This window comes from Lissotriton vulgaris, chromosome 1_1 (genome assembly GCF_964263255.1).
Source record: "Lissotriton vulgaris chromosome 1_1, aLisVul1.2, whole genome shotgun sequence".
Classification (NCBI taxonomy): domain Eukaryota; kingdom Metazoa; phylum Chordata; class Amphibia; order Caudata; family Salamandridae; genus Lissotriton; species Lissotriton vulgaris.
Window position 1 is genome coordinate 446,560,276 of NC_141685.1, and position 144,179 is coordinate 446,704,454.

Sequence of the window (144,179 nt, forward strand, 5' to 3'; positions counted from 1 at the left end):
AAGCCAACTTGATTCTTTCCTTGTGCCAACAGGGGGGGCTCTTGTACAATATGTCGATGGCATCTTGTTGGCAGCTGATGCTCCTGAGCAGTGTGAAGAAGAAACACTGTCATTGCTTTCATTTCTTGCATCACACCATCACACAGTTTCACTGAAGAAATTCCAGTATTGTAGACAGAAGGTTATCTATTTTGGTCACCTTCTGTCTAAGGAGGGACGTGCACTTACACCAGACCGCATTCAAGTTATTTTAGACATGCCTGTGCCCCGTACTCAGTAAGGTGTTCGTGCATTCATTAGTCTTACTTCTTTTTGTAGGCAATGGTTCCCTGTCTTCTCACACATTGTTAAACCTTTGTTGGCCCTTCTGACTAAAGACACTCCAATGCCCCTCTCATGGATGACTGAATGCCAGAATGCTTTCCAACAGTTGCATCAAGCTCTCTGTTCTGCACCGGTATTAGGCACCCCAGACTATACTAAGGCTTTCACACTCTAAGTACATGAGAGGGATGGTTGTGAGCTTTCAGTTTTAGTACAGACACACAGTGATAAGCAGCGTCCTTGTGCATATTTTTCAGCTGGCATTGATCCAGTCGCTCGTGGGGTGCCTCTGTGTTTCCATGCTGTTGCAGCGGCAGCTATGTCCATACGTCAAAGTGAAGGGATAGTCTTGTCACACAGATAGTTTGTGTTAGTACCCCATGCAGTTGATGCCCTTTTAAACCAAACCAAAACGCAGCATTTAAGTAGTGCTCATTTGACAGGATATGAATTGACACTTTTGGCTCCTTTCATCACTCTGAAAAGATGTTCAACTCTGAATACGGCTACTCCGTTGCCATATCCAGCGACTCAGTCCCAGTCATAAGAGCCTCATGATTGTGTATTCCTTACTGAGAAAGGGTTGTGTCGACTTACAAGATACGCCCCTTTCAAATGTTGATGGAGAACTGTGGGTTGATGGGTCCTATCTGAAATTACCAGATGGCACAACATTAGCTGCATGTGCAATCACAACCCTCCAGAGGGTAGTTGAGACAGCTCGTATCCCACAGAAGTCAGCTCAGGCAGCTGAGCTAATAGCATTGACAAGAGCGTGTGAACTTAGTACTGACTTGTCTGTGAACATCTATACCGATAGTCGCTATGCTTTTGGAGTGGCTCACGATTTTGGGTTGCTCTGGAAGGACAGAAGCTTTCTTACATCACATGGGACGCAAATAGTGCATGGTGAACTGGTGCATGATCTCCTGACTGCCTTGAAATATCCGAAGAAAATAGCGATTGTTAAGTGTAGTGCACATAAGAAGGTGACAGATAGAATAGGACAAGGCAATGCCTTCGCAGATCGCATAGCCCGCGAGACTGCAATGCAGCAAAGCACTAAATCTATGTATGTGGTGAATTCACAGGCTTTGGCATGTTGCCAGACAGCAGGAAGTGCTAGACATGCAGAGGTCTGTGTTGTAGATAAATAGTCCAAGGAGTAAGCCAAGTGGTGGTTCCAAGTAGTTCCTTTATTAGATTCAGTTACAGTTGTAGAGGATGAAGGTAGGATGGTAAATAAGATAGAAGTAAAGATGTATAGGATGTACAGCCCCACCAGGAGCAGTCTCCCTCTGCTCAGCCTCTCATCCTCCAACTGACGCTCTCCACTAGTCCACACACCAACATTCCATGACATCATACATTAATCTACTGTGATGCAGGCTGAACAGAGAGAGCATTGATGTGAAGAAAGAAGAAGGGAGTTAACCACTACAACATATCCTCTCTCTTCACAACAAAAGGAAATAGAAGAAAAAGAAGTAAAGAAACAGAAGGAATACAAGTCATTGCAATAATGGAATGCAATAAAGCGATTAATTAAAATGGAACATAGTGCAATAATGCAAAACAATGAAATGCAATATAATAATAATGAAAATGCAAGCAATGAATGCACAACGAAATAAAAGCAACTAAGAAATGCAATGTAATAATAACGCAATAAAATGCAAGCAATGAATGCACAACGAAATATAAGCAACTTAATGGCACGCACACCATCCCCATTTCTCTCAAAGGAAGGCAAAACCAGACCTGTGCCAAGAAAATACCCACACTGAAAGAGACAAAACGTCACAAGCAAAAGAAAGAAGAAGAGAAACACACGCACAACATAAGTGCACCTGACGTCTCAGGCACGCCTATGTGTAAGAGATCCAATCATCGGCAACAAAAGAAAGATGGATAAACAAGAGCCGTTAAGTAAACAGCGAACCAGCGCTGAGACTTGAATGGACCATAACCAGAATGTAAAAATGCATGCGTGACAACAAGTACTCAAAAAAAAAAAAACACCAATGAAAGAATACACCTCATATAAATACAAGTAATGGGATACACTCACACGTAATCAAAATACCAGGATACAGTAACCTATGTAAAAATTAATGCATCAAGCAATGAGATACACTCACCCAAACATTCAAGCAATGAGATAGACTCACCTAAACTGCAATTTAACTTTGTCACGTAAATGTAAATTACAGGAACCTGTATAAATATGCACTAACTCGTAGATAATATCATTCAAGTAATGAGAAACACTCACCCAAACATTCAAGCAATGAGGAACACTCACCAAAATGCAATTTTAACTTTGTAAAGTAAATGTAGGCATTTCATAATACTCAGCACATAAGCAAAACATTAAAAAATCATTAGAATGAAATAACATTTTTAAATAGAATAAGAAACAGTACTCAGCTTGGCATGAGCAATTCCAAAACAAGCCAGAAGATGGCGCACAGTGTATATTAAAAAGAATAAAGGGTGAATAATGAAAGTTTTTTCGAATAATCCAAAATCGTTTCTGTGCCAACCAGGAAAACAGGAATCAGAAAGGAGTGTACAAATATCCAGTAGTCAAAACGAAGAAGTAACTCCTAGCATTTTAAAACGCACCTTTTCCTACATATCCACGGAGAGGGAACAGCTCTCAGGAAGACACGAGCTGCAACCCAACTCCGATGAAGTCTCTGTCTGTGGTACACCCTTCACACATGCACCCGGCCAAATCTCGAACATTGTATGGTGTGCAACAAACAATACTTTGGTGCGCAGCAAACAGCACTTTGGTGAGCAACAGCTGCTAATTAGAGGACAAACAGCAAGATGCGGTGCAGATCCAAAACGGAAGCAGGAGATTAGCGGCATATTGTACCAGGAGAATATCGGCATACTGTACTTTGGTGCGCACGAAGATGCAGTGAAGATCCAAACATCAACATGGAGGCACGCTTGCTGACGTTCTGCCTCTACAGAAGAACTTGAGCAATGGTCTAAGGAGGGAACATTGGATGATTAAGGCTGTTGGAAAAATAAAGACATGTGTAGCATCCTTCACTCTCAGGCTTAGCTGTGGAGTGCACAGTGTGATGTCATAGAAATCTATGTTGTAACCACAGTTACTAGAATGTATGTTTTGAAGCACAGACTGTTACTGCCCTGCACTTGGATGGGATCTGGATGTGTCTCTCTTTCCTGGAATAAACCTGAACTTCTTTACAACTTTAATGCTGTGTCAGCCTCAACTTACTTTTTAACCTGAATCCTACATTGGCGTAGTCGGCAGCTGAGGAAAAGAGAGGCTCAACTATCTCAACAATTTTTCAAGGTTTCAAGGTACTGTTTTCACCTTCTTTCTGTGTCTGTGATTGCACCAGCGGCTGATAACTCAGACTTAATTAGTCTAAATGGTAGTGCTTTGATCGCACCAGCGGCTGCTTTATTAATTATTTTAACTATCTTCAAAAAAAAAACTGATTGCACCTGTGACAGTTATTATTACACCATTTTTCTGTGTCTGTGATTGCACCAGCGGCTGATAACTCAAACTTGCCTAGTCCTATTGGGAGTGCTTTGATCGCACCAGCGGCTGCTTTATTAAATGTCTCATACCTTCTCTAAATTAATCTGATTACACCCTTGACTGTTTTCAACTCCATGTGTTGTCAGTCTTACGAGACAATTTCAGAAACTATTTCACACTCCTTAAACCTTTATGGGCATATCTTTACTGACGAAACCCAAAATACTCTGATCGTTTTTGAGTTTCACTTATGCTGATGTTTCAACTTCGTTTTAAAGCTTTCCTTTAAATGTTTTAGACTGCCTACCTCGTGCTCGAGCTCATCCTCACGCTCCAACCTGTGTCATTGCGTTGCATTTATTAAACGGTCACTGGAACTGACCTGGTTGCCTACGCTGCGTTCCACCACCCGCGTTGCATTTCATTCCTCAATTAAGCTGTTTCCTTGGCAACACACATTCGCAGCAAATCACTTTGTCCCAGCCAACTGATGTCATCGCGCTCAATTGATTACACGCTCTACTCTTCTCTACGCTGCGTTCCACCACCTGTCATTTTATAACAAAGCAAAGCATTTTCCTTAGCAACGTTTTCTTCTACATGACGACGCTGTATATTGTTGTGACCTAATTTTTATTAATTTAGTATTTCACACTATTCTAACTGCTTGCTGGTTTTAAAGGAGACTCAAGGTTTTGGTAATTCTTTATTTAATTGTAATTATGCAGAATGTAACTGTAGCTCCATTTTTTATGTCATCCCCTGGCGATCCTCCTATTAAGTGGCAGAAATGGAAAAAAGTTTTCGAGCGTTACGCTAAGGTCTGTGGTGTCAGCTTAAGTGCTGAACGCAAAACCTCCCATTTACTTCATTGTCTTGGCTCAGAGGGTCAAGATGTTTTTGACCATTTGGCGGAACTTAGTTCTGAAGAAGAGAGAGGTCTTAATGAATTTGAAATTTGCATGAAAAAATTGGACAATCATTATTTGCCCAAGGTAAGTACCATATTAGAAAGGTACCAATTTGCAAAAAGATTACAAAATGAGGGAGAAACTGTTGAAGGGTATGTCACTCAGTTAAGAAAATTAGCATCTTCTTGCAAATTTGATAGTTCCATTGAAGAAAGAATCAGAGATCAATTCATGGTTGGATGTAACATCGAAAAGGTTCGAGATGAATTATGGTTGAAAGATGAACCATCGTTAGATGAAGTTCTGCAACTAGCTAAGACGGTGGAACATTCATTAAAATGTGTTGACACGTTGAATAAAGACAAACAACCCTCTGTTCAAGTTGTTAAAAGTGCCGTGAGTGATTCACAGAAAGGCACAAATTCTGGCACTCTTGTTAAGACTAAAAAGAAATCTTTTGTACCTAAATGTTTCAGATGTGACAAGGTTGGCCATTATGCTAATGATACAAAATGTCCTGCCTTTAATGCTATATGTTCAAAATGCAAGAAGAAGGGTCACTATTCTAATCTGTGCAAAAGTAAAACTCCTTCTGCTTCTGTAAAAGTTGTTGATAATGAGTTCTTGGAGGAAGATTTTGTTTGTGGACAGGTTGTAGTCCAAGTCACTTCTACAGCTGATCTTAGAAACTGTCCGGTTGACTCATTGAGGGTGAGTCAACTGATGTCCTTTTTGATTCTGGGGCCAAAATAACAATTATATCTAGAAATTTCTATTTAGGGAAACTAACCAACAAAGTTCAGTTGTCAAGAGCTGACATTCGTCCTTTAGCATATGGAGGTAAACTCATACCTTTATTGGGATGTTTTACAGGACGCATAGAATATAAGGATCGTTATACTGTAGGGAAGATCTATGTTTCGCAAAAAGGGGACAGTATCATCAGTTGGTTCCATCAGGGTGATCTAAATATAATGCTTGATCCTAGTTCTCCTAATCCTATTATACTGAAGGAACTGGTTAGTTCTGTTCAAACGGATTCTAATGTTGATTTATTGCGTCGCATTAGAATACAATTTCCTAAGGTATTTAGGGATGAACTAGGATGTCTCAAAGCTTTTAGTTTTGCGGCTGCCACGCTGTGGAATACTCTCCCCCTGGCATTAAGGAGCTGCCCTGATCTGCTCACTTTTAAAAAGAGCCTTAAAACTTACCTGTTTCCCAGAGTAATGTAGCTTTTTAATAGATGCACGGTTAGGTCTCAGCGCCAGGATACCCTTTGGGTGACAGTTGCGCTCAATAAGCAATAAATACAAATACAAATACAAATTTCAAACTGGAGATTCCCATAAGAGCTGATTCTCAACCTTATTCTTGCAAGCCTAGACCTGTTCCCATAGCTCTAAGAGATGAAATGATAAGTGAGTTGGAAAAATTTAAGTTAGGAGGGATTATTGAAGAGGTCACTGGAACTGATTGGATTGCACCTGTGGTCGCTGCTCGCAAACCCAACGGGTCATGGCTTCTATGCATTGATTTGAGGCAGCTTAACAAGTGTGTCATTAGTGAAAAATATCCCCTGCCTAACATCTCAGATCTTTTAACTAAAGTGGGTGGTGCCAAAATGTTTAGTACATTAGATTTGGCTTCCGCTTATCACCAGATCGAGCTAGAAGAATCCTCAAGAAACCTTACGTCTTTTACTACGCCTTTTGGGACGTATAGGTTCATCAGAATGCCATTTGGGCTTGTCTCAGCGGCTTCTGTTTTTCAGCGCATCATGGAGAGGATACTTAAAGGTTGCAAAGGAGTGTGTGTGTACCAAGACGACATTTTAGTTTTTGGAAAGAATGATGAGGAGCATGAGTGCATTCTTTTTGATGTGCTGAGTAGGCTTGAAAGGGCTAATCTCATGATTAAGATTGATAAGTGTCATTTTGGAGTCTCTTCAATCCATTCTCTGGGTCACACCATTTCTAAAGATGGAATTGCACCAAAGGCAAACTTGGTGGATACTATAACTAAGATGCCTGCTCCCTCTTCTAGAGAGGAACTCATGAAATTCTTTGGAATGATTGAGTACTACAACAAATTTGTAAAAGGTTTTGCTGAACAGTGTGTCGGTTTAAGAAGTCTGCTGAAAAAGGGGTCTGAGTTTATTTGGAATGATGATTGTGATTCAGAATTCAAATCTAAACAAGCATTTACAATGCAATGGTTTTGCCTTTGTTAAAGTTAGAGCGATTGGCATTGCTCTTGACATTATTTTTATTTATGTTTTTTTTTAACATAAATAAATGGCATTGTCATTTACAATGCCACTAGCTTTATCTCTCGCAAATGACACACACCAACACCCACAGAGAGCCCCCCCAACACACACAAACCCCCCCCCACACACACACCCACACAGAGCCCCCCCACACACAGCCACACAAAGCCCCCCACACACACCCACACAGAGCCCCCCCCCCCACACACACACACACACACAGTCAAAATAACGTATTTTTTGGGGGGGTTAGAAATTGGTAGACACCCGCCTGACTCGGGATATGCAAGCAGCTTCAACCATTTGTGAAATAAAATAGTAATGTTTCTCCTGGTATAAATGTTTGATTTTTACTCTTAATTCACTAACAGCAAAAAAGGGCACGAGTGCATGCTTCCTTCCAAACCCCCCCCCCCCCCTTAGTCGGGATGAGTTGCTCACACTTCACATGGGACATGCTTCCTTCCAAACCCCCCCCCCCCCCCCCTTAGTCGGGATGAGTTGCTCACACTTCACATGGGACAACGTGAGACTTATCTAGCAATGCAGGGCGCTCGCATTCTGTTCATTGCCGGGTGCCCCCTTTGTGCATCTCCATGTGCTTCTTGCTTCATATCAGCCTGAATCCTCACAATGATGCCTCTAAATGCACAGAGACCTGTTCCCCTGAACTGCGCATCATTCTGCCCTCCTCTGGCGCTCATCACCCAATACTCTCCTGAGGTTCATCACTAGTGCTCTCAGGCAAACAGATCACCATGTGCCCCTGCTTGGTTTTAGCCTTTGCTCCGCTGGTGCACATCACCATTTGTCCCCTCTAGTGTTGGGTTATGCATGACTGTTGTCATCTGTGCACAAATGCCTATATTTGGTGGTCTGTGTGTATTACTGCATGCTGGTACTTGTGAGCATGGGTCTTTTAAGTTGTGCGTTCTCATACGTCCATATTGTATGCCTGGGCATGTGCAGTATACACAAGCCAATTCAATTGCCTTTGTCAAACGGCTTTCTTTTCTGTGCATCGTCTCCAAGGTGACACATCTCACCACTGCTGTTCCCGCTGGCAGAATGACCTAGGAGCTGCAAACAGTATATATACTATTTTAATTTCCTAGGCTGACAGATTCCTTGTCTCGTTAGCCACGTCCTTGTCGTAACCAGGTAATTGCAAAGAATAACATCAGACTGCATCCAGTCATTCCCTGTATCCTTAGCCGGGTTTGTAAAGCCTGTTTGTACTTTGCCTACTCTGTTCAAGATGTAGTTCATATAATATCTTCCAGAAATAAGGCTCCATGCCACAGAGGGCACTAGAGCGCCATACATAAAAATGTGTCCTAGATCTATACATCGTACATTCACTAAAATCCAGTTGATTTAATTCATCAGAAATTGAGAATGTATTTAGAATAGATATTATCTATGTTTCTAAATAGTGAAAAGCAGAAATGTTTATTGACTAAGAATAAACTGAAATGGCTGACACTCGTAGATCAAGGTTGCGTGCCCAGGTCCAGCAGTGAAGCGCTCTTGGCAGGCTGAGGGGTGGCAGGGGCCTTCTTCGGCGGCGGGGGTGACGGGGAGCGGGCGGCAGGGGGCTTCCGGGCCTGAGGGGGAGACTGGGAGCGGGCGGCGGGAGCCTTCCGCGCCGGGGGAGACTGCGAGCGGGCGGCAGGCGCCTTCCGGGCCTGCGGTGGGGACAGAGAGCGGGCGGCCGGTGCTCTGCGTGGCTGGGCGGGAGAAGGGGCGGGAACGGGGACGGGAGCCCAGGTCCAGCAGTGAAGCGCTCTTGGCAGGCTGAGGGGTGGCAGGGGCCTTCTTCGGCGGCGGGGGTGACGGGGAGCGGGCGGCAGGGGGCTTCCGGGCCTGAGGGGGAGACTGGGAGCGGGCGGCGGGAGACTGGGAGCGGGCGGCGGGAGCCTTCCGCGCCGGGGGAGACTGCGAGCGGGCGGCAGGCGCCTTCCGGGCCTGCGGTGGGGACAGAGAGCGGGCGGCCGGTGCTCTGCGTGGCTGGGCGGGAGAAGGGGCGGGAACGGGGACGGGAGCACAAATCGACTCACCTGCACCTTGCGACGGCGGCACTTCTCCGGTCTCCCTCTTCGGCATGGGAGACCGGCAACGTCCTCCGCATCTCCCGGGGTTCCCTCCAGGCCACGGGAGCCCCGCGGGCGCCACCATACTGCTTGCCGTCTTCCTTCTTGTTGCGGGGGGCGGGCACTTCCGGCCGGCCGCGCTAGGATTGGCCGGCCGGCCAGTCACGGGGCAGGAGAGACGCAGAAGTGCCGGCAATGCCGGACCAGACTCGGGGGCGTTCCCGGCGTCGCGTGACGTCGGCAAAAGCCAAAGAATGTCAGGAACGCCCCCGTGTCTGGTCCGGCATTGACGGACAGGCCCCTCGTCCAATGGCAAGGCTCCGTTTACGGAGCCAGCCAATCAATGACGAGGGCCGAACAAAGCCACACTACAGTTCTCATCAGGTTTTCGCCTGCGCGAAAAAGCTGCGCAGAAAGCGCAGCTTTCGCCAGGCAAAACCTAAAAAAGGCTTAAGAAAGCTCCTAATCTTAGAAGCTTTGATCCCAAAAGGTTTCTATTCTCACCACTGATGCCAGTCTCAAGGGACTTGGCGCAGTTCTTCAACAGGAGAATGTTGGTGTTTTGGACACTATAATGTTTGCCTCACGTGGCCTTAAAGACCCTGAAACTCGCTATTCTGTTATTGAAAGGGAAGCGCTTGTTGTGTTTTGGTCTGTCAAAAAATTCTTGTGGGGAAGCAGATTTATAATTAAAACTGATCACAAACCGTTGTGTGAAATCTTCTCTAAGAAGGGTATTGATTTAGTGTCCAGCAGATTAACCAGATGGGTCATTGCGTTGCAAGAATATGATTTTACTATAAAGTACATTCCTGGTGTTGATAATTGTGTGGCTGACACCCTGTCAAGGTTGGTTGATGTTTCTCATGACGAGCCTTTGGAATGTGACAGTGATGAAGATAGGTATCAAGTTTGCCCAGTGTCTGTGGAACTTATTGATGAGGCTGAGTGGCGCTCAAAATTGTTTTCTGATCCAATTCTCTCATGTGTAATGTCTCTTTTGCAGAAGGGTTGGCATTCTAAGAAACAGGCCTCTATTGAGTGTGCTAAGTTCTGGGGGGTGAAAGATGAGTTGGCAGTGTGCAATGATCTTTTGGTTCGTGGGACTAGATTAGTTCCTCCTTCTGAACTGCGTAAGAACATCATTGATTTGGCTCATGAGTCACATTCTGGAATGACCAAAACAAAAGAAAGAGTTTGCTCATCGTACTGGTGGCCTGGCATGGATTTGCACATTGAGCGGGTCATAAGGGATTGTGTGATTTATAATTAAAGTGTTAAGTCTAAAGTTGTGAGAGTGCAACCTATGGTCATCAGGGACCTTCCAAGTGGTCCTTGGAAAGAGATCTCGTTTGATATTCTGGGTCCCATTTATACTGATGGCCAACAGGTTTTTATTTTTGTTTTAATGGATTTATTTTCCAGATGGCCTGAGATACACTTCACATCGAGCATTGAGACTAGCAGTGTTGTAAAATTTTTAGAGGCCCTATTTGCAAGAGAAGGTTTTCCACAATCCATCCTCACTGATAATGGGGTCCAATTGGTTTCGAAAGAAATGGAGTCTTTCCTACGTAAGTGTGGTATAAAGCATAAGAAATGTGCCCTTTATCACCCTGAAACCAATGGAATGGTGGAAAGATTTATTAAGGTACTTAAGGAAACCATCTCTTGGGCTAAAGGGGCAGGCCTTAATTGGAAAGAACAAGTTCTTAAAAAGGTAGAGAGCTATAGACTCACTCCTCACACCTCCACTGGTAAATCACCTTTTGTTCTCTTTAAAGGAAGATCACCTTGTACCTTGTTAGAACCAACCTGGCTGAGAGATCTTGGAGAAGAAATTACTAATTGCTCTAGGGATTGCAATGTAAGTGATGATTTAGACTGGCGTGAGAAAGAGATGCTGAATTCCTCCAACAGGAAACTTTATTTTGATTCTAAACATGCTGCAAAAGTTACATCTGTAAAGGTTGGTGATTTTGTTGTGATTAAGCTTCCAGGTAAAAAAGTTAAATTTTCTGAACCAATAAAAGTGATAAAAGTATTCAAAAATGCTGTGAGAACGTTGGATCATAGAATCTGGAACTTGAATAGAGTCTGTGTTATCTCAGGCAATCATCAACTTTGTGATTCTGAACTTGACTCGAAAGTTGGTGATTCGGAGTATGACACAAACAATGAAAGTCCAAGGGTGTTTCGACGCTCATCCAGAATTGTCAGGAAACCTTCTCATTTGAAAGACTATGTGTCTTAATTTACAGGATGGTTACTTTCTGTATATGTTCATTAATAGTTTGGGGTAAGATATAATTTTTTTTCTCTCTTTTCTCTGTTTCTCTTATTTTTTTTTTATTATGGGGGAAGATGTGTAGCATCCTTCACTCTCAGGCTTAGCTGTGGAGTGCACAGTGTGATGTCATAGAAATCTATGTTGTAACCACAGTTACTAGAATGTATGTTTTGACGCACAGACTGTTACTGCCCTGCACTTGGATGGGATCTGGATGTGTCTCTCTTTCCTGGAATAAACCTGAACTTCTTTACAACTTTAATGCTGTGTCAGCCTCAACTTACTTTTTAACCTGAATCCTACATCATGACTAAGTGGAGACTACCCACAGCCTACTTATATCTTATGATACATATGGGACATGGGCCAGCACATGTTGGAGCATCCTCAATAACTTAAGCAAATTTGGGAGCATCCAGAAACTGCTGGCATAGCTAAAATAGTGCAGTACTGCTTGATATGTCTCCAGTACAATCTTAGAAAAGGGATATGAACTACAACAGGAGGGTTTGCTACACCAACTGCACCTTTTGACGTTTTTCAAATGGATTACATCCAGCTTGAATGCTGTAATAATCTAAAATATGTACTAGTAGTGGTATGTGCCTTCAGTAAGTGGATAGAGGCATACCCTACGAAAGACATTACAGCTCTTACTACAGCAAAGGTGCTTCTAAAAGAATTCTTCCCCAGATTTGGTGTTTGCAAACTTTTGTGGAGTGATAACGGACCCCATTTTATTTGGGCTAGTTGTTGAGTATGTCCTGAAAGGATTAGGGAGTAAGCAGAAGTTTCATGCTGCCTCCCACCCACAATCAGCAGGGCTAGTGGAGCGATACAATGCTACCCTCAAGCTTAGGCTAGCCAAAATCCAGGATTCTACGTCTTTGAAATGGCTTGATGCACTACCCTTGGCATTGTTGTCCTTTCGGTCAGTGCCACATTCAAGATTTGGCCTTACACAGTATGAGGTGGTATTTGGAAGGCCTATGAATATGTGGGAATTCCTAAGCCACGCCCCACACATGATGTACCTTGTGTCTTGATGAGTGACTACCTATCACAGTTGACTGATAGCTTGATTTCTATTCAACAACAGGTTCAAGCAGCTCTTCCTGACAGGTTGAAAGGTGAAGGCCCGAACTACGGGCCGGCGATCATGTGATGATCCGGTCCTTCCAGAGATCGAGCAGTTTGGAACCTAGGTGACGTGGCCCAGAACAGGTCCTCCTGGCGACGAGAAGTGCCAGTCCGAGTGACGACCAGGAGGAACTTGGTGCATTCCACCCACTGCAAAAAGGTGCCGCCTACCTTGGTGGAACCTGCTGCCCTGGTCGACCATCGAGACATCCTGGATACAGAGAGAGGCCAAGCCGTATCACCTGAAGAACCTGAGGAAGACTTCCCGGACCACACAATCCCCGGTACAGCTCGATATCAGCTGCGACCCCGGAGAGAAAGTGCATTGTTGAAAAAGACTGGTTGAGCAACCGTCCTGGGTTAGTGAGAAACTGAGCTGAAGAGGGGGGGAGGGAGCTTTTGCGTAGTTAACCCTCAATGAAGAAACCAACGGCTGCCCAGGATTTTAGAGCTCCATCTGCTCTGTTATTTCAACAGCAAGATAAATATGCCTATGGAGAAGACATCAACTGCTGTGAAGATTTGCGACAAGAAGATTATGTGTATTCTTGGGTTTACTTTCACTATGATCATTATGGCAGTGATAACTTGGGTTGTAGAGGAAGTGGCTCCTGCTCAACGAATACTGACTGCCACTACTCCGGCACCTATTGAACACCAGTATTATACTCTCCCTTATCATGAGCAGAAGCATAGACAGTCTTATTTGAATAACACGTCCATCCCGATGTTGCACCACACGCACAATGCTACGAACATTACTAACTGTGTGTGGAATGATGCCAGCGCATCAGAAAAAAGGAGGAACACCTTTCATTTCTCTTCCATTCTCTCATAATGGTTCTTGTCAAGCTGGTTTGCACTTCTATTGGCTTCTGAGGTGGATAATGTTACTGATTTTGGTGTAGGGAGGCTAAACTACCATCTTAATAATGCGTGTTATCCTAATGAGGAAGGCGATCCGCAAGCTAAAGGGACTAAATGGGACATGGAGGAGTACCAACGAGGAAATGCTTCTCCACATTATGTTTACCCAAATACTTGAACTGCTAAGGGTAATGGACCAATTGTTATTGCTGTTACTAGAGCCCGAGCAGATTTATGTGTGACTAGTGTTCTGAACATTACTGGCATTAACAATAGTAGCTTCTCATCTACACATAATACATACTTTATATGTGGAAAAAAGGATACTACTATCTACCTGTTGGATGGTCTGGAATTTGCTTTGTGTCCTTTTTATTGCCAGCTGTATTTTTGGCTCCTGCATCATATCACAAGGACTCAAAACTGTTTAATTACATTTTCAAAAACAGATCTAAGAGGACTGCAAATCACGACAAGGCGGATCAGACTGACACCGCACTGCAGCAATATGTTCATTTTAATTTGGGGCTGTTCTTCTTTGTTGGTGCTGGATTGAACAGTAGGAAAATCAGACATTTGACATGTGTCGTAGAGGCTGTGACCACCCAGACAGCTTTGGCACTTGGAAACATCACAGAGGAACTACAGATTTTAAGGATTGTGGCGCTCCAAAACCGTATAGTCTTGGACGTAGTCCTGGCTGATCGAGGTGGTGCATGCCGTATCATCGGGAGTAGTTGCTGCGTGTACATTCCAGATCATGCCCCTTCAGTTTTTGATGCGATTTCTAAATTGCATAAGATTGCTGCTGAGATTCACCCTGATACCGGAACATGGACTTTGACTGGTTGGCTATGGACAGTGTTTGTTACCTGGGGCTGGAAACTGTTAACAGTTTTATGTATATTACTTGCAATTCTAATGACATGCTGCCTCTGTATACAATGTGGTCCAATACTTTGTTCCATCTGTATGACTGCCCGTATACCGGCCAGATGTAACAACAAGAAAATGAATGCCCAACGTGTACTAGACAAAGAAGTTGATGAAAGGATGCAGATTGATGTACATGATGTATACTTAGACTCTTCTAGATTACAGATATCTTCAGCTAATGCTAAAAGGGTCATCTGTGGAAATTTGGCAGAGATCACTATTAGCATTGAGCTGAAGCCATATTGTTTCCGGCAGCCATCTTGACTGACCATGTGCTCCTTCCTTCTTCGCTGTTGCTTGCACTTGTGCTTTGCTCAAGAACTGGCTATACTTAGCCCCTGCTACTCTGCACATGCTCAGAAGAGTCTGTAGCTGCCCATGCACCTGCTCTAGTCTGTTTCTGTCAGGCTGTTTTAACTATAGTCAGCAACTCATTGACCCTCCTTCTTTGTTGACTGTGCATTCTTTGTATGACCATCTATATATGTAACTCTTCCTATGTGTACTTGTACCGCCTCCTTTTGAGCTCCTGTGTGGGTATAAAAGACCTACAGTGTTTCTACTCCTTGTGCTACTTCATACACTGCCGAAGGGTGTTGTGTGAATGTAGTTCCACCTCATCAATCAATCAATCAATCATAACACATGTATAGCGTGCTACTCACCCGGAAGGGTCTCAAGGCGCTTAGGGGAAGGGGGCCGCTACTGCTCGAACAGCCAGGTCTTGAGTTGTCTCCTGAAGGCGAGGTGGTCCTGGGTCAGCCGAAGGTGGATGGGGAGGGAGTTCCATGTCTTGGCCGCCAGGTAGGAGAAGGATCTGCCTCCGGCGGTGGCTCTTCGGATGCGTGGTACGGCGGCGAGAGCGAAGCTAGCGGACCGTAGCTGGCGGGTGGGCGTGTGGAAGGTCAGGCGGTCGTTGAGGTACTTGGGGCCCAGGTTGTGGAGAGACTTGTGTGCGTGGGTGAGGAGCCTGAACGTGATCCTCTTGTTGACGGGGAGCCAGTGCAGGTTCCTCAAGTGGCCGGAGATGTGGCTGCGTCGAGGGATGCCCAGGATGAGTCGGGCGGAGGCATTCTGGATACGTTGTAGTCTTTTCTGTAGCTTGGCTGTGGTTCCGGCGTAGAGGGTGTTTCCGTAGTCCAGCCGGCTGGTGACGAGGGCCTGGGTGACCGTCTTCCTGGTTTCGATTGGGATCCATCGGAAGATCTTGCGGAGCATGCGGAGGGTGTGAAAGCATGAAGAGGAGACGGCGTTGACTTGTCTGGTCATCGAGAGGGAGGAGTCCAGGATGAAGCCCAGGTTGCGTGCGTGGTCTGTCGGATTGGGGGCGGTGCCCAGGGCTCGGCCAAACCTCATGAGGTTTATTAAACAATTTTCTTGATATTTCAGCTACCGTGCCAACTTCTATTTATTGGTCTGAGGACTTGTGTGCAGAGAATGTAAATGTAGATTATTTATATAGCGCACTTCTACCCGGAGGCCTCGTAGCTCTGTATTCATACCGCTGTGGAACCCATCCTGGCTTTCCTGTGAAATGTCCACTCCTGGGCACCCCCATGGTGAAGCCAGGCATCCACAGCGCTGCTGGGGCCGTTGTGGAGATTAAACAAGCTATTGCCCAGAGTCACAGAGCGGGACCCATGATTAGACTAAGCACCGAGGCGAGAATTATCAGGTCCGGGGAAATTGAGTCCAAGAGCCGCCGAGGCGGGAATTGAACCCTGGTCCCAGGCCAGACCTCTACATCAGGGTCTGCCGCTCTAACTATTGAGCCACGCTTCTCCACAGAGAAGGGTGAACTCCTAGCACTGGTAGGCCTTGCTGAGGCCTACTTCTACAAGGTGACGGGCATGATAGGTGATGAGGCAGGAGAAGTGACAGGCAGGAGAAGTGAAGGGCAGGTGATTAGGCATGAGCAGGAGCGGTGACCTGACAGGAGCGGTGAATGGATGGGAGCAGTGAACGGGGCAGGAGAAGTGACGGGAAAAGGAAAAATGATGGGCAGGAGCTGTGACAGGAAAGGAGAGGTGATGGGACAGGAGAGGTGACTGGGCAGGAGAAGTGATGGGGCAGGAGAAGTGACGGGGCAGGAGTGCTGATTAGGTATGAGCAGGAGCGGTGACCGGCAGGAGCGGTAAACGGACGGGAGCCGTGAACAGGGCAGTAGAAGTGACAGGCAGGAGAAGTGGCATGACCCCCTTTCCAGTATCGGAGATAAAAAATCTTGGGGTCTGGCTTGACCCGACACTCAGTTTTACTTGCCACACCAAGAGGGTGGCGGCCTCATGCTATGGCACTATTAGAGGACTTAGGCCTATACTTAAATTTTTTGATGCCCCCACCAGACAGCTGGTGGTTCAGGCATCAGTGTTGTCCCGGCTGGACTATGCCAGCTCGCTCTTGGCGGGGATAAATCAGGCTGAACTTAATCGGTTGCAGCGAGTGCAAAATGCTGCAGCCAGAGTAGTGGTAGGTCTGCCCAGGTGGTGCTCGGTTTCTAAAACGTTGCATTCGCTTCATTGGCTTCCCCTAAATAAGAGGATTAAATTCAAGGTCCTTTGCCTTGCATTTAAAATCCTCAAGGGTACGTCCCCTCAAATACAGGCGAATCTTTTAACACCTTATGTCCCTCTGCGATCCTTGAGATCTTTGGGTCAGAATTTGGCGGTGGTTCCGCGTTTCAGGTTGAGCAGAACTGGCGGCCGCTCCTTCCGAGTGCTAGCCGCGAAATGGTGGAACTCCTTTCCTTTTGAGATTCGGGCAATCAATGACCTTCTTCAGTTTCGGCGTGCCATCAAAACTTTTTTGTTTGATTAAATCTTAGGCTATTTCCTCTCCCCTCTTTTATCGGTGTTGTGTTGTGTTTACCTTCTCATAGCACCAGGACGCCCCTTCGCTGGGGCAGCTGTGCGCTGTACAAATAAAAATAACATAACAAGTGATGGGGCAGGAGAAGTGACAGGGCAGGAGCGGTGATTGGGTATGAGCAGGAGCGGTGACCGGGCAGGAGCGGTGAACGGACGGGAGCAGTAAACAGGGCATGAGAAGTGACGGGCAGGAGAAGAAGTTACAGGGCAGAAGTGACGGGCGGGAGAAGTGACGGGGCAGGAGATGTGATGGGGCAGGAGAGGTGACAGGGCAGGTGCAGTGACGGGACAGGAGAGGCGATAGGAAAGGAGAGGTGATGGGACAGGAGAGGTGACCGGGCAGGAGAAGTGACGGGAAGGCGAAGTGATGAGGCAGGAGTGGTGACGGGGCTGGAGAGGTGATGGGGTAGGAGCAGTGGCGGGACAGGAGAGGTGACAGGAAAGGAGAGGTGATAGGACAGGAGAGGTGACCAGGCAGGAGAAGTGACATGCAGGAGAAGTGACCAGGCAGGAGTGGTGACGGGGCAGGAGAGGTGACAGGGAAGGAGAAGTGACGGGCAGGAGAAGTGACGGGACAGGAGCAATGATTAGGCATGAGCAAGAGTGGTGACCGGGCAGGAGCAGTGAATGGGCAGGAGCAGTAAACGGGGCAGGAGAAGTATTTATTATTTATTTATTATTATTTATTATTTTATTTAGAAGTTTTCTATAGCGCTAACAAGACCCGAAGGTATCAGAGCGCTTCACAGTAGAGGACAAGAAAAAGAGAACAGCATGAGACAAACCCAATAAAAGCAATCGGCGAGAGACAATTTGGAAAGAAGAAAAGTTCGGACAGCGGGGCTTCTTGGTGCTGGATTCAGCATTACCGCAAGGATTCTGAAGTGATGGGGCAGGAGAAGTGATGGTGCAAGAGAAGTGATGGGGCAGGAAAAGTAACGGGCAGGAGAAATGACCGGCCAGAGCAGTGAACGGACAGGAGCAGTGAACGGGGCAGGAGCAGTGACTGGGCAGGAGAAGTAAAGGGGCAAGAGGAGTGATGTGGCAGGTGCTGTGATTATGCATGAGCAAGAGCGGTGACCGGGCACTAGAGATGACCGGGCAGGAGCAGTGACTGGGCAGGAGTGGTGAATGGGCAGGAGCAGTGACTGGGCAGGAGCAGTGATGGGGCAGGGGAAATGACAGGGAAGGAGTGGTGACGGGGCAGGAGAAGTGACACGGCAGGAGAAATGACTTGTACTTATGTTCTTTGCCTATTTATTTATATACTATTACATGACATCCACCGATGTGTCTGTAAAGTGACTGTCTTATTCGCATGGCACATGCGAATAAAACTGCAGCTTCAGCTCATATGAAATTGAGAATGATTAGGAAAATACTACCTTTCCTACCGAACACGGCCGGGAAAACACTGGTCAGCTCACTAGTCCTGTCCTCCTTGGACTATTGTAACGCTCTATTCTTAAATGCCCAAGTCCGAGTGACAAATAAGATGCAGTCAATCCAAAATGCAGCCGCACGAATGCTGGCTGGGATCCCCAAGTTCGCACCAGTTACAAACATCATTAGGGATCTCCATTGGCTCCCGATACGCAGCCGTATCAAATTCAAATCGCTGTGTATTGTTTACAAGTCACTCAATAATCAAGGTCCCCACTTTCTCAAACAGAATCTTCTCCATCATGTCCCAACCCGATCTCTTTGTTCCTCTATTCAGAACTTCTTGGCTGTGCCTTGCACTAGAACAGTCACCTGGGGCGACAGGCGTTTCCTGGTTGCCGCCCCTAGACTCTGGAACACCCTTCCTGCACATATCCGAGCAAGTCCCTCCCTGTTCACATTCCGCAAACAGCTAAAGACGTGGTTATTTGACCAATAGCCTTGTATATCTTCTTTACCCCAGTTGCTGATCCATCCCTTAACTACGCCGAGACGCCCACGGGTATTTGCTGCGCTCTACAATTGTCAATAAATAAATAAATAAATAAATAAAGCATACCTTATGTTTTGAATTTTTGTCCTGAATTTTGACCCTTTGTCCTGAAATTTTACTCTCACCGTCCTGAATTTGCGCCCATGCCAGTTGGCCACCCTAAATGGAATGAATGCCCCTTTGAGTCAATTTTTTATTTATTTTTTTAAGTTTTATATAGCGCTAGTTTAACCCGTAGGTATCAGAGCTCTTTACATACACACAGTAAACAGCAGAAGGACATTACATTACATAGTAGACTGGCAGTGAGGAAGCAAACCAAAGAAGAAAAAGAATACAGCAAGGGAGAGAAATATGCAGTGCATCGGAGGGGGAGAGAGCAATAAAAAGAAAAAGGTGAGAATTACATAGTCTGGTCACCCACTATCCTTGAATGTCCGGGGAGAGAGGCGACAACTCGGATATAGTAGTCTAGGTAGGTTGACGTTGGTCATGAAAGTATTTGTTTAGGAGATGGAGTTTCAGGTCCCTTTTGAAACAGGAGAAGGAGGGGTTGCATCTGAGGATTCCATGGAGAGCGTTCCATATCCTGGGAGCGTTGCCAGAAAATGATCGGTATTGGGTGGTTTTGTTTTTCATTTTCGGAGGAATAAGAAGGAGTGAGTTGGAGCTTCTCAGTGATCTGGATTGACCAGCTTAATGTAGAGCAAGTTAGTGGCTAGCGCTATGTGAGCTACGAAAAGGGCAACTTCCCAACACCCAAAAAGGTTTTGCTTTGGAAAGTAATTACCCTACCAAGGTTTTGTGCAGCTTTGTATCACTTTAAGTAAATTTGTGGTGGCACATAGCTTTGATAAATCTTTCCCTTGTTTATCCTCTGCCCTTTCAATTAAGTCAGGCAACACGAATTGTGATGCATTTTACTTCTGAAATGCAAACAATGAATTTGAAAAAGAAATAATAGCCACTCGGTGTGTTGCTTACTGGTTGCATTTCAATTGTAAAATGCAAGTATGCGTATCGTATCCTGATCATAGACAGACATGGGGCAACAGCAACTCTGGAACAAATTAGCAAGAGGGGAGTGGGCAATTAGCTTCAATACGCTTACTTGCATGATCTGCTCCATTCGTTTTTGCATAACAAATAGAACCTGGCGTAAACCGCCGCTTCAGATTTAACAATAAACAAGCACACTTTTGAGTCTGCACGTATACTTCGCAGCAGAAGGATGGCAAATTAAAGCGCTATGGGCAGTGTTTGTAATGATGGCAGCCATTTTGATTTTACAGGTTTTCTATTTCAGTATTAGTTTATACGATTTAAGAAAAAAGCATCAAATGACAAAGCCCTTTGAAGTTCCCATATCTAATTTTAATTTGAATATTTAGTATTAGCAAACATTTGTCGTTTATATACGTACCATATTCATTTATTTAAAAAAACACACACAAACGTAACCTAACTTGCTCGACATATAGAAAGCACTGTTTTGGTATTGCGGATTCCCTTTAGTCCCGTTCAGTCTGTTGATTAAACCAATCATCCTTGCATCACAAACTCGGTATTCTCGCGCATCGTCCACGAAAGAGGTCTAAGGGGGACGCCGTTCGGTCTCAAATTGTTTGGCGTGCATCTAATCGCCATGTTGGAATTTCCATATTATCCATCGTACATCAGATGTCAAAAGTGAAACACGCTTAGACGTGATTCCATTTAAAAGAATACAAGTGTTGTTTTAATTTCTTAAAAACACAGCACTTCTAATTTAAATTTGTTAGTTTTACAAAGAGTAATAGTCAGCTAGTTCTATAATAAAATATTTACTATTTTCAACTTTGTGTGGGCATCAAATAAAAATGTTCTTCATTGCGGTTCAATTAATCCAATTTTGGAATTCATATATTACTATTTTACTAAAGCTTTTGGGTGCGCTCTGAAGTATACGGAAATGGACTGGAACGTTACTGTCTGTTGGTCCTTCTTTTATGTCTGCACATCCCTTTCGAGAAACCGAAATTGGCGGGTACTGAGGAGAGCGACAGTTTTGGGACCTGCTTCGAATTTAGTGAACTCCAGCACCCTTGTTTATTGAACTCTGTTAAACCTCTCTGGATTCGTAATTTGTGTGTTTGTTAAAGCCTTCTCTGAAGAAAAGAGGCAGCTGTGCGAATGCTGACACCCCCGGGAAACTGAGCAAGCTCGTGAAATGGTAGTTCGCGCTGCCCGCCTGCGCTCCGCCACCTGCGGCCTCTGAGCCGCCCCCGATCGTTCATATCTGGCTTGTGAAATCTGTTTGTGTTCCTTTGAAACATCATGCCTGGAGTGGTGTCCCCCAACGATGCCAAGCATGGAAGCCCCGCCAAGAAGAGCCGCCTCTCCCTAAAGTTCTTCCAAAAGAAGGACACCAAGAGAGCCCTGGATTTCGCCGAAGGGCGACAGGGAGAGCCGACGGAGGCGCCGACCGACAGGTGGGTGTACATTCGCCACTTGAAGTTGTTAGATATCGATCAGGCTTCAAGTGATTCAGCCTTCGTGTCAATTGCCCTCCCTCCACCCCCATCATCCTACAGCCCATTAACATTTTGACTTTTGTGGTATCACCTTCCTCAACGAGTCCATCCCGTCTAACACTGACGTTTGAGAGATAAGTTGCCACTCATAGAGTCTTAATGCTACGATTGATTGTGACCACAACTTGCTTCCCAGGTCTGGTGGCTCGTGAGTGTGCCGTGTGGGGATGGCCAGAGATGAGCCTTCCTTCAGTTGTACTGTGAGATCTCTGAACATAACCGCACAGATTGAATTATCGTAGAACAGAAAGTACCGCTATAGTGTTTTAAACTGGATGAAAATGCAAGTTGGGGAGGAGGGGGGGCGGGCGAAAGAGGCCTTTGTATCAGAAGCGTAATTAAAATCGCATCAGAATCGGGCTATTTCAATAGTAATATATCGGCAGATACATCGCACGATCGTACAGAAATATGACTCGATATAATGGACCGAGAGCGCTCTTAGTTGCATGTAGGATCTTTACATGTTGTGCTACAGAGAGATGACATTAAAGGGCTAATGCATGGCTAATAGTAGCTTCCGACGTTGTAATAAAATCTTAGGTAGCTGAAATTTGATGCCATTTCTATGCGCTTGGTGTGTGGCTGTAATTGGATATACTGTGAATGCACTTAGGTGGAATTACATTGTAGAATAAATCGGTAGCTCGTCGTAATCAATTACCAAATAGCTTGGGAGGAAAGGCGATATTGTCATTAGGTTCAGGCAGTTGGTGTGTTTTAGCCTTCAGAATGTCTTGACATGTAACTAGGAATCTACTCTCAAGTGCTTGGCAAATGTACTAACAGAGGAGAATATAAAGTAGCGCCAACAGCACCAGACGTGGTACTCTCGTGATGTTAGTGAGTGTAGAATGTTCGAAGCTGTAAGGTATACTTTAGAAAACATGATAATCTAGTGAAATACTTGAATTTGTGAGGTGAGTTGGGGATTTAGGATAGTTATATAGTTTGGATTTTTTAAATGTAGTCTGTCATTAGAGATGATCTTTTTAGTATTGTGAACTGTTATCATTCTTTCAGATGTGACCCATGCCATCGAAGTGTATTTTTTTAATTTTAAAGTTAGTCCACATGTTTCCAGAGTGATCGTGTGATTATAAGACGGGTTATACACGTGGACTAGAATTATCTATGTTAAATTTATAAATAGTGATCTTTAAAAGATATGAAAGCTACAACTAAAACATTCAAAAGCACCCTTATTATGGGCTATTAACTGTATACTTTTCGGTATGTGTGTATGTATGTGTGTGTATATATATATATATATATGTGTGTGTATGTATGTGTATATATATGTGTGTGTATATATATATATATATATATATATATACACATACACACACACAAGAGCTGTGCTTGGTTCAGTACTGGAGTATTGTGGAAATCTGCTGCCCATGATTAGGGTGTATTGATGCAACTGTGCGTGATCTTAATAGTGTAATATAAAACGCCTGTGATTACTAGCATTAACTGCGAATAACTGGCGGGAGCTCGTAAAATGCTATAATACACTGGGTTCATGTTTAAAGTGTGGTACGTGACAAAGTAAACTGCTGATGTTACACACAAAGAGATGGTGCAGATGACATACATACATCAAGTCGTCAAAAGGGCAATTCTAACTCAAGGTATATTATACTGAAAGTGCAATTTGGCAACACCTAAGGTAATGCATATGTGTCCCTAGTGTGCAACGATGGCATTTCAGACGTTGGCTTTAGTTTTACTGAAAGAACGTTGGGACAGAGAGATTTCCTGCATGGTGCATGTGCACCTCTGCTTTGAGTGCCCCAGCTGCAGCGATATCTTCATTTTTTGGGGCATGGCAAAAATGGATTATGCATGTGCACCATGACTTAGGCTTGTCTAATGGATTGTATTCTTGTTCAGATCCGGGGTGAGTGGGAGGGGGGCGCACCGTGTTATCTTGGTTGTGGTAATGGGCTGTTACTCTTACCCAAAGTGAAGTAGCACAAGCACACTGGTGGCAGCATACTGTGTGTGTGCATTAGTGATCAGTAGAGTTAACGGGCCTTTTTACCCATGTCGCTGAAATCAGGCCTACTGACCCACTCATGTAAAGTTCTACTGCTGTGTACCTTACTCGTCCTTGGCCTACATCATGTTAGCATGTCAGCCTGTGCTGCACGCAGGTGATTGCATGTGCTTACTTTAATGTATGTGTGCCTGTGTGTGGGACAGTATATAGACGCCTCTGTCCCATATTCGAAGCCCAGGGCATTGGAAAGCCATGTAGAGGTGAAGGAGAAATCCCAGACAAATATATGGATTGTCTGCATTCCTGAGAACTGGGTAGGACACACACTGAAGCAAGGGAAAGCTAGGCTCTCTTGTGCACTTCAAAAGAGTTGTTTGATTCTGAAACTTTCACTGGTCAGTGGGGCTTGGACACATATCAGGAAATGAGGCTGATAAGGAAACCATGAAGAATAGGGCTGATAGCCTTTGCAACTTTCACAGGCACACATCTGTGAGGCTGGCATCCAGGTGTGATCTTCTAGTCAATAAATTGGCCTGTGTTTGAGACTGTCAAGAGTGTTGCTCTTGCTGTGGCAGACTCCTTCATAGACCAAGGACACAAAAGAGGGGTTGGCACTTCAAAATGGGCAAGGCCCACAATATGAACTTCAGAGACTAAAATACTAAATAACATTGTGTCTGAAAATGTGTTATAAAAAAGGGGGGCTTGAGCATCCTAAAATTCTAGCTGTGCATCAATGTATAAAAGCTCAGCCAGACTTCTGGCTGTTTTGACTAGGACTGAGGACTGCTAATATCCTGGCTGAATGAGGGACATTCTCCAGGAGAATCAAGGTCACTTGCCCTGGAGCACTAGCATCTGCCTTCCTGCCGAAACCAAAGGACCCTGTGAGTAGGAAGAGAGTGACTGGGAGAGTGACTGGAGGGAGTGAGGTCCTCTAGGGATCCTGTCAAGTGGATCCCTGAAGCACACAGTATGAGATTCCAGTCCACGACAGGACTGACACACCAATCAGGACATATGCCTTTGTCCCCCTCCCCCCACCTATATGCCTGGTGGGGCTGCGGTTAAGATTAAGGGCATCGCCCTTGTTGAAAATGGCCCTTTCTAGGGTGCTTTCCCTCAACTTTTTTCTTCTCATTCCTAGTTTTGGACTGCTCTGAATGTTAGCCGTAGGACTTTGGCACTGAATGGCAGTGTCAATCGAGTACAAAGCGCTATGCTAGTCATACACACGATTAGCTGATTCGAGTTGGCTGTAGCCCCTTGTAAAGGGGTAGGACATCTACCCAGGGCATGTATCTCGAATGCTCCTGCCTGGGCCTGCAGCACTGTTTGAGCTTCCACCGGGGTAGCTCTTCGATTATGCCGCCTGTTTGCCCTGGTGAGGCCTGGGTGTACAGGTTACTGTTAATTGGTCTGTCATTTAAAAAGCTATTTGCCAAGGACCTGCAACCCTCTTGTTATATTTGAGTTCCCCCTTGTGACAGGGTAAGGTGTTGGGAAGAGGTTGTGCGTGTGTGTGTTACGTGTAAGGGTCGTGATAGCACCTGGTGGTGTGTTCAGTACAACCGGGCTTGATTCTCGCATTGGATTAGCATGGGGGAATGTAGAGAGAGGCTATTGAGCAGTATTTTCTATGGGCAGAGTAGTAGCAGTTTCGTGTACGGTATTGATGATTTTGCAATGTCAGATCCTCTTGCACTCATGGAGAGGATTCAGCATTACGTGTGGGCAAATGTCACTTTTGGGAAAGTGAGCATTTCGATGCTCATGGCTTTGTGTGCCTGTCAGCCTGTCTACAATTGACATTGGGTGTTAGGTGGACAGCTATATCTGTGCATTGCTAATTGAAAGCCATCATTTATTGGCTCATGGGAAACTGCATACCTCTGACTGAGGGGACTTTTTCATATGGCTATGTGGGGATGGAATTGACACCTGCAATCTGAGGGGCAGGGTCGTGGCACCACTAAAGATAGTGATTCAACCTTAACCTCCTGGGGTAGAATGGCAGACAGGACAACATTTAGAGAGGGCCTATGCATTTCAAAGGTAAACTCTTGAACTGATTGCATCTTCAAAGGCCATCATGGGTATAACTACTGGGACTTTGGCCTCAGCAGCCAGAGATGCTTTTGGATTTGGAACCATACTATGCTGGTATGACTCTGGGACATCGACACAAGGGATGGACCAGCAACTGGATTATCTGCAGACTTGTGGTGGCCTGGGACTTGTCGTGCTCAAGAAAAGGGACTATCACTTGGTGGATTTTGCATGGACGTTGCTGGCCTCCTGTCCACAAGATTCCAGGGACACAAAGGATCTCACTGTTTCCATGAGATTGTAAGTACTGCACTGGGTGCTACGGAAACGTGTGGAAGTGATGTTAGATGGGGACAAGTGCCAGCATGACGTACACCATCATCATGCTGTGCAGAGGAGTGTGTCGTAAAGATCAGCAGCCACCTGAGGTGCAGACGTGAGGAGATTGGGGAGTCTTGTAGAGCCTCATTGACCAGTGCTTGCAACCAAGAGAACCTGTGCTTGCTTGTGTTCCAGAGCTTGTCGTGTCCGAGGGTGTTGGGGGAACCAGAGCCGTGACTTTCTTTGACCTCCAGAGCAATAGGACAACAGCGCCTGACATCGCAGCTGGCTCCCTCTCCCACCCCACAATGTACTTTGTTGTATAGAATATTGTGACGCAGCCTGACTGGTTTGTGTGCCTTGTGGGCACCTGCATCTGAGTGTCTGGAATTACAGCAGTTCACACCTCCGCCTGAGGGAGAACATTTCTTCAGAATTGGAAGCGCGCCAGCTTCCTGGATCACAACCTTTTTGTCTACGGGGTGTGGGTAGTGGTCCCACACTCGTACAGGTCCCGTTGGGCACCTGGAGTTCTAATCCAGATGGACGAAACTGTTTCTTTCCGTGTTAGGTGGTTCCGGCTGCCTAGTCAACAGGGTGCGAGCCGGGGCAACATGTATCATTGGCTGGTGTAGTTGACCACGGGCTTGGTCACGAGACGTAGTCTAAAACCTATGACAGACCTGTTTGCTAGTGGGAAAGTTGACAAGTGCATTTAACTGTGAAGTGTATGTAATGTGTATCTCTATATGATTTCAGAGTATGCGTGTGTGTAATACGACATGTTATAACATGGTGTGGAGTCTTTTTGTGACGAATGCAGTGTGTTGCGAGGGTGATGTTGTGCCAATACTTTACACTTTGGCTCAGCTCTTATGATGAACCTGACTGCTCTTAGGATAAACCTGACTGCTCGGTGCCAAGCTACCTAAGGGTGAGCACAGGTTATCGGACACATATATGGTATTAATTCTAGCTAGAGCAGTGGATTCTGTCTGGCTTTGATGCGTCCCTGGCAACCAGAAAACGCTTTGTCTAACAGCCCTGATGCATAATGGTGACAGAAGCGGGGCGTTGCTGTGAACCTACATTCCACTGCTTGCGCCCCCGCCCCCCTTATATAGCATTATTTTGTGCAGTGCTGTGCCCTAGCCTGCTACTGTTTACGACCTCCAAATGCCAGATGGGGTGGTGGTGAAGATTACATTCATTCCCTCTGGTGCTCCACTGTGACAGAAGTGAGCTGTTGCCCTGTGCTTTGCTGTGACTCGGAAAGGCCATTGCCCGGTGAGCCGTTGTTCGCAATGCCCACTGTGTCTCCCCTTTGTATGGCAGTTGGGGCTGTGATGTAGATAAGGGCTGTTGCCCTCGTGCATCACTAGGACACGAAGAGATCTGTCTCGCTGTGCTGTGACCTGGAGGGGCTGTTGCATTGTGTGCCGCAGTTTGCAACCCCAATTTGCCATGTGGGGGCTGTCTCCCTGGAGAAGCATGCAATAGTGAAGTGTAGGAGGTTGCATTCTATGGAAGCAGAACATCGCCTGAACCACCCGCAACCATAAGCACCACAGACGTACAGCCGGATTCAGGAAAGACTTCTCGCATGACTGGAGGAGTTCCATGGATGCCTGCTGCCTCACCCATAGCATCCAGACTTCTGCTCGCTGCTGAGGCGCACCTGTACTTTTTGTACTACATCTCCAGCAATAGTGGCTAAGACTGATTGCTGAGTTGCCAACCCTTTGGGGGAAGTCGCTACAGTGATGAGATACTTTGACTTTTTAAAACCATTGTCAAACTTCTAACATTTGTACTTGCTGAGTGTTACCTCATGCAAATGGGGATAACTACAATACTTTGACAGGGAAGTGAGATTCGGGATCTTACCCGGACAGCGCTAGAATGCTGGCCTTATGAAGACTGTATTTTATTTGTGATGTCTCATTTCACTTTGCATTCATTTATAAACCTACTTTTTTCATAAAAACAAGTATATGGCTGAGCATTCATTTATAGGGGTTGCTGAGTGTGTTTTGAGTCTTATGCCCCCTTCTCACCCCTAGAAGCCTATTCAACTCGCCCTACCACTGAGAGTCAAGTGCTGAAGGGGTTCTTGCCCAGTTGCTCAGAGCCTACAGAAGGTCAGACCCCAGGACACCAGGAGTTAAAATCCCCAAGCCCCACATGTGGGCCAAGTAGCTCCTAATTGATCGAAAGGGGCTCTGATAGAACTTTTTTGCTTTGAGCCTGAATGAAGATAGTAGGTCTCATGTGAATTGTATCACCACAGTTACCAATCTAATCACTGGTCCTTTCTTAATGTACATTTTACTGAGTTTAAAAGGCTCATCTAGGTTGGCAGTATATTGACTGGATTTTATGAATGATTATGGAGTCTGGTTGGGTGCACAAATCAGAGATTTGTGATAGAGAATGATCATTGAAAAATCTGCAAGACAGGAGACTTTAATTTAGCAGACTAACAACGGGCACAGACAGACTTGATATAACTAGAGCGCTATTTTGATAAACCTGGCAATTAACCCGATCGTTAAGGGGCACTGAGACTCCATCCCGGTTCCCCAGTTCCAAAGTCAACATTTCTGGATGTTACGCCACATCCTCTCAGACAGAGATCGAATGTTAGACGCTGTTTTTCTGGCTTCAAAGTGATTGTTTAAATGCCATTGTCACAGGCGCTCTTGGTACATGGCTGCTTAGTTTACATTCTTCGAGCATCCCAGAGATTTCCTCCCACCTCCCTTCTCATCTAAACTCTCAATGTCTTCGTGTAGTGCTATATTCGTGGGTTACCTACTAGACGATTTCAGTTTCTGCGCATTAGAGTTCAGAGGTTCAGAATTGCTAACTTGAAAAGCAAACTTGTTTTGCTGACCGTATTCAGTTTGTATGCCCTTCACGTAATCACAGCGCTTCTTAACGGGTGGTACCATCCCTGGGTATACCCTTTGCCAATGAATGGTCAAGAGCTTGTTAAGTTCTTCTGTTATTGGATGGCTTGTGCTCATTTTCTAGTAGCAGCTGTTGGTCACAGACTGCTGCTGTAGAGTGGGCTTTTTTTATATAAGCCTTTAACAAAATGCTTTTGGAACTAAAGTAGCCTCAAACCTCAAAAAGTGACTGGCAAAATTATTAAAAAAGAACTGAGAGAGCATCTTCATAGCATTCTTAACCATTGCCAAACATCTTAAACCTGCAGTGAAGTGACCCAGCCATCTATATGTTGTAACACTTCTTTTCAGCTCATTAAGAAACACAAACCATAGCAAACATGAATGGACTATGCCAGGGTTTCTAGAGTGAGTGAGCATAAAAAAAAATGACACTTGCTCAGGTTCCAGAGGCACGGGGATTCTTATTAGGAAAAACTTCCCACTGGTGATACAGCAGACGTGAGTTGACGATCAGGGCCGCTTCGCGGCACTAACGTGTTAATGGGAAGGGCGGTTGTTTAATTTTGTCTCTGTTTACATTCCGCCTGCCGTTCACACGCACGCCCTCTCAGCTCTCACGGCGTTGTTGCTTACACTGCAAGCAGCGACACTTCTGGTAGGGGTGACTTTAATGATGTACTTGATGGCACATTGGACAGATTCCCAGTCCGGTCAGAGATACAGGGTGGGCGACGTCTTCTTGGTCTGATAGACGCCCTAGGGCTGGAGGTACAAGCACCCTACCGAGAAACACTACACTTTCTATTCCGGGGTCCATAACTGTCTCACACGCATTGATTATTTCCTGTTATCCACAGACGGCTTGCAGGGCATAGAAGAAGTAACTATTCGCCCTAGGGGCATATCGGACCACTCTCCAATATTGCTAAAACAGGGGTCTCCAACCTTTTGTGTAGTCTGAGCTACTTCTGGTCAGTGAAAATCGTCGTGAGCTACTAAACCCAAGGAACTCGCACATTTTTCCGAGCAAACCCCTTTGCCCAGTTTCCTTGACTATAAGCCTCATTTCATCACAACCCATTCTGTGGTTTGAACAAAATACTTGAGTTCCCTAGAAACACTGAAACTTAGGACTTTTTGGCCCACCAGCCAAAAAAATCAGGCCGCAAATAGCCCAAAAAACACAGAGAAGAATTGGCACAGCCCACCAGCCAATAAAATCAACCCACAAAACCAACCAAGGCACTGTTCTGTCAGGCCAGCCCTAAGGGCATGGTCTGCATCACCTGTTGTCATTCCCACCCCACTGGCCTCTCGAGTACGGTCCCATAGAAGGGCATCACCCCCGTACAAAGACACTCAATAATAATATTTCACAATTGTGGCCAAATACAAAGTGTGTATTACTAACAGACATACTTTGCTTGCTCCTGGCCGTGTTGTTAGTGAGATGGAATGAAAAGTTAGTTACAGTAAGGGGCTGAATGTGGAAACCAGCTGTTGCGCATATGATCATAAATCCACCATTTATATTTATAAACTTGTTCAAGAAATTAGCTGCTTGCTGACAGAACAGGTCTTATCCAGAGTGAAACTGACTTTTTTTGCACTCCTTTTTTATTAACATTACCTCTTACAAAGCCTGACCTTTATTGGACAGTGTGAAACTACAAGCTCCAGCATGCATTGTGCTGTGGGCTCAGAAACCAAGACTGTCTGATTCTGAAAGTCTCTGTTAGTGTAACGAAGCACACATGACTAGCTGTGACCACTCTGTGAAGTAAGCTGCGCAAAATGCTTGCTTTGTTAAATCAATGAAGCAATAACACAGCAAAGCCTGGGACAATCGGGCCACCTGCCTTGAAAAACACACAAGACTTCATGATGCTTGCTGCACAGAGATCCCTCTTATGCAGAGAAATATGGAATGCTTGAGGGCGGACTGCACACAAGACACATAGAAACACCATTCATGCCCACGCTGCACATAATCAGTGGGGCTGCTGTTTAACATGACCCTGCCCTCTCCTGCATCTTACCTTACCTGATTCTCTGATATATAAGGTGGTAGGCTAAAAAGGCAGGTGGCTGTGGGCCTGGCCAATTCAATACTACTCACGCAATCTGCAAACCTGCTCTGTACTGGCACTCTTCGCACACAATGATAAGCGCTGTGTCAGGGTGGGGAAGGCAGGAGGCGCAGGCACAAGATGTGCCTGTAGAAGAGGAGCGCCATCCTCTTTGGCCCACCCCCACCCCCACCCAAGCTCAAACTAATCTGAGCAGCTGCTTTGGGTGAGGGCGGGCAATGGAGCAAAAAAAAAGCCTAAATTATGGCGGATGCAGTGGATGGACGGGTCTGTGTGCCTTTGGAGATTGGATCTACAAATAATCTTGAGGCACCCATAGCACTACGGAGGCGACCTGCTCCGCCCATGCTAGCAGTTATCTAGCAATATAGGTGCAATGGATAGTGCACTGTTTTAATGGAGGTCGGGCAAAGATCACCATTAGCCGTTTCCCTGGTTTGAAAGTACACGAAGGGGCAGCTAGATTAAAGAGGAGATGAGGGCATGAGTAATGTTCTATTTCCGGCCTTGGGATTAAGGCAGGGCTGGGGTGTGCTACTGCATGTATTTTTACCGAAGTACGGGGAACTACGAGCCACAGGAAAGTTATGCAACTGGATATTTAAGTATGCCATTTCTTCAATAGTGCGCGGGACCGAATGAAATTGTTTCTCTTACCTCCTGCAGTAGTCAAATGTAAAGGTGGCAGGCTGTGCTGTAGGCACAAAAAAGGCAGATGGCGTGGGTACGGGCAGTTCTATACTGCTTGTACCACCGTCCTTGACACACCTGCTGCTCTGCAATGGCCTCACCCTGCCACGCCTGCTGCTCCATACTGGCACTCGTGCACAAAGAAAAGTGCGGTGCCGAAGTGGGAAAAGCAGAGACACGAGATGTACACGAAGGAGAGGAGAGAAACGTCATCCTCTATGCCCCGCCCCAGTTAAGTTCAAAACCAATCCGATCAGCTGATTTGGGTGAGGGGAGGCAACGGAGCCAAAAAAAGCCTGAATAGCCCAAACAACACCAAAGGGCTACTAAATTGTAATGCAAGCTGCACGAGCTACTCACAGAGTCTCTGCGAGCTACTGGTAGCTCGCGATCGACCTGTTGGAGACCCCTGTGCTAAAATATACCCATCACCAGACTTACAGAAGACGTATGTTCCCGGTACATGCCGGCTTCCTCCAGGTGGCACCTCTCATGTCAACCCTCACAAACACTACCAAACAATTTTTCCAGGAAAACCTTGGCTCTGTGGATTCACCCAGCACGCTCTGAGAGGCCTATAAAGTAGTCCTTCGAGGGCAAGCAATGGCTTCAATCGCAGGTCACAAGCGGGGGCAACGGGCGGAATTAGATAGCCTTGAAGAAGAACTAGCCGCAGCAATAACAGAACAGGAGGCTCACCCTTCTCCGCCGTGCGGTTCGTCTTAAACAAACTGCAGTTGTGGCTTACCAAAGGGAAGTGGCGCAAAGCAAAATCCAAGCCACTCATCATAGGATATACGAGATTGGGGATAAAGCAGGGAACATGCTAGCCTGGCTAGACCGAAAAGAAAGAGCGAATAAAGTCATTGCACAACTGGCATCGCTTTTAGGTTCCACGGTCTCTGACCCTAATGGTATAGTCAACAGCCTGGTCGACCATTATGAACAAATATATGCTCCCCGGACGTCTTATACGGTTGCGGAAGCATATGACTATATTAAGGATCTAACGATCCCAAAGCTCTCCCCTGAAGCAGCGCTCCTGTTAGAGGCGGACATTACCACTGATGAAATACACTGGGGTCTGGCAAGGCGCTGGGGCCAAATGGGCTCCTGGTTGAACTGTATAAAAGGACGGTGCAAACAGCGGCTCCCTTCTTCCTAAACATGTTATCTGACAGCCTCAAGGCAGGGGAGCTGTAGAGGGATCAGCGGCTGGCCACAATTATCGCAATCCACAAGCCTGGCAGACCGGAGACGGACTGCGCTTCCTACCGGCCGATTTCTCTCATGAATGCGGAGCCTAAGATTCTTGCCAAACTGCTGGCGTTGCGGCTGACTCCACACCTCTCGTCCTTAGTAAATCTGGACCAGTCGGGATTCATGCCACATCGGAGCACGGCCCTCCACCTCCGTCGGCTCTACGCGGTCCTGGCGTGCACAGCACATATCAAGGAGCCTGCAGTCATCCTCTCACTCGGCGCTACTATGGCGTTCGATACAGTGGAGTGGCCCTACTTGTTTGCAGTGCTCCAACACATGGGATTCGGTCCCAAATTCTGCGCCTGGATTCACTTGCTATACACTAAACCCTTGGCGCATGTCGCCGCCAATGGGCACATCTCACGAGACTTCCCTCTTGGCTGAGGCACGAGGCAGGGATGCCCACTGTCTCCGTTGCTTTTCGCGCTGATCTTGGAACCCCTTGCGATCTTGATCAGATGGAAACCCTCTATCAAAGGACTCTGCTGGACCAATAATGGGAGGATCGTATATTCCTATACGCGGATGATATCCTTTTATATTTCACTTCCCCTAAAAAATCTATTCTTGAATTACTGAACTTCTGGGAGAAGTTTGGTAGGGTGTCGGGTTATAAGACTAATTAGACCAAGTCCATCCTTTATGTCCTCGTTGGCCCCCCGTCTGTTTTACCCGTGAGCAGCCCCCTGAGAACCACGACGACAGCGTTCAAATTCCTGGGTATTTATGTTACGCCGGACCCAAACGAATTCTACGCTTTAAATCTCTGCCCCCTTCTAGAGCGGTTTAAATGCGACGTTAAAGTCCGTTCAGTCAAGGAGCATTGATAGAGCGCGCAGGTCACCCGACTAATTTTATTACCAAATACGCACACATGGGCCCATAATATATTTTATTACACTTTTGTCTTAATCAGGTAACCTACACACTACTACCAGTAACCCTATACCTTGCTATTTATTCCAATGTACCTGACTTGCCAATCCTCGTCACAGGTACCTAAGATCACAATGGATCAAGGAGCTAGCTGCAAAATAAGTAGACAATACAATACAATATACAATTGCAAATGTTTGTACTCTTTTATAGTAACCACAGACTCAGGAAGTTTTGAAAACCTTTATCTAATCATCATCATGTATGAAAATTTCATTTATAAAGGACAGGGGAGAAAAGGAACATATGTAATTGTTTTAATCGAGACGTTAGGAAGACAAGTTTCGATAAACACCCACACAAACTTTATATTTACCTAGGATGGAGTGAAGACCAACCTTGGCCACGGGTCAGTTGGGAAAGACGGGAAAGGACCCTCAAGGACTTAGATTGCCAGTAGGCGAGCAGGTACAGCTCATGGACAGTCAGGACAGGATAACCCCAGAATTTTAGATCAGGACCGGGTTCACCAAAGGGTACGACCAACACCCGCAGCATCGGTTGCAACGCCTGCGCTACTCCCTCTCTGCAAGAAATCTGCCAATAACCCAGATTGGGTTTTCGAACCTCCCAGCAAAGTGCTTCGCCAGCACTTAAGGTTTCCCAACCCCGAGTGGGTCTGTGGAAATTCAGACAGAGTGCTCCGCAGCTCTCTGTATCAGTCACCTATAGAGTGTGTTGGGTCAGTAACAGGTCAGCTATTAGGACAATTTCTCTAGCTAAACCTAGGCTAGTTATACTGTTTTTCGGTTCAGTGTACCACCCCCCAAATGTTGCAAGTGTAATGATCCCCAATTCCGATTGGACAAAGGAGGAGGTTGTCATCACACCACATACATACATTTGAGACTTTCTCAGGCTTAATATTCAGTTTTCGTACCCACCCCTTAACTTCTAGCTTCCCATGGCATATGTTTTACAGGGAACAATGAGGTACACAGTAGTTATTACAAATGTAACAAATTCTAGTACAGATCAGCTTCTTCGGCTCAAAAGTTCAGTTTCCCAGGAGCATCTTGGCCGTGGCTGCCAGCTGGCTGGGTTCCACTGCTGCATGGTTTACTTTTCCCCCATCACGTGACTGGTACCATACGGGCTTCCAAAAGGGAGTAGTAAGCACCTCCCAGGCCCAAAGAATACGATACATGAAAAGCAAGCAAAAACAATTTAGAAACACAGAATAAAAGATTACACTGTATACCATGAATGGCTATAATATATCCCTTACTTTATAATAACTATAGCGTTATGAGTAAGTGCAGAACAAACTGCTTTGCAAAAGCGGCAATGCAAGCTTAGAGTATGTGAGAACACAAAGCAGCCATCTTAATTGCCTTGCGCATGAGCAACAAATTCCCACCAGAACTGCGAGTACGTCACGTCACATGGGTATGACCGACGCATGGGCAGACTAAATTCCTGCGTAGCAGCAACCATTTTAGAGGCAAGCGTATTAGAATTAGTAAACACATAGGCAAGCTTCACTGGGACACATCATGTAGTGTCGAAATGTGCAAAATTAGTAAGACAGACAGGTTGATTTAGTCTATTACATTATTTGAGGTTCTTGATACAAGCAAGTCGCTTAACGTGCAAATCCTTGCTCCATCAGCATTATATAAAATGATGCACTCCCGCGCTTTCTGTATGTGCTTGAAAACATACTCCCGGACAAGCCCTCAACTGGATTGGATCCGCTCCTTCATCCCTGGCAAAACGCAGCGGGCAGACTCCGCCCCCCCCTTCCCCCCCCCCCCCCCCCCCCCTCACTGTTTCCTCTCGGACCCTACCACCTGCTGAGTCCCCCCAGGGCTCCTCTCTCAGCCCGACGCTCTTCAACGTCTACATGGCTCCACTCGCCCCCATCATCAGAGCCTAGGGAATCAACATTGTGTCATACGCAGACGACGCCCAACTCATCCTCTCCCTATCCAAAAAACCCAACACCGCCAGACGTAACCTTCGAGAAGGCATGGAAGCAGTCGCCAAAGGAGTGAAAAACAGCTGCCTACAACTAAACGCCAACAAAACAGAAGTACTCCTCATGGGCCCAAACCCCGACGCCTGGTGGCCCCCGCCATCGGAAACCCGCTAAACCCCACAGACCACGCACCCAACCTGGGAATCGTCCTGGACTCTGAGCTCTAAATGGACCGCCAGATCAACTCCGTCTCGTCTTCCTGCTTCCACACCCTCCGCTTCCTTCGCAAGACCTTCAAATGGATCCCCCTCAAACACAGCAAGACTGTTACTCACGGCCTGGTCACCAGCCGACTCGACTACGGCAACGCACTCTACGCCAGAATAAACAAAACCTCACCCGCAAGCTACAGAACATCCAGAACGCCGCCGCAAGACTGGTCCACAACCTGCTGAAACACTGCCACATCTCGAAGCACCTGCGCACACTCCACTGGCTCCCCGTCGAGGTTAGAATCACCTTCAAGTTACTCACCCACACACAAGGCCCTCCATGACACCCGACCAGCTTACCTGACCGGCCAACTCAAATTCCACGCAACCCAAAGGACCCTACGATCAGCCCAGCTCTCCTACGCCGTGGTCCCTTGCACCAGAAAGCCCAAATCAATCAATCATAACATTTGTAAAACGCACTATTCGCCCGTGAGGGTCTCAAGGCGCTGAGGGGAGCTGCTACTGCTTGAAAAGCAGACCGGGAGGCCGCTCCTTCTCCTTCCTCTTGGCCAAAGCCTAGAACGACCTTCCGCTCCACCTCAGACAAACAGCATTGCTTCCCATCTTCGCAAGAAACCTCAAAACCTGGCTCTTCAACGGACCCCCTCCTTGATGGACTGGAACTTGCACCCCCCTACCCCAAACACCTTGAAACCCTTACGGGTGAGTAGTTGCGCTCAACAAACGCCTGATTGATTGAAGGGCATATTGGTAATAATGATTTCATTGACCTTTTATGGTTTCGTTGTTGGTATGGATGTTTCCAAGATATTGAGTGATGTGCATATAGTGAGCGGACTGTGACGTTATATAGCGGTAGAGGTGTCAGTAATGCAACAAAGCGGTACTCAAAAAAGTGAATGGTGGAATGATTGAATTAATCTGATATGCTGGTAATTACTCTCGACCACACTCTACCTTGTTTGGTTTCGTCTGGTCCTGTTAGAGCTAATCTGATAATGACTGAAATTGCAATTGTATCCTGATTGATATCAGTGATCTAACGCTCCTGCTAGTTTGACTGTAGTGTTTGACCCAGTGATGCCTGTTTATGTCTGCAAAGAATGTGCCATACAATAACAAGTTATAATACCTTTTATTGAAATGTACTAAGTTTAATTTTCTTGACCTTGTGTGTTGGGAAGCTCAGAAAAGGTGGCAATTTAACACTGATGCATAATTTGTGCCAAGGAGTTTTGAGTGGGCACCATCTCTAGACACCACTCTGAATAGTGCAGTATGGTACATATCCTTACTGATCGTGTTTGTCGTCTCTGGTATTGTTCGGGATATACAGAATAAACCGGTATGCGTAAAATAACTTAATGAAGACAGCTTGGCACAATTTTGATTTACAGATCCGCAAATTGTCAAAAGCTTGTCTGAACAGATTGTCAATGTTGTTTACCAAGAAATGCTAAACAGAAATGTACAACAGATCTAAAAATTATTAACATCTCAGGCTGTAGTTGCATTTAAAGGTTGTTGCCTTCCTTGTTTTAACTAGAAACTGCAGGCACATCTAGAGCAAATTGGGCTGTGCAACACCTGTACATAACCCTACAAAACAAAACCTAACCCCACATTCTGTTTTACATCACTTCAAAGTAAACCTATGTCCGTTTTCCCCCCTGAAATTTAGTGGAGTTCACATCTCGTTGATCTGTTCACATCTAGTCTTATTGTGAATTAGCTTTGTCGACATGGCTGTACATGTTTATCAGTTTATTGTACATTTACCTGTACTTTGTAAAGTTGTCTTTGTTTTCTGTAACGTGTCCTCATAACCTTCTTTTCCACTCCTTATTAGTGATCAGGTTGTTCCTGCTGTGCAATCATCATCACCTGATTGTTGTGAGAAAAAAGAGTCTCTGCTGCCATTCGCTGGGTTAAGCAATCTTGGCAACACCTGCTATTTAAATAGCATACTACAAGTAAGTCTTGTTATTTTGACAAACTTTATTTTGTGGTGAATGATTGTGTTTAACATGTAATTTCCAAACGTAGTTTGTGAGTAGGCAGCCCCACAGACAGCTTGAAGTCCCCCATTCCGAGATTTCTCTTGTGACCTGTTGTTTAGGTGATTTGTTAAAGAATAAGAAATGCCACTGAAAGTCTTATCCACTATGTTTCTAGTGATTAGATCTGAGATAAATGCTATATGCATAAAACCACTCCTACCTTTCGAAACGGCCCAGATAATTAGAGATGTGGCTCGGTGCACCACTCTTTGCAAAGATACAAACTTGAGTTGCATAGACAGTGAGCAGGAAATGCCCTATGCAGGAACATTGGACACTGGTTACTTGCTTGCCAACACCATTTTTCTAGTCATAGCAGTTTGGTTAAAACGTTTAAAACCAATATTCAAGACACAAAATACCCAGACAAAATTAACGTATGGAATCAAAAAGCGTAAGTCTGAGGAACATTGGAGAGGCTCTAGAGAAGTGGGGGGAAATGGAAATGTTAAGTTTTCAGAGGTGTTTAAAGAATTGGTTGTCCTTTCCAAACCATCTGCTACAGACACTTTGAATGGTATGCGCCCAATTTCTACCAATAACATTTCTGTTTTTATTTTTATTGGTCAACGGAAACTGTTTGGGAAGATTAGTTACATCACAGACCACACTCCTCCTCTGCACCTCAACAACCCAACATTACTCCTCTAGTTCTCTAATTTTCTTAAATGATGCACAGTGTCTTCTATCATCTTGATCATGCTTTGCCTTTCCTTAATCAAGGGGATGAAAGGGAATTGAGGCTGTGACTGTCTAGTTTGTGTTGAGCTTGTTTGTGATGCACATGATGTTAATGAATGTTAAAAATGCAAGTTCTCAAGGACCTGTGTAGTTTTCTTGCTACATGGGGTTGTGAAAGCCTCTTAAAACATTCTAGAAGTCCAGTTTTGATGTTCTCACTCACAAACAATTTTCAGGCCAGGTTTTCAATCTGGCTTTGCCTTAGAAAATGGTGGTTTGTTGGAGTGATGAATTTACATAATTCACCGATTGCAGAAAATCTGCATTTTCTGCGTAGTCACCCAGAATTTCTTTTGCCCTGTGCTTGATTTAGAACTTAGTGCACGTTACCCCTTGCTAACCGGTAGCAAAGTGCATGTGCTCCTCCTTTTTAATATGATCTAATTGGCATACTAATAATTGCTGATAAGTCATAAATATAGGGTGCAAAATGTACCTGGGGCCTTGAAGTTAATTGCCATTATCTTCTTACAGCACCTATTGTACCATCCTCTTCAGTGGCAGTGCAAACATGGCTTTAGGCCTACCATTATATCCTGACTGTAGCAGTGTAAATACTTCAATTCGACCTGTTGAGATAAACCCCTTTGACAGGTCAAGTCTTCCCTTTTAAATATTAATAAGTCACCCTGTGTAGAACGTGTAGTCCAGAAGGCAGCAGGGTGCACAGTATTTAAAAATAGGACATGTACAAATGTAATGTTAGCATGTTCTTAAAGTGACTAGCACCTGTAAGCTATTTTTTACTGTCACAATCTGAGCTGTTCTATGCAGAAAACAAGAGAGCAGATTACAATACTGATACTCTATCTCAGGAATTGGACTACCTGGAAAAATTATTATACATTTACTTTCAATATTTTTTCAAAATGCAATTCTATGGTGAAGTTTGACTTAAATAAATATTAAGGAAAAGTAACTTTTAAAAAGTTAACGTTTCCCCTGCCTGACATCCCTAGATGTTAATTTGCATTTGCTCTCCAGCTTCTTCCAGCCATAGATTAGCATATGAACAGGTATGAAATGTTTCCCAGGAGCAAAAGTAGGCTAACTTGAATGGGCAGAGAAGACTCCTCTTAACCTCATAGAGCATGCAAGGTAAAGCTTTGGGACTGCCTTTGATAGCACAGTGTCAAATCCTGCTTGAAAGGTTTGCTGATATGCATAAAATACTTGAAAGGAAGAGAACAGGATGAAAAACAATTCTTGTGTATCCACTGTTAGGTTGCTGAAGAATCATATTTTTGTCCTAGCAAACTCCCTTTTCTGGGTTTATTGTTGGTACAGCGGCTCCCTCAAACTGGATTATACTGTTAGATGTGGGAGGACACTAGGATTACCATAGCACCCTCCCCACAAGACCTCCAGTTTTCAGAGCCCAAGTTTAGTGTGGCTGAAGACTTTTGCCTTCTTGAAAAGGCCCACTGTGTTCATCCATTGGTTAGGGTTTGCCCAGGAGTCATTTCACCCACTAGTTAGTCCAAGGTATAAATGTGGAACCTATAGGCCCCACTTCAGAACACTCCTGGACCGGAAGAACAACAGAAGAGGACTAGACCTGCTGTCTGTAACATGAGAGGTGCCCTGAAGGACTGGACCTTCTCCCTCTTGTACCCGGGGCAAAGAAGTGAACTCCCTGGGTCATAACTCATAATGCTGACCTCCCATTCAAGCTACAGAGCTAAGTGGCCTTTTTTCAGCTGCTCCCTGGAGCAATGCAACTGGCCTCTGCTGTTGGCATCTGCCTCACTCCCTGTGAGCCTCTAAGTCCCTCCCCTTGGGGCCTGGGTAAAGGAGGAGTTTGTAAAGGAGGAGTTTGTAAAGCGCCTGGTGACGCCATCCCGGCGTGTCCCCGTGGCTATAGAAGGGTGCTTCTATGGTGGTTTGAGACTAAAAGGACTAAGAAGGTGAAATCTTTGAGCAGGACCAACCTCGTTGGTGTACCCAACCTACACTGTTGTGGCTCACCTCAAATTTGCCTAGGGCCCTGCCTACTTACACCATTGACTATAATTGGCACTTTGTGTTTTGTGGCACTATTTCTGCGTGAAACGTTTAAGATTCATATCAGTGACCCCCTTGTTGGATTTTTGTCATCCGTTTTTCTAAATCGGTTTAGGGTTTAATATTGTTTTATAGTTTGGCTTTGTTTTGGTACTGCATACATATTGTTTTGATACTGCAGAAATACTTCATACAAGTATGCTTGTATGCTCTGTGTCATAGCTACCAGGGGATTGGGTTAAGGTTAAATGAGGGGCTTTGAAGGGTCACCCTGACCTTATTACAAAATAAGGCTGTGCTGCGACTTCACTGGACCCGCACATGCGCTCACGGAGTTCCAGGAAGGCACTTTCCGGGTGTGTTTCGTGCATAAGAGTGCTCTGGTGGAGCACTCACTCGAGACTCGGCTGGTAGTGTGGTTGTGCAATGCAGCATTTCACTAGGAGAAAAACAGTGCAAGCCAAGCCCTGGGCACTGCTCACAATTGACAGGAAACTACCCGAACCGCATTGGACTACTGTGCAATATCTGCAGACGAGCTGCACATGGCCGTACAGGGCGCTGCTGGCTGCGGTTATAGAGCCCACACCTGTCTCACTGCCCACACACCTGTCTCACTGCCCACACACCTGTCTCACTGCCCACACACCCGTCTCACTGCCCACACACCCGTCTCACTGCCCACACACCCGTCTCACTGCCCACACACACCTGTCCCAGGGCCCCACACCCGTCGCGCTACCCCACACGCCCGTCCCACAGCCCCACGCCCAAACAGTGCCTCACACTCATCCCACTGCCAACACAATGAGTAGGTGTGTGCATGCAGCCCTACAGGGCACTGCTGGCTGCTGTCATGGGGCCTGCACCTGTAACTAGACGCACCCGTCTCACTGCCCACACACCCGTCTCACTGCCCACACACCCGTCCCACTGCCAACACACCCATCCTACTGCCCACACACCTTTCCCAATGCTGCACACACCCGCCCCACACACCCGTCCCACTGCCCCACACACCCGTCTCACTGCCCCACACACCCGTCTCACTGCCCCACACACCCGTCTCACTGCCCCACACACCCGTCTCACTGCCCCACACACCCGTCTCACTGCCCCACACACCAGAACATTGCCCACACACCATTCTCCCTGCCGCCACACCCATCCGACTGCCCCCCGCACCCGTCCCACTGCCCACACGATAAGCAGGTGTGTGCACAGCTCTACAGGGCACTCCTGGCTGCTGTCATGTGTGTTGCAGACGTGTGTAACTTCTCAGTTTCAACTTTGTCACGTAAGTCTTCCACTCCTCTTGACTTACAGTGAGCACCTTGAGCTTGATAATTAAAACATTCCTCCCAGCATGTGTGCGCCTCTACTCAGTATAACGGTGTGTCGGCTAGTCTGCCAGACCCAAAGCCTCAGTGTACCTTCGACTCTGTGCCTGCGTGTGTGATCATATGCTTTGGTGCACCCCTGTGCCTCTATGGATTAGCATGTCTGTCTCACAGGGTGCGTGCGTTTCTCAGTGAGTGCATGCATGTGTGCTCCTTTGTAGTGCGGTTTCTATGTATGTCTGATTTGTGGGGTCAACAGGGGGTAAAAGACATTGTCATTTACAACGCCATTAATTGATGCTTCACGAAGGGAAATAAAAATAAAACAATAACATTTTCAATGCCAGTAGCTCAAAACAATGTCATTGCGAGACATATTGCATTTCAAATGCTTGATTGTCTATCTGTGAAAGGTTCCCCGCTCAGGACATAGTCTTAGCATTTCATAACTCACGTATTTGCAGTCTAGTATTTTAACTGAACTGAAAAACAGAAAACCTTTGCTGTCTTAATTAGTATTTGAAATATCTGCCAAATATGTCTTCACACGAGGAAAATAACAAAGCACGTACTGCAGTTGCATGGGTCATGACATGGTGCCTGCCCATGCCTCCCCATCACCCCAAAGAGAGCCGCTGTACTGATCTACTTTGATTGGAGAGAAGTAACGAAGCCGCAACAAGATTCATGCTGCCTGATGCTCTGCACTCGTGTGCTTTGTGTGGGACAGACTGATCAGTGGTACTGCCCATGCCTCCCCATCACCCCAAAGAGAGCCGCTGTACTAATCTCACTCTTTGATTGGAGAGAAGTAACGAAGCCGCAACAAGATTCATGCTGCCTGATGCTCTGCACTCGTGTGCTTTGTGTGGGACAGACTGATCAGTGGTACTGCCCATGCCTCCCCATCACCCCAAAGAGAGCCGCTGTACTAATCTCACTCTTTGATTGGAGAGAAGTAACGAAGCCGCAACAAGATTCATGCTGCTGATGCTCTGCACTCGTGTGCTTTGTGTGGGACAGACTGATCAGTGGTACTCAGACCCTCATTCGACCCTCCAAGTCTTTTTCTACAAATGTTCTCACTTGTTTTCTAAAGTTCTCTGGTGCAAGCCTCTCCAGAGGACCCAAGTTTACCCACACAACACAGAAGCACGAGGGCTAAGAGTTTGGCTCCTGTAGGTTGCGAGATAATTAAGGCATACATCTATAGAGCGAGGGCATCCCAAAGAAGGCGAAGAGAAATGTCCTTTTCTCCTAACATGCACACACCTTCTTTGAGCTTTCTTTAAAGTCTGGTTTACGATGATTGAACCATAAAATGTATGAACTGTAGCGTCACAGGTTACATAACCTGTCTTTATCCCTGGCATGTACGCTAAACATGTCAATATTAAGTAGCGAACACTGAAATAAAGTGGACAGGTGCTTAAAGCAAAGTTTGATTGTATAATAGATTTCTTAACGAAGTTTATAGGTGAATATTTTATTTACCCAAGAAGATACCTCTCAACCTTTTGTCTCATCAATTGAAGATGCGGCCTGACACTTAAGAGAGTGATCCTATTAAAGCGTATTCATATTAAACCATTTTTGGAGGGTGACACAGCACAGAAATAGGGCAACCTCCTTTTTAGTATACGGATGGCATTTTTTTGGGTGGGGGATATGATTCAAACTAGACTGGAAGTTATAGAAGACAAATGAAATGATCAGTTGGCTTCAACAAGAATTAAGCCACTGACCTTCATTTTTCCTTCACTTTAACATATTTGAAGCATTAACAACTGTCAGAGCTATCTCAAGAACATTATTTGATGGTTTAGTCTGTCTTCGGCATGAAAGCTTAAAGGGCCAGGTTCTGTGGCACTATTTATGCATGCCAGCTTTCAGGCCATCATACTAGCAAAACAGTTCAGGTGTTTCATGTACTTGCAGATCACACACAATTCAGTACAATAAATCTCACTTGTAAATCTTTACACAACATTTTAGAGTTTTTTTTCCTATTGCAGAGCACAGCGTGTAACTTGTAAGTCAGTTGTTCAAATGTTCCAGCGTTTGTGGCACAGATCCTTGTATAATTTGAAGGTCAAAAGTTTCTATGCTGGCAAATAGTTCAGTGAGTTGTGGACTTCTGAAAACCTCTACAGTTAACAAGCGAAGCATGAAATACATTTAAGTCTTTCAGGGATAACTGACTTTCTGTTGCTGATTGAGGACCGAGAAAGATTATGATTACTACCTATTGGAAAGGGGCCACATATTTTAGTTTTTGTTGCGTGCTATGTAAACTACCCTTATTAATTTAATTATAAACAAACACCTGCATAAGTACGATCTATTTCATATTTGATATCTTTTGCCTTCATTAGGCTTGTGATTTTCCTAATCTTTATTAAGAACAGGATGTAACATACCGCACAAAGAGCAATTGATGCGTCTCCTTGCTATTATGGTATAGCCACACATTTCTTTACTTTTACATTAGAAATCTTTTGTCTTCAGACCCTGCCAACAGGCAGTTTTAGCTTGTTATCCAAAGACGTTTTGTATACACTATAAATATTTATAGAGGGCTTTGGCTCTGCTCATTGCTTACCAACGCGTGGCTTTCTTTAAACACTACAGTAGAGCATGTAATGACAGCGCAGCAGTCTGCTTGTGAAAGACATATTGTAGGATGAGAACATAGATGGGCTTCTAGCCTGCCCATTGTTTACGGTTGGTTGGAGTTACTGTTGCTGTCATTGTTCTATGGCGTTTCCTTGTCCGTCTTGTGTCTGCCCCTCCCCTGGAGCACTGACTATTTGTTCTCCTGCTCGCTTTCTGGGAAGTAATTTTTTCTTGAGGAATCCACAAAAGTGCGTATATTTTCCAACGGTCTTCCTAGTGTGCTTCTCTCTCCCTAGTCCCCCCAAACCTCCTCACCCACACCCACCACCCCGGCTCAGTTTTGTTGTCTCTCGCCATTGCTCCCCCCTCCTCAGTCCCCCTAAGTTCTGCCTAGTTTTCTCCCTGCAAACACCTTCCCTAAGTTGGAGATAGAAGAGGTGCTGGACAAAGTGATCAGAAAATGGGGCACTCCAAGCATAGACCTGTTTGCAAGCCCAGAAAACGCAAAATGCCAAGAATTAGTGTCCAGATTTCCACACCACCATTCCAAATGGAATGCTTTGTCGATAAATTGGTGAGGGAGATTTGCATACGTCTTTCCACTAATTCATTTTATCCGAAGAGTATTGGACAAATTCAAATATTCAAGGATGTCACTCGTACTCATCGCCCCATAGTGGGCCAGTCAATTGTGTGCTCTGGCCTACTAGAGACGTCCATAGTGCAGATCATACCCATAAGGGCATTGCAGGATATTCTAACGAGGGCGTGAGGATATAGCATCTGGAGCCATTCACCCGCAATCTGTCAGCATGGCTCCTGAATACCTAGAATTCGGACACCTTCAGCTGTCCTTCAGGACACTGGAAATACTTGGGGAGGCAAGAAGGCAGAGTACACAGACGTACTATACAGCCAAGTGGATCAGATACTTCCATTGATTCAGGAACCACAAGAAGCTAGAAATGAGGACTGAGCACAGCACAGTACTAACATACCTCACCAACCTACTAAACAATAGCCTGACCTACGCATCATTGAAGGTCCACTTGGCTGCCATAGTTGCATATAGCAGAGGGATAACGTTGAACAGCTTCTTCACACTGCTGGTGGTAAAAACAATTTTGGAAGGATCAAAGAAGGTCGCACGACTGATATCGGCACCAACACCATGTGGAACTTTAACATGATACTCAAGCAGCTGATGGCAGAACTGTTTGAACCTATGCATAAGGCAGAACTGAAGTTTCTAACCCTCAAAACATGCCTTGTAAGTTTCGATCACGTCGCTTCGCAGGGTGAGCGTGTTACATGCACTTTCCACCTTAGAACTATACCGTCAAATCCACAAGGACCGGGTAGTTTTAAGAACAAATACACAGCTTCTACCAAAGGTACTATCACAATCCTCATCAATCATAGTATCTAACTACCGGCCTTCTTCCAAGAACCAAAAGGGCACTACACACCCTGGATGTGTGGATAGTGGTCATGTTCTACCTGCAAGAGACAAAGACAATAAGAAAAGAGAAACTCTTTTTTGCCAGGGCAAGCAAAGGTACACCACTTACAGGTTGGACCATAACATAACATAGTAGAGGTAATCTAAACTTTGTACACAGGGTGTAAAAAACTGCCTACTAGGCACAGGGTGCCCTCAACGAGAAAGAAGTGTGTAATACTGGCATTCCTATCAAGTGTACCCATTAGTGGCATCTGTATGGCTGCAACATGTTTACCCATCCACACCTTCACTCAACACTACAGTGTAGACATCCAGATAAACAAGGAAACACAAGTGGTACAGAGTGCTACAACACCCGTTTGCTCGTCAAAGGACATTCCAACCCATTTAAGCCATGGAGTAAAATCAGTGCACAGCAGTTGAATTCAGAAAAGGATTTATGATGCAAAACGAAATGATTGCCTACCAGTAGTAATAGTTTTACTGCTTGAGGGGTGTTCTGGATTCAAATGCGACTCACCCTCCTCCCCAGAATGTGGGGAACAAACAGGTGAGCTGGAAGTCATTTCATGAAGGGGGATGATTCCAATTACCGAGTCGTCAAGGGTAGAAAACTATCTGAATATAGTGACCACGCACGGGAACTTCCTGGGGGTGGCGTCTGATGTCACACCTGGGTTGGAATTACCACCGAATGGTGGTCTATAATGCCCAAAAGAAAAACAGAAGTCAAACTAATCCGGACCCAACCACTAAATGGAGAAATAGGTGAAAGCATGTGAATCCAGAAAACTCTGCAAGCTTCAAAATTCTCCTACTAGTAAGTAACAGTTTCGTTACTTGAGATTCCTAGAACTGATGAATTTCAGTGGGTTTAAAAAAAAAAAGTTTAAAATAGACTTTTTTTTGTAATTGACATTCACGTAACTATTATGTCACTTTAATCTTTGTTTTTTATTTCCAGTACATTTCGAAGGGTTTGTTTTATTGTAAAGTAAGTCATTACAATTCCTAACTGTACGCCACTTTAACCTGTGAGTTTTTCAGTGAATTATAAAAAAAGTTTTATAGACTGAAGGTAAAAGGTCCATAGCTGTGCGTGGTGTGGAGTCGGGGGGCTCATGGCCTAGGCCCCCTGTGCCCAATCCCTGACCCACACATCGGTGGATATCTACTTTCTGTTTTAAAAAATCTACATCGAAATTCACTGAAAAACGTTATAGTTGGGTGAATATAAGTTTAAAAACTTCCATTTTAAACTTTAAAAAAAAACGCTGAAATTCACTGGTTATAGTTGGCTCAAGTAACTATAACTCACACCCTTGCCATGCACTCCTTATACCCTCATATTTTACATCAGTCATGTCATGTTCAGTGACTGCATTGATAAAATGCGGTATGCAGATGTGGCCAGGCCCTGCAGCCAACCTCGCAACGTGCACAGCTGAAGTATGATTAGGTTTGGTCATAAGATCTTACTTTACATTATAAAAACCTAAAAAAAATACGTAGGCCTGGTACTAAGATTTTTTAACTTGCATTAAAAAAAAACTTCTACATTTACTATAAAAAAAAACCCGAGGGTAAAGTGGAGTTATATGTAGGTACTGTAATAGTATAAAAACAAAAAAAAACTACTGATTCATCAGTTGTACGAAACTAACCTAAATATAACTTGTACCCTCACGATGCACTGTTTGTTCTCCTATATTACATCTTTCATTACATGTTAAATCACATATTTGATGACATCTTAAGTCTATGATGGTGCAAGCTACACAAAGTCTCTAATAATGCTTCCACTTTGGATAGGGTGCCACGGATTCTTTAGAAAAAGAGCAGAAGGCATTACATTTGGAATAGCAACACAAAAAAAAGTTTCCTGAAACTACTAAACAGTAGGTAAATAGCAATAGAAATTCAATTAAGATCACCCCCACTTTAATGTGCATGTCCTGGTTTTGCACTATAATTTTGAAGACACGCTATCAGCACATCACCGATAAGTATAAGGAATCGAGTTTAGTCACAGAGGTTTGAAATTATTTTTATTTACTTGTTGCTGGATTATTTGTACTCAGTAAATGAACACTGTGTAAGTAAAACTTTAGTCCATCCAAACAGTTAAGGTGACAACTGCGGTTAAACAACATATGTATGTCAAAATGTAAAAGACCTACCTTCGTGTTTTCAGGAAGACACAAAACGGCTGCTCCTTGGGTGCACGCAGTGTTCCACCAATGAAATTACACAGCTCACCCTAGAAATGTGGATAAAGTGGCCATTAAATGGAATTGCAAAGCAGTCAGACCTTCGATTACCCGGACAGATGAAACTGCTCTTGAAAGAGAAGACCACTGCATCAAAAAGCACATAGAGTGTTGAGAATTGGACGTTGGCTCTTGAGCTAGTCCTATGCACCACGTTTATCATCAGGTTGAAAATGAAGACATCCACCATGTGTGCTTAAAAAATAGTGTCAATAAAGAAACAGGAGCCCACAAGCGACATAACCAGGTGATCAACAGAATTCCAGAATGTCAAAGCCAGCCTAAGCAGAATGCAGGCACTCCTAATTTGAATCACACCATAGTCCAATTTAAAAAGAAATACATGTATTAAAAGTATATATAATCACATATTACTAATCAATGAATATGCATGGGGATATGACCATATGTGAAGCTGGGAGAATGGCACGGCATGCAGAAATTCTGTAATGCTTAGGATTCATGCCACTGCCCAGCAGCACAAATTCCAGAGTCCAGAAGTTTGTGTGTTGGGTGCTGCCCCGTACACCATGTAGATTGTTAGTGAATATCCAGCTTGCAAGCTGCTCAGGCATTGCTGCTCCTCTCGCCCACTCCAGCCAGGAGGAAAAGCTGCTAGTTTTCTTTACTGCAAGGCGGGGAGGCACCATCTTTGAATTTGGATGGCTCAGGTGGCACTGACAGTTGTGGTGTTAATGTTGCCTGACTGGTAAGGTGCAGGTTAAGCAGTTTGGAATTCCAAGAGTCAGCCAGAAGAGTCCAGCTGCTCCTGCACCTATAAGAAGCTGTACATTTTAAAATGGCAGCCTTTGTATTTGTGTGAATGAAGCAGTGTGAGGGAGAGCGGGCAGCTAGTGACAATGTTGAGGCCATTTATGCAGGTGGCCAATAGCTTACTCCGCTCAGTCATTGAACCAGTCACTCCCCTTCTGCCTCAAGTGTCGGTTTTTCGCTCTAGCAGCGTATCCTCTATTGATACGCTGCATCAGTCTCCTGTAAAACCGAAACCATCTGTCTGCTTCCCCTTCACTCCCACATGCTTCCAACTTGTTTTGCCATGTCTCACACATCGCCTTTTTCATCCTGTATAATTATCTTCCTAACTGTGCAGTCACTAGCACCTATTCTTAGCTTTTCAAAGTTCATCCCAATTCATACCTCATTTACTGCTGTGCTGGTATCTCCTTACCTCACCCTTTCTTATTTCACTCCTCCCCATTGCTACAACATGTGTATTACTTTGGAGTAAAGCACTATGTTTCAAGCTTTTAGTTTGAATTTACATACCTATGTTATACATGTTAATGTATCACTCAAAAGTAATGCCATTAGTAGTTGAAAGTGGACCTGTAACAGAACCCTGATTTTCATAGGTTTTTCAGAAATGCATAGATTATGGTGCAGCACCCTTTAAAAAAAATATAGTTTCATTCAGTACTATAACATTTGGTAATTCTAGCACCTACTACTTGCATCACTTAATTTAAAGAATTGCACGTTTAACAAATCAAGTTGTGAAGCACTTCATGGCCGTAGTTAAGGCAGAACGCATTCTACAATTGTCTGACATAAGGTATATGAATTAAATTGTCCGACAGTATAGGATCATTATGGACCAAATCCTTAGCTATTTCACATAGTCCCTAGCCTATATTATACCCCAACAACTAACCACAGGACTGACAGTTGTTTCAATGATATCATCCTTCTGCAAATGTTTCTTTTAAAGCCTTTACAGAAACAGCACTGACTTGAGCTGGCTTTCTTGGGGCCTTTCTAACGGGAGGTTGAGGTGCAGGTTGTGTGGTAAAGAGGGAAGGAAGGAACTAAGACAACCAAAAGGGAAGGTTCATGCCTTCCAGAAAGAGGTGATTGAATTGACTGCTAGAGCTTCACAAAAGAGAGCGAGGACAAGTAGATAAAGAAAGATTCAAGGGGTCTAGTTCACTAATAGCGAAGCGTCCTTTATATGTTATTTACTTGATGGTGTTCCTAGGGGTCAGAAATATTTAAGGATGTGTGTGGCGTTTTTTGCATTACCCATCATTTCTAGCAAACCTTGAGCCCAGCTTATCTAGATTGTGCTCTTTTTGACACTGAGTGGATGACTGTATGTGTTTTGGGAAGTCTTCTGGAAATTGCAAAGTTGGCTCACCTGCCTCCAAATGGCTGTGTATGCCTGGTGTCATTGCTGACTGACACATGTAACTCCTAGATACCATCCCCTCTAGATGTTTTAGCCCCTTTTACAAAATATTGTCTTTGGTGCTCACGCTTCAGCCCTGTGGATTGCTGCTGAATGACATAATGCAAAAACTAAGAGATCCGAGCGAGCCTAGCGGTTAAATTACTATTTAGAAAAACACTATTTTCAGTAACTTAAGACCTATACACTGTCAGGGTAAGCCAGGAAGTCGAAGCCTACCAGAGTACGCAGCTGTCTGGTTTGCTAACCTCATCTTTGGGACATTTTGAAGGATTCCCTGGGAATTTATTCCGCCCATTGCTTACCATTGGCTTTGTGTTTTGTAACTCACATTTGCTTGCTTTTCATTTGCTATTTTTATTTGTTTATTGCTGTCCAGCTTGATGTCGACCCTCCCATAGACCATAGTCTATTTACTGTATTCTTTCACAAGTGCTCGCTTTCTGTATACAGGCTTATAAGTCTTATTCTTGTCACATTTGCTGTGCATTCAAATACAGAGGCCAAATTAGGCTCTGTCGTCCAAGGGAGCCGGGTGTTTGCTTTTCTTTTTCAGACTTTAAGATGAGAGGATTTGTGTGACAATCTTGCTGTAAAAGGAGACTTTTTTCTAGCATACATTTTTTTAATGTCTATAAATCAGCTGTGCAGCTATTTCAGAATATATCCGAATTAAGAAAGCACAAATGAATCACATTTGTGTGTACTTCTGAAGTGTGATGGGACACAAATATTTTAATACGATCAAAAATCAGTACACCTGGTGATGACATTTACACACCATTTGTGAGCTGTAAACTATTATCAGTAAAACTGTATGTCTCTGCAAATGCTCATTTCAATTTGAAATATGTTGTCTGTAATGGCAGTGCGCTGCCACATCAGGCATACTCCACACTATGCCACTCCACACTATGCCACTCTACTCTAGACCACTCCACTCTACTTCACTATCCCCATCACTGTATGCCACTCCACCCTATGACACGCTATTTCACTCTGACATGCCACTCACTTTACAACATGCTGCTCTGCTCTACACCACTGCTCCTCTCTTCTCTACACCACTGCACTGTGCTCGACTTCGCTCAACCGTAGTCTACTCTCTACGCCTTGTTTACTCTACTGTACGCCACTTTACTCTACTGTATGCCACTTTACTCTACTGTATGCCACTTTACTCTTCTGTATGACACTTTACTCTTCTGTACGCCACTTTACTCTTTTGTACGCCACTTTACTCTTTTGTACGCCACTTTACTCTTTTGTACGCCACTTTACTCTTTTGTACGCCACTTTACTCTTTTGTACGCCACTTTACTCTTTTGTACGCCACTTTACTCTTCTGTACGCCACTTTACTCTTCTGTACGCCACTTTACTCTTCTATACGCCACTTTACTCTTCTGTACGCCACTTTACTCTTCTGTACGCCACTTTACTCCACTTTACTCCGACACTGCTTAACTGAACTCCAGTATGCCACTCCATTCTATGCCACTCCACAACACTCCACGCCCTCCATGACACTCCACAACACTAAATGCATCTCCACTCTGTGCCACTCCATAGCACTCTAATTTACGGCATTCCATGTCACTCTAATTTACGACATTCTATGTCACTCTAATTTCCGGCATTCTATGTCACTCTAATCTCCGGAATCCTATGTCACTAACCTACAGCACCCTACGCCACTCTGCAACACTTTGCCACTCTGCTCTCCGCCACTTTATTCCACTCTGCTCTCCGACACTTTATTCCACTCTGCTCTCCAACATTTAATGCCTATCTGCTCTATGACCCTGTCACTCTACTCTACTACGCTATACCACTCCATGACACTACCACTCCACTCTCTTCATGACCCTCTATACCAATCCATGGCATTCAATGACATTCTATAACCCTTTATACCATTCTGTCACTTCTCTGTGCCTCTCTATTCTATGCCACTTTACTCTCTCCATGACACTTGACATCACTGCACTGTACCTCCCTCTGTCACTCTACGACACTCTATGCAACTCTACCCCACTACAGTAATTGTACGACAATGTACTCTATGCCCCTCCACGCTACGTCACTCTACTTTCCTCTATGCCATTAACTTTTAGCCATGCTAAACAGCAGCCACGCTGGTTAAAACACATTTGCAAAGACAATAGCTCTTTTTGCTTTGTCAATGCTAATTAAAATAGCCGAGAAACGTTCGTCTATGTTTGCTTCACATGTGTTGAACACCCTATCCTAACCTTTCCAGTATTAATTTCAGTCAATTTCTAAAGTACTACATTATATATCCTTGTTTAACATGTCTTGTCTGTAGCACGATTTGCTTGTAAGCCTGCCAAGTGTGTCCTTTAGTAACAAAAACAGATTCTCTTAGTTTCCCGAAGCTTAAAAGTCAGAATTTAGACATCCGTTTTTCAGCCATCTGAGCTTCAACCTGTCCACTACTTTCTCTGGTTAGCTATCAGAATAATTGAAAGGCTAGTGGTTGCCTTTTTCAAGGTGGTTGGCTGAGTTAAGGCCCTGTGCGTTACAGTCAACCCCATTGCTGCATTTAGTGATTTGCTACTCTCTCTTATTTTATAAATATAAGACTAGTTGTCTCACAAAGTTACAACAAAAACTTTTAAGTGGTGACTGAGAGATGTAGTAACTGCATATTAACTTAGACCTGAGTTAGTCTGGCGAATGGGTACTCCGTCACAATCATTACAGGTTTCCCATGGGCCTAATTATAAGTGCATTAGGACAGGTGGGGGGATATCTGACACATTTGTGACGCAGTACCCATCTATGAAACTCTAAATCAGGCCCTCAAATGCTTTCTGTTTGTTTTTTGGCTGTCACTATGAAGTCTGTGATTGAGTTGGTTTTTGTTGCTTGCCTTCTTCCTCTTCGTGTTACTGCTTTCCTATTTTATTGCATAACTTGTACCCTTTTCGTTGAAGGTACTCTACTATTGTCCTGGTTTTACTACTGGTGTGAAGCAGTTATTCCAGACAGTTTCAAAGAAGAAAGCTGTATTAAAGAGTGAACAAGATCAAATGGTTGAAAAGGTAAATTCTTAAAATTAGTAAACGAGATATGAACTTTGGCATTGCATGTGCTCGTACCACACTTTTCAACTTCTGAATTACACCACATTGTAATAATGGAAGCATTATGTGAAAACTAGCATTTACAATGCAATAGGTCTCGCAGCATTAAAGTTTGAGTTATTGGCATTGTGTATGACAATGCGTTGCATAAAATTTTTAGCAAACTTTGAATTGGTGAGCAGTGAGAGTGTGTGCAAGAGTATGCTGTTTCTTACAGCTGTTATTGGCAGACTGTGAACAGACAGACAGTTCTGAAGACTGCTTGACCCTTTTTGTCGAAGAGAAGGTTCTTTAAGGAGCTACTGTCAGATCTCAGCAGACCGAGAAGTCGGGAGGTAATGGGAGAAAGAAAGATCACGACTGTGGGCGCTGAAGCATAGACCAGTGTTGGAGTGTGAGGTGCAAAGCAAAACATAATAAATAGAGGAGAGGACAGCATGGTGGATAGAGCAAGGAAGAAGTCATGACTGAGGAGGAAATGGTGAATGAGGGCGGGAGCAAGAAGTGATAAGCGAAACAGAAGTAGAAACGGGGTAAAACAGAAGGAAAAGTGTGTGTGCACCAATCAAGCGGTTGTGGTGCACAAAGACCAGGTGAGAGCAGTGAGACGAGAATCCATGGGAGATAATATATGGACACCTGGTCTACACTGAGGAACTAGCGGCACGCTTAAAACAGGTGCTACCTAACCCAACCCACCCTTGCAAAGAACACGCGAGCAGTGCGCTCAAACCCCACCTCAGAACCTCCACATCATCCTCACCTACAGCCGCGCAAGAGGCCTGGCTCGAGCCGACTCCTCGCCAGACTGCGTGTCAATTATTTACCTCCTGCCTCGGCAGAGCGGCTTGCTATGCAGCGCCAGTGCCCCCGCCTCTGACGACGAGGGCCTGGGCTATTTGTAACCATGTCGTGCTTAGACCTAAAGAAAACAGCATACTAAGAAGCCGCTCCTATGGTGGTAAACAGAGACATCACAACACCTAGAAAAGGCGTCGTCAAAAAGGGCATTATAAAAATCCAAGACACAAAGTGACAGGTTAGCAGGACTAGCAAAAAAAAATATATAGACACACGGTGCCATGTTGTGCTTGCTTGTTTATTAAAGCAGGTCCTGTATTATAAAGCCGCAAATAACATTGTACTACAATTTTGCACACGTCGTGGCAGGTATCGAAATGCATTAGTGAGGATTCTGTTCTCATTCACATTGTAGCTCGTATTACAATGACCCCCCCCCCCCTTACAAAGCCATCTACACAGCAGAAGAAAAAGACACACAACTTAATACAGCAAAGAAAAAAAAGTGTTATAGATACCGCCGTAAAACGTAGCGAAAGATAGCAAAGGAAAAAATGATAAACACACAATGCCATGTTGTGCTTGTTTAGTTATTAAAACAAGCCCTCTATTATAAAGCCGTAAATGACATCGTACTACAATTGTGCACACATCGTGGCCGGTATCGAAATGCTTTACTAACACACAACAGAATCCTTACGTTGTGCTGGTATTAAAATGCTACCCACCCCCCCCCCCCCCCCCCGCCCATGTGCGCGTGTCTGTCGTACTTTTGTTAGCAAAGTGACATCGTGGAATGTAACGAAAAATAGCAAAGAAAAAGACACACAGCGACATGTTATGCTTGCTTGTAAAGCCACAAATGCAAGGCACCACTTGCTTTTAACTACACGCTGCAAATACAAGCCACCTAGACAATGGAGCGCGAGAGCCATCTGGACAGTAGTAAGAACAAAACCGAAACTTAAAGTAACTGAGAGCTGGGAAAACCTGGGAAACAAAAAAAAAAAGCAAGGTTAAAAGTTTACTGCCTCTGGAAGCACGCTTTGGAAGGGAATCATAAGCTTCGCAAGGGAACGCGCGTTCACGTGCGCGTGGCCCGCTCAATTCCGTCTCTCGGAGAAGCGCACGGCCAGCTCCTGTCCCCTCTCCTGGAAAGAGGAATCCCTAACAATAGGCGCGGTTCAACGCCACGAGACCTAAAAAAAAATTGTAGTTCTCTCTAACCCAGTGACTGTCGTTGAGATGTTTGAATTATGTTCCCTTTGGCAACATATCATATTGATTGGAGGTAGGATAAATGAAATGTCTAGTGGGTAGACCGGCTTCACGTGTGCTGTTTGAAAATGTGCTTTCAGCAAACAAATTAAAACCAGCATCTCTAAATTAAAAAAAAAAATATTTTTCTTGGGTTCGATGTAGTATATATTAGAGACCAAAGGTAACCATATAGCAAAGGTTAGACCGGAGGGGTGGGAGCTGTGACGCTAGCTCATTCTTTTGAAGGAATTCTTCCTTTGTGCCGTAGATCTGCTGGGTCAATATTTTATTGCACAGCAACGTCATTTGCAATTCCAGTTCTCCATTACTTGAACGGTGTGAGCACTTCAGATCATAGATGCTCTTTGCTTTACCAGAGTGATGGTAGCAGGTTTGGCGCCCCTAAGAATCTACAACTATCTCGTTAGATGACATATTCGCATTTGTTATGTTTAGGGATTGTGCTTCATTTTAGAAACATGGCCTCTCTTAATTAAACTCGCCAAATCACTATAAAATAACAAGTTTTGCTTGCTTTGAGCGGTCCACACGCTTGCAGATGTATTGAAATGTGATAAACTGTTTCGACAACTATCATCAGGCTTGGTGCTTTGGAGAGGTGGTTACTCCCTACAGCATCACACATTTGTCAGAGTAGTGTTTACAGTGTTTACAGTGCCTCTGGTGTGATTCCTCCTCAAATTCAAGCAAACTTCTTCCTACATTCGAAGCAGGCGAAGCTCATCTACAACATGAAGCTTCCCTTCGCCTCTCAGGTTTGCTAGTCCATCAGATGGAATTTTGTGGAAAACAGTTTTTTAATTCCCCTTTTCCCGATTCATAGGGTGCTCTGTCACCACTGTATAATGCAGTACAAGGTATAAAATGGTGCAGAATGTAGATCGCCAGTAAAGACCTCCATGGAAAGACCCACGGACCATCCTCTCTGCTTCGTATGTGATTGGACGGTTTTCTGATAGATGGAGTCTTAATTCGGGAATTTGAATGGACCAAAGGTTTGGTGCTTCATGGTCATCGTGCCTAGACATCACATGCCTTTACTTTCCTAAGTTCTGAGTAGTGTCCTTTTGTACTATTGTTTAAGGCTGTTATGGAGAAAGTTACACAACGGGTTTTATGGACAATGGCTGAAGAACTAAGAGTGACAGTAACCTCTAGCAAGCACCTTCTGTTACTACTCGTTGGAAGATTTCCAAGGATAAACTCCAGAGCTGCAGCAGCATTGATTCCGTATTTTATGGCTTCAGATGTTGTTTTATTTGTTTTTTATTAGTCCATTAAGATGTTAAAGTTTCAAAAAATAAAAATGTTGCCTCTGTCAGATCGATTTGCATCAAGTTTACATTGTAGGGCTGCTCTCTGGTGTGTTGATGGGAGGTAAATGCAAGGTCTGCTGAACCTCATACTTTGCACGGATTGAGCATTTTAGTTTTACGCTTTGTCATTTTAAGTTCTATAACCTGTCATAGTTTTTGCTTCAAACTTTATTATAAGCCTTCTTTAGTTTAGATCGGTGGTGTTTATTGGTGCGGTTAGAGACTCTTAAGCATTCCAGTGATTATCGATCTAGTCAAGAACTACATTCACACACCGTGAACACAGATGAGTATCATTTCCAGACAGTGTTTACTGAAACATTCACCCCTTTAACCACAGCACCTAGACTTGATTTTTAAAGGAAAGTGACGCATTAGGGTTAGAATAAGATAGCTGCTCTTCGTTTTTTGTTGTTGTGTTTTTTTTGTTGAAGTTATTTATTTTTGTTCACATTTTTAATTTAGGATTCGGGCTCTGTTCCTTTTGTATAAGTACATTTTAAAGGCAACTCCAGCTCATAGAGAGAGACATTTACATCGCAGTAATTGCATTATTTTAGTTGCTTGATTTAGGTTTAAGGTTACTATTTTATGCAATATAATTTCAATTTAACTTGGGACTAGAGTTAGTATGTTATTTAGGGCTGTACTATAAATCTAATTTATTTTGGATAATAGTAGTAGGATTAGCAGAAGGTCTTTTTATACATATATTTTTACTGTATGATAATACAGGGTCAGCTTAATATTAATTGCCTTTACGAATCTGTTTAGGATTATGGTTATGGATTGAAGTAATTAAATGTTAGGGATACGGGTCATAGTAATAGTATCTGTAAGTAATGGGGGACGAGTTAATGATGGGCAATTAATGATGTTCAAAGTAATGTCATACAATCATTGCAGTGATTCTGACAACCCAATGTAATTGTGTCCCTTGCACACTGGATTTAAACAATGGTTCAAAAACATTAATTTGTACTAAATTGTACTTTTGCTTTTGCTGTACCTTTCAGGAAAGTAAGAAAGATGACTTACCAGCAAGTTATGAACTTATCTGTGGTTTGCACTCCTTGATGCTGTCGATTGAGCAGCTACAGACCAGTTATCTTGTGAATCCAGAAAAATTTGAGGATGAACTTGCAGCTCAGCCCAGAAGGCTTTTGAATACACTGAGGTTAGTCTTACCAACTTGATAACACTATTTTCCTATATGCTTTGATTTTTGTAATTATTAGCATCCATCTCTTGTTCCTAAATGGGTACTTAGGATATTTGTGTTTCCCATCGTAGCATGACATAACGTGTATTTGTAAAGCGCACGTTCACCCGTAGGTATTTTGGCGCTGAATAACATGTTTATTGTTACTCAACTCAAAGGTACTAATTTTATCGACCTCACATGGATAAACGGCTGAGTTGACCTGCCGGGATTTGAACCTGTGACCATGATGTTCAACACAGGCCCCTGTAGTGGACGCATTAGTCTGAGCCACCAGACCCAGCTCTGGAAAAGCATGGAAAAGTAACAATCTTTCTCATGAACTCTTGAACCTTCCTAACTCAAATGCAGTATCTGAATATTCAGATGCTACTGTTCTAGCTGTGGCAAGCATTCACCATTATTTCTTACATGATTCACATTGCAAAGTTGTGCTCTGATTGGGTAGTGTCATGTAAATCCTTGAATAATGGCAAAGAGTATGTAAGACTAACTGTTCAAAGGAAGCAAAACAAGACTGCAACACCTAAAATGCGTTGTGCTATCACACGAGAGTCAAGGGCTGGAAACGCTGTCACTAATGACCTGGAGGGAGGTGTCCATTGTAGTAGTGATGTAAGCCAAGAATTACTATAAGCACTACAGTGATGGGTCTGAGGTTTCCACCTGAAGCAAACATGGGGCAACCCAAACGATATATCTCTAGACACAATAGTGGGTGTATGAAGCCAACCCAGGACAGGGCTGGTGCAATCAAGTAACCACTGACACTACAATAAAGAATCTATCTGGTTCAGCAAGAAGTAGAAACAGTACAACCCAAGGTTAACCATAGATGTCACAGTAGTGGGTTTCTAAACTTGTTGGGATGTGAAGGGCTGTGCTCTCTTGGCCTGAATTATCCACAAAGTCAGTTTTTTACTGGTAATTTTGATTTGTTTTTGTCCTTGATGCACACAGCGATCATGCACGTATGCTGTGGTGTATTGCAATTGTCTGCCAAACAATTTGCAGATAAAACACAGGGTACTTTGCAGCATTCTGTGCACATGGTTACTCCATCTTTGTGGCAAAGTATGTACATAACTGGATCAATCTGGAGCATGTATGACATAGATGATTGTTGGCATGTTGGAATCTATTTTGGGTTCTCCACTGTTGAGATGGTGTACAAAAATGGATGTTGGAGGTAGCCTGCCATAAGAGGCATTTCTGAAGCTTTTTTGAGTGAGACTCTGGGTTGTTAGAGGACTAAAGACCGTGGTCTTTATGTCCAGAGGAGGCTTTGGTATGTCCTGCTTTCTTGTTCCTCAAGTGGTGCTGCTCCCAATATGCTAATTAGAAAAAAGTGTGAAGGCTTACCTCCTTTCTTGTGCACTTGTGTGGTTTTCCAAGTAGGAGATTCCAGCCCCACCCCATCTTCCTGCTGAGTCGAAGACCTACTTTAGAATCCACAAACCATTAAGATTATAATACGGGAACAGAAATTCCAAGTTTGTGTTCAGGCTCCTTCCCTCTGTGTTAAACACACCAGTCTCAAGATAACATTTCCTCTAGGGCTTTGCACACCTGAGCACTTACACTACTGCCATCCGCAGCGCGACAAGCAAGCGTGACAGTGGGCACTAGACACTTGTGGATTGATCAATGGGTTTTCATTCAAGACAGAAGCTTAATCACTGTGAACATTGCCTATTTTCCCAAAGTTGTTGTGTAGTGTTGTGTAAAGACCATGTTCTTATCTAAGATAAAGCACTGGTTGGCCTACCAATTTTAAATACTACATTGTGTAGTACTGAGGTGTGATTCTCCCCACACCACTTTTCTAAGAAAGCCTTGGACTTCTCAGCCCACTACCGAAAGTCGGGTGGTATGAGATGCACTTGGTGCTCCGTTTTCAGGGTTTATAGTAGGACGGTCCTGGAACCCCAGATGAAACTTATCGGTTATGACACTTGAGGCCTAGTAAATCCTTATGTGCCCCAAGGCCGCCTAACTGGTGCTGACAGGAGCTAACTCGGAAGTGGATATGGAACTCCCACAGGATTTCTGTAGATGGCACAATCGTATCCTGAAGGATTAATGATTCCACCAGAAGCCTATGGGAACAGCTCTAAAGAACTGGTGTTAGGGAACTGGAGTGAAAAGGCAATAAATGTTGTCCTATTGAAACAAGTCATAGGTATTTATTTATTTATTTATTTAGTTTGAAAGTTTTATATAGCGCGGACAAGATCCTTGCGGATATCAGAGCGCTTTACAAAGAGAAGTACATGGGGGAGCATAGTCAGACAGATAGGTCACATAGTATAAATGGTACAAATAGGTGGCTACAAAGCCAACCTGTGTACAAAATAGTACAAGTAAATAGATACAAAGTCCAACATGTGAGCAATCAGACAATTAATAAAAATAATCAATGTTGAGTGAGAGAGTTCGACGGAAGGGTGGAGGACCCGTTGGGCGGGGAGGTGTAGTTGTGTGAGGTGTCGCAGGGGCGACGAGGGGGACGAGGGCAATTGCTGCGTCTAAGAGCGGGGATTGACGCTCGGTTTGTGGCGTGTTGAGTGAGTGAGTCAACCAGATGGGTAGGGGACAAGTTGGGAGGGGAGGTGGGTGAGGGGTGTATGGGGTGTGTGGCGAGTAGTTCCTTGATGTTGTGTATGTCATCTTTGATCTGAGCGAGGGTGGCCATGATGTTGTCCATCGTGGGGTAGGTGGTGGAGGTGGGGGCGGCCGACTGAGGAGAATGGCTGACCAGGGAGTTCGTTTGCAGGTGGGAGAGTGGGCTGGTGTTCGAGGAGGTGTGCGTTGTATTGATGTACGGGGAGGTGTTAGGGAGAAGGGATGTTTTGGGCGGGAGGGGTGTGGAATAGGTGGGGAGGGGGTTGGTGGTGTGAGTGATGGCACTGATGGTAGGTAGGTGGGTGGGTCAGGGTGTGTGCTGGGAGACTGATAGTCGAGGTGGGGGTGCAGGAAGGATAATGGGGGCTGAGAGTAGGAGGGGAAATGGGATTGGGAGTGGTCATGTTGTGGGGAGGGGGAGTTATACTAAGAGAGCAGGTTAGAGGGTAATAGGGACTGAGAATGGGGGGGGATGGAGGGGGATCCATGTTGCGATGGTGGTTTAGGTGGGAATTGGAGAATGCACTATATTGGTATCTATGTGAAGGAAAAACAAAAACATACAGTAGGTTACACGGTGTAGGAATAGTACTAGTGATCAATCGGCGTATCCTAAATGTAAGAGTGTGCAGGGTAACATATACATACAATAGGTTACAATTTTATAGTTTATATAGTACAACAGTGGGACTAGTGATCAACCAAATATATATATGAAGTAGTGTCACCATCAAAAATCATAGAGATCAGAAATGACATTAGTTAGCAACCAAGGTAAATGAGGTAGCATTGCATTACAACTGTTCGAAATACAGGTCGAAGAATAATACTGTGGTAAAAGGTGTATGAGGTAGCAATCTGTGCATTACAGATGTTCAAAATACCGGTATAGGTACAATACTGCAAAACTAGGCAAACGTTCTTTCAGATATGGTGTGGCAGTCTGTGCATTACAAATGTTCAGAGTAAAGCTAGGAGTGAACTGCAATAATAGGCAGACATTCTTTCATATATGAGGTAGCATTCTGTGCATTACACATGTTCAGAATATAGTTAAAAGTATAATGATACAATAATAGGCAGGCATTCTTTCACAAGAGGGTGTAGATACCTAACTGAGCCAAGTGCTCAGTAGTTGTGATTAGTCTAGAATGTTAAATTCTTAGCGAGTGTTCAGATAAAGAAGAAAATGACTAATCCAGGATGTCCGTCCCTGAGAGAGACTAGTCAAACATGTCCGCCAAATAGGTGGGATAGGGTTAAGAAGGTTTGATGTAAAGTGAGGACAGGGGTCCTGGCATAGGCTCCATTTGTGCTGTAATTGGCCCACACTAGAGATGCCTCAGAAAGACTCCTTAACCGGTCTGCCTTTTTCCTTGTCCCTAGACTGAACTCCCATGGAGAAAAACTTAAATAGGTATAGTGAATGCCTATAACTTAAGGGAAAGTGCCGCTATTTATTTAAAGCTATATGACCAGTTGATGGTTTCAGGGAATATTTAAAATTGTGCTCTGACTCTTGGTTCTTGTTGGTGACTCCGTCAAGTGTAGAGCTCAAGTGAGCTTGAATGATGATATAGACGATTCTCGCTGTTTTAAGATTGCGGCAGTAGTTGGGGGGGAGTTCCCAAAAGCAGGGTCACCCCGGCCCATCTTAACAGAGCTTTCACTGGAAGTGGTAGAGACCCAGTGTACCTTCAAAAAAAGTGAAATTACTTGCACTCGTAGCAAACTGCTGCAAATTAACTTCTACACAATCGAGGGCTTGTCTGAGGAGCAAATTTGCTTACCATAATCTTTAACAAACATTATACATTTATTTAAGCAGATGTGGCCACAAAACGTTTTTGTAGGAAATATATGTAAAATCCGTTCTCCAACTCCCAGTTAACATGTCTGATTGTCTGGCGTTATAAATAGTACAAATGGGAGCTTAAGCCAGTCTCTAGAAGCAGGTAACCAGGATTGTGTATATAAAATTCTTAGGCAAACATGTTATGCTAGGGTATCTCATCTGTCGTCTGGAGTTATGTCAATGAAATCGTATGTCGAAAGGTGTTGGCTCATCTACAGGTTTCAGCCTAGAAAATGTCTGGAATTTATATAGAATTAATACCGTAACTGTTCCTTAGTTTTTATGGCGGTACGAAACAAGATGCAAAAAAAAACAGTTGATGGACAGAATGCAGAACAATGTCATACATTCACCCCAGTACAGAGATCTGTGCCTAAATCCATCGTTTTTTTGCACTCCACACCACCCAGTTCAGACATGGCCATATGCAAATCAGCCTCGACTCTGTGCCTCATGGGAACAGTCCAGCCCGAACTGCCAAGCCATGTCTTTCCTGGACCGGAATCAAGCATCCTAGGACCGGTTTCTGGCTATCAGCCGTCTTCAGCCAGGATAGCTTGACTCCAGTGGTCTGGAGAGCATGGGACTCATGTCTGAGCATACCCATCCCATTCGGGGTGACAAATGCAAAAACAACAGTTGATGGACAGAATGCAGAACAATGTCATACATTCACCCCAGTACAGAGATCTGGGCCTAAATCCATCGTTTTTTTGCACTCCACACCACCCCAGTTCAGACATGGTCCTATGCAAACCAGCCTTGACCCTGTGCCTCATGGGAACAGTCCAGCCCGAACTGCCAAGCCATGTCTGAACTGGGGTCTCTTGGTGAGCAAAATAATGATTGATTAAACCCAGATCTGTGACTGGGGGTGAATGTTTTGCCATTGTACAACATTACGTGTTTTGCTGTTCGCCCTATGTGGGAAGGGTATGCCCAGACATGGGTCCCTTGCTCACTAAGCCACTGGAGTCAAGCTATCCTGGCTGAAGAAGGCTGATAGCCAGAAACCGGTCCTAGGATGCTTGATTCCGGTGCAGGAAAGACATGGCTTGGCAGTTCGGGCTGGACTGTTCCCACGAGGCACAGGGTCAAGACTGATTTGCATATGGCCAGGTCTGAACTGGGGTGGCTTGGTGAGCAAAATAATGATGGATTAAACCCAGATCTGTGACTGGGGGTGAATGTTTTGCCATTGTGCAACCTTCCGTCCATCATCTTGTGTGTTTTGCGGTACGAAATAAGATTATATTGAGTATGATCTGAAAATTGGGATAATTTGAAGCAATTATGGGAATCATCTATAATAGCCAAAAGAAAAAGACCGTATTGATGGTGATGGTGGCATTGATGGCTATGAGAGAAATAACTAAAGATGAATACCTATACATTTAACAGTACACCATGTTTGTATACAACAGTAATACGAGTGATGAACATCCTTATCTATGTAAGTGTTTTGTAATCTCTATAAAGGCTTGTGTCTGAGTGTTCAGTGAATCTTAACAAACTTTGCTGTGGCGGCCACAACAAATTCAGCAAAAGCTTCCTTGTTGGTACAGCTAGGATTGAAGTTAAATCATCGGAAGTAAATGGTACTTATGAAAATAATATTGCCACCAGGCTCATCACCCTGTAGGATATTCTACTTGAAAAAATCTGCTACTAAAATATATCACTTTAATGAAACCTTTGTTAATTGTTAAGTTGCTTTTAGTTTGTCTTAATACTTCGATGTAAATATTCATTATGTGGCCACGTTTAGAAGCGCTGTATTAAAAGACCTTTCTCTTCCTTCAAGGGAACTCAATCCTATGTATGAAGGCTATCAACAGCATGATGCTCAGGAAGTGTTGCAGTGTATCTTAGGCTGCATTGAGGAAACCTGTCAAATGCTGAAGAAAGAGGAATCTAAATGTTTACCTGTGGAGGATCCCATTCCAGGTTTGCCAAAGGTATCCAATACGAATGTTGGAAGTGACATTTCCAGTGAGACAGACCAGCTTGTAATCCCTGTGGCAAACGGACATGCAGATGTATCAGAAGAAACATTAAAAAATGGAAAGCGGAAAAGTGACACTGAGGCCGGGAATGCAAAGAAAAAATCTAAATGTTTCTTGGAGCAAAAACCAGAGGAACTAAGCAAGTTGAGAAGATCAAAACGAAAATCTGCGGGTGGAATCCAGCAAATTAAATCCGAGGCATCCATTAAAAGTTGTACTGAAAATGAAAGCACTCGTCCTACTGAGAAGAAGTCTAGGTTAAGCTGGTTGAAGTCTTCCGGGAAACAGCCCAGCATTTTATCGAAATTCTGCAGTCTAGGCAAGTTATCGACAAGTTCCGGAACTAAAACACTTTCAAAGGAAATTAACAAATCGTGCCGCGAAGAAGAGTCTGTGAAGGAAAACAGTGTACAGGCAGCGCCTCCTGCTGCAGTGCCCATTGCAGGGAAGAGTATTGAGATGTCCCCTGCAACAAGAAAAGGTGAGCAAAATTGGCAGAAAATCGGAATAGAATGTTCTGAGAAGTTTGATTTGATAATCGTAAATCTAATACCTTTCCAAGAACCGCCTCTCCAGGAATGCATGGTGACATGTTCGTTTAGTATAAATGGTGTTCTTTAGCCCACTTCAATCTGGGGTTTCAAGGATCCATTTTTTGTAATGATTTCCTGATATCCTTAACATGCTAGTACATTTGGATTGAAAATGCAATCCATCTCTACCACCATTGTGTTGAATTGTTTACAGCTTCATTTTTTATATAAAAGTAGGAAAATATTTGTTTCTAGTAGCCAGGTGACTAAAGTTTCTTTATGGCTAGATTTTTCCTGATAAATTGTGCTCTTGTATGGACAGTAATGGGTACCATAAGACTTCTAGGTGTGAGGCACATATAGATGATTCATGTTGGCTGCATGCTGGTATTGTGCAGATCAGTGTCTGCTACAGATCAAGTGTTTGGGATCTTCTCATGCGTTCTTGATTTTCCTTTTAGAAAATTACCTTTCAACAATCCTGCCCTAATAAATTGACCTGTGCTCCACATTTTTATGATGTATATACATTATATTATTTAGTCACACATATACATTAAACTGTTTAGTCAGACAGTAAGACTCTTCCACAGCTGGATCCCACTCCATTTTTTTTGATTGTTTGAGCAAGTTTGCGTATGACTTCTCCCTTTTCTCTGAGTTCCTGCTCGTAAGCTGCCATTGACTCAGTCCTGATGATTTTCCTGTGTAAAGCGCACATTGGGGTAGAAATGTCAACATTCTAATCTTGTACTGTCTAAAATTCCTTTTACCACCAAATGCACCACTCAATCAATCAATAAAAAGCTTTATTCGGTTACATATAAATAACCATAAAAGCACACAATAAAAACATTTTAAAAATATACAGGGCAGATATCAATATTTACACAAATTAAGACCATTCTTAATACACAGCTAAAATGTCATTGTCATAATTGTCACATCACAATCTATTTCCTATATCTAAAACATTTTTTTAAAAGGCGGAAACAGAGACTACAACAAATATTGTGTCTAATTGTTGGAGAGCGACTAAAGCTGGGCGACACGACCTCATACCAAGTGTTTTTAAGAGTGGAACAATCCACCTTTTCCTCTGTACAGAATAGAATTTACAGAAAAATAAAACATGTATGCTGGACTGATCAGAAATATCGCCACACAGGCATTTACACAGCTGTTTTGACCAGTCATTAATAGTTGGGAAACTTAAGGATCTGTACAGAGTCCCAATGTGGAAACGCATCAATAAAAATGTATCATAATCATTAGTTACAAGGCATAAGTATGGCTGGATTTTAAAAGTTGTTAATGTAAGGGTGTGTGCTTGTACCCGGAACCTTACTCAATTCAGCATTCATTCTTTGTTCACTCAGATGGCGCAAACAATCGTTCTTAAGTTCTTTCCTAGAGTGCCTTGCCATGGTGGGCAGATAATCATAACATTCTTGATGGCCTATATTATATAAAAACATTTTAACATAGGACAGCCATCTAATGTTTGCCACTCCATCTAGGCCCATACAGTCTAATAAGATCCCACGATTAAACTGTGTTTCCTCTGTAGTCCTTATCGTATGCCACCACAGAACCGGCTGAGTCTTTAAAATATCTTCCAAATATGGCAAACCTTGTTCTGTATGGCATATGGGATCATTAATAAAAATCTCAAAAATGTGTTTTTAGCTACCTGAAGGGAGCTTACATCCGCGTGTCCCCAAACTCCTGCTCCATATGAAGCTACGTGAACACTTTTTGCCTTATAAATATTCAATAGCTCCACCGTGGGATGTCTACCTAATTTCCTACTAAAGTTTACAAATGCAGAAAGAGTTTTAATGTACAGTAATTTCCTAGTTTTTACAGCCTGCACCCATGACCCCGCACGGTCAAATAAGATCCCTAAATAGGGAAATATCTTAGTGTTTTCGATCCGTTTCCCCTTGATAAATATTGATCTGGTCTTAATACATCCAGCTCCACAATTCATAATAAATGTTTTATTTGAATTAATAGTAAGTCCCTGTTCTGTCCATAAAATTCGTAAAGCTGGATACAACACTTTGGAGTCCTAGTGGTGTGCGAGCCATTAGGACCGCATCGTCAGCATATAACAATGCGGGAATAGGACGTTTACCAGCCACAGGGAGGTCGTTACATTCCTTACCTAAAATCCTTTCAAGGTCGTTTATATATAAGGTGAAGAGGAACGGGCGAGGACACAGTCTTGCCGCACACCACGTCTTACATTAAGATGACCCATGCATTCTCCACCCACCCCAAATCGAACCCTAGCATTTGCCCCTAAATATAACTCTCTTAGAAAGGCAATTAAAACTGCTTCAACACCCTGCTCCTCTAAAATCAACCATAGTTTATTGTGCCTCACACAGTTAAATGCCGATGATAGATCGACTAATGCCAAATACATGGCTCCCCTTTTTGCTTTAACATATTTATTCAATATCATTTCTAAATTCAAGCCTTGCTCAACAGTGCCTAGCTTCTTATGGATCCAAACTGTAAATCACTTGACACTGACCTTTCCTCCGCCCAATCCTGGAGTCTATTCAATATGACCCGGCCCATAATTTTCACAGTTGATTCCAACAGAGATATCGGACGTTAACAGGCCGGGTCAGACCTGTCTCCTTTTTTAAATATTGGTACCAGGATCGACTTGTACCATGTCGAAAAAAGACCGGCAGAGATGCAGGCATTAAACACTTGTCAGCAATGGGCCCCACAAGACGGTATTAGCTTTAAAGATGTCAACAGGGACACCATCGGGCCCAGCTGCCTTCCCGCCCGTACTTGAGGCAATGGCTGAATTTACTTTGTTTAGCTCAAAGTGGAGCAAGTTTCCTAAAACCATTAGGGAGTTACCTTTCTCTGCCACAGTAATTGTATTATCATATGGCCCTGATCACGGCTCATCGTGCAGCTTAGAGAAATGCTCTGTCCACTGGTGCTCTGGAATTGCAACCTCAATAGTCGCTACCCTTCAGCCTGAGCCGTGGCTTTAGCCTATAATTCCCAGAGCAAATAAGTAACAACAGTTACTGACTCTATGTTCAGTAATGCACAATTCAGTTACCAGCACAGTCATCCTTTCTCTTGGTCTCTGTCCCCTTTGTACGGGCAGGATATCCATTAGAGATTACTCCGAACCCACCTGGGCAAAACAATTCTTCTGCGGGTGCTAACAAGAGTTCTTGGTGCATATGTCTGTTGTGGTGTTATGGTGGATGTTCAGCATAGGCACAGCAGTTGCACCGATTATATTTCATATCAACATGTTTACAGTACGTGGTTTAGTGTAGAAGTGTGGTAAATTATTGAAATAGTTCTATGACGTGTTGTTCCTTGATAACGGTCTTATAGAAAGCAAGAGACGTCCTGTGCAGAGGTCCCTATAATGCAGGGGCCGAAATATAGTTACAGCAAATGAAAGTTAGTGGATCATCAGATTAAGGGTCGCTGAACAGAAGTACTAGTTGGAAGTCTACTTATGCAGCACTACTAACCTGCAGTGAAGCTTCTTTTGATCTAGTATCTTGGAAAAGTAATTTACTACATGCTTAGTGAGTTAAAGCGCTTGCTGCTGTCATCTGGTCTTATCTACAGGTTATAGTATTCAATACCAACCCGGCCAGGTTTGCCTTCCATCATTTCGGGGTCTCTAAATAAAGTTAAGTTTAAATGGGTAATAGAAAACCTTCATTTTCAGTTATTAGATAACACAATTGTTATATTAGAGTTAATTTGTAAGACGTTATTTACAAGACCTTAATCCTTTGTCCATGAACAAGGTTATGTCCAAAGCAGTGCATCACCTCAAGACCTTGTGCCATTCATTTTATTTGCAGAGCAGCCACCTGGACTCTTTGATGGTTTGTTTATGCAACTTCCACTTTGGCATAATGAGGATTATGTGAAAGGCGAGCATGCTCTCTACTTCCTGAAGTTCATGTGAGGAATATTCTGATAAATAGTACAGAATATCCTGCAACATAATACATTATTTCACTGTATTATTGGAACTGTAACCCCATCTCCTTTGAGGTAATCACAGTTCCCAATCTACAGTGGTCATCATAGTAGGGCATGGGATTTCGGAGAGTTTCCCAATCTATCTTCTGGCAGCATAGCTCTATAAAGATGTCTCATTTTATGAAGAGGATGGAGGACTAAGAATGCGGAAGATAAAGTGTGCGTCATGTTGTAAATTCTAATGCCATCTTTGCTCCTATCAGTAGCAAAGGGCAGTTCAGATTGTCGCTTTGAGTACTGACTTCAATCCATAATTTAATGGATCTGGTCTATAAAAAAAGGGGGAACCATAGTTCTGTGCAACACATAGTTGCTGTTGTTTAATTTGAGGTGGAAAGTAATGGCTATATATGAGCTTTAGTATTCTCATTGGGGCTTTTAGACTAAATTCCAGGGACCAACCAATTCAAGCAAATAATACACCAGTGGGCTGCTACACCTCCTGCAGTATTTAGAATTTAAGTAAAGCATTTCTGCATATTGTCATATATGTTCTTAACTTACTTTTTGACAGAGCTTGATACTCTTGAATTGGTGGAAAAACTGTTTCAAGGCCAGTTGGTGCTGAGAACACGATGCTTGGAATGTGAATGTTTCACTGAGCGGAGAGAAGATTTTCAGGACATCAGTGTTCCAGTGCAAGAGGAAGATGTTTCTAAGGTGGAAGCTAGTTCTGAAAGTGAGTACTTAAAATAAAGCTGATGTACAATGTTGACTTGCAGTGTTTTTAATAGGAACATATCAATGATTAGTATTACTTCCATTTCCAGTTATCTTCATTAATGTTCATAAACACTATATTGTCGGAACGCTTTTAATAGGAGCAAGACTAACTCCCTAACAAAGCAAAATTAGCGATATGCCTATAAGCACCCATCATGTACTTTATAAATTTTTAGAACAAAATAAGTAGCAGTTTAAAAAGAGGTTAATTTAAACTGCAAATTGAATTAAAAATATATATATTTACATTTCTTCCTTTCCCCATTTAAAAAAGGAGAAAAACGAAAATAAATTGTTCTAGGCGTAGTCTCACATAGAGCAGTTTTTCTATTTTTCTATCACCTTAAGGCTGGACTTGAACCACAACAATACCAGCATGCAACACAGTGGTAGTCCCCACGTGTTTTTTCACGTCTTGTGATAAAGAGCTCTGTCCTTTTATCACATTTACAAGGTTTTGAAATCTTTTTTTTTTCTCTCTTTGGTAAGTCTTGTTTTGAGCTCTTATTCCCCTCTTTGTGGGGGGGGAAAGGGATTTGGGGACAAATTCTTGTGTATTATCATTGTTTTCTTTCTCTTGGTAGTTTTTTCCTTAGTGGGCTGGGGTCTGTGACCTTCTAGATCAGCCTCCAGGAGGAGCTATGCTCCTACCTAAGCCCCTCTGTTGGTGCGATACAGACCAGTTTATCACAACAGCTTCACATGGCCAGTTCAAAGCAGTGCCTTTTGTAGGTTCTTTAAAAGCTTACATTTGGTAGTGGCAAATCCAGCTTGGCGTGCCACTTAAACTGTATAGTTTTCTTACCTGGTGTAATATTTCGGACACCAAAGGCATGCACCTATATCAGACTTATGAATGTCATTGCAGTCATTTTCTACAAAGCACGAATGCATGATGTTTTTTTGGGTAACAGCCAAAGTAGACATTAGAACAAATGGTCCTTGTTGGCAGCTGTCTCTCTTATCAACCATGTAGAGGTAGATGGTACGCCTCCACACTTCATCTTCCTACAGTGTAAGTCAGTGTTTCCCAAACTGTGGTTTGCTAGCCGATTTTGGATAGGTCATGAAAGTCCAAACAATAAATAAACATTCTTTTAAATTATGTTTTTATCTTTCCTTACTTGCTGCTCTTCAAAGTCAGTGACACTATCCTGGACGTTCTCTTTTTGAATTCAAGCGTAATAAGGATATCCGGGATTACGAAGAGCACAAAAAGATGGTCCAAGGAATCGCGACATTAAAACACGTTGGGGCCTCCCGGCAGAGGTTGGTCACCACATGTGTGGAGTGTGTATTGTATGTGGATTTACTACTAACACAAAGGTGTTAGAAGGACATACAGAAGCCTGAATCCATTCTCAAATTGCAGCACTAGAAATGTTATATATGTCATCAGATGCCCCTGTAGTAAAATGTATGTGGGTCAAACCACATAACTTGACAACGAATCGCCCAACATCGAAGTAGGATCAGATGTAAAGTGGATGGTCTGTTACTTTGAGGAAATGAAACACACTGGCAAGTTGCCTAAGTGATCACATTGGGCAGTCGGGATGGAAACATCAAAGACACCCTGGACAGAAAGAAATGCAAATTGATGGATTTACTCAAGAGTACCCATATTGGCTTGAATAACATTAATTAAATGAGACTTCTTGCTTTGTTAACTTAAATGTCTGTAATTTCTGTGCATGTTATGTTGACTTCTAACAGGGATGTCTAACACTGTGTACAGGAGGTGTTACGTAGTTATGACCCATGTGCAACAATGAATGAAGCTATCCCATTGGTCCAATGATAGATATATATATATATATATATATATATATATATATATATATATATATATATATATATATATATATATATATATACATATACACATACACACACTGTACAATGCCAACTATTAACAATCAAGTAACTATTTGTTGTATCGTTAAAATACATGATAAGTTGTATGTAACCTACAACTACCATCTAGGCCCGGGGTCTCCAACCGGTCGATCGCGAGCTACCGGTAGCTCGCGGAGACCCTGGGAGTAGCTCGTGTAGCCCTTCATGGGCTATTTACTTTTCCGGCTGCATTTGCCCGCCCTCACCCAAACCAGCCGCTCGGATTGGAGCTTAGCTGAGGGTGGGGGCGGGTGAAGAGGATGACTCCTGTGACATCATCGAGAGCAGATCGGCACGAAAAACAAGGTAAACAGAGGGCAGAAGGGCACGGAAAACAAGGGGAAAACGAGTGAAACAGGGCAGAAGGGCACGAAAAACGAGGGCAACAGAGGACAGAAGGGCACTAAAAACAAGGGGAAAACGAATGAAACAGAGGGCAGAAGAGCACGAAAAACGACGGAAACAGAGGGCAGAAGGGAACGAAAAACGAGGGGAAACAGGGCAGAAGGGTATGAAAAACGAGGGAAATGGAGAGCAGAAGGGCACGTTAAACGAGGGAAACAGGGCGGAAGAGCACGAAAAACAAGTGGAAAACAAATGAAACAGAGGGCAGAAGGGCATGAAAAACGAGGGAAACAGGGCAGAAGGGCATGAAAAACGAGGGAAACGGTGAGCAGAAGGGCACGAAAAACAAGGGAAACAGGGCAGAAGGGCATGAAAAGCAAGTGGAAAACGAATGAAACGGAGGGCAGAAGGGCACGAAAAACGAGGAAAACACAGGGCAGAGGGCATGAAAAACCAGTGGAAAACGAGGGCAGAAGGGCTTGAAAAACGAGGTAAACCAGGCAGAAGGGCACAAAAAACGAGGGAAACAGAGGGCAGAAGGGCACAAAACAAGGGGAAAACGAGTGAAATAGAGAGCAGAAGGCCACAGAAAACAAGGGAAACCGGCAGAAGGGCACGAAAAACCAGGGGAAAACGAGTGAAACAGGTCAGAAGGCCACAAAAACAAGTGAAACAGAGCAGAAGGCCGCAAAAACAAGGGAAACAGAGGGCAGAAGGGCACAAAAACACGAGTGAAACAGGGCAGAAGGGCACAAAAAACGAGTGAAACAGAGGGCAGAAGGGCACACAAAACAAGGGGAAAACTGGTGAAACAGAGCAGAAGGCCACAAAAAACAAGGGGAAAACGAGTGAATCAGAGGGCAGAAAGGCACAAAAAACGAGTGAAACGGAGGGCAGAAATACACAGTATGGGCTCTGATAAAATTAGGCTTAAAGTCAATGAAACTGGGCTTGGGGGGGGTCTCTCGGAAAAATGCGGGAGTTGCTTCGGGTTCAGTAGCTCACAACGATTTCACTGGCCAGAAGTAGCTCTGACTACACAAAAGGTTGGAGACCCCTGATCTAGGCGGTACAGCAGGTTCTGAATCACCGTTCTCTATAAATCGATGAGTGTTTATGCTTTAGATGGCATTGTTTACATCATATATAAACAACCTTAAATTTGATGTGAAATAGCGAGCAGCCTGCGTGTTCTGGTTTTAGTACACAACATGCAGTTTTTAGGTGTTATAGGACATGCACACACAGGAATAATGTCCTGTCATGACGATGTTCATGGCTGGGTGTCACTCGTACATCAGACCCACGCCCAAGATGGCGGGTTGAGTTTGCAGTATAGATGCGCCACGCATTTGACTCCAGATAGATAAGCCGCGCCTGCAGTGTCTCCACATTACAAGATTGAGAGAGCAGGTTCCGCTGTTGGGGAAGAGTGGCCAGGATGTGTCGCTTTCCCATCAAGTAAGTTTCAGCAAATATTACCGCCGCAACCCCAAAAGATATTTCAACACTGTGGTAACGGTTTATGCATGCATCCAATCCTAAGATATCAAATTTTCCAAGCCGCAAAAGCTACAAAATCAGCATGGAGAAGGTCATATGAGAATTACTTGTTTGCTGGGAGGGTATGCAGAACACCTCTTTTAAATTCTGCTCCCATTCCCCATGCAACAAAGTCCTGTGTTTGAACCAGCATTAGGTGTGAAACTACAACAAGTTCTTGTTTGTTATCAAACACATTCTCAAATCTCACTGCATGAGTTGCATTAATAATACTCCAATCTTCCCCTTCACATTTGAGCATAGAGACCTCTTGCTGTTGACTAGTTCAAGTGAAGGTAATAACTCTGCTCAATGTAACCTCGAGGAAGCAGAGCCGGGGTATGTCTTGCGGCGGATGCCACCTGGTGACTTTGATGCTAATAGGTGTTCCTTCTGCTTTTTTGTTATGGGGCTTCATTATATACCCTAACTAGCAGCCCGCCCCAGCGTTGCCTGGGGCAGAAAGGGGCTGGGGGCAGTACACCCGCTCCCGCCCCGCCCCCATCCCGCACCGACCCACTCCCGCCCCGACTCACTCGCGCCCCCTCCCGCCCGACTCACGCTCCGACATTTTCATTTACTGCTGCCTCCTTCTTGCTTCCCCCTGCATCACACAGTCTCACTTTCCTTTCATTACCTGTGCCGCCGCTCCTCACTGCACAGCCGCTCGTCACTGCACTGCCCTCCTCCTTCATCATCACGCACGTCGCGTAGCGGCCAGCGCTAGGTCCCGGCCGGCGCTACTTTCAGGGGACTACTTTGTTTACAAACGTAATTTTTTTAATTTACTTTTTTTAAAATTTATGTAGCCTATGTCCATCTACACACCCTGACATTTTCATAGATGTATCGGGTGTGTAGATTGGCGCTGTGGTTCCCGAGTTTACCCGGCCAAAAGGTGCAAGTTCTCTCTTTATAATAGTAGTATAGATTGGGAGGATTCTACTTCCATTAAGGTCATAAATATTAAAAAATTATATTATCTATTTTTTACCAACTATTATGGTTGTGTGACTGGTTACCTTGAGAAGAGTTGTTATCTTCACTGAACCCGGTCATTGTGTAATTTAGGTTTGTTCTTTAGGTCCTGATGAATCGCCATTTGATCTTGTTGACATAGACCAGAAACATGTCGGACACCGCACACCCCCCCAGGTTACAATAGGTGCATTTATCTAGGTTAGTGAACTCATTCATTAAATTGACTGACACGGAGAACCACTTAACCTATTTTAAGATCTCTGCCAAAAAGTCCTCTTGTGGGTGCCCATCTGGCATTGCAGCACTGGCCTGGCGAGGAGCTAGCCCTATGATGAAGCATGATACCCATTTGGGTGTGTTTGGGCCTGTGCTACTGTTGGGCCATATTACTTTTCCTGGAACTTTTGACCCTACATTTACATCACGAGGAACTGCACAAAATGTTTATAATTTGATTTAAGAAAGCAGCGTATGTGCTGGAACTTTATTGCTCCTGGAACCTCTTCTTTACAGAGTACTTTCTTCTTTAAATTTATACTATCAGGGCTCCTCCGTGCTGCAGTTTTATAGAGTTGGTGCTGCAACGCTGTCTTCTATGTAAAATGAGTATCTTGGAAACAAAATGACTTGTATAGCATATGGAGACTGTAACAGCATTCTAAAATGTCAGATCTCTGCTCTGTTAAATATACAGTTTTTTTATAGATTTGAAGTGTACCTGGCATCCCGCACACTAGAAATATTCTGTATTCATGAATTGTCATGATTCCCACGATGCAGAAAATGGATTGCAATTAAATAACTTTTTTTTTTACTTACCTGTAACACAATCAATACCTGTAACTTTCAAAGAGCTGCTTGCAGGGAGTGTTGCCGCCAATCACAGCCTTAAAGTGACAGCATTTTCTCTTAAGCTATGCTTGTATCAAAATAATGAGTAAATGTTCTTCAGCAGTGTAGCCTTTATATTTATTTCATCCAGTTTTGATAATTTTGCTGCTTATTTAGGCATAGATTCATGAAGGTAAAATCCGCTCGCAAAGGGGCAGATTCTGAGAATCCGCCCCTGTGCGGCCGGTATTGTTGCATTTGGGATGCATCATCCCAAGTGCAAAAATCACAAATTAAGAATTCGCTAAATTGCGATTACTTGCATTTAAAGAATCTCAAATTGAGATTCCTTAAATGCAATGCAATAAAGTTTCAAAAATTGCGATTTTGCTAATAGGGCTCGCAAATTACCATGAAGTTGAACTTCATGGTAATTTGCAAAAAATTTGAAAAATGCACTAAAGTGCATTTTTCAAAGTTTCATGTTGCGCACACACATGCCCTAAAGGCATGCGTGTGCGCAACATATGTGCACGGATCAATTTTAGGGGTGCAACAGGGTGTCCTTTGGACACTCCTGCACCCTTGAAATTGCATTCTCAATTTGCGATTCGCTAATTGAGAATGTCTTCCCATTCATTCCTGTGGGCCTCTAGGCCCATAGGAATGAATGGGTAGGTATTCTTTAATTGCGACTCGCAATTTGCGAGTCGCAATTAAGGAATTTTAAGAAATCGCTATTTTTTTAGCGAGTTCTTCTTGCATAGCATTTTGCTATTTCTTATTAGCGATTTCTTATTTTTCGCCAATAAGGAATCGCAAAATGGATGCTTGATGCATCTGGGGGTTAGTGTTCAAAAGTTGAGAAATTTTTCTCTCCTGTTAGATACTCCAGGATCCCAATCTCTTGTAGGACAATTGCTGGTTAGGAATACTGACAAAACGTCTTTTGACAGAGAACGGGTGCTATTAGTAGTTAACATTTTCTTGTTTCTCAGCCTATCCCAGAAGTAGGAATACACCCAACACGCAGTTTGATTTTAGTGTTTGAGAATTCCAACTAACTGCACCTAATAAGCAGCCATAGTGCATGGGCCATATTTGCATTCTTTTGTAGTATGAGGAGGCTGACCTAATGAGACGAGGGAACATCTGCATTCAAGGGCTGGTTGTGCGGCAGGGCTGGCGCATGGCCAGACTCCGTGCCTCCCCAACTTTCCAGGAGCCAGAGTGTTCCCCCACTGAAATGAAAGAGTTCTACGAGACCATGCACCTCATTTTTGAGCAGCCCGACCACCTCCAATGTACCTTTGGGGCCCCGTCTGGTACGCACCAGCGGCTCCGGCCCCAGTTGGGCCCCATTGATCCATTCCTGGATTCGGACTAGTGTCAGTCGTACCAACTCGACCTTCCGCTCCAGATACTCACGGTGGCGGCGGCCCCATTCTGGTTCCCGACTCTGATACAAAGCCGGAGTGGCGTCGCCCTGCGCCATTGGGAACATTGTCTCTTTGATCGGTGCCTGAGCCCCATCCCATTGGGTTAGGACTCCAGGAGAAATAGGAGTGGTCGCTGGACCCTGTGGAATAACAACCATTTGAAGAAAAATCTAACATGAACTGGTTTGAGGAACTGTGTGAAGCCAATGGACTGGATACTTCTCTAGATACTGGTATGCTTTCTCCCGCTACCACGGCTGGAGGAGGGAGCCTCTTATGCAATGGTTGTGCAGTAGGCGGCTAAGATCCTGGACTTTCAGTTGCCCTCAGTGGCAGTCAAGGGGAACGCTTTGATGGAAGTGCTGCAACCAGGAGTCTCACCCTTATGAACTGCTATTCGGGTTCAACGAGGCCCTCACTGATGTTTTTTGGGGGACTTGGTCCAAACCCAACACAAGGGCTCCTGTGAATAGGAAGATTTCCCACTGACCGCCCCAGGGAACCCAAATTTCCTCATCCAACACCCTGCCGCAGAGAGCTTGGTAGTCCAAACCTCAACGTCCGGCAATACTTCCATCTAGACACCCACACCTGCAATCCAAGGGGAACACACTATGGATGAACTGGTCAGGGATATTTACATACGCCTTTCTGTCCCTCCCACTCATTCCATACGTCGTCAGGAAACTCAGACTGACTTCATTAATCTTCATACTCCAACATGGGCTCGACAACCATTGTACGCAACACTACAAGAGCTATCCCTAGTACCTCACGAGAAACTACCCAACTGTCCAAACCTTCTCACTTGCGGCAGGGTGAGACATTCCAACACTCAACCGCTCAATATTGCGATAAGTCCTAGAGTTTGGATACTTGAATCTATCTCCAGAATGCATGACTATTTTAAGAGACCTGAAGACCAACCACAAGGGCAAGCTATGCTGCTAAAGGGAAACATATTCACCATTGTGCTTCACAAAACAGTAATCCGTCCTCTCCAACAGAACAACACTAGTTTGTTACTGGTTACATTTGCAAAAAGAGAATTTAGCATATACCTCCATACGCCTACAATTAGTAGCAATTTCAGCGTATCTACAAAACAAGAAGCATCAATCCCTTTTCCACATTCTTGTCATCAAAACCTTCATGGAAAGATTGAAGTCATTCCACCTCGTACACAACCTGTACCTACATGTAACATTATGTTAACAAGAATCATGGGGCCACAATTTGAACCACTTCATATCTATCGGATACAATTGTTAAAAGGGAATGTGGCTTTCTTCGTAGCAATAACCTCCCTCTGAAGGGTCAGCAAAATACATGCGCTTACTATTGAAGGCCATGTTTCAAGTGTTCCCAGGTAAAATGTGTTTACGTACAAACCCAAAGTTCCTACCAAAAGTTATATCATCTTTCCCTTTAAATCAAACTTTAGAGTTACCAGTTTTCTTTCCAAAACAAGAAACTGTAACAGAACATGCTCTACATACATTTAATGTTAAATGTGCATTTCGGTACTATATTGAATGCACAACACACTATAGAAAAACACAACTGTTCGTATCTTTCTCAATTCCACTTAAAGGAAATGCTATCTCAAAATTAGGAGTAGCACGATGGAGAGTTACAGGTATACAAATTTGCTATGCCAAAGGAAAATGAACACCAACAACCATTCCAAAGACAGATTCAACAAGGAAAAAAAACAGTAACCATGGCATTTCTACGGAATATCCTCTTGTTGATGTTTTCAAAGCAGCAACAGGGCTAAGCCCACACACTTTTACAAAACAATACTGTGTTGATGTACAAGCCAGACAACAGGCTCTAGTTGGACAAACAGTCCATCAAGCATTATTTCAAGCAAAGTTACAATCTCATGCCTAAAGCCAGCGCAAGAGAGGTACTGCTTTACAATGTATGCATAGCATGTTTATCTGCAGCCAACATGCTACGAATTGAGTATGTTACTTACCCTGTAAGCATCTATTCGTAGCATGTAGTGCTGCAGATTTGTATGCACCCTCCCCGGCAGGTATTAGATGGTGACAAATATACACACAAATACTGTATGTTCAACAGCAAAGCTAACTTAGCAGACTATATCCTCCCTCCCTGTATGACAGGTGGGGGGACATTAACTAATAAAGGAGCCATTGAACATATACAATAACTGTGGAGGAGGGAGAAGCTATGCATGATGCCGCTCATTCAACTTCCTCAAAAGGAGGGCTTGGCCACAACCGCCACCAAGATGGCTGCAACCTTATGAGGCTACGGTGGCGTTGGCCCGAATTCACCTTAAGCCATCGCCATCATTGCCTCATGTTGTGATTTTCCGAGCACTGTGGCGATATTGGAGGACTGGGATGTTGTGAAGCAGTGGCACTCCGCCTGGACCAAGCTTCTGACTCTTGAGGAGTGGCGTGACCCAGCACTGCCTCGGAGGCCCCCCGTGACGGGCTGCTGGTGAGCCTGAGGCAGAGGCCACCCGGACTCGCTGGGACATGCCCCCTCGGATTCCTGCTGGCTGGCCGGCCGGATAGGTCAGGAGTTGGTGCCGGCTCGCGTGCCTGCAGGCTTTTGGCTGCGGACAGTACTGTGTTGTGTGGTTCCTCGGTGATTCCTGCCCTGTTGTGGAACATCCGGATTGCGGAGGTTGCGTGAGAAAAGTTTGTACGAGAGTCCCACCAGCATACCCTTTTCACCCTGGGGGCTTTATTCCAGAGACGGTCATGTGGTGCAGCAGACTGCGGATCCAACTGCACATGATTTACCCTTTTTGGACCATTTTATTGTTCTGACTCCATAACAAATTACGCTCTCTGTACCCCACTTTCCTGCTGCCCATGGTGATTCCCCTCCAAACCCCTAGAACCCCGCCCCCCCTACCCCCCACCAACGTTTGTTGCAGCTAATGGGGATGGTGCTCTCTTAGTCTCACATCTGTATTGCATTTGCATCTCACTCAAACCGCCAGGGTTCGAGAGGTATGGGCTGAGGAGCTGGGAGTCCCCTTCACAGGTAAAATATGGGCATATTGCAGTTCACAAATTAAGAATATTTCCTGCAATCATAGACCCAAACTATTGCATTTGAAATGTGTTCGCTGCACCGATCTTTGGTTCTTGGACATCCCTAAATTTGACCCTCCAGATCCGATAAATGTGTCAAATTCCATGCCTCTGGCACTGACTTTGCGCATCTAGCTTGGACCTGCCCTGTGATACTCCTGTACTGGACTTATGTTTTTGCATACGTCTCTACAATGGGTGACATGGAGCTATCCCCGGACCCCCTTCTTGCACTTTTGGGATACACCAAAGACATGCCATGCTCTATGCGCCAACTTGCTTCCATGTGCTTTCTCTTGGCTAAATGAGAAAACGCTTCAATGGGGCAGCACTGTGGCTCATTCTGCTCATGCCTGGCTCAAAAGCATGTCATTATGGTAAACTGTTAGCGAAGACTATGCACACATGCCCCCCCACCCTCCCCGCCCCCTCTTCCGGTCCTAAAGATATTTTGGGGGCATTGCATAATTGCCTTCACACATTAGATTCAGACTCCCCAATTCCCTGCTTCTGCCCCTCCTTGATACAGTCCTCCCCTGTTTCCTATACTTCTGTTCTTCCATAACTCTGCGTATTGATTTGATGCTCCATGCCTGTCGTTATCAATATTTTAGATGCCTCTAGTTACCTTGATTATATCTTTTGTGCATTAACATGATTGATGACACCCTGGAGTTGTGTTCGCAAGCAGTGTATTTCCATCGCTTTGTTTTGTTTTTTAAATCAATACATTTCCCCACCCCAACGTCCTCAAGGAAAAACAGCTTGCATAGTCCGGACTCAACACTAGATGGCAGGAGTATGCATAGCATGTGAATCTGCAGCACTACACGCTATGAATAGATGCTTGCTGGATAAGTAACCTACTTTTGACCGCAGCATTGTTATATAAAAAACAAATGTTTCTTTAAATGGGCTAATATATATTTTGGGTAACTGATACAGCAAACCAAAGTCTTGCATGGCATGTTCGAACGGTGGCAGAACAGATAAGTTGGCATATTGATTTAAGTCGAGAAGTCTCTGATTGTGAAAAGTCCATGAGTGAGTCGGATCATGTTTCGTGATCTGAGGCAGCTATTTTAATTCTTCAGGCTTTGGCATTTCCATTATTTTAATTTTAAAATAAACAGTTTGTAACAGTGGTTTTGTTTCACGTAACACTTAGTCTACATAATTTTAAACTGCGGGGGATTCAATGGTATTTTTCTGGGTGTTTGTTTCTCAACTGCTCTTCTATTCAACCCATCTCTTCTTTTTTTTTTTTTTTAAATGTCCATCCTTCTGTCTGGAAAAAGACTATGCAAGATGGCAATGTTCTCTACATGAGAGCAGAATCCACAGTTTGTTAGGACCTGCCATATTAGAGACTGAAGGACACATAGAGCTATTGTCTAGTGGGAGTTCTGAAGATGCGCTCTTGACCACGTGCATAGAAGGGCAGCCATCTCTCAGGATCCAGTGCTGCAGCCCAGGAAGAGGGAAGCAAAGTTCTGCCTTGCTGCAACCCACTTCCGACACCCTGAGGAATGATTCACAAAAGAAATTCCATAGTCTATCCTTTTTCACAGTCTGGTCATTTCAGATCTGTTTCAAGGTCGAAATGGCAGGTCTCCAGAGGACCTCGATCATAGGTCAGACAAAACACTCTATCCTAAGATGCAGCTTGCCCCCAAACTCTGCTGTAATCACAGAGATGCAGAAGTAGTAGTCCTTAACCTCATACTTTCCAATTCCTGAGGAAAGCAGGTACATAATGACAGTCTGTGTCCTGTCTACCACATCTGAGTAGCGAGCTCTACAGCACGGTTTGGCAGATGAGTTAGATTACTCGTACTGTCTGTGAAACACTTTGCTGTGTATATGTGAGCAGGGACAAAAAGGTATTAACTTAGGTAAGTCCTAAATCATCCCTAGCTTCTAGTCCGATAGGAGTGGCAACAGATATGGCTGCTTTTGCAGCCTATGTCTACTATCATGGAGTTTAAATTTGATTCAATGTGGCTTTGCTCTTGGACCTCAAAATGCATACCCAATAGAAGGTTCTGGATTTGGTTCTCTCTGGCTCCAACTTATCTGATCCTACATTGATCCCGGTAGTAATTGAAACAAACACACCAATAAAAAAAATGCTGAACATTTAATGTCTTCGCAACAGCTGGTGCATCTCCAGCATTCACCAAACGGCGGCTCTCTTGAGGCAAGGGCAGGTGGCAGGATACCAGGAAATCCCTTTGGCAATGCATCAACAAAAAGACTCCTATGTTGAACTTGTTAGAAAAATCACACATGTAAATTAACCCCTTAAGTGCTGCGTCGGGGCGTTGGCCAACGGCAGCACTACCTCCCCAGTGCTGCGCACGACCATTGGACGTCAATTCAGCACTAGTTCCAATGGACAGCGCAGAACTGGGGAGGGATGTTTGCGAGCATCTATGAGGTTAAGGATACTTACCTATAAGTTCCATGCTAAATACAAGGAAACCTCTCCAGCTGGGCAGGCTACTTCAAGAGTTTCAGGTTCTTTCAAACAAAGTGATCGGCAATACTGTTACTACATTCTGGTTAAGTAGTCCAATGGGAATGTTGGACCCAGTCCAACCTGAAGAACACAAAGGGCCAGATTTACAAAGATGTCAGCGCAGCAACCAAGGTTGATGTGCTGGGTTGTGTGAGAAGTAGAAAAGTGCCATATCTCCTGCACTCTTTCTAGCTCGCCGTACAATCTGGCTGCCTACCGCTTCACCCACCTATGCACCATAATCTCTATGAGTAGAAAATGTAAGAGCAGTTCTCTTTACCCTGTCCTGCTTTGGGAACAAATGCCAACAGTAGGCATTCCAGCTGAAAGAGTTACAAGTAGGTAACATTGAGTACAAGCTTACTCGTATGCACCAATTAGTGATCTAAAGATGCATCCTGTATGTTTGATTTAAATAAGTAATTAAATGACGCTTGGCTAAATGTAATCATTTCCTTTTAAAGTCTCTCCAGATCCAAAAACGGACGTTAAGTGCTTGAAATGGGCCATTTCGCAGTTTGCTTCGGTGGAGCGCATTGTAGGCGAGGATAAATACTTCTGTGAAAATTGTCTTCATTATACAGAAGCAGAGCGGAGTCTACTGTTTGACAAACTGCCTGAAGTTATAACAATTCATCTCAAGTGCTTTGCAGCCAGTGGGATAGAGTAAGTACTTACATAGCTTAAAGTTTACCGGTAGGCCTAAGATTGTGTTCATAAATGTTACACAAAAAATGCAGTAGTGTGGTATTACAATATGGTTTTATTTGCAATACTTCAGTTAGTGGACAGCTGCTTCATTTTAACTTGTCATTAGAGAAAAAAACACAATTTATTGGTTGACCTCATTCTCCAAATGAAATGCTGGCAACAATTCAATACAAGATAAATCACATAAACATGCCATTTTATTTGGTTTTGTGCTCCAAGATCACATTATTAAACTAACATTTGATGCGTCAGTCTGTGTTACATACCTGCCTCTGCGGATGAGGCCCAACAGCTTAATCTTCATACTGGAGGCAGTCTTCAGAATTTCATCCACCTGCTGTGTGTGAGTGGACTATAGAATGAGATTCTCCTGTCCAGAGTTACTTTTGAAAAGTTTGTCTAAATCTCTTCTTCAGCGGGTGACAGATGAATACCTGGATTCTGCTGCGGGGCCTTCTCGGACTTGGTAGGCCAGACCAAGGGATTTACTGACATGTTTACCTTCCAGCTTCTACCTTGATTTTGCAGCCTCCAGAACCTAATCTCATTCCCAATAGACGGGGTTTGAAGAACAAACCTATTCTAATGAAATCCATGAGAATTTAATTTATTGCATTTACATCATTCATATTGCTTTGGTCCGCGTTATTGGCAAGTTGTTTTCTGGCCAGACTATAAAGGACAGAGATGTTGGTATAATTTTTTTAAGCAAGGTTCTTCATTCAAGGCAGAAATCGACCAAGAGGCTGTCTCCTAAATAGTCTTTCAAAGGCTAACCGAACACATAGTACTCATTGTAGGAAAATGGGTTTCTGTTGCAGTAACCCCACCCTATCCCTCCCCCCCCCCCCCCCCCCACACACACACTTTTTGCCAGATTTCTGATGCACATTGACTTGATGTGCCCTGGGTCCCAGCCAGTCAGGTTCCCAGAGCCAGTTTTCTTTCCCAAAACTGTACATTTATACCCCAATTGGCACCTCTCTGGGCACATGTACGCCCCTTGTAAAAGGCACCAAGGGCACTGTGACCAGGGCTGCAGCACATATTGTGTTAGCCTTAGAGGTCCTTTGCCTACCTACCTACTTAAATACACACCCCTACATACACACACACATATCTGTGTGCCACACCTGCAACCCACTGCCTATGGTATGGGTAAGACACCCCTCTAGCTGGGTGCACAAGACCAATGGTGAGGGTACAGTTGCTTAAGCACTCTACCCCTACAGTGTCTAAGTCCATTCTTAGACATTGTAAGTGCAGTAAAGCCATAAGAGTATATGGCCTGGGAGTTTATTACAAATTCCACAGCACCATAATAGCATTACTGAATTCTGGGATTTGTGGCAGCAAACTTCTCACCATAATAAACCCACACTGATGCAAGTGTGGACTTTATTAGACTTAAGCTCCGGGCAAAGGAGAAATCAAGTTAGAACAGAAAGTGCATCCACAAGGGCGGCCGGTGGGGTTTTGGTGTCTGATGCCCTGTTTTCAATGGGAGCTGCAGGTTTTGGGTGCAGGCTCGGTCCAGGAAGTCTTCCTGGAGGAACCAACAGTTGGGCAGCTAAGTTGAAGGGCTCGGGGACATAGGTGCTGCTCAGGTTCTCTTCTCCAAGTCGCAGGACGGCCGGATGCAGGGTAGCCTTTTGAGGTCGTATTTCACCTTACCGGGTCACTGGCGGTTGGACGGTGGGGGTGTCTCCGTGCAGAGGCTGCAGGCTACGTCTTGGAGTCCTGGAGTCCTGGAGGGGTGAACCCATTGACTTGGACTCAGGAACGCTGGGGGACCTCGCTGGGACTGGTGGGTCACTCTGGCTCGGGCCTTAAGCGACAGGTGCAGTGGTGATTCCATTCATTCTTGTCATAGAAATAGTTCAATACTGTTAATCGTATACACTACTACATTGAAAAACGTAATGCCCTTATTAAAACCTTTTAAATTTCACCTCATAGGTGGAATAGCCCATGCCCCTTGCTGCATACATTCACATGTTTTTATTGTATTGTATATTTTGAAACAGTAAATGTTTTATTACTCCTGTCGCAGGGATTCTGCTCCTACACAGAACTGTGCATAGAGACTTGGAACCTCAGTGAATTAGGGTGTGCCAAAACTCACCTTAGTATCCAAAATCCCCTACTAGACTAGCAATCAGTGTCTCATTGGTTCTTACACACCCCCAATGATTAGACAACCCAGAACATGGACTTAGAACACCTCAGGTAACATGGAACACATGAACACTCTTTCGTTATACTAACATATCAGTCCAGAACGAGGAGTAAATGATGACACGTGCAACTTTGAAATGTTCCCAAGCGCAGTATCTTAGCTAATACAAGCAAACATATTATAAGGAACAAGGTTAGCAGCATAGTTACTATTCCATAAAATACAAAGGGTGAAAGCATGTTAAAATGCTAAAGGGAAAAGGTCTAAATAGAACCTCAGTTTATCCTCCCTTGCTAGTATATTCTATTATATCTACAGAAGGTCTCTTTGGGTTTAGAAGGGCGGGCCCATACCTCTGATGTTAGCAGAAAGGAATCACATCATCTCCTGCACCAACTCTCTGTATGCGAATATTCATCAAGTGCGTGTGCATGCTCTGCACAGTGCATTATTAAACGCGCCAAAAAAACAGCGTTGGCCACAGCTGCATATGTATTTTATGTCTAGACCGTGCACTGATCAAACCGAACAACAAGCTCTGTGTTGAAATAACCTTAAAGGCCTCGGCACTCACTGTTAAGACATATCTTACCAAGCAAGGCTGATCTTATAAGCAAACATGTTATTCTCGTGTGAAGCAAAATATTCTACTAGGCTAAAAGCTTTAATAACAAAATGTGTTGTGTGCAGAGGCTGCAGAAAAGGAAAATGGTGTTTAAACTTCTAATAAGCTCATGCTAACATAAAACAGTGTGAAGGCAAAGCCTATCTACATGACACTCCAGTATTGGAACTTTCATAGATTCACATGCTTAAATCATTCCCCGTCGTCCAGATGGGAGTCCCCGGTATTAATAAAAGTAATGTCCTATTAGACGTGGAACATAAGGCCCTAGGCCTTAAAACTTTTGTAACATATCCCTGTCCTTTTGTAAAAAAAGGACTAAACTTAGAACCAGCCAATCAATAGACACCACTCTGTTGAACCTTCCTGAGAGAAGCTCCAGTTCCTCAGATGTTCCACCGCACGTCGTGCTAAGGAAGTCTCCACTGAGCTCTGCTCAATTTTCTTTTATTTTGGAGTGTTTTTTCCAGTCAGATATACTACCAACCAATGTTCCCTCTAATATTTTTCCTCTGTGTGCGGCAGTGTAAGGTCTATGTGCGCTGCAACCAAGGCTATGTGCGCCAGTAACCAGACCGCGCATGTAGGTGCAGCGCCAAATATCACTCCAAACTTGCTTAAAAAAGTGAAAAGATGGTGCATTTTCTCACCAACAGATCCAAGTGAATGTTGTTAAGGCAGGTTTGAAACCGTCCCACCTGTCAATTTGAAACCTTGGCAGCTATGTTGCTGCATTTCTTTTCTTAATAGAGCAGGGCTGTGGGTTGATTGTGTGCATTTGTTCAAGTTTTCATGTTAATTTCAGCTCACAATGGGCGCTGCAATTAACATGAAAACTTTAACAAATCCAGTTTCAGGGCTGAGTTAGGGTAGGGCCGCATCAGGCTTTCGACTAACGCATGTTAATGCTAGTGTCCACATCACAGCATTAAAATGCATTAGTCCTGTATTCTAGTGCCCCTCTGACAATACTGCAATTGAGGTACACTGCCAATGAGGCAGCACCAGTACGCTAGAATTGTCTTAACATATATGAGCATGCAACTGCGCCTTCAAATTTAAAATGCTATGCGTCAGAGATAGAATATTCATGAACAGCACTGAGCAGGCCTGGCCGCTAGCAGTTTTAGGCAACAATAAAAATGTCATGATAACTCCGGTGATTAATGTTCTTCCTAGAGATAGATGAAGTTTTGTCAAGTGGAGGTTTTGACTAATGGAAAGGTAGCACAGAGGGCTAATGTGCCTGCTGCAAATAACATGTACCATCCAGATCACAAAGTGCACATAATGTAAATGGGTCAATGGGTTACTGCTTTTGTCAGTGAGATCCTTTTGATACTTGCAGTTTATAAGTCAAAATCCTAAAATAGAACAGTGAGCTATTAACGTTCATGTTTTCCCCAAACTGATTACCCTATGTTTGCAAAAAGGGTTCATTTGAATAGAAATCAATTCTGTTTATTAAAGAGAACCCCCAATCATGATATTACATTCTAATTTCACTGTGTTTCTCCAAACCAATCACTATTAAACTATACTGCGTACTAGTATGGATGTCATGTCACTCAAACACCTTGTAGTCATTTGTTGTATGTAACATTTCCTATACAAAGATTTACACACATATGAGTAATTGTCTCAGTGTAAGGAGTGTGATGTAAAGTGCTCTGCCACCCTACACTGGTAGGAGCGGTGCTGTAAATAAAGTTAAATTCATCTGAGTGAGAGTTCCTTTTTGAAAGCAGTAAAGGAGGTGATTCCACGCACTAGTGGAGGTAATAGTCTGACGAAAACAAAAGGTAGTGTTTGCTAAATACCTTTGAAGCGCTTAGTCACCTGAACAGCTTGATTGGTTATTGCTGATAATACTCCTTAAACTGATCGCTAGATTAACGTAAAAAGATGCTACTTTTACAGCCATTAAATTTGCTATTCACGCTAAAGGATTTTTCTTGAGCAGTAGCAGCTCGCACTATAGTAAAGGCTGGAGACCCACTGGCAATATAGACCACAGATGCACATAGTTGGCAATAGCAAAATTATTGTGTGAGTCAATCTTCCATCAACTTTAGCGCTGGAACCGGCTGTACTAGTGCTTCCTTCGAAATTTGATTTTAACTACTGTACTTTTGAGTGTGTGGAAGCAGTCACATTTTTTAACTGTTTGCTAAAAAAGCAGGAGAAAAGTGAGCAAAAGCAGACTGGCCCCCTTAAAGGATATGGTTGAGAGGCTTGGCAATCAGTAGCAATAAATTACATCAAAAGCGTTGCCTTTCATTTAGGTTGGTAGTGGGAGACTAGGCCTGAAATTTAAAAGGACCAACAGATCCCTAAATGTATCAGCCCATGGTGAGCATGAAGAATCTAAATTAATATTAAGGTCTCCAAGTAATACTAAGTGTGTCAGAACTACTAGCTGTTGTCAACATTACAGAAAGATTACTTGATTCACTGGTGGCTGAGGTGGGTCTATAAACTAAAATTATTTAATAACGACCCTGCAGATTTTCTATTTTGTTGGAGGAGTCTCAAGGTCAGATGTTTAACACGATCTCATAGTCATAAACGCCACACCTATGTATTTTGTAAGCTGCCAGAGGCTAATAAAAAGGTGAACCCCCTCAAATAGGATTTTCGGTAGTATGCTGGAATATTTTTTACACAGGAGCCACACAAAGTTGCCTTCATGTCCCAAATGAGAAAGGGTGCAAGGAAGTGTTTAGAAGGCTTAACTATAATGTTTATATTTGATTTTATGTTAACAGATTAGACAACAAGGGTCGAGGCGAATCAAACAAGTAAAAATGTTACGTGATTACTACTTTAAACAGTATGCATGAATGCTTGCGAAATTATTCTATAATGTACTTCAAATGCGGAAAAAAAAGGCAATGCAAGCTCACTCTGAGGTGGTAAGTGAACCCTCAAGGCGCACTAAACGAATATGCATTTTAAAACAAGATTCATATTACAAAGTTATCTTTCAAACAGCAGCCTCGTTTTTACATCATGGGACCAAAAACGGTCACGTTCTTACTTCGCACATCTGGTAAAATACTAGATTAAAAAGTAATCTTAGGCAGATGATGCTCCTGAACTAAGTAACAAACACTAATGTGCACGTGAGACTGTCATTTAGAAGTTATCCCTTTGCACACCATTAGGAGTCGGAATACCAATACAGACAGGCCACAGTAAGAACAACCGAGTTAAGTCCTTGATAAATTGACGTATTCGTATTCCCTGACGGAAAAAAAACTGTAAGATTCGGTACAGGAGGCCTGGGCATTTCCAATGAGCCATGCGCATGTGGGTTTTGCACATCACTGGAACCATCGAACCGATCGTGAAGCATCACCTAACACTCGCAATTTCATCTGATGGTCATCCGTTCGGAGATTGCCACCGCATTCCTTGAGTAAAGCAACTTGCTGACTGGACAAATATTGAATACGATTATTGCCTTCCCAAAACCGACGCACGTCCGTTGAATTCAAAGTGAAGGTATGAACACATTTCTTTTGTTCTCCAGAGTGTGGCTGAAGGGTATATCGTGAGCTTTTGTTTAAAGCATTCATGTTAATCGCTGCTCGTGATGGGCTCTGCAATTAACACGAATGCTTTAAACAAAAGCACACGATGAGTCCCACAGCCACACTCTGGAAAACAAAAGCAAGTGCTCCTGGAGCGAGCACTTGCTAAATGCCTCTAGAAATGCCGTTTTTTTTCGCGCTGCTTCAGTGGCGCGAATGCTTTCAGAGATGTGTGTGCGCGCCACACACACAGCAGTGCGCGCTCGGGGGCACTGATGTGCACGGGCGCCCAGCCGCGCGGCTTCCAGGGAACACTGCTACCAACCCTGTATATCTGTTTGGAGGTGATTTAAACTGACGCCCATCATGTCGGCTACACCTAAAGAAGGTTTTTTCAGAGCCTTTTGTACTTGCAGGAAGAAAAGACTTCATATTGATGATCCACACAAGGACTGCCTTTACTGCCTGTATCCTGAACACAAGCCTAAGGATTGCAAGGTATGTCAGACTTTCTCTACAAAGACTTTGAAAGATCGGGAAGAAAGGCTTCTTCTGTGACTTCATAGGCTTAAAAACAGGGACACAGTGGTCTCTGTTGAGGAGAGTGATACTTCTTCAAAATCTTCCTCCAAAACGCCTAAAAAAAACCTTTAGATTACCAGTCTTGTTCATCGTCACAGCCTCCAAAGAAAGTCATCTGACTCCTTTCAGAGGCAGGCGGGGTCTGTTAGCAAAGCTTCTCACCAAGTAAGGAGTTTTTATCTGCTAAAAAGCCAGCTTCAGAACCTTCTACCCCACCTATGAAGCTGAAGCATACCTTCAAAAAGCCTACATCAGCTCCACCTATTGACAGCTCGTTGATGACAACCTCCGTCGACGAGAAAATCCTCTCCTGAGGTAGTTTTGCTCACATAGACTGTGTCTACAGTCACTACAGTCACAGTTTCTCCAGTTGACCGGTCGGGCTTCAATATCGTCGGTGAAGCAGATTGTCTCCCCAAAGTCATCGCCATCGTCGAAAGTCCATTTCTCGACGACCCAGTTCTCGTCGACCTTGACTTCACCATCGTCGTCAACGGGACGACCCTCGTCGACGGCAGAAGTGTCATCGGTTAAGTCGACGACAGAATCCACTCTGTTAGTGTCCACGAAAATTCTTGTCTCCAACGGACGAAGACAATTCCGTAGACGAATCAAGATTTGGCCATGAAGCAGCCCTCGTTGACTAAGGGTATTCCGTCGCCTAACCAGGATTTGGACGAGAAGCAGCCCTCGTCAACTAGCTCGTCGTCAACACTGTTCACGCAGAAAGAAAAACCTGAAATTGCGAAAATTCCATTGATACCAGCTTTAACCTCACTTAGTCAGGTGCAGTCTCTTTTGCCATCCCATCTTTTGGAAGAAGATGACAAGGAAGAGGGATCTCAGGACGATAGTCTTTTTGGTGCAGCTTTAAGCCCACCTGACCTGATCCTAATGTTAAGTACCAGGATGATTCTGATTACGATGATTATTATGGCCATCAATATTAACGTTCAAATCATCAACATCAACAGCAGGATGAGATTTACCTCCCTCCAAATTTGGTGACGGATCTGCAGTTTATGCTGGCAGACTAGAAGAGGAGATTTCCTCCTGAGCCTACTCTCCAAGAGGCTCCTCCTCCTTCTCCGCCTACCCTTCCACAGGCACAGGTTCGCTCCCCTCTTCTTCAGCCAGGGTGTCAAAATGTTCGACTTTCTCCTCAAGTTGCTCCTGTGCAACAGCTGTCGTCCTGTGAAGAGGAAATATAGAGAGAAAAGGGAAATTCATCAGGATTAGTGAGATTTACATTATTCCCCCACTGGCATCTCCATCTCCTCCACAAGCTGATTCACCTCCGGAAGATATTGGGGGTGCAACAGGATTGTTTCCTGAATTATTTTACAGAGCCTTACAGGTAATCTGTACGGTCTATGCCTATTATTGATTATGTTTGGAAAGAGGGACTGAGGATCATGCAAAATCCAGCTACTGTTCTACCTGTGTTGCCAAGGCTTGATAAAAAAATACAAAGCTCTGGATAACACTCCCGCTTGCTTAATGGGTCATCCAAAACCAGATTCGGTGATCTCTCAAACAGCGCAGCAACAATCTAAGAATCCTTCAGCTCCTCTGTCTGCACCCCCCGATAAAGAAGGTAGGAGACTTTACAACATCTGGAAGCGTTTTTGGACTATGTCAGCCTTCACTGTACGAGCTGCGAATTCTCTGGCTTTACTGGCCCTTTATAATAGGCAAATGTGGTCGGATTTGACACCTTTCTTAGATAGCTTCCTCCTTGCTTTCCAGTTGAAGTCTAAGAAAATCCTTCTAGTGGGCGAGAGGTCCGCCTTGGAAGTAAAACTGTGCTATGGATGAGGTGTCCACTGGTTTCCGGCAGTTAGCTGGAGCGGCCGCCTTGAGGCGTCCAGGTTGGCTGAAAGCCACTTCATTCAGGGCTGAGATACAAACAAAAATACTAGATCTGCCCTATAATGGAGAAGAATTGTTTGGCAGAACGTTGATGAAGCTTTACAAGCTATTAAAGACACGGATACAGCTAAGTTTTTAGGTACTTTACAGTACAGAAAAATGCCTTTTCGTGGTTTCCGAGGAAAAGGTCACCAATCGTACAGAGGCTACCAACATTTTTGCTACCCAGCCTATTCTTCTTCCGCTCAACAATACAGGCCTCCGTTTACTCACTGCCAACCACCTGCAGCGGCTTACAAGACTGCCTTCAGAGGCAAAACAAGGCGCCAGGGTAAGGACACCGGTTGCTGCCAATGACTTGTCCCAGCTGTCGGCCTCCGCACCGCTATTTCAACCTCTGTGGGCGGCAAAATATCCCATTATTTTCAGAAGTGGCAGGTAATACCATCGTACCAATGGGTTCTACATCTAATCCAATTTGGCCACTTTTTTGAATTTATAAAGATCCCTCCACTAACACCACCTCTGCTCAGCTTTCAAACGCACCTGCATCTCTTAAAGATGGCAGTTACCAACATGTTGCAAAGATGAGCAATAGAATGAGTTCCATTCAACCAAAGAGGAAAAGGTTTCTACTCCCGTTTCTTCTTGATTCGAAAGAAGTTAAAGAAGTGGAGACCAATCTTGAATTTAAGGAACCTAAACAAATTCCTAAAAAAAAAAAATGTTCTGCATGATCTCTATTCAAGATGATACACCTCCTCAACGGAAACGACATGGCGTCTCTGGACCTCCAGGACACACATTTTCATATACCCATACGCCGAAAGCACATGAAGTTTCTAAGATTCACAGTGGCCTGCAGGCACTATCAATTCCGCGTCCTACCTTTCAGACTAAAATCTGCTACGTGCATTTTCACGAAGTGTCTAGGACCAGTTGCAGCATATCTGACGCAATATCATCACATTTTTCCTTACCTCAACGACTGCCTTATCAAGGCCCCCACTTACAAAGCAGCAAGGGCATCTTCCAAAGCCTGTCTACCCCTTTTCAGGAGATTAGGGCCTCACTTTAAATGTAGAAAAATCGATTCTGCAACCATCCCGTCGGCTGGTTTTTCTACGTGCTTTCCTGGACACCACAAAAACAAGGCATACCCCACACTGGAGACAACAAAGGGTAATATCCTTGGCAAAACAGGTCCTTAAAGTTTCTTTCCGTACGCTTTTACAAATCCCTCTTAGGGATGTCTTCCTATATTCCCCTCATGCCTCATTGTCCTCTCCACATGCGTTCTCTTCAGGAAGCTTTAAACAAACAATGGGTGGAGATAGAGGGCACATTAGACGATCTGATCTGATCCAAATCACTCCTCCCATGATTGTGGCTTTGGACTGGTGGATGCAACGTCGCCAGTTATCGCACGGTCTGCCATTCCCGTCTCAGGCTGCTCCTCTCATGATCCCAACAGATGCATCTCTAGAGTGCAGAACAGACAATAATGTAACGGTGCAATACCTGAACAAACAAGCAGGAACAAGATCTTTCCTGCTCTCTCAGGAAGCCCAGTTTATCTGGCACTGGGCGATTCCACAAGGGGTGCATATATCAGCGGAGTATGTTCCAGGAAAACAGAACATCATAGCAGATACTTTGAGTAGACTAAAGACAACCTGCCACGAGTGAGAACCGGAACAACCCACTCTTTACAGCATTTAATTCCAATGGGGCAAGCTGAATATAGACAACGCAAAATGCGGTACTTCGCAAGTTGGCTTCACCATCCGGGTTCATGGTGGAATGTCTTTTCAATAGCTTGGTCCGGCATATTTGCTTACGTCTTTCCTCCATCCCTCTCCTTCCATGAGTACTAAAAAGGTTAAAGACTGAACCCTGCAAAATCATACTAACAGCACCAGCCTGGCCTCACCAACATTGATACACAGAACTTCACCTACTCTCAATCAAGCCTCCGATCCATCTCGAACCATTTCCTTCCCTTTTGATGATGAACCAGGGACAAGTATGTCATCCGAACCTCAGTTCTCTGAAATTAGCAGCTTGGCTCCTCAGTTCCAGGAATTTCAACATTTAAAGATCCCACAGGAATGTAGGCAGGTGCTGGCCTGGGCAAGAGTAGACCGCACTAACAGGACTTACTCGCTTGAATGGAAAAGATTCTGCATGTGGTGTGCATCTTCTAAAGTCAGTCTTCTCCATTCACCTCCAGAGGAAGTTTTACCTCCTCTCCTACACCTGGCTCGCTCAGCTTTAGCTCACACATCCATTAAAGTTCATTTAGCTGCTAGTTCCAGTTTACGCAGATCAGCAAATTTTCCATCGCTATGGTCCAGCAGGCTGATCATTCAGTTTCTCAAAGGCCGGTTTAGGATGTTTCCTCCAGTAAGGGCACCTCCTCCTTCATGGCAGCTGAATATAGTGCTGAGTCCTTTAATTAAGCATTCTTTTGAGCCTATTCACAAAGCGGATGTGAAGTTCCTATCCTGGAAAGTGGCTCTCCTCCTAGCCCTTACTTCAGCGAGAATGGTTAGTGAACTCCAGGCTTTTACTACCCAAGAACCTTTCTCACAATTCAAACACAACAAAGTTATTCTACGAACAAACCCCAAGTTTATCCCCAAGGTTCCTTCGGACTTTCACCTTAATGAGCACATTTTTGAAAGTCATTCTTTCCAACTCCACAGACTGCAGCAGAGCGTCCTCTGCATTCTCTAGATGTCAAACGGTGCCTAAAAGTTTACCTGAACACAACAAAATCATCTTTCAATTCAACTCATCTTTTTATAGCATACAGTGCACCTAGAAAAGGTTTCCCTATCACTAAACAGAGTATTTAAAGATGGATATCGAGTGCAATTGTTTTCTGCCATCAGCAGGTGTGCCATCCTTTGATTTCCAGAGTCTGTGCCCACTCTACCAGAGCAATATCCACATTTACAGTGCTGTTTGCAGGTGTGTCCCTTCCTGACATTTGCAGAACAGCAACTTGGAGAACGCTGCACACATTCCCCATTATCTGTAAAACGTTGCCTCCCAGACCATCAATTGGTATGATTCTCAACTGAAGGATTAACAATATTATCCTTTGTGGTTTTTTTTTTATTTAACCTTCGTTGACTCTTCTACTTTTTATGTATGCTTAATTTACAAACATCCCTCTTTTGGCAGTACCTCATGATTAATAGACATTCATACATTGAAATTTGTACTCAAATCTTTGTATACAAAATCGATTTTACATAAATATGTAACATAGACCGACATCTATGTGCATAAACATTTCAGTCAAAACAATTAGACAGGTAACATGTCTTGTTTACATGCAACATAGTAAACATTGACCACAACATTAAAGCAAAAGTGCATCGACTAGATGCTTACTTCTGACTTGAAACAAATTAGTAACTTCGGATATACATAAAAGATATAAATCGTTCTATAATATGTTAACCCGCCTTACAATTAATATCTTTACAGCAAATTATTGTGTTTGGTTCTGTAAGTCCTGGGACAAACTGCTGTAATGTCCTCTCATATTTTGGTATATTGGCCCAATTCTATGGTCCTGGAAAGTTCAGATGTGTTGTTACATAATTTGATGGTTGCGCCTTTCCGCACGCTTGTCACCTAGTGCCGTCGGTGCACTTTCCAATAGTTATGCTAGACTCTTGATCTTTATATATAATACAGCAACGTGTTTCGACCTTCAAATGTGGACCTCAAATAAGATTTCTCGAAGGTCTTCTTCAGGGCCAGGTATTCATTGCAAGGACGCGTGTTGTCTTATCAATTCGCTACGGTTTGGTCTTATTGAGGAGGTGGTCTCCATGCTGTTTCTAGGAGAAACCTTGTACTTTTTCGTCTTCTTTCTCTTCAAATTGCTTCAGGTGGGGGGGCGTGGCCAACTGCCGAGCATGGCGGCAGCTTGAGACGGGAGCTCCTCAAGGCTAGCCGGCCCGCTTCATAAATCCGTCCAGTAATCCGATCCTCCGCCCGCTCGAAGGAGCGACATCGACTCAAGGAACCGAGCGGCACAGCCAGGTCCAGCCCCGGTGGTGATCGGCCGCCGGGAACAGCTTTATCCTGCGGCGACGAACAGCGGCCCGCACTTGCCTGGACGCACCGGCCTGGAGTGGCCAGAAAGCCCGGGCGGAAGCGCGTCCTCATCGGCGGGGGTACAGTGGATACACCCGGCCACGAGCGTCCCTGTCACTGGAGGTACCGGCACACGACACCTGACCGGCGCCCGCCTATGTGTGACCTGAAAGGGCGGTGGGGGCCCGGCAGGACTGCAGGTGGCGTCCGGAGACAGCACGATCGCCAGTGACGGCGAAAAACTATCGGATCCCCGGGAGGCGCCATTTTGATAAGGTCAGGCGGCCAGGCGACCCATACAGACTGCGGGGCTGCACACTCTACACCGGGGAATTTGCTGCTGCCCCCCCACACCGCGCACTGCCCTGGACTGCACTCTGATTTAGCGGGGGGCCAGTTTAAGGTAGGAAAGCACCGAGTGGGGCTTACAGTGGCACCCGCCCCCTGTGGCGCAATATTACAATGGCAACCCTATCCTAACGAACTTGCACCGTCACACGGGAAGATATAGGAGCGCCCCGCAGGGTGCCTCCTGTACAAAATAACTTTAAGCAGCGATTGGCGGCGCTACAGGGAGAGTGCAGGAAAGGAATAGACAGAGCACTGACCTGCGTAGGACCGCCTTGCAGGCCGGTGCGCCGATCAGCACAGCCACCAGCAGCAGCCAGGACCCTGCGCCGACTACACGGTGCCCCTCGGGCTCAGTGAGGCGCGCAACTGACCGCCTGGTACCCAGAGACACCACACACCTCCTACAACAAGACTTTCTGCTCCCTCCGCCAGCGCAACAATATGGCGGGCAAAGGCACGAGGAGTACATCGACCCAAGCAAAACTGGACAAATTCGCGTACAACCAGTCTGGGCACTCCCAGAGTGGCGGCCGCCACTCTGCTGGCACAGCTCCGGAGACGGGCGGGACCTCGAAGGTAACCTTAGAGGACGTCATGAAAACCCTTACCGACGTCAAGACGACAGTGGGCTCCATTTCCTCCGAGGTGACTCTCCTCCGAGCGGACTTCAAGAAAATGGCGGAAAGAGTGTCCCAGGTGGAGGTGGTCACGAAGTCGCTCATTGAAGACACCTCGGACCTGCAGGTCGCCATGGAACGCATGGAGAGGGTTACAAAACAGTTACAAGAGAAACTCGACGATCAGGAAGGGCGTTCCCGGAGAAACAACGTCCGAATCCTGGGCCTGCCGGAGTCGGAAGGTAAGGCCGCAATGGATCTATATATTGAGGACCTAATCAAAACCCAGCTGAAACCCAAGGGCCTGTCACACTTCTTCTCTGTGGAACGAGCACACCGGGTTCCGGGTGGAGCGGCTAAGTCGGGCGCTGCCCCGCGGCCGGTGCTGGCCAGACTGTTCAACTTTCGAGACAGGGACGCAATTCTGCAGGCGGCAAGGGTCTCCCCACCGGTAAAGATTCAAAACTCAACTTTGGCCTTTTTCCCGGACTACACGGCGGAGGTGGCTAGACGTCGGAAGTCGTTCACGGAAGTGAAGAAGGCACTGCGAGACAAGGGCCTGCCATACTCTATGCTGTTCCCCGCCAAACTGCGCATAGTGGCTGAAGGAAAAACATGGTTCTTCGATACTCCGGAGGTAGCTAGAGAATGGCTTGATGGATGGAGACAAGTGGGGCAGCCCCAACGTCCACACAGGGAAAGGCAGCACCAGCGCAACGGAGGGCCGACAGATCATCCGTCCAACAGCCCCGCGAATGGGGGGGAGAATACGGAACTGGAATCAGATCTTGAAAGGGACCCGTTTGACTCCGGACAACCTGTACGGGGCTGATTTGATTAAACTGCAGGTGGGACAACAGATTATAGCCCTTGGGGACTTGATGTCGATGGAGCTGAGTAGGGCGGGCATTGGCCGGCGCCTGTAGGGGTCTCACCAACCCCACGAGCACGTAAGATGAACGGGGATGGGACAAAGCACTCTGCAAAGTTGGGGAAGCGGGCAGGAGTTCGTCCGTGGTGCAGGGGAGCAGGGAGGGGGAAGGGGAGGGGGGGAGTTGTAATGTTATGGTTAATGTTCTTAGTCATCGTCATTTTAGTATGGGCAGCGGAATCGCACAGGGCCATACATTTGTGGTGCCCCAACACAAGTCATTGCACATATGTCGTAATCCACTTCCACACACCAGTACCCCTAGATATCTATCTAGATGGCCCGACGAGATCGAAATGTACCCGTTGAGGGCGGCCAGCCAATGACAGGGGTGCCCCCTATAAAACTGCTCACGTGGAACGTTAGAGGCCTGGGGGATAAAATTAAAAGAGGCCTGGTCATCCAATCCATCAAACGCCACGGGCCTGACTTGGTGATGCTGCAAGAAACACACCTGGCAGGGTCCACGTGCAAAGCGCTCGACAGGCGAGGGTATGCCATGGCGGCGCATGCAGAATTCACTACTGGGTCCAGGGGCACTGGGATACTCATCAAAAGGAACTCCTCCTTCATGGTTCAAAGTTGTAAGACGGACGACCAGGGTCGCTTTGCGGCACTGACCGGCCAATGGGAAGGGAAACCCCTCAACGTGGTGTCCGTGTACATCCCTCCGGCACTACACTCTACGGCGCTGCCGGCGCTGGGCCAGTTCCTTCTTGGCCTCCCTGAAGGAGACATGATCATTGGGGGGGACTTTAATGCCATAACAGACCCCTTGTTAGACACCTTTCCCATACGAGACCGCCAGAGGGGGGCTTCCGCACTTCCTGGTTTCTTGACCGCGCTAGGCCTCACTGATGTATGGCGCCACCTGAACCCCACAGCGACTCAATACACGCACTACTCGTCTACGCACGACACTCTCTCACGCATAGACTACTTTTTCTTTTTGGGGGTAGGGCTGGGATCAGTAGATAAACTTGACATCCTGCCCAGGGGTATATCTGACCACTCCCCTGTGTCCCTCCATATTACGTCTAAAGACAGGAAGCGCGCCAGGCTCTATCCAATTTATCCCAATTACCTCACCGTTCCCGCTATCCGGAAAAAGCTTAAAACGGCCACAACGCAGTATTTTGTAGAAAATGCAGGGACGGTTTCCTCACCAGCAATACTCTGGGAAGCGTACAAGACAGTCCTGCGCGGCGCAGCCATAGCGGCTATTACAGGGCACAAGCGAGATTCGAGACAGGAACTGGCCCAGTTAGAACTGGCACTAGACACTGCAAATACCGCACACATGTCAAACCCTACCCCTGACACTGCACATACGTTGCAACTCAGACAACAGCAGCACCTGGCCCATCTCACGTCAATCACGAAAGGTCACTTGGCGAGCACAACACACAGGATATATGATGTGGGTGACAAGGCCGGAAAGATGTTGGCCTGGTTGGACAAGCGGGGTGGCAGCAACAGAGGCATCCAGAGACTCTATACACCGGAGGGCCAGCTACTGACGCACCCTGAGCAAATAGTGCGCACCCTGGCACGCCATTATCAGGACATATACACACCGGTTAGGGCAGTTTATGAGCGGGAGGCATCGGCGTCACTCAACAACATCGCAATCCCCACACTCTCACAAGAAGCGCAACAAGAACTGGACACGGACTTGACAGAAACCGAAATACAGTTGGCAATACAGTCATTGCAGTCTGGCAAAGCGCTGGGACCCAATGGGATACCCGTGGAGTGGTACAAAGCATCGGCTCCATTGTTGAGCAAACCCCTGCTGGATATGTATGTTGAGAGTATGGGCAGGGCGGAGCTCCCTTTGGATCAACGCACGGCCACTATAGTCGCCATTCCTAAGCCGGCGAAGCCGCCGACGTTATGCACCTCCTACCGACCCATCTCTCTGCTCAACGTGGAGGTGAAGATCCTGGCGAAACTCCTGGCGAGTCGCCTGACCAAACACCTACATACCCTAATACACCCTGATCAGTCGGGATTCATGCCACATAGAAGCACGGCACTCAATCTACGTAGGGTACATGGCGTCATGGCGCGTACACATCTCCTCTCCGAACAGACAGTCATTTTGTCTCTGGATGCTAAAATGGCGTTCGACCTGGTGGAATGGGAGTACCTGTTTGCTGTCCTGGCACGTATGGGCTTCGGCCCGAAATATATCGCATGGGTGCGGCTGCTATACAGCTCGCCGATGGCGCAGGTAGTGGCAAACGGCCGCATTTCACCAGCCTTCCCCCTGGGCCGCGGGACAAGACAAGGGTGCCCGCTGTCACCCTTACTCTTTGCACTAGTACTGGAGCCACTGGCTATCCTGCTTAGAGCAACGCCACTATTTCGGGGCATCATCTGGGAGGAGGGTTGGGAGGACAAAGTCTCCCTGTATGCAGACGATATGTTACTCTACATGACTAATCCCAATGAGGGTATTCCTGCACTATTGACCCTGTGCGACGAGCACGGGAAGGCATCAGGATACACCTTGAACTGGTCCAAATCTATAATCTTCGTCCTCAAGGGCCCGGAGCCGTCACTGCGGGACGACTGCCCCCTGCAATTAACGACCGACTCATTTAAATACCTAGGTATTTTCATCACCACTAACGCGGCGGACTTCTACACCGAAAACTTGCTGCCGCCTTTGGCACGTCTCCGTGCCGACATTAAATACTGGGCTGCCCTGCCGCTCACCCTCCTGGGACGGGCGGCGCTATATAAAATGATGGCGCTCCCTAGATTTCTTTACGTGCTGGAGAACACCCCCTATGTGGTAGCTCCACGCTACTTCCAGCGAGTCGCTGCACTGGTGTCTGCTCTGCTGTGGAATAACGGCCCAGCCCGTATAGCACAGGACAAACTAGTAAAAAGCTGGTATGAAGGGGGAATTGCATTACCCAATCTTCAATTGTATTACTGGGCGTCACAACTTAAAATAGTCAATCATTGGATCCACATCTCGCGGGAAGACCCCGCTTACAAAGCAGACTGGTCACAGTTAGGAACGGACGGCATGCTTTCGGTATTGTATACTCACTCTCAGGTTCGGAAATTGATCGGCCCGACACTACATACAGCGACCCTCTGGCACACGGCGCAGGCGCGACTGGGTTGGAAGGGAAAAATCACAATGATGACACCGTTATGGGACTCGAAATCGCTAGGGAACTTGAGAACCAGTAAGGGTTTCTCGCGTTGGGACCAAATCGGAATTTCCGTGGTGGGCGACCTTTGGGACAAGGGATCAGTGGTAGAACTCCCCCAATTACAACAACAGTATGGTCTAGGGTCCACTGAGACGTATAGGTATGTGCAAATCCGTCACGCACTGCTCCACGCAATTCCACCTGGCACAACACTCCCGGACTCGTCCCCACTAGAAGACAGGTTATTGACAGACTTCATGGAACAGAAAGCAACCTCTCTTACATACAAAAAGCTAGTCAATAACCTCCCAGACCCCACACATAAACTTAGGGAGAGATGGGTTGAAGAACTGGGTGACATGGACGACACAGAATGGAATGAGGCGCTTGCATCGCCAAAAGAAGTGGGTATATCGGCAAGGTTCAGGCTGGTGCAGCTTAAAATTCTGCACCGCACGTACTACACCAGGACACTCCTACACAAGATTCAACGGGCACCACACCCCTTCTGCCTGAGAGGGTGCGGGGAGGAGGGAACTCTACTCCACACACTGTGGGACTGCCCACTAATCCAAAATGTTTGGAGACAAGTTATGCGCACAGTTTCCCAGGCCCTTGAGGTCTCGCTTACACCTGAGCCCCGTAAATGTTTGCTAAACGTTTGGGACCCTACTGACCTGAACAGGTACGAACAATTGTGGGCCACGCTGGCTATGACAGTGGCCAAGAGAGACATTGCACAAAAATGGGGTGCTCCGGAATTACCTACGGTGAATGGGTGGATTAGGAACATGGACCTTCTGATGGTGAAGGAGAGGGCGGTATACGTACTGCGGGCCTGCCCCAGAAAATGGAATAAAGTATGGCTGCCTTGGAATAAGTACAGAGGGGAGCCGTGCACACCCCTGCCGGAGAGTGACGACTTAGAGTCGGAGGATGATGAGGACTAACAAGAGGCGGACTTGTGTGTTGAGCCAGGTTTGCTGCTGGGGTGGAGTGGAAACTTGCTAATGCCATAAACTGTACTGACACTATGCAATGCACGACAATTAACTGTGTAAGGGTGCGACACTCTACTAAGACGATGACGTTAGTTGCGTTTCCAAGTTACAGAATTTCTATTCTTACTGTTAGTTAAAAATTGGTAAAAACTAGATGCAATATCGCAAATGGGCAAATTGGGAATGGGAATAGGATGTGCAGTACTGTTGATTGAAACTCTATGCAAAATGGTTGCTCTTATTTCCTGCATCTCCGTACTGTGGACTTAATCACGAACATTGGACTATGGGTTTTTTCTATGTATGGCTCTGATACAGCTAAGTACAGATATAGACCTAATGATCGTAATTGTTACTGTGAATAACTTCTCTGCCCTACTGTCAATGTATTTTTAAAAAAAAAAAATGCCATGTGTATGCCATCATCATGGCACGTCTATTTTGATAGCTGCGACCCGTCTTGGAAATGTGCTTAGTTTATTAGTAAATTAGTCTTCCTAATAAAAACTAAACAAGTTGTCCAGGATGATGCAAAGTTTTTAACACGTTTTGGAAAAGGTGTGCTGTTTTTCTGTCTTATAAACATCCTAAGCGGATGTCCTCTATGTTCTCCAAGTTACATTTTACACAGGAAGAAACCTCACCAGAATAAAGTCACGGGTATTACATAAAAAAAAAATTAAAAAAAAAAAAAATTTGCTTCAGGTGTCGGGACCCCTATTCCGTATTTGTTGGTGTCTCTCTTGAGTCTTGATAAGACAACACGTGTCCTTATAATGAACACCTGGCCCTGAAGAAGACCTTCCAGAAATCTTATATATACCAAAATATGGAAGAACATTACAGGAGTTTGTTTCAGGACTTACTAAACCGGACACAATAATTTGCTGTAAAGATATTAATTATACTGCTGGTTAACATATTACATGACGATTTATGTCATGTAATATTAGTAACCTTATGTATACCTGAGGTTACTAATTTGTTTTAAGTTAGAAGTGAGCATCTAGTCGATGCACATGATTGCTTTAATGTTGTGGTCCATGTTTTTTATGTTACATGTAAACAAGACATGTTACCGGTCTAAATGTTTTGATTAAAATGTTTATTTACATGTCTGTGTTTGTTACCTAATTATGTAAAATTGATTTTGTATACAAAGATTTAAGTAAAAATTTCAGTGTATGGATGTCTATTAATCGTGAGGTACTGCCAAAATAACAAGCTAAAAGAGGGATGTTTGTAAATTAAGCATACGTAAAATGTATGAGTCAACAAAGGTTAAATAAAAAAAAATAAAAACAAGAAGAATAATATTGTTAATCCTTCAGTTGTGAATCATACCAATTGATGGTCTGGGAGGCAACTTTTTACAGATAATGCTATTTTGATTCCAGCCTCCGCAGTCCTGAGTTGAATCACTCCCCCTTTAGGAGGCACACATTCACCAAGCCCTACTGCTTGGACGCTGAGAATAAGCGAGATGCAACACAGGGACCGCGGGTCTCAGACATCTTTTTAGGTCTCACGCCTGTGTTGCAGTGCGCAGCGAGAGACCTCATGTAGGGGGTTTGAAAACAGAGCTACGAAACGCAAACGCACAGTTGTCTGTGCCGTAATGTGGGGCTGGCCCTTTTAGCAGGAAGTAAGAGTATTTGTTTGTGCTGCTTCAGCTGTACTCTGGTGTACTCTGATTAAGGGCCAGGCTGTCATGTGCTGAGCACCAGACTCTGCGACACCTGAGGCTGACACAATCCTTCTCGGAGGTGGGGGCACTCCGGGCACACACAAATCCTGTGAAAGAACACCTGCGGCTGGCACAGAGCACCCCTGGGTCGTTGGGACACTTGAAGCTGGCGAAGCCCTCTCCCTCCAAACAGAAGGTGAGTATACTAGGCAAGTGAGACTATAAGTCTCAGCATGCACCATTATTTATTGAAAACTATCAGTAGACTGTCAAAATATCACCCCAGTTAAATGAAGCTGTCGGTCGTTATGCCGGAGCGTTATTCTCCCAAGTCTGTCTTTTATTGTGTCGCACCGCTCACCCAGTTCATTCTCTCAGGAGGGAGACTAGAGGGTGACTCCCCAGAAGTGAAGGATGCCGAATCCTGTTGTGTAAAATGCAAGAGGCTTTTGGCAGTCTAATGAAGATTTTGGTTTGTTAGACAAGTGAAATGGTTCCATGGAAGGTGAGCTGTATTTTTTTTTAATCTGCTTCAAAGCACTAGCTTTCACGTTTTGGAGTGAGCACAGAAGAGTGAGGTAACTTTGGTTTTGGGGTGTGTTCCTCACATCAGACTTGCGTTGAAGTGGGGTGCGGCAGGTGCAGCATCCAAGGGCGTGGAAGGGGTCTACATTTCTTGGGGGCACTGACGCCGTGAAGAGCTTAACCTGGGTCTGGCCTTGCTCTAAGAGACAGGCCATAAAATATGCAACTCGGGCTATAAATGTCAGACTGTAAAATGGAAAAAGATGGATTTTTCATCTTATTAAAGTGTTTCAATGACATGTATACGATTATTTCACTGAACTGTGACGTTTATTGAAAGTGATATTTTTTGGACATGAAACATTCGAGAATACGGCCATGGCCTTCCAATTTTGCCATAAATTATCCAAAACATGTTCCCTATTCAGGGTTGACTTTAGCGCTGGTGGCATATGGTGCGACTATCTTTTTTTGCCCCTCCAACCAATTCTCTCATGACCTCCTCGTATTCCCTCACCACCAGGCAAAAGTGCCCTTCATCTCTTCATAGCCCCTCTCTCACATACATTTCATTTGTTTTAAGGCACTGGTTTAAGCTGGCTTTACTAATCCACTCAGCTATCCACAGAAAATACAGACCTATTCTTTGCAGCAAGCATATTAACCCTCTGGGCTACTTAATGGCGAGTCAAAACTGCCACTAGGTACATTTTTATTGCTGCCTGAATCTTGAACAATCATAGGTTATTGCTAAACACAAACCCCTCCTTTAGGTTGGTGCCCAGTGCGACCTCACCCGTCATGCTGCCCTAAAGCCAGCCCGGTCTCTAGTTATATAACAAATATTGTTATTACAAGAGGTCTCGCTCCGGCCACAGATGGTCACAATGGCAGGCTGATTCTTCTCCAGCTTGTATTTGGGTCCGGATACAGTAGCTCCATGTTTCAGATGTGAATACTAATTTTGAGACGTCTGACCAATCACTAGTCCTAGTCTCCGTTTATGTATATCACAACATGAAGGCAAAGTAGACAAGCATTTGCAATGCAATAGGCCTCGCATTACTAAAAATTTAAGCTATTGGTGTTGCATGATGATTTCAACGCCAATAGCTCAAACTTTCAGTAATGCAAGACCTATTGCATTGTAAATGCTTGTGAAATAAGGTGAGCCTTCTTTTCCTTTTGTTCCTTCCCGCAATCCTTGACTGTCTCACATTTTCTATGATTTCTGGTCTATCTGGATACTTTTAGTGAATTTGTGTGTGTACGTGTGCATGTGTGCGCGTGCACAGGCACTCTCTGGGTGACTATCTGTAGTATTATATGACACGAAAATGTGTTATTCACTACTCTGATTCAAGCATGTGAATCTATGAAAGCTCCCATACTGTAGTAAGAAATAAGTTACCAGTAACTGTAGTTTTCCAGTATTGGAATCTTTCATAGGTTCACATGCGACCCACCCACCTCCCCTGGAGAAGGCTCACTTAGGTATCTCAGGGTTTTCTGTCTGTACACACTTGTGATTGGAAAATCTGAGGTACTGGAGCTTCTCTCAGGAACGTTCTACAGGGTGGTGTCTATTGATTGGCCGGTTCTAAGTTTAGTCCTTTTTTTACAAAAGGACAGGGATATGTTGCAAATATTTTAAGGCCTAGGGCCTTCTGTTCTATATCTAATAGGACATTGCTTTTAATAATACCGGGGGCTCCCATCTCGACGACTGGGAATGATTCAAGCATGTGAATCTATGAAAGATTCTAATACAGGAGAACCACAGTTACAGGTAAGTAACTTATTTCTTACTACAATGCTCAAAGAATATGGATACATTTTCATAAATGTGTACTTGCAGGCATTTTTCATACCTTACCTAGCAGAGAAAAACATAACTTTGTTTAGAAACAGACTCCTCTTATTTTGCCATTACATATAAAATGTTAGGTTGGTTAGATAACTTTCTCTTTTTGTGCCAGTGGTAGTCTTTGTAGCCCTCTTTGTGGTAACTCTTAACATGACAGCTGTGGTTTGATTTTTAATATTGTTTTTTCTTTTAAGGTTTGACAGCTTTGGTGGTCTCTCCAAAATCAACACTCCCTTATTGACACCTCTTAAACTGTCTCTTGAAGAGTGGAGCACAAAGCCAACCAGTGATTTTTATGGGCTCTTTGCAGTGGTAATGCACAGTGGCGTCACAATCAGCAGTGGTCACTACACCGCTTATGTTAAAATCACAGATCTGAACAGTTTAGAAATAGATACGCGGAATTTCATTGTTGACCAGATGCATGAAATGATCAAGTCCGAACCACCGAATGAGGAAGCAAAATCTGGAGATTATGATGATGGTGAAGTTTCCTTCAAAGCTGGCTCAAATGTAGCTTTACCAAATAAAATGTTGGGCAAGAAAACTACAGATTCAGTTGGACTTCTAGGGGGACAGAAAAGTAAAATAGAATGTGAAACAGTTGGCAGCAAAGCTTCAAATTCTCATAAAGTAATGAGCTCACTGTCTGAAAACAAAAATTGTGATTTTATGAAAGCTAATGGAAGTTCTGAGTCTAGCAAAGAGAATGAACTTTGTGGTCAAAATTCTATGAGTACCAATGTTTTGGAAAGCAGGGTTTTGCATGCAATTGAAGGTTTAAAGGAGTATGAAGGAAAGTGGTTACTCTTCGATGACTCAGAAGTGAAAGTAACAGAAGAAAGGGACTTTTTGGCATCTCTTTCACCAACTACAACTTCTACATCAACTCCATACCTGCTGTTTTACAGGAAGGTTTTAGGTTAAGATGAAATGTTAACGTTTGTAAATATAATAGATCTATGAAAGAATACTCTAGAATACAATCCCGGTGTCGAGGGACACAGGATTGACAGGACTTAGATCACTGTTTTGGATTTTTAGAATTATTTGTATAAAGTTCTCACAATCTATCAAAATAATAAACTTTTATTGCGCTCTTTAACCACAAACATTACAGACCACTAATAATGCCCATTCTGGAAGCAACTTTTATAGCAGCTTAGGTCAAATCATTTGGCTTTTTATCTGATCTGCTTTGTGTACTTGCTTTTTCAAGTATTTGTATTTCCCAAGCCCTGGAGCTACTTTGTCCAAAACTGTTTTCCACTTAAAACTTGCCTTATAATATACTTTTATTTTATATCATAAGGGAGGTGAGAGCTCCCTCTGAACATTTGGGAATAATGTATGCGTAAATGACTACTGTAATATTTCTTCTGTCTATTGTGGGATTGTTTGGTCAGCAATAATCATTGGTGGGGTTTCCACATATTATTTTTTTATTTGAAAGGAGGTAAGCACAAATGATGTATATGATTTGTAATAGATATATTAAGGACATAACAATGGTGCCTAATGTGTGTTACTTTTTTAAACACATGCTCCTCTCCTGTCTGTTAAGAACATGTACTTGTTGAATTCTGTGGATGTCTGGCTTTAGCATTAAATCCTATATTCTCTTTTCATGTACCATTCAGATTTATATTTTTAAGAAGTTAGAAAGAACTGTATCCCATTGCTATACTTGGCTTCTCATGCATCAATAATAAAGACCATACATAGTGCACCACCCACACATTACTTTCGTCAGTATCCCATGCTCATAAGTCATTCATGTGATGGCCAGGACTTGAGTTAAGTGTTTTGTGGCTGTGGAATTCAGTTGTTACTGTAATTCATCACCTGAAGAAAAAACAAATTCTCCCTTTTTAGGGCTCGGTCTACGTCCCAAGAAGTGGGCGTGGCCTAAGAGTCCTTTTCTGAGGGCTTCGAAAATCGTACCTACCGAATTCCAGAAAACTCGTGAAATTTGCTGGTTTTTTTTGCCAGCTGCATGGCAATTGGCCCTCGCATGCGTGTGTTTTTTACAAGAGAGCACGCAATAGGCCATAGGCGTTAGAGTTGATCCGCCTAGTGCATATTCCGTGCGGACACGAGCAGCAGAAGGGCATATTTCTTCAATTACCAGCTGTCGGGCCCGCGGTAATTGAAGACAGATGCTGGGCGCGCGTGCACCACTCTCGAGTTTCTTTTTTCTCACGTTTTGAATGCATTTTCAACACACAGCATTGTGTTCTTTTCAAAACATCGCAGTCAAACAACAAAAAAAACGATGTAGGTGCACGTAAATGAGATCCCATTCGATCACTTCAGAATCAAATTAATAGGTTTTTAGTTGTTTCACATGTTGTACCTAGTTTGTTGGGGTTATATACAACAAGGAGTTCGTAGTCGATAATGAATCCTTCCTTGGTCTCATAAAAGATACCTAGTTTGTTGGGGTTATATAAAACAAGGAGTTCACGAGCAAATGTCCCAAGCGGGGGGGGGGGCGACTGTTAGCTGGTGCTGGCGGCGTGGTTTGGGACAACCTCGCATCAATGTTTTCCAACAAGAAGACTTCAGTAAAGAAGACGCCGCACACCGCTCAATTATTATTCTGTGATTTTAATTCTCCTGTAGGTTCCCCACCTACGCGTTTCGGACAAACACGGTCCCTGTTCACGGTTAGCAAACAATTGACCATCATTTGTTTCTATTATTTATTCAAAAGACTCCATTAAGCAAATTAAGATGCATTATGGACTTTGTAGTGTTGATGCTCTGCTCGATTACGAGCTTATCCACGTATATTGGAGGACTGGTGCGGGGCATTTACAATAATAAGGGGAAACTCTTTAGCGCTTTGTTTTATTTGAATAGTGCAAACAAATCGCCTAATTATGGGAGAACTTGTTTCTGGTTCACCCCAGTGCAAAAAGTTGCAAACATATTGTTTGTGATTTACAAATGTAGACTTGGTGTCTGCGAGTCAGTAATGGCTGAGTGCCTTAAACAACAAGGAGTTCGTAGTAGATATTGAATCCTTCCTTGGTCTCATAAAACATAGCATAAAATATACCATAACGTAAAGTAACGTGAGGGAACTTGATATGAGATTAAATGGCAATGGAACAGTTTAAGCAGCGACTTACTGGGTTCACGCAGCAGCGTCCGCCTCCACCAGACAAGCCAAGGTGCGCTGGACACGCGAGCCGCACTGTTTACCAAATCTGCTTGAAAACGTGTTTACCACCAAACAGGCCATCCTGCAGCAATACCACTGGCCAGGCAGCCGCATCAACAAGACGCGCAGGCTACCTAATGAGGTATTTAAAAAGCCCACATGCGCCTGCTTGACAGATCTCCAAACGCGATGTACAGGGCAATTGTTTATTTTGAATCCGCGCATGTGCCAGGAAAACACAAATTTTATGTTCCTGCTGGGGAGAAGGCACTGTACACAGGGTCATCAATGCCCACTGTAAACTGGGATATTGTGTTTGCTAGCGCCCAAGATCCCTGGGCAGACATCTTACACTATATTTCAATCTTTGAATTCTATGCAGTTCGTTCAGGTGTGAAATGCTTCTGGCAGCCAGCAAACTTCTAATTAAATACTTAGGGCGATGGAAACTCATCCTGGTAAAATCGGAAACCGTGTCCTTCTCCTCCCTCGCAGCAGAGTGTCGGCATGTCAGGCGCGTTAGTGTAACATGCGCGGTCTAAAACGAGGCTCTAAACCACCACGTAACATGCTTCTAAATATACTACTTTCTTATATCTGGCGAAAAAAGTCTTGCTCCTTGAAGTGTTTTTTAAGTGCTGCAATCAGAGCAGGGAATGCCCTCTGTCCCACTTTACAGTACTATCCCCCGGACTTGCACTTTTGCTCGAGTTTGGACTGGAGCCTCATGACTGGCCGTGTGAGTCCCAGCACCCAATGGGGAGTGACTGCCATTACATCTGATTACAATTAGATGATGTAATAGCAAGTAGTTACTTACAGTGCTTATCAACAGCATGTGTGATATGAACAGGTATATAAACGAGCATTGGCAAATGCAATAGGCCTCGTCTTTTAGCCCTATTGGCTGTGACAATCTGTTTTTAGTGCATTGTATGAGTTGTACTCCTTTCTTCGCTTTGCTTTCTATCCTCGCACACCAAGAGTTGCTCAGCGAGACATTTGAACTGCATTTGCGTCACGAATCACGTGCTGTTGAGTGCAGTGTGCTGTTGAGGGCAGTGTGCTGTTGAGGGCAGTGTGCTGTTGAGGGCAGTGTGCTGTTGAGGGCAGAGTGCAGTGTGCTGTTGAGCGCAGAGTGCAGTGTGCTGTTGAGCCCAGAGTGCAGTGTGCTGTTGAGCCCAGAGTGCAGTGTGCTGTTGAGCCCAGAGTGCAGTGTGCTGTTGAGCCCAGAGTGCAGTGTGCTGTTGAGCCCAGAGTGCAGTGTGCTGTTGAGCCCAGAGTGCAGTGTGCTGTTGAGCGCAGAGTGACTGTTCCAGAGTGAGCAGGGTATGCTTGTGCGCTTACACTGTGCACTGACACACAGGAGCTAAAACAAAGAACAGCTGAACACGTGTCTTGGGAGCTTCATTGAGGCAGCCGGCCCTCTGTGAGGGGAGCAGCAAGGAGGGGACGCCTCAACCAATCAAGCGCAACTACTCACAACCTACTGTACGATTACAACACAGGCCAAAGGGCAGTGCTAGGTCTTTACGCATTACGTAGGGTGAGCAGTGTGTGAGCGTGCAGGGTGAGCAGTGTGTGAGTATGCAAGGTTAACAGTGTGTGAGTATGCAAGGTTAACAGTGTGAGCGTGCAAGGTGAGCAGTGTGTGAGCGTGCAAGGTAAGCAGTGTGTGAGTGTGTAGGGTGAGCAGTGTGTGAGTGTGCAGGGTGAGCAGTGTGTGAGTGTGCAGGGTGAGCAGTGTGTGTGTTGGATAAACAGTGTGTGTGTGTTGGATGAACAGTGAGTGTGTGTAGGATGAACAGTGTGTGTGTGCAGGGTGAACAGTGTGTGTGTGTGTAGGGTGAACAGTGTGCAGGGTGAACAATTCCAATCCAAACCACAATTCCACTACACACCACATGCATATACTCCATAACACATTGCTAAAAGACATTGCCATTTACAATGCCATTAGCTCTAACTCAAATAAATCCGAGACCTATTGCATTTCCAATGCTTGTTTATTTTTTTACACCTGAGAAAACCGAGAAGAATCTGTGCACTTTTGCCTCAACTGAAAAGGATGGTAATCTCTTTAAATAGTATCTTACTTCAGAGTAGACAGTAAGTCCCTGGAGATATTTTATCCCTCCTTTTTTTTCTCCTGGATCAGTGAGAGACCTACGGCTACTACCCTTTGTGTCATTGTTCAGCATTTTCTATGTCTTATGTGCCTTTGTTCCACCAAGTTATTATTTTCTTGGGAGGTAATCTGCATCATTTCTCTACAGCAAAGCAGAGTTGCACTTATTTTCTAATATGGGAACATAACGTCATGTTCTGAGGCTTTGGGGTCTGTCAAGTACTATGTGTTGTTATGGAAAAATGTCAGCTGAAGGTCGGAACCCATGTGCCTGTAGGGCATAGCATTGGACCACAACATCTCTTTGTGGAGGCATTGTTTAAAAATGTAACCTGTAGAGGCAGCTCAGCTTTATTTGCTGCCCAGCTTGCCGCACGCACTAATACTCAAACCAGGCTTACAATTCTAACATTGGGCTAGGTGTGATTCTGATCTAAGAAAATAGATAGTAGAGGTACCCATTTGCTACCTCTGGTGCAGCATCTCCCCCATATCACCAGGTTGTTGTTGCGCCTTCCTTTAGGTAACTATGTACTTAGTAAATGAAATGCCTCAGGCCAGTTGGTCCTTTGGTACCAATTGAAGAATTTGCTTTTTCATCAAAAGACTTGGAGTACAATTCATAGTTTCCCTCATAAAGGATGTGTGCTGCCATGTTCATATGTGTGGATGAAGACAGTCATAAGGATTCATAGGAGGCCAGACCAATGTGCTTCTTTCTAGTGGGTCCTTTCTAAGACTTCAACCTCGAAAGTCCCATGGGCATACCTTTGGAAGATGACATTTTGAAAGATTTCAATGCACTTCTGGAAGAGATCCTTTTCCCAGCCAGGGTCACTGCCAATCAACCTAGTTGTTTTCTGATATCATTAATATTGTGGTCAGGATTTTGACATTCTCTTGCACCAGAGAAAACTACAAGAATGTTTCATTTGGAGACCTAAGTATTGCATTTCACTCTCCTTAAAAAAGAAAACTTGCCCGAGGCTGCAGCCTCCACCTGGCATCAGCATCTGCTGCAACCTGCTCAAAAACAATGAGTCAAGTCAAAAGATTTATATAGCGCGCTACATACCCATAGGGTCTCAAGGCGCTTGAGGAGGGGTGAGGAGTTACTTGTCGAATATCCAAGTTTTAAGTTGCTTTCTGAATGCTAGGTGGTTCTGAGTAAGGCGGAGGTGAGTAGGGAGAGAGTTCCAAGTTTTAGCTGCCAGGTAGGAGAAGGATCTGCCTCCCATGGTGGTTTTGTTGATGCGAGGTACAGTGGCAAGAGCTTGGTTGGAGGATCGTAGCTGACGGGAGGGGGTGTAGAAGGACAGTCGTGTGTTGAGGCATTCAGGTCCAAGTTCGTAAAGTGCTTTGTGTGCGTGGGTTAGGAGGCGGAAAGTAATCCTCTTATTTACGGGGAGCCAGTGTAGGTTTTTCAGGTGACCAGAGATGTGTTCTTTACACAGGATGTCTTGTATGAGCCTGGCGTAAGTGTTCTGGATACGTTGGAGTTTTTTCTGGAGTTTTGCGGTGGTACCGGCGTAGAGGGTGTTTCCGTAGTCCAGGCGGCTAGTGACCAGTGCGTGGGTGACCGTTTTACGAGTTTCGGTGGGGATCCAGCGAAATGTTTTTTTGAGCATGCGAAGAATGTTGAAACAAGATGATGAAACGGCGTTGACTTGTCTGGTCATCGAGAGTGAGGAGTCCAGGATGACGCCCAGGTTCTGTGCGTGGTCCGTCGGGATGGGGGCCTTTCCAAGGGCCTCTGGCCCCACCAAGAGTCGTCCCAGGCGGAGGGGGAGGAGCCTAAGATGAGGACTTCTGTTTTGTCGGAGTTCAGTTTCAGACGGCTGTGCTTCATCCACTCGGCTACTTCTTTCATTCCTTCGTGTAAGTTGGTTTTGGCGGTGTTAGGGTCTTTGGTGAGTGAGAGGATCAGTTGAGTGTCGTCAGCGTAGGAGATGATGTTGAGGTTGTGTTGGCGATCGATGGTCGCAAGGGGGCTCGTGTATACGTTGAAGAGGGAGGGGCTGAGAGAAGATCCTTGTGGCACGCCACAAATGACTTCAGTGGCCTCTGACTTGAATGGTGGGAGGCGGACTCTGGGTTCTTCCAGTGAGGAACGAAGTGATCCATTCCAGTGCCCTCCAGTCTGACTCCCATCATGATAGCAGAACACTCTTCACACACTCCCATTAGCTCTTTTAGAGAAGCTATTGATCCAGATAAAAACACTGTAAAGTATGCTCCAAGTTAGGGTGACATCACAGCAGCTAGTCCCTGGCACAGAAACCTAGGCAGACTAAAATTACATTCTTGCATTTTAACAGTAAAATATATGTAATGCATGATGATCCTTCACACAACATCAAACACATAAGCCTTTGTTTTGTATGGACCAGCCTTGATGGTGCTCAAAGGGAAGCCTCCCAATAGTTACTGGGTAATGTTTTTACCCATATAATCTACTGTGCAACTGAAGAGCCATCCTCCAGATGGTAACCTACTCTCTTAGCTTATTGCCTCAGGTTCCGGTGGGAACACCCTGAAATTTATTTATTGAGAAGTTTTATATAGCGCTGGCCAGAACCGAGGGTATCTGAGCGCTTTACAAATTTTTTTTTTGCAGGTTAATACAATAGGTCATGGTATATAGTAAGTGTTGGGGGTCCCCCCCCGTGCTGTGTAACATTGAGGTATGGAATTCCTGAGAATACTCGATGGGAACACAATAGTAGTGCTTACTGAGGTCCCCGCGTGCTGTACAACATTGAGGTATGGAAAACCTGAGAAACCTCTAAATGCAGGAGGTCTTGGGTTGAACCTCTTTCATGGAGGAGGGAATGAGTAGGAGGGGAGCGAGGAGTATCACAGTGTCAAGATGCAATAGAGAGCAGGCTTGTGCGCATCAGTGGCTGTTACCGGTTCAGGAAGGCACGATTGAGGAAGAGGTCTTTTAGGAGTTTCTTGAATTTGACAAAGGAAGAGGTAGTCCTGATGTCGATTGGGATGGAGTTCCAGATTTTGGGCACATTTCCAGCGAAGGATCGTGCAGCAGTTTTTTGTTTGCGTGTTTTGATGGGGATGAGAAGAAGGGTGTTAGAGCTCCTGAGGTTCCTTGTCTGATCAGCTCTCTTTAGTTTTGAGGCTAGGTAGTCAGGTTTCCCTGTGTGCAGGGCTTTGTGCGTGAGGCAAGCAGTTCTGAAGCTGGCAAGCATTTCGATGGGGAGCCATTTTAGTTCTTTGAGTGCGGGTGAGATGTGAGCATATTTCTTGACTCCAGTGACCATTCTGGCTGCTAGGTTGAGGGTTGTTTCGAGGGGGGCTAGGTGAGATTTGGTTGTACCAGTAAGGACTGCATTCCCATAGTCGAGTCTGGATATCACTAAAGATTGAGTGTTTAGTTTGAGGTCTTTGGGAGGGATGTATGGTTTTATTTTGTTAAGTAGCTTCAGATTGAGGAAGGCACTCTTAGCGGGGTTCTTAATGTGATTGGCCATGTTGAGTTTAGGGTCTAGGGTGATTCCTAATGATTTAACAGAGTTAACCAGAGTGAGATTGCTGTTGAGGGCGTCAATTGCTTTTAGCCATTCTGTGAATTGGGTGTTTTCTTCTTTGTTAGAGAAAAGGAGGATTTCGGTTTTGTCTTGGTTGAGTTTTAGGTGGTTTGTTGATAGCCATTGTTGGACTTCTTTTAGCGTGTCGTTGAGTCTCTGAATATCATCAATGGAGGAGGTTTCCAGGTAGCTCTGGGTGGCATCAGCGTTGAGGTGGAAGGGGATGTTGGCTTTTTTTGAGTAGGGTAGTGAGGGGTTGCATGTATATGTTGAACAGTTGGGTCGAGAGCTCTGAGCCTTGGGGAACACCTCTGCTGACGGAGTGAAGGTCAGACGTAAAGGTTTTGATGTTTATACTTTGAGAGCGAATGTGTAGGAAGGGGGAGAACTATTGTAGGACCACATTGTCTGCACCTACCCTTTCTCGAAGAGCCTAAATGAGTAGGTTGTGGTCATATGCTGTCGAAAGGTCCAAGAGAATAAGTAGGCAGCATATGCCATTATCTAGTGATTTGTGGATATTATCTATGACGTTAAGAATCGCGATCTCTGTGCTACAGCCTTTTCTAAAGACTGATTGGTGTGGGTCTAGAAAGTTGATGTTGTCCAGGTGTTGGATCAGTTGTAGGAGAACACATTTTTCGAGGGTTTTGGAAAGGAGAGGGAGATTGGAGATGGGTCTGAAGTTGTTCAGATCGTTGGTGTCAAGGCCTGTTTTTTTCAATAGTGGCATGACTTGGCCGACTTTTAGGCAGTCTGGTATGACACCAGTTCTCAAGGAGCTGTTTATGATCTTGCACCAATATGGGGCAAGGGAGGGTCCAAGCTTTTTGGTCAATTGGGAGGGAATAGGATCTAGGACGTGAGATGTGGGTTTGGAGTTGAAGATCAGTTTGATAATCTCGACCTCGGGGCTATAGTTAATGGATTTCCAGGCTTTCGAGGGAAGCCTGCGACAACTGTTTTTGGGGAGGTTTTCGTGGGAGGTATTGAGGGTAATGTCTAGAGAGAGCTCAATCTTGGCGATTTTAAATGAGGGGTGCTAATCACATTCTACAACTTAAGGTTCTTTACATTTCTTAACCAGTTCTCAAATTGCAATATATGTTCTCTGTCAAGGGTTTCTTGTGAAGTTTCGTACTCTCTCATCTGTGAGCACATCGGTCATATACAAATTGTGAAGTAATCATTCAAAACCTTTTCATTGTTATGTGCTACCCGCTATGCACTCCTGGTTGTGGTATGTCATATGTACCATCAGAGTTTACCTAGGTCAGGTGAACTTGAAAGTTGGGCACGTATTCAAAGTGTATACTTGATTATTAAGTAAACAGTTCCAGCAATGAGTGCTTTTCTTAAAATCTATTTTGTCTGTGTTTAAAGTGCATAATGCAATTACATGGTAAATCATTGAAGGGAGGAGTTTATAAAGTGCATATGTATGCCTTAAGGTCTCTTGTTGAGAATTGCAGTAAGACCTCCCTATACCTACAATAGCCCGCAGCTAACACAATAAGAATGTTTTAAGCTCTGAGTTTTCTTTTTACAGAGTTTGGTAGAGCTTTGCATAATGGGGAACATAACTCAAAATGCTTTTCCATCTGTTTCACCCTAGGTACTTGTAGAAGTACATTTTTCTACCTCTGTGTTCTGTGGTAGAGCATCATAGGAAGAAGTCTCAAGCCCCCGTTCCCCTTGTAGCACTAGCATAAGACTTTAAACTTGACCCGCCTTTCTACAGGAACCCAGAGATGGTATCGCCACACTTTGGAGAAAATCATACTGACGCTGAATGAAAATCACCCTCAGTCTCTACAAACAGAAACCTCAATGTAAAAATCACTTAAGTTGTCTTTGCTGCTTGTGAGTCCGTTTTTCATACATATGTTGGGAGATCTATGCATTCTATTGTAGGTTATCAGGAAAATGTATACTCTATTCAGACCTTACAGCAAGATAAAAACATAAACCATCTCTATATTTTCTTCAGTGTTTATAGTTATTAGAATATAGATGCCTCACAGTTCACAAACAATGCTTTGTTCGGAATTACTGAACCCATGGTACCTACGTGAATATCTGATAACTTTGATAAATACTCAAACATTTTTTTACTTTATCAAGTATTTTGGAGATTAGTGACACATCTGTTTACGCTATAAAAAGAAATCCTAAAAGCCATTTACCAAATAAATGGGTACTATCTAATTGAGTCCTTTCTAAATCGCAGTGGGATATTCATTTCAGTTCTGTGGGCAATACCTGCTCATTACATTTTATTGTCTTGTCATAAATACTTGTACCCGCAGAAAACTCCCCTGCCACCAGACTGGATCAAGAAGCTTTTCTCCCACAATGCCCCCATGCACTGTAAGGTGGTGCCACGCTGGATCCTTGCTTCCCCCGAAAGTGACTGAGCAGAATCTCACACAAATGCGACCCATGCACATTGATGTCATTTCCTTTCCATGCCTTCACAGATCCAGAGCTCCGGACTCAATTTTGCCTGCCTTACGACAAATTCTAAAAGAAATCCAGTGTGTTAGGCAATGATGTCAGCCTGCTAAAACCAGAGGTTTTAAACCGTACCATGACTGTAAAAAACAAATGTTGGCAACAGACTTGGACAAGGTATGTCTAGTGCCTGGGCGATGGCTCCAAGTTGTGCAATATATGCACCCATACGCACTAGAAGGCAATCCAGGACCAAGATGCATCTTCAAAGATAAGTAGTTGCAGCCTTCGTGTAAGTCACGCTCCTGCTCCAAGTTTGGGGTCCAGATTATCGCAATCCGCTGATCCAAATCACAGACTAAACAAAAAACAAAGCAAGATTTAACCCCATCCCACCATTCTGTGCTCAACGAGAAGGTGCAATGGAGTTATGATGTGAGTTGGTCTCCCCTTTGATCTCTGGTCACAAAGCCATTTCCCTAACTGATTGCGGTGCACACGAGTACCAGGGCCATTGGCAATGCTGCAGCAGATTGAAGCGTTTAAGGAGGACATTCAGCACATGTGTGTCACACTTCCAGCTCCTTCTGGTGTGCTTTCAGTCCCCAAGGAACTGCAATCCCCCAGTTGGGCTACCTCTTGGTATCCATATCATACCCCGCATTGACTTTGGTAGGCTTCCATGCTAGCTCCAAGACTGGCAATAGGCCCTTCCACATCCACTCTGGTACCAATGCAACCAGCGCCGGAAAAGTATCTAGTGCTGATTCCGAAGTCCGATTCCAAGCTGGCTTCTACACAAACTCAACCACTCGTGCAACCGTCCTTCATACTGCCAGACTGACCCAGTGCCTCTGTCGGGGATTAATTATTTTGCCTTTCATTCTGAACCTGTGACTTAGAGGGGGATGGCTGTAAAAGGAGGAGGAGAGGTACCTTAGATGTTGCAAGAGTAAGATCTTGCTGGGCTAACGACCAGCAGAACAGGGGACCATCTCATAACTGAGCATTTAGGGGTAGCATATTTTGGGAAGACCACCAGGCAACATTATCCTGCATAAATAAATTAGGTTGATGGACGCCTGGCTGCCAAGATGACGCTGCCGTCCCGACGCTGTTGAGAGCGGTTTGTCCCCACGATCCCTGCTGCTCTCTTTGGTATCCTTGTGTTGCGCTCCTTACCTAGTCCTGCTGCATTTCAAATCTGCTGGCCCCTGTCTCCATAACGCTGTAGCGCGATTAACATTGGCATAGATTAGAATTTAATTTCAGCGCTTTTTGCCCGCCCCGCCTCCCAGCTGATCCTCCCTCCCACTGACTGCAAAGCCCGCTCCCGTACTCGGAAGCGCTGTGACCGTCCCGACGCTGTTGGTAGGGGTTGCTCCCTACGATCCCTACTGCTCTCTTTGGTATTGTTGTGTTGCGCTCCTTACCTAGTCCTGCTGCATTTCAAATCTGCTGGCCTCTGTCTCCATAACGCTGTAGCGCGATTAACATTGGCATAGATTAGAATTTAATTTCAGCGCTTTTTGCCGACTTTAGCACTGTGCTTAATTCACGCTGTTGTAACGCTATTTGTGTGATATTTGCATTAATTGATTAGGAAACCGTTCATTGTTGCGCTTTTGCACACATTGTCTCAATATTTCATTTGCCTTTGTGCCTGTCTGCAGTTTCATTTTCGCTGCCATTTTGTTGTTGTTGTGCCTGGGAGCCCGTCCTCTACAGCTCGCCCCGCCTCCCAGCTGATCCTCCCTCGCCCCTCCCCTCCCACTATCCACATATGACAGATGCATATCTGCGCAGCGTTCACGCGCAGCGGTTGCGCCCCATGCGCGCCAAAGGTAAACCCGTCTACGCCCGTCCGCGCCTGGACCGCGCCCAGCGCTAGACCCCCTGGCCCCCGCAAACCTCACTCCTCCCGCATAACGTATGCCGCCGCCACCCTCCTAGCCCTTAACCCCGGACGAACACCTCAATGCTGCGAAGCAGCCCCAGGACACACCCATGGTCCATTCGCCTGCCACTCCTGCAAGTTCGCTTGCACCAGGACCCACACCAAATCTACTACCTCCAAACACAGCTCCAACTCCAACCACCTGAAGTGCATCCTGCTGAACACCCGCTCTGTCCACAGACACGCCACTGAACTCTGGGATCTACTCGACACTGCTTCACCGGACATCGCCTTCCTTACAGAAACCTGGATGAATGCATCATCAACACCCGACATCGCCATAGCCATCCCAGACACCAACAAGATCATCCGAAAAGATCGCACCAACCAAACAGGAGGAGGCATCGCCATCGTCCATAAAAACACCATCAGAATCACGACCAGCTTCGAAGATAACCTTGCAAACGCCGAACACCTCCACTTCCAGATCCACACCGACCCCAGGACCACACTCAGAGGCACCCTCATCTACAGGCCACCAGGAACCTGTAAACAATTCAGCGAAGACATCACTGACATCATCAGCCCACATGCCCTCACCTCCGAGAACTACATTCTACTGGGAGACCTCAACTTCCACCTGGAAAAGAAAAACTACAGCAACACCACCACCCTTCTGGACAACCTAGCCAATCTCGGACTCAAACAACTTGTTGACACCCCCACCCATGTAGCCGGACATACGCTAGATCCAATCTTCACCTCCAGCAAGCACATCTCCATCGATCACACCACAGCTCTCCATTGGACGGACCACAGCTGTGTTCACTTCAGCTACAGAACTCCCTCGACCCACAACCCCCCACAACCTATTCCGCAAAGAAACTGGAACAAAATCACCACCGACCAACTCCTCACATCGCTCAACCAAAACCCTCTCATCGGACCAAAACCAAAGCCGCCACCATACTCAAACAATGGATCACTCACAGCGTTAACAAATTAGCACCCTTGAAAAACCACCAAACCAAACAGGGCAGCAAAAAGGCCCCGTGGTTCAACGATGACCTTAAGAAATCCAAGAAACTCTGCCGTACTCTCGAGAAAACATGGAGAAAAAACCCAACCACGGACAACTTGACCACCTTCAAGACAGCCACCCGCAAACACCACCAATTGATCCGAGCCACCAAGAAATCAGCATTCAAGGACCGACTCGAAAGCAACGCCCATAACAGCAAGGAACTATTCAACATCGTCAAAGAATTCACCAACCCCACCGCAGCCTCAAACGACATTACTCCCTCCCAAGACCTCTGCGATTCGCTATCCTCTTTCTTCTACAACAAAATAGCCGACATACATAACAGCTTTGAGAACATTTCCAAAGAACAGTCCACTCCACCCACCTCCGAACCTAAACCGCCCTCTAACAACCTTAGCGCCTGGAACCCAATCACCACTGAAGACACCATCCGCCTAATGAACTCCATCCATTCAGGTTCGCCAACCGACCCCTGTCCCCACCACATCTTCAACAAAGCAGACTCCATCATCGCACCCCATCTCCGTGATGTCATCAACTGCTCCTTCAACTCCGCTACCTTCCCAGAAAGCTGGAAACACGCCGAACTCAGCGCCCTCCTGAAGAAACCCACAGCAGACCCCTCAGAACTTAAGAACTACCGCCCCATCTCCCTCCTCCCATTACCTGCCAAAGTCATCGGAAAGCCGTCAATAGCCAGCTCGCCGCCTTCCTTGAATCCAACAACTCCCTCGACACCTCACAGTCCGGCTTTCGAGCCAAACACAGCACCGAAACTGCCCTCATTGCAACGACAGACGACATCCGAACACTACTGGACAACGGAGAAACAGTTGCCCTCATCCTACTCGAACTTTCCGCCGCCTTCAACACAGTCTGTCATAACACCCTCATACAACGCCTCAGCAACATCGGCATACAAGGAAAAGCCTGGGACTGGATCATCTCGTTCCTCGCCGGGAGAACCCAGAGAGTCCAACTCCCCCCATTCAAATCAGAGGCCACGGAAGTCATCTGCGGAGTACCACAAGGATCATCACTCAGTCCCACCCTCTTCAACGTTTACATGAGTCCCCTCGCATCCATCGCGTGACAACACAACCTTAACATCATCTCTTACGCGGACGACACCCAGCTAATCCTTTCCCTCACCAAAGACCCTAACACCGCCAAAACCAATCTTCACGAAGGCACGAAAGAAGTAGCCGTATGGATGAAAAACAGCCGCCTAAAACTCAACTCAGACAAAACGGAAGTCCTCATCCTAGGATCATCCCCCTCTGCCTGGGACGACTCATGGTGGCCATCGGCCCTGGGCTCAGCGCCCATACCCACAGACCACGCACGCAACCTAGGCTTCATCCTAGACTCCTCCCTCTCGATGACAAGTCAAGTCAACACCGTCTCATCGTCTTGCTTCAACGTACTTCATATGCTCAAAAAAATCTTCTGGTGGATCCCCACCGAAACAAGAAAGACTGTCACCCACGCACTGGTCACTAGCCAATTGGACTATGGAAACACCCTCTACGCCGGAATCACAGCCAAATTACAGAACAAACTCCAACGCATCCAAAACGCTTCAGCCAGACTCATATTGGACATCCCTCGCCAAGCTCACATTACCGGTCACCTGAAAGACCTCCACTGGCTTCCCGTCAACAAGAGAATAACGTTCCGTCTCCTCACCCACGCACACAAGGCCCTCTACAAACTTGGACCCGAATGCCTCAACACACGACTGTCCTTCTACACACCCACCCGCCAACTAAGATCCTCCAATCAAGCCCTCGCCGCAGTTCCGCGCATCCACAGATCCACCATGAGAGGAAGATCCTTCTCCTACTTGGCGGCCAAGACCTGGAATTCTCTACCCACTCACCTCCGCCTTACACAGAACCACATTTCCTTCAGAAAGGAACTTAACACCATCGATGCTAGTGTTATTTTCCTCCTGTGCTGACATTTTGGTTCTTCTATTGTTCATGACGAGCTCAGCTCGTCATGAGTGTATGGAGGTGTACATCATGACGAGCTGAGCTCGTCATGAGCGTCGAAGGAGTTAAAACCTGGCTATTCGATAAATAATGCACACCCTGCCCCAAGCGCCTTGAGACCCTCTGGGTGAGTAGTGCGCTATACAAATTCCTGAACTTGAACTAATCACTTTGGAAAGAAGATCGAAAGCCCCCAACTATCCCTGCTCAATTCCCACACATGAAGAGGTAGATTGTTCATGCTCCAGTTCAGGGCTGACCTGCTACTGTGACAGGAGGTCTTCCTGATGATGCAGCCTAATTGGAAGACATGCTCATGGCTGGATGTTCTGAGCACTACACATTCTTTTGCCCAGTCCAGGGCCACTAGAATGACTTGGGCCTAGTCTCAATCTTTTTGAGTACTCTGGCCAGGAAAGGCGTACAGGAGTCCAGATCCCCAATGCTGGCAGAAAGAGTCTCTGAAAGAGGACTGCTTTGGGAATTCCAAAGCACAAATGTTTTGACGCTGCATTCTCTCCAGTGGCAAATAGATTGAACAAGGGTTCTCCCCATTGTACCATCTCTGAAGGAAGCTAACTTTTGTGATCTGCTAGACAATTTCTGCTTAGTTAGTGTGCTCTGGCATTTAAAGATCCTGCCAGGTGCTGGGCAATGAGCAAGATGCTCTGAGAATTCATCCACTTACAGAGGCACACAACCTTTGGTACAGGACCCACACCACCATGTTTGTCATGTTGTCTATAAGAACCTGCACCTTTTCCCCTTTAATGGTAGGGAGGAATGCTTTCACTACCAAGCGGATCAGTTGCAACTCCCAACTTTCCCCCGGTAACAAGTCCTCTGATCTCCACCTCACCCAGATAACATTCCCAGCCCTACAATAATGCATCCGTCCCAACTGTTAGCTGGGGGTAGATACGTAGAGGGATTTGTCACTTGTCTAATCCTGGTCAAGTAGCCACCACTGCAGGCAGATCTTCTGCAGTTTCCTATGACACCGGTATGGACTGAGAGGTTCCCTTGGTGCTGAGCCCACTGAGACGTCAGATCCCACTGCAGAGCCTATAAGTGCCACTTGGTGTAGTCCACAAGCAGGATGCAAGAGTCCCAGAAGCCTCAGATCCGCTCTCAAGTGAAGGATTGAACTATCAGAATCATAGCTCGATTGTTCTGGACTTGAGTTGGAGGGATAGCTCAAGCACCATATTCAGGATGGCTCCATTGAAGGGGAGCTGGTGTGAATGAGTTAGGTGTTACTTAAACAAATTGTTGGAAAACCCCAAAAACGTCAAAAGGTTGGCCATCGTGTGGAGGTGGTTTACGATTAAGGCGGATTCGCCTCCAGCAGCCAGTCATCAAGATATGGAAGATTGGTACTCCCAAATTCTGCGGATTGGCCACTATCATCATCTTTGTAAAAAGGGGCACAGTGAACTGAAAGTGCTCTTGCCAAACCTGAAACCGCAGGTAACATTTGTGAGACTGCAGGACGGGAATGTAAAATGTGTACTGCAAGTTCAGAGTTACTATCTGACTCCTGGGTCCATGGGAAATAGAACTTAGGTGAGCATTTCAAGTTATCCTTTTGCACTTCAGAGAATTGAGTGGCATGTCCGGGGTAGGATAGAAAGGGTAGTGATTATCCTTTTTGGAATGACAAAGTACTGTGGCAGACGCAACACAGTCATGTTTGGAGCAGAGATACCACATGTAGATTTTGGGGTGCCCGTTACTGACCTCTGCAGATTACAATCACAAACATTTGTGGGAAAATTTATATCAGATGTGACTGGATTGAAGAAGCTCTGGATTTGTCCGCCGGTGCAGAAAGACCGGATACTGATGTCTGCATGTAGCTGGTGCTCATATATTGGCCCCAAAGTCATGCATGCCAGATGTGACGTCCGTTGCTCCTATATAGGCGACACCTAGGTGCACTGAGGTCTGTTTCTTTTCACAACTTTCCACAACAGAAGCGCGGAGCCATGAAGAAAACTGATCACTGGTGTGGAAAGGAAGGGTTGAAAAAGCCTGTTCCTAGAAATCTGTTTGCAGAGTGGGAAGGATGGTTGGGTCAGTAAGGAATCTTCAGCTAGATATATTGTCTGCCTACGAAGGCGTTACAGAAAGGAGGTAACTTGTTAATCTGATGGAGACTTCTAGCCATAGATTTCTTATTTATGAATCATTACACAAGCAAAACCCTCCCCGGAGGTGGGTGTGCGGACCAATTTTAAACCAGGATCCATGCAGGACTGAATGGGCAAAATGCCCATCCAGACTGTCCAGCAGTGTTTGGTGAACATGTGCAGGTAAGCCTACATTGCTGCCTGGCAGATATCCAGAACCGGACCACCACCTGCTAAAGTAGTGGTTACTGCTTTAGCTCTGGTGGAATTAATTTGTAGGCCCATCTGGAGATGGTCCGCTTCTGCACAGCTCGACCTTTCTTCGCACCAACATACCCCACTAAGAGTTGGGCATCAAGGTATAAATTTTGGGTCCAGGCGGTAGAGTCGTCCCTTTGGAGGGATGTGGAGGAGCATACAAACTAGGCAGTGTGAGAAAAAAGCTCTTGTGCTAGCACCAGTTTGTCAGGATAGATTGAGAAGTAAGGAGTCTTAAATGACAAAGCCAGGAGCTCACTCTTCAGGCAGATGTAATGGCCACAAGGAAAGTATTTTAATTGTATGGATCCTGAGGAGACAATTGTGGAATGGCTCGAAAGGAGCACACACCAAGAATGCTAAAAACAGATTATGGTCCCACTGAGGCCATGATGAATGGTGTAGGAGGAAAGAGATGAACAAGACCTTTTAAGAAACCTATGTACAATAGGGGACTTGATAAGGGAGGGATGGTTTGGCAATCGCAGAGATAGCCCTTGAGAGTTCCCAGAGCAGAGTGCTGCTAAGCAAGGGATAGAATGAAGAGCAGAACTTCAGAAAGGGGATCAATGTATTCTTCTGCCAGGAGAGAGAGTAAAGTTTTATACGAACAGTATTGTTAGAGGACAAGTTTGTTAGGTCCTTACCTGCAGAAGTCCAAAGTGTGGATTGAGCCTGTCTGTCTCCTAGGAGATTTCTGAATAGAGCAGCTCCCCAGGCCAGCAGACCTAGGACTGCTGATTGGTTTTCCCAGCTGCAAGCAAATCTGAGCCGCCCTCTCACACCTGCCCAGGCCCCTTAAGGCTTTGCTGGTTGCAGCCTACCTGTGCCCCAGATTGCAGTGAGCAGAGTCCAGGAAGTGGTAAGGAGGCAGACTAGTGCTGTCTCTTTCCTAAAAAAGCTATAAAATAAAAACCGATTTTCCCTACCTGTGATTGCATCATCTTTTCTTTCTTTTGCTTTAACTGTCTTTGACTGTGGTTGTTATAATTTAAAATTGTACTTTTAACCTGCCTGTGATTGCATAATTTATCACCTGTGTTTGTGTTTAAACTTGTGGTTTTTCCTGCCCGTGACTGCTTCCATTTAACCTGTTGAATTGTGGGGTTTGCAGTCCAAACTCTGTAGTTTTTCCCTCTCATTCCCCGTGACTATCAGTTTTTCCCTTTAAATTTCTCCTTTGCTCTGTGCTAAGACCTGTATGTTAAGCAGTGCACCCCCAGCCACCATTGTATCCTAACAAGTCAGTGAAACCAGCCCCCCTCCCAGCAACAGCGATATTCTACATCAGAGGGTGCTCTGAGTCGGCAGTAATGTGCTGGGACCTGTTTAAACTGTGTTTAATAGGGACTGTGCACTTCGTTTTTTGGCCAGGAGAGGGAGTAAAGTTTTATACAAACAGTATTGTTAGAGGACAAGTTTGTTAGGCTCTTACCTGCAGAAGTCCAAAGTGTGGATTGAGCTGGTCTGTCTCCTAGGAGCTTTCTGAATAGAGGAACAGCTTCCAACTCCCTGGCCAGCAAACCTTGTCTGAGGTAGCAGGGACCTTATATAGTCTGCTATTGTTTGTTACATGAGCACACTCATTAGTAGTTGTATCTGGTGTTTCTATTGGATTAGGGTTAGTGTCCTCATTGATTGGGTATTTGAGGGTCTGTGATTCAATCAATGTAAGGTTGGGAGTAGGGTAAGGATTTCTATTGGAAGTAGGGACTAGGGCTTCCTGTGTTATTGGGACTAGGGCTAGGCCTTTAATTGGAAATAGCGATTAGGATTTCTGGTGTGATTGGTTGCTGGACTAGGTGTGGGACTAAGAGTAGGGTTAGGCTTTTTAATGGAAGTAGGGACTAGGGCTTCCTGTGCCATTGGTTGCTTTGACTTGGTTTAGGACTACTGGTAGGGCTAGGGCCTCTATTGGATGTAGAGATCAGGGTTTTTTAAACTGATTGAGTGCTTGGACTAGGGCTAAGATCAGCTGTAAGGTCCTGGTCTCCTATTGGTTCTAGATTTTAGGGCTAGTGTTGTGATTGGATAGTGTTACGGCTAGGGTTCCCATTTGCTGAAGGGGTCACCTGATTACTAGGGCTATAAAAGGCCAAGGCTTAGGGTGTCTCAGCACGGGCGTCGAGGCTAAGGGCAGAGAGGACAAGGGCAGTTGCCTGTTTAAGCCTGTCCGAGACCGGTCAGGACCAGGGCCAGAAATGCTGCCCATTTTCCCATTCAGTAATACCCACCCTATGTAAGTGTCCCTCTGTATATAGGCATTTATTTTCACTATAGATATGTACCTATCTTTGTGTATTGCTTTGTATAAATATGTAGAGTAATTGTTATAAAAGTAATAATAATAATAATCTTTGGTCTACATGTACTTGCATCCATTGTGCATCTATGTACCTCCATGTACTTGGATCTGTGTGTCTGTTACTTTTCTCCTGAAAACGCATATCCAATTCACTACCCTATTTCTCATCCTGTACCTCTATCAATATCTTTATTCTACATATACTTACTTCCTTTATGCATCTATATACTTTCAATGTACTTATGGAGCTATATATTTATCATGTTCTTCTAATTTAGCATTTCCAATTCACTATCCTATTTCTCAGCCTATACGTCTCAATATATCTTCTAGCCCAACTTTCTGACTCATCTCAAACTTCTTTCTACTACTCTTTCCAATGCACTACCCTAGCTCTCACCCTATACATCTATCTTCTACATCCACTCTCTCATTTATCCCAAATCCCATACCACTACTATGATCCCCAAAATAACCCTTTCTAGACTCTCTCCTACTCTACCCCTCCTTGCTCCATCTGACACCTCTTTTACTATACTGATCCCACAAAACAAACCTTTCTAAACTTTTCCCTCTGACTCTACCCTCCAAAAACCCTTTTTACTCATCCATAAACCTCCTCCTACTGCTATGACCTAAAAAAAAATCCTTCACTCTTCTATTCCTCCACTATACTTTTCAATCAAAATAAGAGACTAACATGTTCACTTGCAGCAAAATAAAGCACAAAGTTCCCCAGAAGGACTAAGAAGGAAGAGTGTGTATGTGTACAGGGAAAGCCAAGAGGGAAAGGAAAAAGGGAAATTTCCCTCTTGGGAACTAGAACCCTCACACACCCAGCAAGCTAGGTGTCATGCTTCATCATATGGGTCCTGCTCCTCGTCAGACTGGCGCTGCAATGTCTGACGGGAACCCGCGAAGGGGCTCTTTAGCGGAGATCTTTTGTTCCAGCCATATGGTGCATGCGTGTGAGAGGGCAGAAAAAGTGTGTAGTCGTGAGAAGGTGGTGGTGATTAAAAAAGGTAAGTCAGTCCACAAGGATTTTTAATAGCGTGGCTGGCTCCCTTGGTTAAAAAAGTGGGAGGGGAGATAGACGCTACGGAAGTAAGTGGCGAAGGTATCTGCAACCCCCTGGTTAGGTCGACATGTTTCTTGCTAAACTAGCAATTCCTCAGGACCTTGATGACTAGTACTACACAGTGAATTAAAAAAACTTTTATACAACCTTGACTTGATTGGTCTGTGATTGGCAGGCCAAATGGTCCTGCTTCAAGTGATGCAACCCTGAGAGTATCCCTAAGGTGCCCCGTAGTCTGCTCCTGTGGGACCTGCACAAAGGAGTCAGAGACCCGAACGGCGGGCGGTCTCTGCCTGCAACACCTACCCCCACGTGGAATCCGTGGCGGAACTGGGTGCCCGTCAGACATTGCAGCGCCAGTCTGACGAGGAGCAGGACCCATATGATGAAGCATGACACCTAGCTTGCTGGGTGTGTGAGGGCTCTAGTTCCCAAGAGGGAAATTTCCCTTTTTCCTTTCCCTCTTGGCTTTCCCTGTACACATACACACTCTTCCTTCTTAGTCCTTCTGGGGAACTTTGTGCTTTATTTTGCTGCTATTGTCTTGGACATGCACACTGGACCCCAATAAAAATTGTCCTCCCGAAGTTCCTTTCTTTGTCAAAATAACATATTCACTTCTCAAATTCCATATTCCACTATACTAATTCACCACTAATCCTTTTTGGGTTCCAAAGTAGCGTGCTGCTCGCCAATAAAGCGCTTCAACACCCCATCAGGGTTACAAGCTCCATATAAATGCAAACCTTTTTCCCTTTTCTACTCGTCCCCAACCTTTCTCAATCCAAGTAACTGACTAACATATCCACCACTCAAATTACTTCATATTTCACTAATCTAATTTTCAACTGTTGGACTTGGCCCATTTTCCCGAATTTTTTTCGCTTTTCACCCCTCCCAAACTCTTCCACCCCCCCTTTTAGGATTTCTCCCCCATGGTAGAGAAATGTATAGGCCATGTGTGGTATGAGATGCAGTGACACATGCTGTGCAATGGCGTGTGCAGATTTATTTGAGCTGCTGTGAAAAAATGTCACTTTTAAAATGGACGCCATTGCTGTGTGCTTTGGGCTGCCTGCCTGCAGTGGGTTGGCGGTCTAGTGTTTGAAGTGACAAGTGCTCTACACTTCCCCCACAGTGACAGCGAGGCTGGAACTGCCAGGGACCTTCTAGAAGCTTCCAGCCCTTTCTTGTAGGTGGGAGGAGGGGTGTATATGAAGAGCAGTAGAGATACCATGTGCTCAGTCAGAGCGTGGACGTGAAGGTGAGGGGACCTGCTGCCACGGGGTACCGCCACATTCGGCTGTGTGCTGGACCCTGTGCCCAACTGTAACCCCTCTGCTGTCCACAGGGCTAGTGAGAGCCACATTGCCGGAATCAAGGCTGCTGTATCGGGAGGAGTGCCACGTTACAGAGGAGGATGGTTCCTAGGACCTACAGCCCTGTCCTGATGAGTGCCCACTGACTGCTGACCTTTCCCAATAGTGCCTGCTGCTGTGCTACCCAGCGCCTGGAAAAGAAGAGCGCTTTATCTGATTGCCAAGGAGCACCTTTGACTGCGCCCAGAAGGAGGTGAGGTGCGCGACCTGTTGTCCCTGAGTCTGTTGGTGGGACCTAGCGCCTCGTGAGTGCTCCAGGTGGATTACCTGTACCCCCCCCCCCCTACCTGCACTCTAGTGCTGTGCCGCCCAAGCGCTATATGCAGATGGCCAGTGAGGATAGAGGAGCGTGGGCCCTATGTCCTTAGGTGGAACCCTTAATCTGTGGCAGCTACCTAGCGCCTTGTGAGCGCTATATTCGCATTGCTGGTGAGGAGCGCTACCTTTCGTCCCTGAAGCCCCTGGTGGGACTGAGCACATCGTTAGCGCTATATTCAGGGTGCCAGGGGAAGAGGAGCTGAGGCCTGCGGCGCTGTGCTGTCAAAGCGCTATATTACTATTCCCCTGCATGTGTGCTGCATTGTGGTGCTGCCAGAGTGCCATAGTCGCATTGATTGTGCTCTGCTTGCTGCCAAGGCGCTACAACTGTGCCCAGGAGAAGAGGAGCTGACGTCTGCAGCGCCGGGTTTCTGAAGCGTTACGAAAGAATCCTGGCATATGGGTTTCCCACCTGCCTGCTTGGTTGACAGCGACAGCTGAAACATTGTGGGGCACTCTTAATTGCAGAGTCCAGAAGAGGGGCTCCATTTTCCCCAGGTGCTGTGGCGCCAAAGTCTAATCTGCAAGGCTGATGGCACTTATAATGTGTGCCGCTTTCCCTCAATGACTGCATTGCTGTTAATGTTTTATGCCCCCTCCTAATGTGACTTACGCTAATGTGGTGATTCTAGTGCATTTATGCTAATGTGTCAATGCCAACGCTTTTATGCTTATTGCATTGCTGCTAAGGTTTATGCTGATGTCAAATGCAATGAGGCTGATCTATGCACATTGTGATTAATGCCTAGTGACAGTATTGCCCCCATGCTAATTGTGTTTCATGCCTAATTTGCCTCATGAGAGAAGCTGCATGCCAAGGCTCTTCTGTTGGTCATGATGACGCCTACATGGTAAGGGGGCTTTGCTGGTCTGGTATATAAGGTGTTCTTGTGCCTATGATAATGCCATGATGTTTACCTTTTATGCCTATTGCTTTGATGTTAAGGATAGAGCCTCTAGGTGCACATGTTCTTTCCTAATGCTTAAGGTTTCTTTTCCCCTAAAGCTACAGCTGCTGGACTCTACATCTATTCCTTGCACCTACCTCTATTCCACATACTCTTGTGATGGTTCTGGCAGCGGCCCGAGAGGCCCTGCCCTGTAAATAGTCCCCTTCTTTACATGTCTACAGGGTGCCAGTTGGCGCCGTGTTCACCCCTGTGATTACTTCTTGCTGTGTTGTGCATAATACATATGCTGTTTTTCACCTAAACTGGTGTGGACTCTTTTTGTAGTGTGCCTTGTGTGTCGCCTGTGTGTACTGCGTTGTTGCTTTACACATGTCCTCTGGAGTTTGGCCTGCTGTGCACCACGCTACCCCATTTCTAACATCAACACTAATCCTTTATGGGTTCCGGATTAGCTTGCTACTTGCCAAAAAAGCGCTTCAACACTCATCAGGGGTAACCGGTGCTATATGAATGCATATTTTTCTTCCCATTCTATCCCTCCGCTATCCTTCCCACTCCAAATTACTGACTAATATCCGCCACTCAAATTACTTTCATATTTCACCATAATAATTCACCATTAATTCTTTATTGGTTTCCGGAGTAGCGTGCTTCAACATCCCATCCGAGGTAACAAGTGCTATATGAATACAAACCTTTTTTTTTTTCCTCTTCTATCCTTCCGAATCAAAATAACTAACATATCCCCCACTTAAAATGTACTTGAATGTTTCACTATACTAATTCAACACTAAACCTCTGTGCGTCCCCAAGTAGCGTGCTACTTGCCGAAAAAGCGCTTCAACGCCTCGTCAGGGGTGGTAAGCACAATACAATTGCAATACAATGCCACAAACCTTTTCCAACGGTAGGCATATACCGTTTTGGTGGAGGGATGCCTGGCGGCCAAGATGATGTTGCAGACTTTGGGTGGAAACTCTAAAGCTGTCAACTGCTGCTGCACAATCTCCACGCAAGAAGACGAAGATTGGACAGGTTCAGAGGGAGAACCCTCCCCTGCTGCTGCAACAGAACATTCTCCTGAATGGGCAGCTTGACCAAAGGATTGTTAGCCATGCTCAGTAGCTCAGGATAACCGACTCCATGCCCATTTAAGAGGAACAAAAATGGCTTGGGCCCAGTCTTCTTGATCTTCTTGAGACCTTGTCTAGGCAAGAGTGGTATGGGCAGGAAGGCAAACAGGGGTGTGTGCCCCACTTGAGACAGAAATTCCTTGGAAACTCCAGCGTCCAAAATTGCGAAACTTGTGGTCCGCTAGGCATCATGGCTGAGTTTGTTTGCTCTGGTGTTCAGAGAGCCTGCCGATGTTGAACCACCAGGGATATACACTGGTGTTCCAGCCATGTCCACAGGCGCAGGGCCTCTTGTACGTCCCTTCCCTTGATGGAGGGTAGAAATGCCTTCAATGCCAGTGGGATAGTTTGGAGCTCCAATAGGTTGATATAGAGTCCGGATTCAGCTGGAGACCAGAGTCCTGTGTCCACTCTCCCAGATGGCCGCCCCATCCCAGGAGTGACACATCTGTTATTACTATGAGATCTGGTTAGGGAAGGGAGAGGGGTTTTGTCTGACCCAATCGCGATTTGTTAGCCACCACTGCAGATCTTTCGCAGTTCTCTCTGAGTTGTGGACCATGTCAGAGGGATTCCCCTGATGCTATGCCTTTTGGAACTTCAGGGCCCCCTGAAGAGCCTGCATATGCCATCGGGCATGAGCTACCCAGCAAGATGCAGGAGGCCATGAGGCTCAACAGCCTTCAGGTCTGTCCCACCGAAATTCAGGATATCATGGACTCAACGCTCAGAAGAATAAGCCAGAAACTTCACTGTGCCCAGAACAGCCTTGATGAAAGGGAGCATCTGAGAGGGAGTCCGGTTTGACTCCGGCATGTTGATAGTGAACCCCAGCGAATGCAGTAGTACTGTGGTAGTCTGGAGGTGGGAGACGAAGGCCTGGGGCGAGCCCATCTTCATCAAGCAGTCGTCGAGATAAAGGAAGACTGGTGCTCCTGATACCCGCAGATGAGCCTCAACCACCACCACCACCACCATCACCCTGATAAACACCCGATGGGTGCTGGGAAGGCCAAACGGGGGCAGAAAATGTTCTTGGACAACCGTGAACCGCAGGTAATACTGGTGGGCATGGTGCACGGGAATGTGTAAATGAGTCCTGCAAGTCCGCTACCATTCAGTCTCCTGAGTCCACAGCAGATAGGACTTGAGCTAATGTGAGCATTTTGAACTTCTCTTTCTCGAAGTAGTTAAGGGGCCGTAGGTTTAGGGTAGGTTGAAGCCCTCAGTCCTTTATGGACACCAGAATGTATTGGGAATAGCAACCATGACCCACGATCTAGCTCTCTAGGGCAGGGTGTTGGTTGAGGAAATTTGGGTCCTCTGGGGTGGTGTAGGGTGGTTGGCAACCATCCTAGTCACAGGAGCCCCTGTGTTGGGTTTGGCCAAGTCCTCAAAAGGACGTCAGTGAGGGCCACATTGAATGGGAATAGCAGTTCTCAAGGGGAGACTCCCGGTAGCAGCATCTCCATCAAGACGTTAGCTTTGACTGCCACTGAGGGCAACTGAAGGTCCAGGACCTCAGCCGCCTTCTGCACCACCATTGCATAAGAGGCTTCCTCCTTCATAGCTATGGTAGGGGGAGAAAGCACACCAGTATCAAGAAGTATCCAATCCACTGGCTTCACAAACTTCCTCGCACCAGTTCATGTTAGGTTTCTCTTCATATGGCTGGTATGCCTCAGGGTCCAGCAACCCCCCCGCCCGCCCGCAGTCCTCCATGCATCCTAACCCTAGGGAATAGGGCTCAAGCTCCGATAGAAGAGGCTTCTTGTCAGAGTCGGGGATCCGAATGGGAACGCCATCGCCAGTGGGCACCAGGAGTGTCAGTGTCTGGACCAGCATCAAGGAAGGTCAAGTTGGTACGACCAGCGCCAGTCCAGGTCCAGGAATGGAACTATGAGGCCCAACTCTGGCCAGACCCATTGGCATAGTACCAGACTGGGCCCCTGCCAACCCAATGGGGGTCAAAGGTGTGCCGGAGGGGTCGGGCCACTTAAAAATGTGGAGCATGGTCATGTAGAACTCTTTCAATTGGGTGAGGGGTCAGTCCGGCTCCCAAAAAGTCAGGGAGGCACGGAGTCTGACTGGGTGCAGGCTCTACCGAGGAGCCAGCCCTTGAATGCCAACGCTCCCTCGTCTCATTCGCGGAGGGACACGGAGAGGTCGAAGAACTCTGACTTCTTCATGTGACGGGACATACCCGAGTGTACAGACGACTTTGAGTGCGATAAGGATCTCTGACTCAGTGGCTGCTCTTTGGACCAGTGACATTTCTCTCGACCTGGACTTCGAATGTCATGGAGTCTAATGCCGAGCTGCCGTGAGCTTGATGGAGTGCTCCCTCAAAGCCTTGGGATTCATGGCGCGACAGTCTGAGCTCAACTTCGTGGTCATGCTCGAGGCACCACAGGCAAACAATGCAGGTCTGTCGCCGACATCAGTCGATGACCGGAGCTGCAGGGCTTGAAGCCGGCCTTCTTGGCACACATCCCTGCCAAACCAGGAGAAAAAAAGCTCAAAAGAAGTTAATAAAAAGTAAAAAAATAAAGAAAAAAAGAAATCCAGTCAAAAAGTGACTGACGGGCTAGCTCTTCTCTTGATCAGGGCTGGCTGGCATGGAAAGAAAAGAACTGACATCTGCACGCCTAGTGGCACCTAATTAGGTGCCGTGCTCGTCACTTTCTGATCGGGTCTGATGCCTGGGGAAATTCAAAGGTAAGGAATCTGCAGCTAAAAGTCTCTATTAGATGTGGAGCCGCAGGATGCCACCTGCTGACATGCTAGGTAAGTGGTACTAAAGTTTACAAATCTAGTCTAGTTCTTAGGAAAATTCACAAGGTGAGGAATCGTCCCTCCCCTGTGATTAGAACGTGTGGAATTTCTGCCATTCTCTTTAAATCCAAGGGCTAGTGGCAGTTGCATCTTGAACGTTTGTTTTACTATGAGGCATATTAACATATGTTTGATCCAACTGCTCAACATTTTGTTTTCTTCTGCAATAATGATTTGCATCACAAATATGAGGTAATAGTGGGATTTGTGTGTTCTGTATTTGTTTTGTTCTCTTTCTGAAGATTTGCATGGCATGTGTATGGAACAAAAGTGGTGTTGAATGTGAATCGTGTATTTGTTTTCTTTTAGGACCTGGTTGGCCTCTATTGAAGCACATCTTTCAAACCCTTGTAAGAAATGTTTGCAGAAATATCATCTATTAGACAACTGTCTTATGATTGCTGTTTCTGCCATGAAGTAAGTGCCCTTCGCTTTCTTTGATATTGAATTGGTAAGGCTTTTGTGCTGGGTTCCATAATCTGATCCTAGAGTACAGAGAAACGTTGACACATGCCCCATGGGAGTAGACAGGATTGTATTTACCCAGGTGCTCAAAACCTCAGCTTCCCATATGTACCATAAGGTACTGATGCTCTTTCCATTGCCAAGATATGTTGGTCTTCAGGATCTATGCCCTTTTTCTGCTGCAAGCTCTCGCTTTAGGTGTTCAATTTAGGTATTGGACCTTGGTGTCACAATTATAACATCATAATCTTGAGAAAGACCTGGCTTATAGTGCTTGGTTTATATATTGCTTCATCATCTTTTCAGTGATCGTGTCCTTTTACTCTTGACCATCCCATTTCTGGGGTTTGGGAACCCTTCGGTCACTTTAGCAGTATATGTTTTGGCCTTTCTTCCTATAATCCGATTTCCAAGCTGTCACCAAATTCTCCTGTGTGTATGCATAAGGTATGAGCTTTGTATGGAGCCCTCGTTTTGCAAGGTTGCACACATCTGTGTTTGAAGCTGCCTAAATTCTGGTGCTGAATATCTATCATTAAACCTTGTGTCATCCTTCATTGATGACCAGTGGTTCTCCCTTTTCAGAGATTGACCTTGTCGGATAATTAATTTTATTTCCACTCTGATTTTGTTGTAGAATTTGTTATATGCAAATTTGGATGACAAAGTATTTGTACAAATTAACACTTTTGATGTAGATGCTCGAACAGGTGAACTAATGATATCCCACTTGACATGACTTAATTATATTATCTAGTAATGAGATTAATAATGTAGTATAGATTTGCCACATTTTCGTGTGAGAAACCATTTTATTAAAATATATGTAGTAGTTTCTGGTGTTTTGCTCATCATGCTCCAATTCATTCCACCATCAGTGACCCACTGCAAGTCTTTGCCCACAGTTTACAGACTGCAATGAATGAATGAATGAATGAATGAATGAATGAATGAATGAATGAATAAAAACTTTATTTGGTTACTCAAAACCATTAAAGAAGACAAACTTTGGTGGGCATTATTTTCATGTCAGAAATAAAATAGTGAAAAGAGGAAAGAAACAAAAAACTTAAACATGAGTAAAAGCATGATTAAAAGAGCTGTATTCATTAGTCCATTTCATCATAGGCTGAAATGTCTCATATCAGTTGACGGCCGCGGGCCTAATTTAGGTTGGGCCATCAGCTTCCCACGTATCTGTTGTATATATTTACTGAACACCGCCATATCTTTCACTATATCCATTGTGAATAGGTAGTTCACCGCCTCCTTTGTCGTTCTAATTCCTTGTCTGAGTAGAATTGGCTTTAGATAGCGGTTACGCTCGACAGTCAGCCCCGGGCAGCAAAACAGGATGTGAGAGAAGCTCTCTTGTTTATACTTGCATAAGCGGCATTCAGAATGTGTTATCTCAAGTCTATTCGTGGCGTAAAGCTCTTTAAGGGGCAGCGGGTGTAGCCGAAACGCTAAAATCCTATTGACTGCCACCTTGCCCACAGCTTGGGTAAGGTGCTGTTTTGAGGACTGTGCCCGCTGCGGGAGTGTTAGCGATTCGTGTAAGCCTCTTAACTCCAATGCTTTCAGGTCAGTGATGCGCGAGCAGAGCCGGACTTGTCGTTTCGTTGCACTTTTAATGGCGGCATAGTTAAGTAACTTAGGGTCCCAGTTATTCACAGCAAGGTTCAGGGTTTCTTTTGCAGAGGCAAGTGTATTTGACCACGGGTTCTCTTTTTCCAGAAAAATATTCTTTATGCTGGATTTCAGCGAGTTTTCTGGGGCTGCAGTTGTGAGGTAAAAATATTTACTAATTGCGGCCAGTTCCTCAAGCTTTTGTTGTGTCAAGCCGAATTCGAGCCGTATCAGGGTGTTTCTGGTGCTAGATGGTAAGTGAAATAATTTTTTGTAGGTCGAGCAGTGGATTTTTTCCAGGGTGCTTGATAGTTTGCCTGGAAAGGCCTGCTGCGCGTAATTTAATGATGGTATTAGTTTCGCCCTTAATACTCTTTGAATTGCTGATGTTGTAGGGCTGTGTAGAGTTGCATGCAGCTTCCCCAGGGCGTACGAAATACTTTTCCCTTTTGCCCGTACTTTCTCGAGGTGTGTTCCTGGTCGCCCTGTTTCACAAAACCAAACTCCCAAGTAGTTGTATTGACGTGTGCAGTCCAACATCAGTTGTCCTATCTTCCATTTTAAGGTTTTTTCTGGGGGAAAAGGGCCAAATATTATTATTTTTGATTTGGTTGCATTCACGATCAGTTTGTTTTTTGCATTGTAGGTGTCCAATGCCATTAACGCTTTTTGAAGCCCAATTTTAGTGTGGTCTAGTAATACCAGATCATCAGCGTACTGCAGTAATTGAATCTTGGTATGCCCAAGGCGGGGAGTTGCTAGTGATGCTCCCAGCAAGGCTTTGCCCATGTCTGCGGTGTATGAATTGAATAACATTGGGGCAAGTACACATCCTTGCTTCAGGCCACGATTGGTGTCAATTTTCTCTGAGGCTGAGGTGGTTGACAGTTTGATTCTGACCCATGTGTTTGAATATAAGGATATAATTGCTTTAAGTAATTGTGGGTCGATATTCCAGGTAGCCAGTTTTTGCCAAAGAATAGAGCGGTCGACACCATCAAAGGCCGCAGTATAGTCGATAAAGCATGCAAAGATGGGGAGAGATTTTCGTGCCACTGCCTTATGTGTTAGGTATGAGAGGGCTATGATGTTGTCCACTGTTGAAGCACCGGGTCTAAACCCTGTTTGATAAAATGGCAGGAGGCCTTCCTCACTGACCCAAGATGAAAGTTCTATTAAAAGGGTATTGGCGTAGGCTTTTCCCTCGATGTCAAGAAGTGCAATCATCCGGTAATTTTGTGGATTTGATTTCGACCCTTTCTTATAGATGGGATGTAGGAGCGACCCGCGCCAAGAGTCCGGTACATTGCCTACTAATCGACATTCCGCATATAACACGGACAGTTTGTCGGCCCAAAAGTCTGTGTCTTGTCTAAAGAGGGAGCCCGGCAAACCGTTGAGTCCTGGCGCTCCGTTGGGTCTGATTTTTTTAGTATTGTGTTAACTAGCTTTTTTTCCACTATGTATGAATTTTTAGGGTTAGACAGTTGTGTTACGTAGTCTAATTCTGTTTTTGGTTGGTTTTGGATACCTTCCTCCTTGTATAAAGATGTCACGTGGGCTGTCCAGGTGTTGGAGTCAATTGAGTTTTCTCTCTGCTTATTCCCTTGATTTAGAGTGTTGAGGTATTGCCAGAACTCTTGCGTTTTGCTGGGACTCAGCAGTCCGAAGATTTTTAGCCATTTTGCTTCAATTTGTTTCCGTTTTTCCACCCAAACTTGCTTTGAATGTAGTTTCGCTGTTTCCTGCAAGAGTTGTTTATCTTTAAATAAACCGGTTTTCAGATAAGTCTTTCGAATGTTGCGCACTAGTTTCGCGCTTTTTCGGATTGCAGGTATGTCACCGAGGTTTTGTCTCGGGTGATAGTTGGTCGTTCTTATTTTCCCTTCTTGTAGGTGTGTGACCAGATTGTGGGCAAGCTGGTCCCAGTCTTTAATTGTGCCCCTATTTGATTCCTCTAAAATACCGTCCACCCAAACTTTTTTCCATTCCTCAAACTTATGTATAGGGCCTGCGTCCCATTTAATCCTTCTTCTTCAGACTGCAATGATGTTGATAGCAACTGTCCTTAGAAAGCGTATATTGTGAATGAAACTTTCCATTTTGAAGGACTTCCCCTGGAAGTTCCGATGTACACCGGCAGAGGAACATAATTATATGGGCCTTTGCTTGAGAATGTTTAATATTGTGTTCTACATCTCCAGAGTGCAGTTGCTGAGGAGGCACACAGATTTCTTGTACTTTAGGAGACGGGTTAGTGCTAAGAGTCTTAACTATTATAATGTAGCTTTTGATTTGTCCTATGTGAGTTAACCATGATCATGTCATGCTGAATCTGCAGTTTTGATAATTCTTTTTCCGTGAAATGCGTATAAAACCCCCTAGTTTTAATGGTTCGTGGGTGACTTCTCATTCTGCTCTCGAGACACTGTCCCATTTACTTGAGACTTCCTTTTCTCCCTTAGAATGCTGTCAGTTCTCATTATGAGTTTGACACTTCGAATATGCAAAGTTAAAAAATGGATTATTGTCCTATATTCTGATATTGTGTTTTGTATCTGAGTCTTCATGGCAACAAATGTATGTTTCTGTGTCCCTTACATTAAGAATTCTATAGTAAACCTTTTGACTTATGCTATGGAGGGTGGTGTCTGTTGCCATTAGATCAACCGGAACTGCGAAGGCGAATTGCCTGAGGTAAAAATTGGGGTGTGTAGCTTATCAGAGTTCAGTAAATTATTGGGGTTCAGCTACCACAAAAGTTAGCAGAGGGCAGTTTGCTAAGAACACCTTATCTTTGAAGTGGTCACCAAAATTGTTTGTGATTTTTAAGTCTTTAACTGCTCGATCCAAGAGAGAAAGAAGTTATTTTAATTTTGCCAACTTTCTGATGTTAGATCTTCCCAAGAAGTGACCAGCTGTATTGGCTGTGTGTGTTCCTGAATGATATTGAAGTTCAAGTATGAATAGAGAGAAACTGAGTTTGGAAATATGCATTGAAGTATGAGATTGTGGTGATGGGTATCTGTTTCTGTGTTAGGTTGTTTGGGTACGCGTTGATGATTGTGGTCTCAATTGGTGGATTGATTACCGTTCTGTTGATGTATTGATATAGGTAATTATATTTGGTTTTTTAACTGAGTTGGTTATTGAATTCATTGTAAATCCAAGATCTCAAGATATATTTTTGGTTTCATGGTGGTGTGTAGAGCTAGGTGCTGCTTACACATTGATAGGGATTCTGCACTTTCAAATTTCTTGTCTAGGTTGTGTGTTTAATTTTGGTCAGTTCAACTTGCTTTTGAGTGCACAGGAGCGAACACACTGATTGAAGTAGACAACTGAAAGGGTTATTTGATTTTAGAAAAAGAGCTTGTGCAATTGTTTTCCTGTTTCATTGATAACTTGTGCTGTGACTGGTTACACAGCCAGGGAGCTGAGTCAGTGTTGGTGAAAACATCATCACAAACCAGTGCTCTAATTGTTCGATTACTGACAAAGCCACAATGTGATAAATTGGCCTTTGATAAAGATGCTCTGCAGTTGGTTGTTGTTCGCTTAACTGTTGAGATTTTGAAGTGGGTCTTTAAATTAGTACGTTTGTTTTGAGAATAAAAAATGGGGTGTTTGATGACAAAGCCCAAAGTTACTGAGATGCCTAGAGATGGTCCGAAAATGTCAGCTGAAGGAACTCCTACCTATGAAATGAAGGAGGTTTGGTACTAAACGTTTACCGGGATTTCAGAATTGAATAAATATACTGCCCATGATGAAGTTCTTCAATTTCCATTAGAGGGTACTTTTAAAGTTAGGAAGTTTCATTTTTCGAGTCAAAAAGACCCCAGAACTAAACAGTTTGGAGCGTTTGACAAATGGGATTGCATGGCTATTGAAAAGGAGAGAAAGAAAGCCTCCAAAGCGGTAAAGACTTCATTTAGACATTGGCTAGAGAGTAAACTGGATAGAGAAGAGATGGAGGGATGATCTGATTGACTGTGTAAAAACATTCCATGTTACAGTTACTAAAAAGAAGAGCAGGTTAAAGAGAAATTAAAAAAGGATGAGCGAGATGAAGAGAAAGATGATGGATTTATAAGTGAGTTTTTTTTAAATTCCGGGCCTCCTCCAGCAGAAACAACCCATACTACTGCAGGGGTTATCTGAAAGAGACACGTTAGTGATAGATTCCTTACCTTAGAATATCCCCAGGCGTCAGACTGGATCCGGAAATTTTTGCTTAGCAATACCCCTGCGCGTCGGTAGGCATCGTCCGCGGCTCCATGTCCGTCGTTAGCACCGGAATGACATCGCTAGAGTACTTAGACGCCGCCCTCAAGCGCTGACGTCAGTTCTTCTTTTTTCAGCGCTAGCTAGCGCAGAACCGGAGAAGCTCTACCCCTTAGTCACTTTTTGACTAAACTTTTTTGATCTGTTTTTCTCGAGTCGTTCGACTCCTACCGTGCAGGTAGGGATGCCCGGGTTCAAACCCTGCTCCAAGTGCAGCCGACTGATGTCGGTTACCGACCCCCATCGCCGGTGTCTTCAGTGTCTAGGCCTCGACCACAACGACTGAACCTACTCCGACTGCCAGGCCCTGACGTCTAAGGCTAGGCGGGAGCGGTCCCGCAAGCGGCTTGAGCTCTGGCAGTCTGCCCGCGCCGTTCAAGGTCCCGGTCCCACGGGAGGTCGAGGGACCGGTCGCGGGGTCGGAGCCCTCGTAGTTCCGAGAGTCGGCATCAAGGTCCTCAGGTAAGAGGCATGAGAGGTCGGAAAGGCGTCATCGTTCTTCCGACCCACCCCGACGCTCACGCGAAGAGGCCGGGGGTTCGGCTAACACCACCCACGTGGCTCCGACGGAGTCGCGATCTTCGCAACCTGCCCCATACCTTCCGGTCCCTGGGCACGATGCGACACCAAAGAAGATAGGGCGGTACCTCACGACCATGGGGTCTCTCCCTCCTCCGCCGGGCTCCGTGGCGCCTTCGGGCCCAGCGGTCCCGGCTGGGGGGCCTAGCGGGTCGGGTGCTTCGGCTCCGATGCCGTCGGGTGCTTCGGCCCCGGCGCCGCCGGCTACTTCTGTCCCGGCGCCGCAGGCCCTCACGGGATCCGGTTCCGGATCCGGGTCTTCGCCGGTCGACCTCACAACCTCACCGATGCCGGCCCCTAGGGTGTTGCCCCTGGCGCCACCTACGGGCGACGCCGTCCCCGATCCTGCCCTTGATTCGGTTCCGGTGACGGAGCGGCGCCGCTGGGTGCCGCTCTCCACGTTGTATGGAGACTTTTACTTCCACGAACCGGCCCCATCCTTTGAACCTTAATTTCAGATGATGGTTGACGAGGAAGATTGGGAGGGGGTCTGTGGACCCTCTGGCACAGGAGTGCCAGTCTCAACAGGACTGGACATATGAGCTTGGGGATGCAAGTGGACTGGAAACTTTGCCAGACACTGGTTTTGTCTCCCCTCCGACCTTGGCTACGGAGGAGGGGGGCTGCCTACAGTGTAGTGTTGATGCGGGCGGCCAAGGCATTGGGCCTAGAGCTCCCCGTCGCAGCCGTGAGGACTAACCTCCTCACTGAGGTCCTTAAACCGCAGGCAAGCTTGGCTGAGCCTCTGCTGCCGTTTAATGAGGCCTTGTGTGACGTTCTTTTGGGCACTTGGTCCAAGCCCGCTACGGGTCAGCCTGTAGATAGCAACGTGGCCAGACGCTACCGCCCGGCTCCGGGCGACCCTTGCTTGTTGTCCACACACCCCACCCGGAGAGCCTGGTTATCCAGGCCTCTACTTCCCAGACCGCATTCCCAACGGCTCCGCCCGATCAGGAATCCAAGAGGTACGAGCAATTCGGTAAGAAGGTGTTCTCGTCCCTGAGTTTGGGACTGCGGTCAGTCAATACCGCATGCCTCTTGGGCCGCTACACCCCCCCTCTGTGGGACACGGTCGCGGATGGGCTGCCACAATGTCCGGAGGAGGTCCGGACTAAACTCGCCCAAGTCCTTGCGGAGGGTCGGGATGCGGTACGCTATTCTATCCGGTGTGGGCTGGATACCACGGACTCACTAGGCAGAGCGATGGCAACGACGGTGGCAGTTCGACGCCACGCCTGGTTGAAGACCTCCAACTTTTCGGCTGATGTCCAGGCCACCCTGGACATGCCGTTTGATTGCTGTCGCCTCTTTGGCGACAAGGCAGACCATGCGCTTGAGCGTTTTAAGGACTCCAGGGCTACTGCCAAGTCCTTGGGCCTCTCAACCCCACGCCAGCAAACGGGTGCCTTTCGCGGCCAAGGAGGGGGCGCTCCCACACGTGCTGCCAGCCATGCACCGCAGACTAATACACAGCGCAGTGGCGGCCGTGGAAACCACTGTGGCGGCGGTCGGGGACAACGGCGAGGCCAGTGCACACCTTCCCCTGCAGCATCCGCCTCAAAAGCCTCCTAGTCTGTGCTTTCAGGCCCATGTGACGCCAGTGGGGGGCAGGGTTCGCCATCACCACTTCCACTGGCGCACTGTCACGTCGGACATGTGGGTGCTGCAAATTGTCCGAAGAGGCTACTCCCTCCCCTTCGAGGCGACCCCTCCAGCCATGCCACCGCAATACCACAGCGTGTCGGGGGATCACTTGTAACTTCTGCAAGAGGAAGTTACGGCCCTCTTGGCCAAGTGGGCCATTGAGCGCGTT

The 144,179-nt window shown here is 45.1% G+C and overlaps 1 protein-coding gene across 1 annotated transcript; it reads left to right on the top strand.

The window, feature by feature from the left end:
- The first annotated feature begins 21,161 nt into the window (after positions 1 to 21,161).
- USP1 (ubiquitin specific peptidase 1) lies at positions 21,162 to 108,452 on the top strand. The gene is made up of 8 exons (XM_086953398.1): positions 21,162 to 21,642; positions 38,023 to 38,146; positions 53,835 to 53,942; positions 58,399 to 58,559; positions 64,889 to 65,571; positions 70,194 to 70,358; positions 83,508 to 83,709; positions 107,017 to 108,452. Exons 1-8 carry the CDS (start codon positions 21,488 to 21,490, stop codon positions 107,747 to 107,749), a joined length of 2,331 nt encoding a protein of 776 aa, XP_086809524.1. The 5' UTR covers positions 21,162 to 21,487; the 3' UTR covers positions 107,750 to 108,452.
- The last annotated feature ends 35,727 nt before the right edge of the window (positions 108,453 to 144,179 follow it).

What these genes read in the sequence shown, in the direction of transcription:
- USP1 (XM_086953398.1), top strand. Translation starts at nt 21,488, where the DNA reads ATGCCTGGAGTGGTGTCCCCCAACGATGCCAAGCATGGAAGCCCCGCC. An exon ending in AAGATCAAATGGTTGAAAAG is followed by an intron (nt 53,943 to 58,398) that starts GTAAATTCTTAA and finishes TGTACCTTTCAG; the next exon opens with GAAAGTAAGAAAGATGACTT. An exon ending in AGGCTTTTGAATACACTGAG is followed by an intron (nt 58,560 to 64,888) that starts GTTAGTCTTACC and finishes TCTTCCTTCAAG; the next exon opens with GGAACTCAATCCTATGTATG.